General features: G+C 39.2%; 1 protein-coding gene across 1 annotated transcript; it reads right to left on the minus strand.

The window, feature by feature from the left end:
* Positions 1-26736: 26736 nt before the first annotated feature.
* Positions 26737-103639, minus strand: LOC149206203 (glycine-rich protein). Its single transcript, XM_089395346.1, has 3 exons — positions 103254-103639; positions 27105-27279; positions 26737-27013 (listed from the first exon to the last, which is right to left on the minus strand). The coding sequence occupies exons 1-3, from the start codon at positions 103390-103392 to the stop codon at positions 26920-26922; spliced, it is 408 nt and encodes a 135-aa protein (XP_089251472.1). The 5' UTR covers positions 103393-103639; the 3' UTR covers positions 26737-26919.
* Between the last annotated feature and the right edge of the window lie 40540 nt (positions 103640-144179).

Raw genomic sequence — 144179 nt, forward strand, 5'->3', positions numbered from 1 at the left:
GACATATGACCATAGGGTTACTCACCATCCCCTGGTGGTGTATGAGTACAGGGTAAAAGAATCAAAACTTTCCCTGTGACACCCCGTGGCGACTGTGTAGCAGGATGATTAATTCTCTTGTGAGGTCTGGATGATGTGTTCTCCATGACGACTATGTAGCAGGATGATTAATTCTCTTGTGAGGGGATGGTGGTGTATGAGTACAGGGTAAAAGAATCAAAACTTTCCCTGTGACACCCCGTGGTGACTATGTAGCAGGATGATTAGTTCTCCTGTGAGGTATAGATGATGTGTTCTCCATGACGACTATGCAGCAGGATGATTAATTCTCTTGTGAGGTTTGGATGATGTGTTCTCCATGACGATTGTGTAGCAGGATGATTAGTTCTCCTGTGAGGCCTAGATGATGTGTTCTCCATGGCGATTGTGGAACAGGATGATTCGCTCTCCTGTGGGCCAAGATGATTAGTTCTTCGTGGCATCCACTGGACAAGATGATTCGCTCTCCTGTGGACAAGATGATTAGTTCTCCTGTCGAGGCATCCTACCCATGCAGTCTGGGACTCATGGGAAGTACCTCTCATCTGATCAATGAGCAAGGAAATGAGGATAGGGACCATAGTAGTACCGATGGACGCATCGCTATATCTACTATACTCCCTATGCTAGGATGACCTTCATTGATCTAGGGTCAATGATACTGGTCTGGGACCAGTGGTAAAAGTTGTACCCACTATGACACTCACTTCAGGTCGGTTGACAACTAGTCTAGGACCAGTGGTACACACTCTGAGACTGGCTGTGAGTCAGTGGAGGATGGTATGATACATCCTTGATCATTTCTTCCTCTTCATAATTCGGACAAAGCAAAGCAGAGAAAAGCAAAAAAGAGTAGAGCAGATCAGATCAGAACAAGGTAGAACAGAACAGAGCAGAGCAGAGCAGGGGTCAAGCTGTACAGGGCAGTGCATTTGATGGATGAATAGTAGCGACCGACAGACGAATTGCAGATGGAGTTCTCCCTAGTTGAGAGGGAGTGTTAAAATTGGCAACTAGGGCCAAACTCCATGTGGGTCATCTTATTCATGGCTGATAATATTTTTATTAGATTCCTCTCGTTGAGAGGTGTAGGATTGATCTAAAGATCATTTGATTCCGATAAGTATTTATGGAGATATGAATTTATTTTGATTATGGAATAATTATCAAGCCGACCAGCAACTCATGTAGGCTCAGAAGCCCAACAGATGCATCTATTCATCATCAACATTTGTATATAAATACAGGAGGTCTTTTCCTCATTTGGACACTTACTCTCATCACATCTCTCTCTCTCCTACGCAGAAAAGAGGCTCTTCTCCTACTGCGCAGAAAGGGACTCTTCTCTCACACGTGTGGAAGGAAGGACGCAGAATTTAGGGCTGCAACTGCAGATTAGAAGTTTGACCAGCGTTGACCATCTTTCTCTCTCTTAGAACTGCGTTATAGGTGGAACTAGCTCTCCTCAGAAGGCCGCATTTTTTGGTGAAGGAATCAAATCGATCCGACGGTGGGTTTGCAAGATATTGTCTGCCCTAGTTGAGCGCTGATCTAGGGTTTGTTGCTACTGATGTAATTCAGATTTATGTACTATTTCTCTCTATTGAATTATTGAAGATAAAAGAAGATTTGATCAAAGGGTTTCCCCATATTGGGGTTTGTCCCTGGCTAGCCGCCACATATTGTGTCTCTTGTCTTGGCTTTTTTTTCTGTCGATCATTTAATGTTCTATCTGCACTTTACTTAATGTACATGTGATTGCTAATATGTGGATAATAATAAGAAAAAGAAGTAAACTGCTCTAAGCATAGAACATACCATAATTTAACACCTGCTCAATTGTTATCAACAAGTTGTTATGAGTGCACAAGTAATAGGTCTACGAGCACCAGGGATTGTTGGGATTCTCATGCATTCCTCTTTTCAACACCTAGATTATGTGCTCTACGGTGAGAAAGTGTTCACGAGTTGAGCCAAAAGTTACCCACTAAAATTAGGTAACCAATAGAAGAAAAATGTTCTCCTCATTTGAAAACCAACCAACAAGCAACCCTATGAGGTTTAACATATAGCATTATGCCATAGTTCACCCATTACTCCAGTCAAATATCTCTCTCTCACATTTGGAATTCTACTTAAAGGAAGGTGGGTCATCTCTTGAATGGTACTCTAACCATTCTAGCAATCATGTGCTTTCATTTAATGTTATGGACATATTGATATGGGTCACAAGGAAAACTAGGTGATTGATCGATCTTGATTGTATCCTTGTTCCCACATCTCACTTGGGAGGTTAGTCTTTGACTTCAGTTCAGTGGAACCCTTCTTAGAGCTTAGGGTTTATGAAGGGAATTATTGGAGAGGAACTAATTGATATAGCATGTCCAAGGTAATCCATATCACTCTTCATCTCTCCCAGTTATCCATCTCCATTTTTCAAGTTGGTAATCATTGGTCATTGTGATTGGCACCCTATATCCACATCCTTGAGTCAAGGCCCAAAAACTTGGCCTTGGAGGTTGATGCAGCTAAAATAAAGTTAAAAGCATATAAATCCAAAATGAAAGAAAATGTAAAATGCAAAAGACAGTTAGGACAATATTTAACGCGTGAGAAAAAAACCTAGCATAAGCTTTGCCCCCCTCATTAGCCATCACCCGATTCCTTTGATATTTAATGCCCCAGCCCCGATGAGCAAAAAAAAATGTTACATCTTAAAAGGGCATTGAAAATTCTTGTGGTTGTGGCCCATCAGTTAGGTGGGAGGTTTGGTCCCCATAGGTTTCGTGGTCCAATCCCAAGTAGGACTATGTATGCCTAAGCGCTGCTCCAAGTGCAATTTGTTCAGTTGAAAAAAAAGGGCATTGGAAAAGCATAAAGCAAGCTTGGGAAAAAGCGGACCGAGGAAAGGGGTAACTCATGCCACGAGAATTTCTCTCTCCTTGCATCATTACACTCAGATATTGGACCCCCATTGGTTGATCCCATGATTGTGCCACCTTCCTTAAAATGTCTCCCACTCCATGACCACCATATCACACATACCTATGGATTGATAGGCTACCCTGGGACATGTCACTCCCCTTAGGGGCTGGAAACACCTAATAGTGTTCTTGACCTCATCATCCCTAATGCAAGCATGATCATTTGTTGATAGATCCTAATCTAGTTAGACATTTCAAAACAAGATTTGTGTGAAGTATTTATGTGACCCTAACATTAAATCTTGTCCACTATGATGCTTTAATGGTTTTATGTCCCTAATGAAGTTGATCTCACTTGATCTTGAGAGTTTTTGTTCAGGTGGTATCACATATGTAGTAGATATCACTTGAGGAATGGTTTGATTCTTCTTCAACACCTTCCAAGGGGTACTTTTCCCTGTTATGAAAGCATACCATACTTTATGGCCCCAACATTGCCTTGTCAGAGACAAGTGTTGGGCCTTGATCAAATTCCACATGATATTACACTTCTTGATGAGCCTTCAAATGCTAAAACGTTAAGCTTGAAAGCTTAGGCCTTGGACTATTTTATGATGTGCCCAAATGGATCCAAGATGTCTCCAAGGTAGCTTTGACGTTGTGTGATGGAAAATACCTTGTTTTAGAGCCCAGATGAGGATGGTTAACACTGAGATGATATAGGAGGGCTTGCACATCCCTATTTGATGCCAATGCTTTCCCTTAAAGGTGCCACATCACTCCCACATGCATGAAAAGTGTGATGTGGGGCCCTTCTTGGATGACATCATGGTGGAGGAGACACTTTTTGGAGATGTACACGTGCGCTTTGGAACTTTCTTAGAGTAAGGGGCACTCATGGACCCTTGCCTCAATTCCTTGATGCCTTGTTGCCTAATTTGGAGGAAGATATCATGGTGGAGACCACTTTTCTCCCACATGTGTGGGTTATTTTGACAGTTTGTTATGTTTTAAATCTATTTCAAGGACGACTTATAACTTTTGACCTAGTTAAATGATCAAGTAAATTTTTTTTAGGCTTTTGCTTAAAAATTAGTGAAATGAGAATTGGTTACCCTCAAATAAATAAAGGGAAAACTTAGTCACTAATTCATCATCAATCATCATCATACTTCTCTCTCTTTGGAAGTGTGCACTAGCACTTGTCCTCGTTTCTACTTGGCCACGGTGTGATTCTATGATGTGAATTTCTCTTAGAGAAAGATTTTTGCTTGAATATGGTTTCTTGAAATCGATTGAAGAGATTCTTGTCGAAATTTTGTAAGTTTGTTGCATATCTTATATATTTTGCATGCTATCTTAAGTGAATTACGGTTTCTTAATATGCCATGTATGAAATTACTATATTTATCTTGAAATCTTCATTCTTATGCTATGTATGATTGTTTTCCTTGAATCCTTCAAGATAACTCAGAATTATGCATCTTTTGAATTTAAAACCACCCTCTTAAGGAAGTCACTAAGATTTTGTAAGAAGAGGCTTTAACTCTCTCATGCTCTTCATCATGGTTCTTTCCATTGGATTTTCCCTAGGTAACTGCATTGCTCATTTAAATCAAGGCACTAGTCTAGGTGTTGGTGATTGATGGGCTCCAGTATTGCAGCAAGAATGTTGCAACTCCTAGGGCTACCAACTTTACTTCATCAACCTGAGGTTCATACAAACTTGGAGGTGACAGTGTTGTATACATAGTAGATGCAATGGTCTAATCTTGTCACTTTTCAACTGGGGCGATAGACCACTAAGGTTTTTCAAACCAGTCTTCTATTGACTAGAAGGAGTCTGACTACCAACTAGCAAAGAGAAAATTACTCTAAATGCAGAAATGAAACGTTGCCTACTCTAGGAAATGAAAGTGTTGCATTGGAAGTGTTATAAAGTGACATGAAAGCATCTACACACATTGCTTGCAAAAGAGACCTAACTTAACCATGCATATATGTTAAGTTTAGGTATGTTCTATGCTTAGAGCAATTTATTTCAATTTTCACAATTAGCTCAAAATCTTTTCCAGATTAGCAATCACATTAGCTTTAAACTAAACTGCAGATAGAACATAAACATAAATCGCAGAAAACAAGACAAGACAAGAGGACACAAGATGTGGCGCTACCCAGGGATAAACCCCAATGTGGGGAAACCCTTGATCAATTCTTCTTATATGTTATTCAATAGTTCAGCAAAGAGAAAGAGATAGTACATTTACAACAGAAGTCAACACTTTGACTTATCTAGATAAGAGCATAGATCATCTCTAAGAAGATGATACATGAGATCAGTTGAAGACATGTTGCTTCAACTGATTCTCCAAGGTGACTCCTTCACCTATCTTTGTGTTGCATTTCGTCATCATGCTGCACCTCACCGCTCTACACCATGCTGCACCCATCATCACTACGCTGCATCTCATCACGCTTCATTAATCATGATTGTACCCATCATTGTACTGCATTATGTGCCATTTCTGCACCATGTTGCCATACTGACCTATGTGTTGGTTGCACCTTGCTTGCTTGTTGTCCCTTGCTTTCTTGTTGTCCCTAGCATGCTTGTTATCCTTAGCATGCTTGATGTTGCATGCTAGTTGTCCCTTGCATGCTAGTTGTAACATTGCATGCTTGGTGTATTTGATGCTAAGTACCATCCAACTATCCCAATGTTAGTTAGTTGTCCCTTACATGCTGCTCTCTTTCGGAGACAGATGCTCTGGCTGTTCCAGTAGTTCCCGACAGTTCTAGCAATTCTAGCTGTTCACAGCAGTTCCCGCAGTTCCCGGTAGTTCCAACTGTTCAAGCAATTCCAGCAGTTCCAACTGTTCCCGGCTGTTCCGGAAGTTCCGACAGTTCCAACTGTTCCGGCAGTTCCCGCTGTTCCCGGCAGTTCTGGCTGTTCCCGCTGTTCCGGCTGTTCCCAACAGTTCTGCCAGTTCTGCCAATTCCGCCAGTTCCGGCTGTTCCGACAGTTCCCGGTAGTTCCAGCAGTTCCCAGCAATTCCGGCTTCTACCCTCTACATCAGCTTTCCTAGTTGTTCCGGTAGTTCCCGACAATTCCGGCAATTCCCGGTAGTTCCAGCAGTTCTGGCAGTTCTGACTTCTGCCCTCTGCGTCAGCTTTCCCGACTGTTCCGGCAGTTCCTAGTAGTTCCAGCTTCTGCCCTCTGGATTAGGGCAGCGTTATCCCTTAGGATCTCTCCTCCTACTAAAACCCAAAGACAAGTAGAGAGGAAGAGATCCCAAGTGTTGAAATGACTTGAAGGCCACCTCTATTTATACTAAAATGTTGAGCACAAGTGGGGTTTATTTGGTTGTTGGCTGACCTTGATGAATTGTCCCATAACACAAATAAATTCATATCTCCATGAATACTTATCGGAATCGGATGATCTTTAGATCAATCCTACACCTCTCGATGAGAGGGATCCAAGAAAAATATCAACTTCAATTAATAAGATGACCCACATGGAGTTTGGCCCTAGTTTCCAATTTTAACAATATAGCATCTAGTTATCTGAACTGAATGAGCATGGAAATTTATCTGAAAAGTTACTGTGATTGCTGCATGCATGTGCTAACTAGAAATTGCAGAAGAATCCTTTTTGTTTTTCAGTTCTATGAATGCAAATGCTAATTTAACCAATTTGTTCTTTGGCAGGGGAGACAGGTATGGGGAAATAGGTCTGGAATGGTGTCGAGGGTATGAAAGCCAAGTGAAGGCTTAACTTAAGCTTGAATGGTCGTTTATGCTCAATTCGGGCTTAAAACAAGCTACTACAGGGTTTCTTGTTGTTAGTGTCAGTATTTGCAAAACTACCATCGGTGATCAAAACTCCTCTTTTCATATTCATATTAGGGTCTCACTCAGAAATTTTTTTCATTCCACCTAGGTCCTCATTCAAAAATTTACTCATTGATGGTAGCCCTAGTCAAAAACCTCACTCTCCCTCAAAAATCTATACTTGTTGGCCCACCTTCATGTCTTACTGAGCATACATCAATTATGAAAGTTCATTTCATCATGTCTCTATGTCAGTCAAGTCACCATGAAGTCTGCTCACTCAAGGTTTTCATTAGGTCTCTAAGTTTCATTTTTTCAAGGTCCAATAAAACACCATTTCACTGCATAAGGCCAGCAAAAGTATGAGAGTGAACAAAATAATATCTCTTTTTCATTTAAAGAGGATTTGCAAACATGTAAAGATGATTTCCAAAGTTGTAATTTTGATTTCAAGTATGAATTTCATTCCAGAGATGTAATTTTATTTTTCACTATAATTTTATGTCAATCAAATGTAATAAGCACATGATTTCCAATCTGCTAATTCAAAGTTTCAAAATGCCAAAGGACCAAAAAGTCAAAGGTCAAAGTGTTCTCAATGTATATCAAGTGATCAATTTGTCAAAGAAAAATTCAAGTGTAAAGGTATAGCTTCCAAGAGTAAGGTAAATGACAAAAGGAAGAAAGTGGGTCCCAAGATCAATTTTGAAAATTTAAACAAGGTATAAAGACCATCAAAGACCAAGGGAAGGCTCATTAGCACTCTTATCCATCAATATCTCACTCACCTACACTCCATCTACCTCCCTTGACCTTTTCTTATGCCCATTCCTCTCATTTCCCTCTCCTAGGGTTTTGAGGGCATTTCTCTTGGTTTCATGACCTCCATGGTTAAATCATCAACAAAACTTGTATCATGATGCTCTTACGCCTTCCCCTATCCTTAATATACCTTCCTAAACACTTCCCATCACTCATGTCCCTCAAAATCATCATTTTTCTACAAACCCTAGCCTATTGCTACGCTTTTGACACTTTTCTAGACTAGGCCTGTGTTTTTCCCTTTTAGACCCCTTTCCCTCACTCAATCCTGGAAATTCTAGTTTCCCCTACTTCCTAACATCCCTCCCTACCTCCCAAAATTTTCCTAAGAATTTAGAAGCCCCCTATCCCCTTTATTTCCCTTCATTCCTATAAATTTCCCAAATCCCCTGTTTTGCCTACACTAAACCCTAATTTCCTCTCCCATTGAGCTAGGGTTTGCTATGGAATCAGAGACATATGAGCAGAGGAGGCATAAGGGAGGTCATATCAGCAAGTATGAGGCCATTCCAACTCATAAACATCATGTCTCCATCATTTTTCAAGAAGTCATTCCAAGGGACAAATCATTGGCCACACACAGGGCTAGTTTTTCTTCAAACTATGTTTCTGACCAAACAGAGATGAATTTGACAAAAGTGAGAGAGGTTTTTGTCCATCATAGGCCAAGAATGAAAAACCTCCTTCTCTTTTACACAGGTGTCATGGTTTTGGAGAAATTTCAAAAATACAATTGCTACAAGAGAGTTTCTACACTTTTGGAGTGACCTTGGGAAAATCAATTTTTCTCCTGGATGGAGTGTCCAAATGACTTTCTTGATGAGTCAAATGATAACTAGACATAAATATCTTTCCAATAAGCTATCATGAGGTCCATTTGTAGTTGAATAAGACCTCCAAACGTTTCCTCCAAGAGAGCACTTCATTTTTGCACCCTCATTCTACACTTTTTTACTAGTCTTGGGAGAATTGATTTTTGAGGAGCTATACTTGATCATTTTCAGTGCTTGATAGGTCCATTGTGTAGCCAAGAGAGAGATCTTTCCAACGAGCTATCCTGGCTCAATTTGGACACTCAGAAGGCAAGAAAAAGTGGATCTTAAGATGGCGTTGCGCGTTTGACACTAGCAATGCATGTTTGACACTGATGCTGCGTGTTTGACCAATCTTGGGAGAATGGAGTTTTGGGGGGTCAAATCAAGCCCATTTTGAAAACCAAAGACAGATTTGGAAACTAGATAGGATAAGATTTCCAATGAGATATCCTGGGCTCAATTTGGACACCAGGACGGCAGGCAAAAGTGGGTCTGAAGATGGCGCTATGCGTTTGACATTGGTGCTGAGCGTTTGACAGCTGGCCTAGTTTTTCACTATTCTTCTCCAAATTTGATTTTTACCTATGGAAAATCAAAATTTTACTGAGGTTATTGATATGATTGATGTCATTATCATGTTTTTACTGTTAACTAGGGTAAGTACATTAGGTAAATGGCCTCCATGAGATGTAATGAATCAGTTCACTTAAGTTAAGGATGAGTCACTTTGACCACCCTACACGCTAGCTATCAGTTCAGTTTTTGTTGTAAATGCTCCTCCTCTCATGGTTTCGACCCCTAAGGCTAGGATGAGTTGGTTTGAGGCCTATATCATGTAATTTTTCAGTGATTCTACAAGTTGGACTCCATTGGATGTTGTACTAGTGTTTCAGACTTTGGCATGGAATATATTGGATAAGTTGCAGCTATTTTGGTGGGATCCCTATGGCATGGTATTTTGATATTGTTTCTTCTTCAGTTACATGTGTGTGAATGTTTTGTATCTTCCATGATCCATTTCACTTCTAAATATGTTTAATTTTCAAGGTGTGATGAGCAGAATACATCTTCTATGCTCTGTTTTGGGAAAATCATCATAATTTGTTTAATTTCTTCAGTTTAAAAATAATTCATGATTTTCATGCTCTTTTTAGCATCTCATCAGTCTAAACCATTTCATCACTATACTACAAAGTGTTAAAGTAACTTGCCTACGTTGCCCCCTCAGATGTCTACAATTCTAATTCTCTTCTGCCCTGACCTAGTTCACTCATCTAGTGACTACCCCAATCAAAATCAAATCAAAACCCTGAGCTACTATATCTAGCCTAAAACCCTAATCCATCCAACCCTCTTGGTTGTGATCCTTTGGAGAGAGCCCTCTTCGGCTTGGTAGGGATAGCTACCAAGTCAAAAGGTTGGTCTGTGGTTACCTCCGCTGGACTCTTCCTCAGCCTTGGAGATCTAAAGGAGTGATACACTTGTAGTACTACGGGATGTCCTAGTTCTACTACAGGATGCCCTGTTTTACTACAGGAAACAGGTCGAAAGCTTATAGGGAGGTAGGAAAGGTAGAATGAAGTGTGGGAAAGGTGTCTGAGGGGGAAATAAGGCACAAAGGAGGTGCACACTACCCAAAGCTCAGTCCAAGGCTTCAAGATGGTTGGACTTGCTCAAGGAAAATGTCCACTTTGCTACAAAACAGGAATTCAGATTAGGGTTTGGTGGACTTTGGCAGTGTAGGTGGAGAAGACTTGGATGAGGTTGGCGAGATGAGGTCTCCCTACAAATCAGAAGCTCCTGCAACAACATACACTCGTTTCTTCATTTATGCACAACTTCATTTATATATGGAAAAGATGAGTTGAATGTAGAAAAACAAAGTTATTAATAGCTAATGGCTAAGTTTATGAATGGAAGTGCTTCTAAACCATAGCAAACTCAAGAGATCAAAATGACAATTGCAGGTACTTCTAAGAAATTTAGAAACAGTGATCTATTCAACAAGAAACCCTAGGTTATGCAGTGATCAAACAATAAATCTATTTTTGGGTTGTGTGAATGGAACCCTCAAACCATGATCCCATAAGGGAGATGAGGCAAAGGCCACTACCACAAGCTTTTCTGAAGTGTTTACTGTCACTATTGTACCACTGATCTATTTATCCACAAATGGAAGCAAACTAAGTAATCATCCAAATACTTGCAGATTAAACAAAACCAAAATCACTTCAATAGCTAACTATGAATGTAATCTAAGCATACATGTACAGAAAGAGGAACCTCTGCTGCTAGGGTTGGGCCCTAACCCAAGAGCTTCAGCCCTCTGATTCAACTCGGTGCTAGATCAAGGGAATGCTTTTAATTTTTATGAAAATGTCAAAAATTCACAAGAGTTATCAGTCACAATGTCTTAGCTCGAAAATTCCTCTTAGCTACAACAACAAAAAATTTGAATCCTAATGAGGCCCTAGGCATTCTTATTTATACAACTAAAGCTATCAACAACCTCCTTAAATTTAGGGAGGCTTGGCTCCCCACTCGAGATCAACTTGTCTTCAACTATCACTGGCTTGGTTGCCAATGACCTCGGTGGATTTGGCTGCTTGTAACTTTGAGCTGATGAGATCTGGTGGAAGAATCTTCGAGTGATTGAGTTAAGTAGGGAGATCTAATCTCCTAAAATCCCTCTTGCTTGTCTACTTCGAGTTCCTACACTTAAATTAGCCAAAATTGCTACAAAACTTGCAATTAATGCACATTGGACCACATGACATAACATCTCATCTTTACCCTTCTCACTAAGCAAAATATAATAAAATATGTAAAGAAATGTGAGAAAATTTGATTTTAATAAGCTAGAGAGTGGCACTAAGGTCCATATAATTTAACTATTGATGAGCCTCATCAATGTTCAGTCTCTCTACTTTACTATTTCCTCCCTCTCGTCTCTCAAATTCTAGATATCTATGGTTAGGGTTAGGGTTTTTTAAAATATGGCTAAAAAGTAATTTTACTTGATGTGTTGTTTCCCTTTAGTAGAGAGTGTATCAAATAATTGTTAGAAAATAGAATCTAACATTTATTGCATTGTAAAACCCTAATTATAGGGTTGACGTCATCATTATATTGTTGTTTTATGAATGCTTCATCCATAAAAACTCAAATTCAAACCCTAAATGTTGGGTCCCTATAATACTAGTGATTACCCCACTACTATTGTAGTTATACCCCTTATTTATATTGTTGTGCCCCTATTACTCACATATTGTTATTTCTGTGCCCCATAGAATCCCTCTATTGTTATTTTTGTGGCTTTATATTATTATTGTTAGGTCGGTTGGATTATATTGTGACTCCTTAGACTCCTATATATAGAAAGGAGGTTTTGTCATTTGTATCATCCAAGAATTGTTCATTTATGTAATGTAAAGGAGGTTTCCCCCTCGAAGAGGCTGAATTCTAAGGCGTTGATCTATCTTTTCTATCTTTTCTTGAGCTGGTTTCATAACATTTGGTATCAGAGCTTTGGATTCTAGGGTTTCGCTGCTCCAAACAGGTCATCGTGGCATTTTCGATATAACTTTTTTTCTGTGACGTTTCAGAAGTCGCAAAAAAAACCCATTTGAGAAGAAATCGCGTTGAACCTTGGGTCCGAATTTCAGAGCTTTTCGCATGATATTTGTGAAGATATGATCTGAGGAAGTTGGTCTTTTTGCAGACTCTTGAATTACATTCAAAACAGGTGACCTGGGGAAAATCGTCATAACTTTCTCTCTGGGAATCAGATTGAAATTTCATAAGAAGGTACAGAAAGAGGACGGACTGTAGTTTCTTGTATATCTTTTTCAGAACCAAAGATCGAAAATTGTACACGTGGCACTTCATACAAGTTCACTCTTCTGAAAGGTCTATAATCAGGTCATCTTGGGAGATTGTGCATAACTCTTTCTTGGAGAATCCAATTTGGATCAGACTGGTGGCATTGGAAAGAGGACACAGAGAGCTACTACAGGTCACAAATTCAAAACTAGATGATTGGAAAGTACAGAGATACATCAGAGGCAATATCAAGCTCCTACAAAGTGAAAAAAGGTGTGTAGATTTTTTTAAATTTTTGCTTAAGCTTGGTTTGAAAATTTACTTTGAAGGAATTCAAAGGGCATAGTAGAGCATTATTATCGGTAACTGATGCCCCGAGGAAAGAAAATGCAAACACCTAGTAAGGAACCTGAAAGCTCTAGCATGACTCATGAAGAAGAGGAAGAAATGCTACATGATATATCAAAATTACAAGAACAAGTGCAACAAATGTCACGTTCACAAAAGTTAACAGAAGCTAAGATAAATGGTGTGGAAGCTAAGATGAATGGCATGGAAACTAAGATGGACAATTTGAAGATAGATTTGAACACAAATTTGAAGACAGGCATGGCAGATTTGAAGACAGATTTGACAAATTTTCTACAAGAAATACTTACTAATGGTGAAAAGGTAGTAAAGGAAACTCATGATGAGAACAAAAGAAATGTTAATCATGATTCCATAGACGCTAATGTTGGATCGAAGAATCACCATATTCCAAAAATCGATATGAGGAAGTTTGATGGCAAGGATCCCGCCACATGGATATTACAGATGGAGCAATTCTTCGATCTCAATAATGTGCAAAACACACAAAAGGTACGTATGGCAACTTTATATTTGGAACCAAATCAGTTTGTATGGTATCAATGGCTTTGTTCTCGTAAACAATTTATCACTTGGGCAATTTTTACGAAAGAATTGATAGCACATTATGAGGATACAAAAAGCAACACTTTTTTTAGCCAATTGATAAGTCTCAAACAAAAGGGTTCAATAATGGAGCACATTGAGGAGTTCCAAAAATTGAACATAAGGGTAAAAGATATTCCAGAGGAGCATAGGATTGATGTGTTCATAGGGTCTTTAAAGGATAATATCCAACATGATGTGCGCCTTTGGGAACCTGATTCATTAGAGAAGGCATTCAGGTTAGCAAGAAAAATGGAAAGCAAAATTATGGCAACTAGGAAGCATACCATTCACAACTATAAAGACGGAAGTGTTGTTGCCCATAGTCTTCCACAACCTACAAGGTTGACACCACAACAATTGGAAGAAAAAAGAGCAAAAGGGCTTTGTTACAATTGTGATAGCAAATACACAAAAGGTCATAAGTGTGCTGAGAAGAAATTATTCTACATAGATTGTGAAGAGGAAGAAGAAAAGGAGCAAGAAAGGTCAAAAGAAGAGGATATACTCCAGGAACAAAGCCTAGATGAAGAACAAATAAATCCGACCATATCTTGTAATGCATTGGCGGGAATTACCACTCCTCAAACCATCAAGATAGAAGGACAAATCAAGAAGAAAAAGGTAATAGTGTTGATTGATTCAGGAAGCACCCACAATTTTATTCATTGTAGGGTAGCAAAAGAATTGAATTGCTTCCTATATCCAGCACCAGAGTGTCAAGTGATGATTGCAAATGGAGGAACAATAAATTGCTCTGGAAAGTGCCATAATATCAAGCTATCCATGGGAGAATATGTATTGACTAGCCCAATGCTTTCCATTCCAATGGGAGGTGCTGATGTTGTACTAGGAGTCCAATGGCTACAATCCTTGGGTACAATAGCTTTTAATTTTCAAGAACTTTTCATGAAATTTTCTGTGGAAGGAAAGGAAGTTGAATTAAGGGGTATTGCAGGGAAACCAGGAAAGATAATCAGCTCTAATGGCATGACAAAGCTTCTAAAAAAGGAGCAAAGAGGTGTAATTGCACAATTATGTTCGCTAGATGTTTCCACATTGGAATCATCTATTTCTCCAGATCTCCAAAAAGTCCTGGACAATCATTCCAAGGTATTTGAGACTCCCAAAGGTCCCACCTATGCGTGATCATGATCATGCTATTCATCTGATTCCAGGAAGTGTTCCTCCAAACATCAGGCCATACAGATATCCCTATGTCCAAAAAAGTGAAATTGAACGTATGGTTGCAGAAATGCTAGAGGCTGGTATAATTCAACCGAGTCAAAGTTCTTTCTCAGCTCCAGTAGTATTGGTGCACAAGAAGGATGGATCATGGCGCATGTGTCCAGATTATAGGGAGCTCAACAAGCTCACTATTAAAGATAAGTTCCCCATTCCTGTCATTGATGAATTACTGGATGAATTGCATGGATCAATTTACTTCACCAAGTTGGATCTTCGTTCGGGATATCATCAAATCAGAATGAAGATTGAAGACATTCCGAAAACAGCATTTAGAACTCATGAGGGTCATTATGAATTTTTGGTCATGCCTTTTGGCCTTACCAATGCACCTTCAACATTTCAAGGTTTGATGAATTCAATTTTCAAACCATTCCTTAGAAAATTTGTGTTAGTATTTTTTGATGATATACTAATCTACAGCAAGTCTTGGAAGGATCATGTTGAACATGTTGACAGGGTGCTACAACTATTGGAGGAGAAACAATTATATGCAAAAAGATCCAAATGTTTCTTTGGAGTCCAGGAGGTGGAATATTTGGGTCATATTGTATCTCATGAAGGAGTTAAGGTAGACCCTAGCAAAATTAAAGCCATTAAGGAATGGAAAATCCCCACATCCATAAAGCATCTGCGAGGATTTCTTGGGTTGACAGGGTATTATCGCAAGTTTGTTAAGAATTATGGGAGAATAGCAGCACCTCTAACAACATTATTGAAGAAAGATTCATTTTCATGGACTCCGGAAGCAACAAAGGCCTTTGAACATCTTAAAGAGGCAATGTGCCAAGCACCGGTCTTAGCTACACCGGACTTCACAAAAACCTTTATTGTGGAATGTGATGCTTCAGGAAATGGAATTGGTGCTGTTCTAATGCAAGATGAAAGACCCATTGCTTTTGAAAGTCGTCCAATCAAGGGAAAGTTTTTAAGCAAAGCTATTTATGAGAAGGAAATGTTGGCAATACTCCATGCACTTAAGAAATGGCGACCCTACCTAATGGGAAGACACTTCAAGGTAAAAACGGATCATGATAGCCTTAAATACTTTTTAGAACAAAGATTATCCTCTGAAGAGCAACAAAAGTGGGTCACAAAGATGTTGGGTTATGACTTTGAAATCATCTACAAAAAAGGGAAGCAAAATGTGGTGGCAGATGCACTCTCAAGAAAGGATGAGGATGTGGAAGCATTGTTGTGTGCCATTTCTATTATCCAACCAGATTGGATAAACGAAGCAAGGGAGGAATGGAAGAATGACGAAGAAGTGTGGGCACTTATTCGAAAGCTACAACAAGATTCCAGTACTTCTGATACATTTAGCTGGAAAAATGATTCGTTATGGTACAAAGATCGCTTATACCTCTGTAAGAATTCCCAGCTAAAACAAAAGATTCTTATGGAATTGCACACTTCTCCCTTAGGAGGGCACTCAGGATTTTTAAAAACTTACCACAGGGTTAAGAAGGAATTTTTTTGGGATGGCCTTAAATCAGATATTCAAAAGTTTGTGGCGGAATGTTTGGTTTGCCAACAAAATAAAGTTGAAACAATTAAGACACCAGGTCTATTACAACCTTTATCCATTCCAAGCCAACGTTGGGAGGAGGTTTCAATGGATTTTATCACAGGTTTACCCAAGTCTGAGGGAAAGAGTGTCATCATGGTGGTAGTTGACAGACTTACCAAGTATGCACACTTTTGTGCATTATCACATCCATTTAAAGCCAGTACAGTTTCTACTGCATTTATGGAAACAGTTCAAAAGCTACATGGAAACCCAAAGATTATTGTAAGTGACAGAGATCCCATTTTCACTGGAAATTTTTGGACAAAATTATTTTCTTGTCTTGGTACTCAGTTAGCTCATAGCTCATCTTATCATCCTCAATCTGATGGGCAAACTGAGATAGTAAACAAATGTTTGGAAGGATATCTTCGTTGCTTTGTATCTGATAAACAGACACAATGGGTCAAATGGTTGCCTCTGGCTGAATGGTGGTATAACACTTCCTTCCATACAGCAACAAAAATGACCCCATTTATGGCACTTTATGGGTATCAACCACCATCCATCACATCATATTTAAGAGAAAATTCTAAGGTTCAGGCAGTGGAACATCACATCGAACATCAACAACAAGTCCTCCAACTCTTAAAGGATAACCTCGTGTTGGCACAAAATAGAATGAAACAACAGGCAGATCAACATCGCAGTGAAAGAAGTTTTGATGTAGGTGATTGGGTATTCCTACGGCTACAACCATATAAGCAAATGTCCCTAAAGCAAGCTAAGAAGGATAATAAATTATCACCAAAGTATTATGGTCCGTACAAGGTGTTGCAAAAGATTGGTACTATGGCATACAAATTGGAGCTTCCTGCAGCTTCTCGATTGCACCCAGTTTTCCATGTTTCATGTTTAAAGAAGGTTATAGGCGACAAGCTCCCAGTTCAAACAATATTGCCAGAACTTGACGAGGAAGGAAAAATTATATTGGAACCGGAAGCAGTCACAGAAACAAGAACTCGACAGCTACGAAATCGATCAATTTCAGAGTATCTTATCAAGTGGAAGAACTTATCCGCTGAAGATTCCACATGGGAGGATGAGAATTTTATGCAGAAGTATCCAGAACTACTCAAGCGTTGAGGACAACACTTTTTTGAAGGGAGGGGCATGTTGGGTCCCTATAATACTAGTGATTACCCCATTACTATTGTAGTTATACCCTTTATTTATATTGTTGTGCCCCTATTACCCCCATATTGTTATTTTTGTGCCCCATAGAATCCCTCTATTGTTATTTTTGTGGCTTTATATTATTATTGTTAGGTCGGCTGGATTATATTGTGACTCCTTAGACTCCTATATATAGAAAGGAGGTTTTGTCATTTGTATCATCCAAGAATTGTTCATTTATGTAATGTAAAAGAGGTTGCCCCCTCGAAGAGGCTGAATTCTAAGGCGTTGATCTATATTTTCTATCTTTTCTTGAGCTGGTTTCATAACACTAAACCTTGCATATCTAATTGATAGTCTTGATCATTTGTTGATTTATAATTGTAATACTATTTCCTCTAGCTTTTATATGACATTGGATGTCATATCATTTAAAATTTATCAAACCCTAGCTTATAATAGTTCTCTAATTGGTCTAAGGATAGAGTGCTCATACTTTAGTAAAGAATATCTTAGCTCTCTCGGTTCTACCAGTGCCCTATTCCAAAACTAGCTTATAACATCTCTCTAATTGGTCTAAGGATAGAGTGCTCGTACTTTAGTAAACAATATCTTAGCTCTCTCGGCTCTACCAATACGCTGTCCCAATCAATAAACCTCATCCATCACCTTGTGTCCCTCATATTGAATATCCCTTACGTGATCTACATACATAAATAGGGAAGCCTCCCTAGTGGTTTATTTACCACTAAATAGTTGGAGACAGGTTGTTTTAGTAACAATGGTGGCCGATCTCATCGTCACGTGACTTGGATCTGCTCGTTGAGACTTTGCACTAGGCCTACTAGATTTTGTTGTTTTAATACTCAAACTACAAAGTCACAAGAGTGAGAGGCCCAAGACTCTTTATATAATTATACATGGATGTCAAATTATTGAAGTTGCAAGACTCTTTATATAATTATACATGGCTATCAAATTATTAAAGTTGCAAGAGTGAAAACCTTATCTTTCAAAGGCCTAAGACTCTGGATACAACTACAAGCTCTTAAACTATCCCTGCGCTAATACCTTATTACAAAATGAACTAGATCACTAAATCAGGAAAGTCTAGATAGGTTGACTCACATAACTAAGTTCAAAGGATAAGATTCATTAACACCATATGATGTTATCAATAAATAATTGGTGTATGTATTACAAAGGAGTTTACCTCTTTATATATCAATGTTCACTAGGCAAGTAATTCACACTTATCAGTGTGGGATAGATTGCTTTACATTTATTAAAAAAAAAAAAAACAACAAACTTGAACACAACTTGAAATTATAAAATTACCTTATTATAAATGTAAACTCTATATCCTAATTAGGGAGAGGGCTTCACAATTTTCCAAAATTTCAAAAATACTTCTACCACCTCGTGGTTTTTTATTCAAGCACGCATTGGTCATCAAACTTTTCTTTTGCCAAGGGGCACACAGTTTTCAAGTAACTTTAAAAAATCCAAAAAAGATTCCACTCCTTTTTGGTTTTCTACTCAGCATTTAAGACCGAGATTACGTACAATGAAAAGACAACCACGAAAAACGAGCCTGATATGCTTTGAACTCATAAAAGATTAAGTTGGCTACTTTATAATGGAAAAGATAAAACAACAAGAATCTGAAACAGAAGAAACATCCATAAACAAAGAAATTTCCATTCAGTATCTTGATTCTCGCTCTCATTACAATCTGAATATTTACAACCAAATAACTGAAAAAAATTATGTACTTTTCAAGTTAACTTATCTAGTTGTGAATGTTGCACAGTAATTTGTCACATTTGTTTGTTTGCATTGGACTTGAAGTGAAATGCACATTCTTTGTTGGCTATGTTAGATGATCCAAAAATACAATCTTATCATAGGTTATAAAATTAAAATAACATAATTATTAATTTAAGATATTAAATTAATCATTATTATTCTAAAATGTTTAATTATTTAGAATTAGTATATTGTTGTAACTAGATATGACTTTCCAAATGCGTTGTATCTTAGACTCTATTTTAGAAGATTTGTTAGCTAGTTGGTTTGAATAGCGTTTATTGTAAATGGACACTTGTTATTTAATAAGTGATCCATAATTAGAGGTAGTTAGGACATGGAACTTATAAATAGCTCATTGCAAGAGTATTTAGATGTTCAAGTGTAAACTCTTGCAAAATTAAATTATGTATTATTTTTTCTCATTAATAAAATTGTGTCTGAGGACACTTCTGCCATTATTGTGGTATCAGAGCTCCAGTAATGTTGCAGTGGATGTGAAGAGGAGATTCTAGCTCTACAAATTTTTTGAAAACTCCATTGAATTGATTAGCGAATGATTGGTATGAATTTGTCCAGTTTTATGTTCAAAATTAAAAAATATATATATATATATATATATATATATATATATATTTTAGTGATTTTAGATTTTTTTTAAAATCAATTGTAAGATTTACAACTGCCATTGTGCACTGTCAAATTGAATTCCTGACCACGTAGATTGCTTCCCTGATCAACGAAGCCATATTTGTTTCTTGCTGGGATTGAAAACTTGGCATGTTCTTTTGAAGTACCTCGATCTGCGCTTGTGTAAAGGAATCCTGTCCAACAAACCAGGTTTACGAAAGACATTTCCTTTTGAGTTTTTCTTTGCAGCAAAGAGGAGAACTCATTGCTGAATGCTCAACACGAAAAGGAAGACACAATTTTTCCAGAGCTCACCGTGGGCGATGGAAACAAGCCAATGAATTGCGTATAGTGAAACATTGTGTTGCTACCAAAAGAGTTAACATATACTCTTTTCCCAGTGAATATGCACTGCCCAACACAAGGGTTCCGACGCCAACATCCGGAACATATATTACTCGAGAAGTAGCATTGCGCCAGAAATGCATTTATAAAGCTATTCGTGCTATGGGTAGGAGTAAAATTAACTAGACATTTAACCAGATAAAATAGCGTCGTTGTATCTGCTTCTTGTTTCGTGTATCTGAGAGTGACTTGTTCGTCTGCACAAAAATGTCAGGTTCGATGCGTTTCATGATTTGTATACTTGAGATTGACTCGGTTGCAAGGGAATTTGTTGTTTAATGTTTTCAGGAAAGCCAATCCCTAGATTCGGACTCGGGGTTCGATCTTTCTTATCTGCTGGAGGCTTCAGATAGTGATCTTGGCATTCCTGTTCTTGGCTTAAAGAGTGAACTCTGTCCATTGTGCGAAGATGCCGGTAGTAGCAGAAATTTGTTTGAAATATCAGCAGTCCCGATTTTTTGTAATTTAATTCAATTTTGGCATTTTGTTTGGACGCAGACATGAAATCCAATTTCGATTAATTTGATCAAAGTGATATTGTGAATTGCCCACATACTTTTGTTTATTTTTGGATCTGCGTGTTTCTTCATAGTCACTTCTTATACGGGATTTTCGAACGCATTGTTGTTTGGTGTTTACAATAACTGTCATCTTGCATTAAGTTACGTCTGCAAGCTTGTACAGCATCAGGATTCGCAAACTTGTTCAGCTTCAGAATCCGCAGGCTTGTTCAATGCAATTGCCAGCCAGCGTTGCCAGCCTGCCAGCCAGCGAAGCCAGTGGAAGCCATTATTCGCAAATCTCGTAACCAACTCAAGCAACACAAGGTGTTTCAGCGAGGGGTGGAGCGGATTTGATCTCCTCACCTGGCGGGACCGAGATATGGCCAGTTTCAATTTTCACACGAACAGCCATACGCAAACGATTTTGTAAATGGTGCAAGAATTTCGTTGAATTATATTTCTCAGTCCATTGACACGATGTGCGCTCTATGAATGGTTTAAAGTGTGCCTTTCAAAAAGTAGATTGAAATTCACTTTGTTAAATAGGGATTTGATGAAAAAAATTTAAATGGGATTTAAAAAAAATTAAAGTTAATGGAGTGATAAGGTGGAGTTTTTTTAATGGAGTGATAAGGTGTAATTATACTTTGAAATTTTGTATTTTAGTGAAGAAATAAGGTGCAATTGAAATTTGTAATTTTTGGAGAAATAAGGTTTTTTATATTTTGTAAATTGTAATTTGGAGAGATAAGGAATATTGTATTTTGGAGTAATAGGGGGATTTCAATTGTAATTTTTTGAAGGGATAAGTGTAACTCAAAGTAATTTTACTTTGGGGGGGTAACCTTCTTTCTTCTTCTTTTTTCTTTTTCCTTTTTTTTTTGCAAAAGTTTTGCAAGAGCATCATTGTAAAAGTCAAATTTTGAAAGTTGCCTTGTAATTGTTTGAGAAATTGACTAGAGCCAAGTGCAAAGCTCAGTCATTTTTCTCCTGCTTCAATGACTATACCAGGGTCAAGGCCAAGCCCCGATAGATCGTGTTTTTTGCGTGGTGTGTTGTGTTGTCCATTTTGTCATTTCTGTTCTGATTCTTGGTGCAAAGCTTCAACGCTACAATGTCTAAGTTCTTTAATTTGTTTTCTGATTCCGACAAAATTGAAGGCACAAAATCTTATAAAATATGGCACCATCTTATCGAAAGCACTCTCATTTACAATGAATTATGGCAGGGTATATGTGATGGAGGAATTAAGCCGAATAAACCCACAGATGCAGTTGCACTAGCAAAATGGGAAGTTAAGAATGCCAAAGCCTTAGCTCTTATTAAATCTTCTGTGAATGATGAAATGTATGTCCATATAGAAAATGCTACAGATGCATGGTCTACTTTGAAAGCTTTTAAAGACCTCTTTGATACTCACCCTGAATCAAAGAAAGTTGATCTACAATTAAAATTGTTACAACAAAAATTGACTGAAGGAGGTGATGTTCTTGAATATATCTCAAGACTTAAGAATATTAGGCAGGAAATCATTAATGTTGGTTTTCCAGCAATAGATGATAGTTTTATGGTAACAATTGTAATTGCTGGACTTCCTTCTTCCTACTCGCATTTTTTGGAGACTTTACGATTAACTGGTAAATTAGAGAAATTAAAATTTGATGATCTTTGTGAAATGTTGACCCAACATGATAAAACCTTTGGGAAGAAGAAGAAAGTTGGTGAAGATGTTTTTCTCACAAAGGCCAGCACTAGTAAATCATCAGTAGACAGTTCTCGAGGCAGAGGCAGAGGGAATCAGAATCAAGCAGCACAAAGTCGAGGTCGAAGCCAAAGCAGAGGAAACAACTTTAATAGAGGCAACAGTTCAGGAAGAAGTAATTTTCAAGGTAGAGGAAACAACCAAGGAAGAGGCAATTTTCAAGGACAAGGAAATAATAATCAAGGTAGAGGACAATCTCAACATAGAAGTCAAAGCAAAGGAAGAGGACAATCTTTAGGAAGAGGAAGAGACTTAAGTCAAATTGTGTGTCGAAGATGTAACAAAATTGGCCATTATGCTGAAGATTGTCGAACATCTCTTAATAAAATTCCCAAGTTTCAGCGACATTTAGCGCAATTTGCAAATGATCAAGATGATGATAACTCATAATATGTTTTTACTTCCTCGCCAGCATCACAACTTTCATCCCATCTTAGAAGTGATTATGAAGATGCCTGGATCTTGGATTCAGGGGCAACTCAGCACATGACTTGTCAACGTGATTTTTTCTGGAATTTTCAAGATTGCCAACTTAATTCCATTTTTTTTACTGATGATACAAAACATACTCCTTATGGAAAAGGAGCAGTTAAAGCTTTTCTCCCTGGCATTGGAGAAAAAATGATTTCCAATGTATGGTATGTACCAACTTTTAAGAAAAATTTGCTCTCTTTAGTCATGATTCGACAAGTTGGACATCAGGTGATTATGGAAGATGGTTTTGTCAAGATTAATTCAATCAAACAGAGCTTGAAAACAGTCATGACAGGTTATGAAGATGGAAAACTGTTACAAATGAAAGGGACAGTTATTCCAAGGCATTCTAATTTTGCAGGGGCAGTGACTACAGGTATTTCCCCTGTAAGACTATGGCATGTAAGATATGGACATTTAAATTTTAAGAGTCTTTCTCAATTGTATAAACAAGGAATGGTTAAAGGACTTCCTACTTTCAAAAGGGAAAATGCAAAATGTGAAGCTTGCATTTATGGCAAACAAAGTTGAGAAAGTTTTCCAACAAGTTCTTGGCATGCAAACAGGCGGCTACAACTAGTTCACAGTGATGTTTGTGGACCACTACAAACTTCCTTTGGTGGTTGCAAATATTTCTTACTATTCATTGATGATTTCAGTAGAATGACTTGGGTTTACTTCTTGAAGAACAAGTCAAAAGCATTTGATAAGTTCAAAATTTTTCGCCACCTTGTTGAAAATGAAGTCAAAGAAAAGATAGGTACTCTCAGGATGGATAATGGGGGAGAATTCACTTCAAATGAATTCAAAACTTATTGCAATGAAAATGGCATAAAACGACATCTTACTAATGTTTACACTCCACAGCAAAATGGAGTAGTTGAAAGAATGAATCGCACCTTGTTAGGAATGGCGAGATCCATGTTAACTTTCAAGAGGTTAAGTCCAACATATTGGGCAGAAGCAATACATACAGTTGTCTACTTAAGAAACAGATCTCCAACTGCTTCTTTAGACGGAATCACACCTTATGAAGCTTGGTTTGGTTTCAAACCTCGAGTTAAACATCTTAGAGTTTTTGGGTCAGTATGTTATGCCTTAGTTCCGAAAGAAAAACGAACTAAGCTTGACTCAAGAAGTTTAAAATGCACAATGATTGGCTATTCTGATGAGAAGAAAGGGTATCGTCTTTTGACCAATGGAAAATTCATTGTGAGCAGGGATGTCATTTTTGATGAAACTGAAAGTAAGAGTGCTGAAGAAATTGAAAATCTTCTTCACAAGTTAGAAACTAAGGGAAGTAAAAGAAATGGTAAAATGCAAAGTCAACCAACTTCACCAAATTGGTATGAACTTGATTTTCCTTCCTCTGAGATGAGTCATCCAGTCCATCTACATCAACAACATCATCTAGGTCTTCTAGCAGTTCATCCACATCTCCAAGCAGTAGCAGTTCTTCTGACAGTGATTCTCCACACTCTTCACCTGAACGAAGAACATCAATTTATATTAATCCTCTTTACAATGATGGAGATTTTACAGAAGCACAAACAAGTGAGCACCAACTACCGAAATGGGCAGTTCAACTTTTGAAAGATGTAAATACTAATGAGCAGAAAAAAACAGGCACCAGAAGGGCACATAGAAGTGAAGGAAATTTTGCCTTGATAGCAAATGATTTTACTGAACCTTCCACATACAAAGAAGCAGTAAAACATAAAGAATGACAACACTTGGAAACTTGTTGATTGTCCATCAAATGTTAAACCCATAGGATGCAAATGGGTTTACAGAATTAAGTATAATCAAAAGGGAGAACTTGAAAAGTATAAAGCACGACTTGTCGCAAAAGGTTTTGCGCAGCAGGAAGGCATTGATTATGAGGAAACTTTTGCTCCTACAGCTAAATGGAACACCATCCAATTAACACTTGCATTGGCCGCTTAGAAAGGATGGAAAGTTCATCAAATGGATGTGAAAAGTGCTTTTCTCAACAGGGATTTACAAGAGGAAGTGTATATGACCCAACTACCAGGTTTTGAAATTGAAGGACAAGAACATAAAGTCTGCAAATTGATCAAAGTTTTATATGGATTAAAACAAGCTCCCCGAGCTTGGTATGCAAAGATGGATGAATATCTTAAGAAAGTTGGTTTTCAACGAAGTGAATCTGATGATACTTTGTATGTGCGACAACAGGGAAAATATCTGGTAATTCTTGTTATGTATGTAGATGATTTGATCATTACTAACAACCATGATGAATATTGCACAGGTGAAAAAGGAGTTACATGCAAGTTTTAAAATGACAGATTTGGGATTTATTCACTACTATCTTGGAGTTGAAGTCTTCCAACGTCCACATCATATTTTCATTTCTCAAGGTAAGTATGCAACGGAGGTTCTTCAGCGATTTGGCATGCAGGATTGCAAGCCCGTTCTCACCCCCATGGAGCAAAACTTGAAACTTTCAAAATTTGAAGGGGGGAAAGGTGGACAGTACTACTTACAGACAGTTGATTGGCAACTTGATTTATTTGACAAATACTCGTCCTGATCTATCTTATGCAGTCAGTGTTCTTTCACGCTTTATGCAGGAACCACGAGACAGCCACTGAAATGCAGCCAAAAGTGTTCTTCGATATATCCAAGGAACAAAAGATTTTGGTCTTCTTTACACAAAGACTAAAAATTTTGTACTTGGTGGATATTCCGATGCCGACTTTGCTGGAAGTATTGATGATCGAGCATCAACATCGGGTTATTTAATGAACATGGGGTCAGCAGCAGTATCTTGGAGTTGTAAGAAACAAGCTACAGTGGCCACTTCTTCCGCAGAAGCAGAGTATATTTCAGCGTGGGAAGCAGCATGTGAAATTGTTTGGTTGCGCCGAATTTTGCAGGACTTGGGCATTTCTCAGGCAGAAGCTACATCATTCTTCATTGACAGCCAGTCAGCCATCAAACTTGCCAAGAACCTAGTTTTTCATTCAAAGACAAAGCATGTGGACACCAAGTATCATCATATCAGATCTCTCATTGCCAAAAATGTCCTCAAGCCAGTTTATTGTCCTTCCGAAGATCAGATCTCAGACATTTTCACGAAACCGCTTGGCAAAATAAAATTTACTAATTTCAGGGATGAACTTGGTATCTGTTGTAATGTATCTTTGGATCATAGGGGGGAATGTTAAATGATCCAAAAATACAATCTTACCATAGGTTATAAAATTAGAATAACATAATTATTAATTTAAGATATTAAATTAATCATTATTATTTTAGAATGTTTAATTATTTAAAATTAGTATATTGTTGTAACTAGATATGACTCTCCAAATGTGTCGTATCTTAGGCTCTATTTTAGGAGATTTGTTAGCTAGTTGGTTTGAATAGCATTTATTGTAAATGGACACTTGTTATTTAATAAGTGATCCATAATTAGAGGTAGTTAAGACATGGAGCTTATAAATAGCTCATTGCAAGATGTTTGGATGTCCGGGTGTAAACTCTTGCAAAATTAAATTATGTAATTATTTTTCTGATTAATAAAATTACGTGTCTGAGGACACTTCTGCCATTAGGCTATACATTAAAAGTGGTCCTAAGTAAGGTCGTCTTCTCTTCTGAATCTGCCAATTTCATAAATGCTCTTCTTGCTGAAGAAAGAAGATCATCCATCAAAGCTTCAATCTGATTCCTACAGATGGTTTCTTACAAGCCAGAAGAAAACAAGTGTCACATTTTGGGGACTTGCAATTTTCAAAAACTTCAAATACAAAATTTCAAAAATACTTCTACTACCTGATTTGTTTTCTATTCAGCATTTAAGACCAAAAGTTTAAATTGCTTATAATGAAAAAGAAAAAAACCCGAAGAAACTAACCTGATTTGTTTTGTACTCATGTAAGACTAAGATGGCTACTCTATTATAGAAAAGAAAAAACCACAAGAATCTGAAACAGAGGAAACATTTAAAGACAAACAAAACCATGCAGTATCTTGATTCTCGATGTCATTATAATTAGCATATTTACGATCAAATAACTGAAAATATCATGTACTATTCAAGTTCGCGCATCTATTTATACAGGAATGTTGCACAGTAATTTCTGTCAGATTTGCTTATTTGCATTGGACTTCAGGTGAATTGTGCAATCCATGTTTGTCTTTATGTTAAGAATTGTCACAAGCAAGGTCAACTTCTCCTCTTCTGAATCTCTCTGTCAATCGCATTAATTGCTTTTTTTGTTGAAGAAATGAGATCATCCATCAAGGCTTCAATCTGATTCCTACAGTAGTTTCTGATTCATGTCAGACAAGCCAAAAAAATGAAAACAAAAACATGTCTGGGAATTTGAATAAGTGTCTGGAAGAACTTACTTATAAGAGCCATTTTGTCGCCCTTTACATAGCTTACCAACATTACCGTGTGTACCATTTTCATCGTAAGCCCACCCTCTCCCGACACCATAACCAAATCCTAGTCCCACCCCACATCCAGCACCCATTCCAAATCCAAATTGTACACCTGGAACTCCAATGCCTATACCAGCACCTGTTTTGGATGAAAGGGGCAAAATGTTGTCAATCAAAATGCAAACAAACATAAAATAGAATCCAAGCAATCTACATCGTATGTCATCAGGCACATTCAGAAGCATAATTTGTTTAACTATAATACAACCAAGTCCCTCAAGGAAACTCTCTAGTGCATTTAGCTATATCGGAACTAATAAAAAGCTCCCATTTAGTCGTATATTAATAGAAATGAAATGAAAAACACAAATTTAAGAACTACAAACTTTAATGACATGAGAGGCATTCATATCTCTGCCCATGTACCTGTTCACATGAAATGTTGATAACTAGGAAATTATTTACACATACATTTGTCCCTTGTTTACCCCTATTAGGGTCATTACATACATCATATAGTACCTCCCTTTGAAAAGCTTTCTCCTCGAAGCTTTGTAGTTAAGGATTTTACATATGATAAAAAACATGTAATAGCTTTTCCTCGTTGTTTTGCTCTCTTGCTGCCTCTCAATTATTCATTCATCCATAATTCTTACCAGTGACAACCTTTGATAATGATGTTACATAGTTTCTTTTTTTTTAAATTCCATGAATTGTGGTAAATTCATCAATTTGTTGCAGTTGATCTTTTGATAATATCCTTCCCCATAATGGTTCCTGGATGCCACATTTGACCCTTGCATACCCCCATTAAGTGTTAATATTCAGTACATGGTAAGTACATCTGCAGTGTTAAAATCAAAACCCTAAGCTAGGAATCAAAAACCGATTATTCACCTATCAAAAACTGCTGCTAAAATAATAGATGATTTACAAACACAAAATGTTGAAAACAAAACAGCAGGTTTAATCTGGATTCTGCAGGACTCAATCACATTACTCTCTATTAATTAAAAGCAAGATGTACAATGGAACTAGCTTAAAACTGGTCTAACAACTAGAGTGAAGTACCCCAAATCTCTTCTAAAAAATAAGAGAGAAAAGAAAAATACAATGCATCTGAAATTAATCAGAAACTGATTATTCACCTATTAAAAACTGCTGTCGAAATAATGGTAGATCTACAAACACACAATTTTGAAAACAAAACAGCAGGTTTGATCTGGATTCTGCAGGACTCAATCACATCACTCTCTATTAATTAAAAGAAAGAATACAATGCAACTAGCTCAGAACTTCTATCGTCTAACCACTAGAGTGAAGCACCTAAGTCTCCTTTAAAGAATATGAGTTAAAAGGAAACACAATGCATCTGAATTTTTGATATCCAATGATACACCCACTTTATAAAACCAAACGCTAACCCTAATGAGCTAAAAGTGCACCCTCATGCATGGGTAACACTGCATCAAATAGTGCACTCTACTAAAGAAGATTGAAAGCATGCAATGCACCTCCAAACTGAAGATGCTCTCATGCATGCCCTTCCTTGGAAAGAGTGCATCCTCATGCATGGATAGGGTTTCCCACTGTAGGATTAACTCACTGCATACATGCATGCATGTTTCTTGAAATTTCCAACATAATAAATCTCTAACTTTCTCATGCAATGAACGCAGCCCTTAGATCTACAACTTCTAAAGATGGTGCATGCATGACTCAAAACAGCAATCTGCACAAGAATTGAGGCAAACTTGATTTGTTGGAAGCTTTCCTGCTGAAGGAGAATAACTACAAAGCAACAGGTAAAAATCACACTTAACTCTTTGTGAAAAGAGTGATCTTTACCAAACCAAGTTTTTTTCCTCAAAATTTCAGGCTATCCCTTCGGTAGGGGCTTGGACAAAACATCGATTCAAGAACCATTGGTCCCTTGCAAAATCTGTCCCTGAGGAAGTGGTACTAAATCTCAACATGCTTGTAGCAATCATGAACTATTGGATTCTCAAAGAACCTGATGCAATCTTAATTGTCTACTATGAACACATCCAACATGTAGGTAATCAGGCAACTGTTGTAGCAGGACTTGTGCATCAAATGTCAATACGTAAATTGCATGCTCCCTATTCATGTAACATAATTTCATACCCTCGCTGCACAAAATCCATCCAAGGTCACCCCTAGATACATTTTCACAGTAGACAACAGTCGGCTCCAACATCTCATCAGTGAACTCTGCTTGCAAATCCAAATGGCCTCACAACAAGCAGCTAAAGCTGCCATGTGCTATGTCTCTACTAAACTGAGAGAAACGTTGGTCTCCTTCTTGCTGAACAAGGAAATCACAGATGTGTCCAAGCTAAAACAAAAACAAGAAGTATTCTTCCTAGCACTTACATCCCCCACCCAATTAGTATCGACAAAAGCATGCAGGAATTACTCACCATATCCCACATACCTCATGGCAAAATGAACCCTGTGCCCTTCAAGTATTGGAGCACATGCTTGGCAGCTATCCAATGAATCTGTCAAGGTTCAACCATGAACTGGCTCAAAGTCTCACTGGAAAACATATGTCAGGCCTGGTATTCACAAAATACAAGGGCCCAATCAACAACCTGTACACAGAAGGATCTACCAAATCACAATATAGATCAGCAGGTAATTTCAGATTTGGCCCCTGTTGAGGCTATCAACTACCCCCCAAGTCCTAAGACTTGGGGATCCCTTTGAATTATTTTTAAAGAACCTCATCACTAGCCTTTGCTTTCTTCAGACTTATTCTTTTAACATGTTTAATGATTCCAGAGGATTATGACGTTGTGACTGTCTTGATAATTGAGTGAATGCTTGAATATCAATGTTGTGGTTTTCTTATCCCCCTTATGCTCTTGAATAAATAATTGTTCAATGCTCTGCCTCAAGCTAAACCATGAGCAGTTTTTTTGCCATAATTTGATTTCATCTTTCTCATTTCTTGCATGAGAATGACATTTTGATAATCCTTTGTATTCACTTGTTTGCAGCTTAGTGATTTAGAAGTGATTGAAACCGTTCTAACATGTTTAATGTCGTGTAGTGTACAAGATGCCTAATCAATGTCGTCATAAGGTTGGCCGCGGAGAACCAAATTTATCACCTTCCAACAAATGAGCAGTCTATATAATATTAAAGGGCAAGATGTGAAGATAAGCAAATTGAGAAGTAAGTCAAGTTGCACATCAATGACGTAAGTGGGATGATGATTAAGAAATGCAAAGAGAAACACATGATGCATTCAAGTATTTGATGTTAACGTTGCAATATGTGAAGATAAGCAAATTGAGAAGTCAAGTTGCACATCAATGATGTAAGTGGGATGCTGATCATCGACAAGATATGCTACTAAAAATATGATAAGAAACGCAAAGAGAAACACGTGGTGCATTCAAGTATTTGATGTTAACGTTAAGGTATATTTAACACGTTGAATGCACATATGGATGTCACCAAAATTTCATCCAAATATTGATTGATTTCTTGCTCCAAAAGCTAATGACAAGCATGACAAGATTGAAGAATGGAAGGTAATGTGGGAGAAAGCTTGATACCAAATATCAAGAAAACCATATTAAGCTTCATTAGTGATTATTGATATCCTTTCATATCACTGAAAATCCCCCAAGCCAAATTTTCAAGCATGACAAGTCCCTTGGATGACATTTTCTCGAAAGTGTAATTGATGTCCAGGCCCCAGGGCAACCTTTACCATGATATAGCAGTTTCTTTTACAAGAATTTTGAATCAATTAATGAGGCAGGTCGAAAAGCATACATAATAGATGACAATCATGCATAGAGTTATCAACTTTGACAAAGCAATACTCCATGTGAAGACCGAACTTCAGCCATCAAGCCCTGTATTTACATATTTTAGCAGTCCAGCCAAATTAAATACAGCAATGCCAAAAGAGGTTACTTTGATAGTTTTGTGGTCTACGATCACAATGCAACTGATGGAATTTGACTCTAGTCCCCATAAGTACAAAATAAAATTAAAATTTTTCCTATTAAATAAGTTTTTTTCACTTTGCAAAGGTGTCAAGCAAAAAGCAAAATAGAGCATTTGGCCTGTCATTAGAAAGCTAATTATCTCATCTACACCCTGTTTCTCAAGGATCAATTCTCCCAAGTGAGGTGAGTGAGTTGTGTTGAAGAATCTAAGGCTAATGTAGTTAATGAGATTCTTCTACATAATAACTATTTGTGAGGCATTTTGTCTTTAGATTATTAGCACAATCTTTTGCTTATTATCATTAGTGTGTGTATTTCTTACTTCAACAAATAGCTATCAAAGCAAAGAGACAAGAGCACAAGATATGGCATTCTGCCAGGGCCAAAACCTCTCCCTCTTGGAGAGGAAAACCCGCACAAAATTCTTCTTATAGAGATTCCTATTGACGAACACCAAGACCACACTCCTTGACTTGCTAGGCCACTCCAAGACCAAGACACCAATCCTCTTCTTGTTGTTGAGATCATCATCATCATTGTTGCTTCATGGAGGTCATCATTGTTGCATCTTCACTGAGATATTAATTCTAACAACAAGATCATGAATGTTGCTCCATTGTTGTTGTGATCTTCATTGTTCTGTTACTGAGATCATCTCTTCACTTGAATCAACGCTATAACGATGAGATCTTGCACAGAGATCTTTTTCATAATCAATACTTGTTACTAAGTCTTCATAAAACATAGACTGAGATTATAACTTCATCTAGAATGTATGATGTGCCATAGCGTATTATTGTGAGTTCTATTCATCGTGAATATACCAAGACTGAGTATGCTTTTGTGAGATCATCGAGATTCTTTTCATCGTAGTTAAGCCGAGGCTTTATTATGCCAAGACAGAGATTATATCAGTGATCAAGGTTATGCGTTGTGTAATGTTCCAAGCTTAAACAAATAGTGATATACAAAAGCAAATGCGATTCATATACGGAAAAATTAAACAAACAACAAATGCTCAATACACAACAGAAATGAGAACCAACTGAGCCATTTTATTAATGGAGTGGAGCAATTACAATAGTGCGGAAAATGCACTTAGGCTTGCCTCAAGGGCAAGCTTGACAGAACCCAGGTGTCAAACAGTAATCTTAATGCTGGAAAGAACTGCCCCTCTAATGCTCTGCGTTGTCTCCCAATAACTATAATTGTTGGCTAGAAAGAAGTTGCAAGAAACCCTACCTCCGGTGCTCAGAAAGTGATGAAACTTCAGCCACAAAATCCTTGGCCTAAACCCACAAGAACCTAGAAATGGTTTGGCCCGATTTGGACTTCCCAAAATCGACCCCCAAAGGCAATGTACAATCCCAAGCGATTCTACATTGTCTGCTACAAAGATACGGTTGGAAACCCCACCTCCGGTGCTCAGAAAATTCTGAAACTTTATATTTGGGATCCTTGTCAAAGACCCAGAAAAACACATCAATGGTTTGGCCGTATTTTGTTAAAATTGGAAATTAGGGCCAAACTCCATGTGGGTCATCTTATTTATGGCAGCGAATATTTTTCTTGGATCCCTCTCATCGAGAAGTGTAGGATTGATCTAAAGATCATCCGATTCCGATAAGTATTCATGGAGTTTTGAATTTATTTGTGTTATAAGACAATTCGTCAAGGTCGCCAGCAACCAAATAAACCCCACATGTGCTCAATGTTTTAGTATAAAAGGAGATGACTTGAGAGTCATTTCTCACACACACTTCTATCTTGATTTCTCTCCACTTGTCTTGGGTTTTAGTGGAAGAGAAATCTAGGAGTGGAAGCCCTAGACGTTGGAGGATTAAGGCTGCCCTAGCCGCAGTCAAGAAGAAGAACATTGCCCTAATCTAGAGGACGCAGTCAAGTGAGAAGCCCTAACACTACAAGGAGGATAGCCCTAGTATCTACGCAGTCTAGAAGAAGAAGCCTAAGCACTAACGCTATCAAGATCAAGCCCTAGCCTATACACTAGCCTCTACGCAGTCAAGAAGGAGGTTGCCCTAGACAGCGTAAAGAGTTGTGTGGACAGCGGAGCTTAGCCGCAGTATGAAGGGTCAAAGGGGCAGCGTAGAGGCTGCCCTAGACAGCGTGAAGGGTTGTGGTGACAGCGTGGTGTGAAAGGGCAGTTTTGAGGGTAAGGTTTAGGGTTGTTTCTAGGTATGGTTTAGAGCTGGAAAGGCAAGCAGCCAGGCCGAGGAGAATGGGAACCATACGCTGCTGTTTTGGGCATCATTCCATGGAGGCAGCGGCTACAAGGGAAGAAGCTTGCCAAGGTGGGTCGTAGTCCTTAAGGGGTTGTTTGGCTGGGTGTGTAAGGGCTGCCAGATGCCCTAACCAGTCACCACATAAGCAGCAGTGAAGGCAGCATTGGAACAACAGTGTTGTGGACAGCTAGGCAATGGAGCTTGGTGGAACAAAGATGCATGGACAGCAAGGCTACATAGTGCTGCAAAGATGCATGGACAACAAGGCTACATAGTGCTGCAAAGTCACATGGGACAGCAAGGCTACATAGTGTTGCAAAGTCACATGGGACAGCAGCAAGGTATAGCATGACTGGTAGAGCCAACAGCAAACATGGACAGCACAATGATGGGGCAGCAATGATATAGTGCAGCAATGTTTAATGGGACAGCTGTAAGATGTTGGGACAACAATATGATGAGACAGAACAATGTTGGGACAGCAAGCATGGACAGTAGCAAGCATAGTGTTGCAAGCACATTGGGACAGTTGTATGGTACTTGGTGCAGCAAGTACATGAAGCAGCTATGGTGTAGTAAGCACATGGGTGACAGCATGGTGCAGTAGTGGCACAAGATACAACAGTGCTAAACACTGGGACAGCAGTGCAGCATAAGGTGCAGCAGTATGATGTGTACAGCATGGTCATAAGGTCCAACATTGTGATGATGGGTGTAGCATGGTGCAGCACGGTGAGGTGCAGCATGATGACGAGATGCAGCACAATGATAGGTGAAGGAGTCACCTTGGAGAATCAGTTGAAGCAACATGTCTTCAACTGATCTCATGTATCATCTTCTTAGAGATGATCTATGCTCTTATTTGGATAAGTCAAAGTGTTGACTTCTGTTGTAAATGTACTATCTCTCTCTCTCTCTTGAACTATTGAAGAACATATAAGAAGAATTGATCAAGGGTTTCCCCACATTGGGGTTTGTCCCTGGCTACTGCCACATCTTGTGTCCTCTTGTCTTGGCTTGTCTTCTGCGATTTATGTTTATCTTTTATCTGCAGTTTACTTTAATGCTGATGTGATTGCTAATCTAGAAAAGATATTGAGCTAACTGTGAAAATTGAAATAAATTGCTCTAAGCATAGAACATACCTAAAATTAACAAATTTTGACCTCCCAAATTCGACCTCTTCTATGGCCCACGCCCTCCAAACAGCTCCAGAAATACGGCCTGCAAGGAATGACCACAAAGTCCTCCTCCAAGCTCTGAAATGGAAGCAAACACCACTCCAAATATCTCCTCTAACCTCCACGGCAAAGCTCAGCCTCAAGGACTAATACTCTACCCACCAAATGAGCTCCCACACACTGCCTCTGCGCTAGCCTAGGTAGTGCGAAAGTCACACTGCCAAGCCAGAAGCTCAATCAGCTCCCAAACTCTCCCAGATGCTGACAATCCTCCCTAGCCTCCTCTCCGGAAAATCTCACATCAAATCTCCACTGCTAAGCACCACCAATGAACTTGGCCTCCTCTCCACTGTGTCCCCCAGTAATACGCACAACCTGGAAGGGAATGCTACTGCTAGGAATCACAATGTGATCCTCCTCCTGAAGAAATGAAGAAAACCTTCCTAGGGTGGCACTCGAAGTCCCTCGAAGAAAGGGTGAGCTCTTTGCCTAAAGAACTCGTGCCAAACAGCCAATGACTCGGCTAAGCAGCTCAAGCAACCAAAGAGAAATCGATATACTCCAATAAGATGAATCAATGAGATGAGGAGAGTTGCCTTCCTTATATAGATTTCGTGGAGCACTTTTCCCTCCAATTTGTCCTCCATCGTGGGCCCTCACTTAATCACCATCATGCAAAACTTAACCACCTCCATGCAAATCGAACTAGAGAGTGCATAACTTAACTACAACACAAATAACTTTTCCTAAGTCTGATCTCCTAATAAAATCAAATGAGGTCCACTAGCTCCAAAATTGGCCCCATAATATAAAAATTAATATTGTTCCAAAATGATTTAGGAAGGGACATAACACGTTGACTCAGAAGTAATGTTGAGATTGTATGTCGTGTCAGAGCGTGTGACTAGATAACATGTCGAGAGTGCACTGTGCGATTACTGAAATCAGATACTTCGTTTAGTATGCCAAGAGTGAGTGTGTTCTTCTGACTGCACCGAAATCTTCATTATCTTACCTTTCCGAAGAACAGAGACCTTATGAGATTGCGAGGTCTTAGAATTGTCCTCACTCACTTTGATTTCCATCGAAAGCTGCAAAGATGTCCGAGACTCTGTTCTGTACCCACGAAGAATTACAGAGAAAATTCGAGATATGTTCGAGATATGTTCTCTCACTTTTGCGAAGACTTCATTGGGTATATATATAGCAGTTTGTTCAGTGTGTAAGACGACTTGAACCGTTGCATCCTTTTATCGAGCCAACATGTCATCTATATAAACCTTGAAGCCGACTTCACTGTATTTCACATCTTTTGTTGGCAGTGTTCTTTGTTGGAGGATGGTGATTGTCTTGGAGGACTACATGACACTAGGTTGACTAGTATTCATGCTCACGAAGAGCTCTTTAACATGACTTTGATTCTTTGAATTTCCTAGACCTAAGGAATGAACAAGAAACTCATTCAAATAATTTACAAAAATAATATTTATTTTTCTTGTCAAGTACAAAGAACAAAGTTACACTTACAAATACCAAACCTAGTTACACTTTCTTCAAGAAGTTGCACGTTTATGAAGGTGAAAAACTAGGGGGGGTCTGTCGTCATTAATTTTAATTAATCTTAAGCCTGCATCAAGCAATATGTTTGTTTGTTTTTGGCATGCTTGGGAATATTTGATCAGTTTAGCATCCTGACCATGGAGCTTTGTTGCTAACCTCCCAATAACATCCCGATAAAATCGGCAAATCACAAGCTTTTCAACTTGCCAATTTTGTTGGCCAATTTTTCCAAGAGATTTTCAAATTCCAAAAAGTCATGATTTTATCACAAGTTGAATGAAAGAATCGTGGGGGGTTTTGTGAACCCAGGATTAAATTGTAAAAATCAGGATTAAACCGTAAAAATCAGGATTAAATCATAAAAATCAAGAGTTTTTCAAAATTGAAGAAAAATAGATATTTTTGTATTTTTTAATTTTGTGGAGTTTTTTCTGATTTTTTTTATTTTCTCCCAACTTTTACGACTTTTTCAATTTTTGTTCCCTTGCCAATTTGTTTCTATGTCCGACTTTTGCAGCATTGCCATGGAGGTTACTTGTCCAATCTTGGCACGAAGAAATAGGGAGAAATATGGAGGTTGGATCTCCCACCATGTAAGCCAATGATCCAATGGAGTCATGCAACAACCCAACAGCCTTCTCGACAAAATAATATACATGAGGAAGGTCTGATTTGCAGTTATTTGTTGACTAAAGATGTTTGAATGCCGAACCATAATTGCATTGGGGTTTCATTGAGAATTAATGAAGAGCCAAATTGTTGACCTTGGAGGCTTCCTAGCTTCGGGCCAGCAATTTGCCCGAGGGCTAAATCATTGAATTTGGAAGCCTGTTGGCCCTCCAAGCCAATGATTTTCTCGTTCAATATTACAATGGCAAAATTTACCATTATAGGCAAGGGAAAGGCATCAAAACCAATATTACATTTATCATTATTGGCAATTTATCAGCAGGGTCCAAAACTTAAATTTTAAATTATCGGCAATATGAGGGAAATATTGGAAATTATCGGCAAACTTCAAAAAATACAAAAATAATCATTTTTCAATTTTTTAACTTCTAAAGCAACATCAACATCAAACAAACACATTGCTACATAAATATGGAAATAAAATCAATATATAAGATGTATAAGTCAAGTGGTAAATCAGAAATCAAGACTGAAATATGATATTTGTCCTGAGTGATAAGATCTGATAAGATATGACAGAATGATACAAAATCTTATCAAAACAAAAATAAATGTATCTCATGAGATAAATCATGGCAATTAAAACAATGGATTTCCCCTCATTTGCTTGATGGAAAATGGTCACATCATCCTCAGCAATGTTATCAGAACTGGACAAAAAGATTTATTGACCAAAAAATACATAAAATATTCAAATTTTGAAAAGAACTTATAATTCATGTGCATCCATATGAATCCAAATTATAATACACAAATATACAAAGTTTCTCATGTATATAGAAAGAATGAATATAACAAATTTTGAAAAGAACTTATAATTCATGTGCATCCATATGAATCCAAATTATAATACACAAATATACAAAGTTTCTCATGTATATAGCAAGAATGAATATAACCAAAATATCACTAAGTGCAATCCATTTTTGAATCAAGATAGATCAACACAGAAACTCTAAATAGCCTCTAGAGTTCATAAAAAATCACACTGCAACAAATTGCGATATAACATCAAAATCATTGTCTATATTGGGATCCTCCTCATCATCATCACCCTTTAGGCATGTTGTCGCACAGAATGTCTAGGCACCACGACAACGGCTTAGATCAAGGGTTGTCACATTGATCCCCAATCACTCCGTTTGAGTTGTCTCCCAATAGCAGACTAAGGGGGGTACACCTTATGGAAATGGAAAAAAAAGAAAGATTAGTTGGGAACCAACCAACATGGGAGACACAGCTAAACAACCAATACTTGTTTTAGATTACGCAAGATTTTAAGGATTCAAAATGATTTGAAAAAAGTGATACCAGTGCCTTGTGGAGTGAACTATCTTGTGAAGACTCGACTGTCTCATATAAAGGATGGGAAACTGCCACTGAAAAGACTTGACTGTCTCATATGCAAATGCAAAATTTAAAACTATGTGAAATGCAGGGACTTGATTAATTTTAGTTAAATGACGGCCTAAAATTATTTTTGAAATGTCTTAAATGTTACTTAAGGCTCAAAAAGATGGTGATCTAAATGTGAAAGCAGGTATTTATACCAGCACTGCAAAATGTAAAATCTGCACAAATAATTATTGAAATGCACAATGGACTGAAATGTAAAATGCTAGAATAAAACACCTTTAAATTCAAAAATTCATTTGTATGAAATACTCAATCAAGATCATTAGATGCATAAGTAAAACTAGATTAGTCCTACTTGCATAAACATGTAAAAAACAAATGAACTTCAGAAATTAAACTAAATGTTTTAAACTCAAATCACATTAATGAAATATCAGTCTAGTAATCTACTCTTACATCAAATGTTAAAACCAACAATATATTCTAAAACAACAGTCCTGTAACCATGCAATATTCAGAAATTTCTATGTATAACAGCATAAAATTTTAAATGACAAACTGATAACTACAATTCAGAAAATTTCTGAGTTTAATTCTTTCTGATCTATTGATGTATTTGATCTAAAAAACTCATAAATAAACTACTGAACAGCAGTAAAACAATTTTCAGAAATTTGTTTGCAAAAGTTACTGAAGTTAACTTCTATTTCTGCAATTATACCGCAGTATGTACTACACTTGCTAATCACAGACCTAAAACTTTATGGAGAAACTTCCTTGCCCTCAATGGGACTATTCAAAAAGCTAATGAAAAATTTGAGCATGTTGAAGGCAATAAAGCATGTGGTAAACATGATAGCACAATGCAAAGAAACCAAATCCTTTGGATCCACAATATCATCAACACTAACTAGTTGGTTGTGTAGATCCTATACGTAGGTCGCATGGGTCATGTGAACTTTCTAAGTTCCCAATTTGAGGAAATATATAATCAGCCATGAAAGAATTGATTATGTTCTACACATCATAATCGCAGAACCTAAAACTAATGAAAAATTTGAACATACAACTGACAATGCAAGTAGAGAACACCAAACTTATTCTAGATTTCACAGAAATTTTGGAGCGTGATCCATATGTCATGTGAACTCTCTAAGTTCCTAAATTGAGGAATGATATAATCAGCCATGAAAGAATAGAGTATGTACTACACTTGCTAATCACAAACCTAAAACTTTATGGAGAAACCTCCTTGCCCTCAATGGGACTATTCAAAAAGCTAATGAAAAAATTGAGCATGTTGAAGGCAATAAAGCATGTGGTAAACGTGATAACACAATGCAAAAAAACCAAATCCTTTGGATCCACAATATCATCAACAGTAACTAGTTGGTTGTGTACATCCTATACATATGTCACCAAGTTTTAGGCATACAACCGAGTGTGCAAGTAGAGCACTCTTGACTTATTCTATATCTCACAAAAATTTTGCTGCATGTTCCATATGTCCCTAATTTGAGAAATAATATAAACAGCAATGAAAGAATTGCTTATGTACTACGCATCCTAATCGCAGGCCTCAAACTTCAAATCCATTTGCATTAGTTGAAGAAACTCCCTTGCCCTCAAGGGTACTATAAAAAAGCTAATCAAAAATTTGAGCATGTAAAGCATGCGGTAAACATGACAGCACAAGAGTGCACACTAAATTCATTTAGCGGGAGTGCAGGTCAATGAAGATCAAAGGTGCAAAGTGTGAATAAAAGAAAAGAACAATAGCACAAGGATGGTTAATCCTGAAAATGGATGTGGTGTGAGACTTGTAATCAAGCATGGATCTTTCACATGGAACCAACCGTTGGAGGAGTGACTTGGTCAAATTTAAATAGTGACCTAATCAAATTTGATCACCAGTTTGTTGGGCCTCAACTTTCAACACCAACCTCTAAGACATAAATCTAATTTTAAGGATACCACCTACAGGATGCTTAAAGATGATCCAATCCATACATCGATCTATAGAGTGTTGAGGTTAATGTACATATTGATGGGAAAAAGAACGATTAACCTATGTTAGTGCCCAATATTATATCAATGAGCCAAAGTGTCGGAAACGAAATTGTGTCAAACCCTGAGAGCTGTAAAGCATCAATTGTCTAGGCCATTAATCCTTACATGTTAAGATATCATGCCGTTAGAGACAAACTCATACTCTACTGTGATTTTGTTGTACATTTGTGGTTCTTCAATTAACTTTACTAGATTTTCTGCAAATTGCTAGGTACTGTGTTTCTTGTGTAATGAATGACTGCTCTATATGCATGAATGTTTTATCTAAGATATTCTATATTCTAATTAGAATTAGAATTGATACCATCTTAGATATTATCTTATCACAATGTTAAGTTGGCAATATATATAAATATTAATGTGTGTGTGATTTGGTAAAAAATGCAAAAGAGCATGGTAATTATTATGGCAAGCACAATGACCTTTATGAGATAATAACAATGTGCTTTGTGGTTTTGGGATCCTTAAGTCACATTGGTATCCAAAGTTATCAACACCCAAACTGGCTCAGTGTCAAACTCGGCCAGCAGTGACCAGAGAACTAGTTTGAAGGACTGATCTACTTAAAAATACATAAAATATGCAAAATTTAATATGAAAACTGTGTGTGTGTGTGTAAACTTAAAGAAACCTCCAGCCAAGAGGTTTAAGTCTGCTATACCAAGAACAAGTGTCTATGAATGATCTCCTTTGGATTTTGGGGGAGGAACAACACTTGATTTCTAGTTCACATGAAAATTTACAGCTGTATTTAACATTATAATCGAAGAATATAAGGGCAGATTTGCAGCTGTGATGAGTGTTATTCAAATCTGTTATATGCATGATAAGATTGCCCAACAGAGCTGAAACTTATTGGAACACAATAATATATTGTTAAGAGTTGAAATACTGTTCGTTGTTGCTGCTGTTTTATTTGTATTTCGTAGCAGCCCAAAGACTGAAAATTCACAAGGTTCAGATCCAGGAAACCTCTAGCTAAAAAGTGAAATTTTTGTTTTGCATTAAAAAACCATTTTTCCGGATATTTCCTATAACATCAAGTCTTGACCAGGGCTTATTCTCAGTGCTGCAGGTTTATTATGAAATATTGTACTGTTTTCAATCCGTTCTAACCACTTTCGACAGCCGTAGCATGAATAAAATGTTCATTCCTTCCATTGGAATGGTGTCAGGAAGACCCTTCAAAATTTGGAGACAATTTTGGTGCAATGTGGAAAACACTACTATGGTGCTAAACATAGTAATATTGCTTGGAATTGTTAAAAGAAGGCTGAGGACCCACTCAAAAAGGATAATGAAAGAAATCGTGAAACTCTGATAAGGGCTCATCCTTTTCATTCGACAACAACTGGGCACAATGGACAGATTGGGGAGACTTTTCAAGACATTGCTGCTCAAGTGCATATCACTAGCAGTTTCAACCACTCTCACCAACTGATTCTACAGCAACAGGAGGAAACGAACAAGAGGATCTCTCACCTTGATCAGGCAAGGGTTAATCCTGGAACACTAGAGGAGGAAGGAAGGCCAGGCCCCAAGGTTTGAGTTGGGTGTGCTCTCTGTATCCAGTCTGAACCTACTTCTGTAGCTATTATAATAGATAGCTTTTTGCTTTCTGATCTTCATTATTTGCCTATATATCCCAAATTTGACTCAGTAATTCGGCATGTTTGCAATCTAGCCATGCATGGCTTATAGGTGTTAGTAGTAAGCTCTTAGTTTATCACACTGTAGAGCCAGAGGTATTGCAGCTCTGACCTATCTCGAAGCTATCAATCACTATTATACATGTATCCTGCCTGTTTCTAGACTTCTTAATATACATATCCTTCATTTTCACCAACACACACATCAATGTAAATCCAAACCGTTAGATGATTAGACGACAAATATGAAAAGTTTGCTCATGCATATAACATGTAAGGGTGAATATAGTTGATGCGAAGATCCTCTAAGCTCTAAATAAATATATCCTCACAGCCATTGAGCATGTACACTTTATAATCATAATCATATTCTGATGCAATAATCAGCTGAACCTCCTAGATATAGTTCTCAGAATGATGATTGAAATTATTGGTATTATACCTACGAGCCCCCAACATCTGAACTAATTATACCTTTTCTAAAACACACAAGAAAAAAGAATAAACAATGTGGTGTATGACCTATAACAAGATAAGCAGGACCTAAAGAACACTTTAATAGGGCATTCGAGATTCAAGTTAAAATAACTGCCTGTGGGAAAATGGGAAGAGATTATAATATATCAAACTAAACATAAATAATTTCAGTTGGTAAAGGCATCACAGAGAATTCAGATGTACTTGATCTAAAAACTGGAATGCAGAGCAGATATTTAACAAAAAGATAAAAGAAAGGTAATTGAAACCTGTATAAATGTCAAATCCTGGTGGAGAAAATAGACCTCAAACCTTGGATTAAAGGGGATAAAATTTAAAACCCAATTCACCATTTTAGAGACTGAGGTTAACAGTACCTCAATACACCCCATAAATGCAATCAATGAGAAACCAAGATGCATGCCCAACTGATTAAAATCGCCCTGAATCTGAATAAGTGAGAAAAGAGGTGTGTCAGCATAAAGCTAAGGTTAGTACTAAGAGAGGAAGAGTGCAAAGGTTGAAAATATCAACAAAGAAATCTGAGCAGAACCAGCCAAGTTTGGTCGGCTCCATCTTGAACCAGTAGGTTTGGGATGAAACCTGTATTCTAGTTGCCGGTTGTCCAGGTGTGGACTGATCCAAAGTTCAAACCACCAATTTAATAACTTTCTTGGTCCAAGGGTGGATGTTCGTTAGTTGTGTTTATCAGGTCACGCAGCCTTTGGCAGCAGTGTTCTAGGTATGCTAGCACTATATCATGTGGAACTCAATGATATTAACTTCATTTTGCAAGTTCGTCCATTGAAACTAAGGTTCAAAATTTCAAACACATTAGCAATTGTTTGACTGGATTTTTATTTTGATGTATGTTGGATTTCAAACTCTAACTTGCACCAAAACCTTTTTCTTCTTCTTTTCTATCACATTAAACAAATGGAAATGATGGAATTTATAGTGAGCAAGATTAACTTGTCGCAAATGGAAATGATGGAATTTAGAGTGAGCAAGATTAACTTGTCACCTCACTAGAGAAAATGGTGAAGGAACTGTTACCCACCTCAAAAAGAGGAGAAATTTTTTTCTCCTCATTTGACAGCTAGCAGCCCCATGATGATCAGCACATAGCATTATCCCAGAGTTCTCCACCCATTGCTCCAATCAGATCTCTCCCCCATTTGGCATTCTTCTTAAAGGAAGGTGGGTCATCTCTTGACAAGTACTCTAACCATTCTTGCAATCATGTACTTTCCTTTAATGTTATGAGCATATTGATATGGATCACGGGGCAAACTAGATAATTGATTGATCTCAATTGTATCCTTGTTCCTCACTTCATTTGAGAGGTTAGTCTTTGACTCTAATCTAGTGGGACCTCCTCTAAGGCCTTAGGGTTTAGGAAGGGCACTATCGGGGAGGCTCTCATTGATATAGTGTGCCCAATGTAATCCATACTTACCACTTTCCATCTCTCCCGGTTATCCATCTCCCTTCTTTGGGTTGGTAATCATTGGTCATTGGGATTGGCAACCTATCCACATCCTTGAGTCAAGGCCTCAAAACTTGGCCCCGGAGGTTGATGCAACTGAAAGAAAGTTAAAAGCATATAAAGCCACAACGAAAGAAAACATAAAATGCAAAAGATGGTTGGGACAATATTTAGCACATAGACAAAAGCCTAGCATGAGCTCTACCCCCCTCATTAGCCATCACCCAGTGCCACAAGCATTCAATGCTTCATCTCAAATAAAGGAATTTTTTTGATGTTCCAACTCTGATGAGCAAGAAACTGCTACACCTTAATGGGGTATTGGAAAAACATAAAGCAAGCTCGGGCTCCTCAGCTATGCACCAAATAGAGGCAAATCATTAAATTAAAAGGCACACTAAAGGGTTGCAAAAGGCAAGTCGAGGAAAGCAGCAGTTCTAACAATCCAATATTGGTTGTTCCTAACCCACTTGCATTCATTGTGTAGGCTTCACAAGTCAATAGCAATGTTCAACCCACGCACCTAAGCAATCCCGTGAATCTCAAAGTTCGGGTAAGTAAGCAGCGTCTAAAGGTCCTTCCTATCCTAGCAATGTCGTCTTAATTAATAACTAGTATTTGGTCGAGTAAAGCTTGTCCCCCCAACAATAGCAGCAATAGCGCCATACCTATGATTGCTCCCTCCTTACATCATTACGCTCAAGATGTTGGACCCCCATTAGTTGATCTCATGGCTATGGCACCTTCCTTGAAGTATCTCACACTATGTGAATATCATTATCATACACAGCCATGGATTCATGGGCTGACTTGGGACATGTTACTCTACTTGGGGGCTCAAAACACCTAATACGATTGTTGACCTAATCATCCCTAACATAAGTGGGGTGACTTGTTTACAAATTCTAATCTAGTTAGACATTTAAAGATGAGTTTTGTGTGAAGTATTATTGTGCCCCTGACATTAGATATGGTTAACTATGATGCTTTAATGATTTTATATCCCAAATGAAGTTGATATCACTTGATCTTGAGAAGTTTTGTTCAGGGGGTATCACACATGGTAGCAGAGATGCCTTGAGAGATAGCTTCATTGTTCTCCAACACCTTCCAGTGGGCTCTTTCCCTCTTTCTGAGAGCAAACCTGACTTTGTGGCCCCAACATTGGCCCTTCAGAGTTGACCATTGAGCCTTGAGCAGATTCCACATGATGCTACACCCCTTGATTAGCCTCCATATGCTGACATGTTGAGCCTAAAAGCTTAGGCATTGGACTATTTGATGATGTGCCCAAATGGAACCAGGACGCTCCTAGGTTGGCCTTGACCTTCTTTGATGGACGATACCTTGTTTTGAAGCCCGGATGAGGATGGTTATCACTAAGATAGCTTGGGAGGGCCAGCACATCCCTCTTTGACGTTAAAACTTGCCCTTAAAGGTGCCATGTCACTCCCACATGCTTGAAAAGGGTGACATAGGTGTTGAAGGAAATGTAACTAGGTTCGGTCTTCATAAATGTACTTTTGATATTTGTATTTATTCAAGAAAGGAAATGTTATTTTTATATTATTTGTCAATGAGTTTCTTGCTCATTGAAGTAGGTCAAGCACATGGTTAAGTGCTTCTAGGAAGTCAAAAGGTCAATGTATTTATGTAAGACCCTTAGAGGGCATGTTACACTATGTATAAGGTCAAAGGAATACCTCCAAGACAAGTGCAAGTCCTCTCCATGCAGCAACGTCCTCCAAAAGAAGCTAAACGATGAAAATAATGAAGAAACAGTCAAGTCGGCCTAAAGACATCATGTCAGCCTAAAGGAGGGACAGTCCTCTATATATAGAGGTTGTCCACTCCCTCTCAATGTCCAATAAGCAAGCTCTGAAATCAGCGAAGGTAGAAGCCGAGGAAAGTGAAGGAAAAGACAAGTCTAAGGGTCTCCAAGCAAAGCGAGGAAGGAAGGAAGTCAAAACGAAGTAAAGGGACTGTTTCTAGGGCAGAAAGCAGTCACACATGCAAGGTAGAAGAGGGCAGATTGCGGATATAACAGCAGTAGCATTTCAGTGCAAGATTCATTAGTGTTTGGGCTAGATATTAGGCCTACAAGGCCTCCCAAGTCAAGCGAAGAAGTATCTCTCTCTAGCGAAGGTGAAAGGACCCTAATTCTCTAAGGGTACCCTCCACACGTGGGAAAACTAGGGCAGAAAAACAGCATTACAGTCATACCCCCATACCTCAAGAAGGATCTTGTTTGGTCAACAAAAGAAGAAGTCTACTTGAGCAAAGGATAGAATAGGAACATCTCATCTAGAAGGCCCACTCAAGAAAAGTCTATCTCTAGACAAGAAACAAAGGAGGACAAAGTGCTGGCGAGCAAAGTGCCGAAGGAGGAAGTCTATGTGCCGGGAACAAAGTGCAAAATAGAGGAAGGACTTCACTTGTGCTTGGAAGACATCCTAGTCAAGGATCTAGGGTTTGGCATTGATCAATAAGAAGCTTCAATAAGTGAAACTTGCCAAAGGGTTTTCCTCTCTAAGAGAGAGAGGTTTTGGCCCTGGCAAAGAGCCAACATCTGTGTTCTTGTCTTTATGTTTTTGATAGTAGTTTGATGAAACACACACACTAATAATAAGAAGAAGATCAAGCTAAGATAATTGTAAAAGTGCTTCACAAGTTGTTATCAAGTCAAGAAGAATCCTAATATACATCATTGCCCTTGATTCTTCAACAATAGAGCCTCTCTTCGATGACATCATGGTAAAGGTGTTACCTTTTGGAGATGTACAAATGCACGGTGGGACTTTCTTGAAGTGAGGAGCACTCTTGGACCTTGCTGATTTTTCAAAGATCTTCTAAACTAATAATTAATTCTTATGATTCCTTAAGTTAATCTTTTCTCGCATTCACATTCATCATAAAGATATTACACAGAAGATCTCAACATTAGAAACAAAATACTAGTACGATCATGAAGAGACAACCAAACAAGAAACATGAGAATTTTACCCTGGGAAAACCCACATGGGGGAAAAAACCAACAACCTTTTGCTTAGAGAAATTATTCAAGTCAAGAAAGTCAATATGCCCTCTAGACAAGTCAACCTGTTGCCCAAACAATTCAACTTGGTCACTTTGCCTTAGAATTCGATTTGTTGCCTACCACAAAGATTCGGTCCCATTGCCATCTCAAAAATTCGTCCTGCTACCATTTTAGAAATTCGTCCTAATCTAGATCAAAATCGTGCCTCAGATTATTTGAATTCTTCCTCATAAGTGATTAAATTGGACGCCCAAAAGTGGAGGACGAATTTCCTTTATTTAGTGAACAAATGTTCCCCCCAAGTGGTGTGACTATTGGAGCTAGGCTGACTTAAGTAGGCTGGAGCTGACCTTATATTGGGAGGGAAAAATTCATAATTAAAATTCAAGTTTTCTTCTTTTTGAAACCGACATGAAGAACTTGCCTTACATTAATCATTAAATGTATTTTAAGGGCAAAAATATATCTTATGAAGACCGAACATAGCTACAAAATTCAACACTCCCTCTTAGCTAGGGAAGTATTCATAATGACTATCTAGATGTTCTCTTGTTGACAAATTTCTCTAAGAAAAGGTTACAACAATTCATCAACAACATCAGCATCATCCAATTACCATAATCATGGTCAACAATTCTGATACATGTTAAATCAACAACATCAACTAGTTACCATAATTTTGAACTGTACCTCTGACCTATGGTGCACCATAATCCTGATTGGTACTCCTGACACATGGTATATCATTAGCATCAACTAGTCACCATGAATCTGGTCAGTACCTCTGACCATAATTCTGATTGGTACTTCTAACCCAAGCTAGTCTTGGTTCACCATCCGCCTGGTCAATATCTTTGACTCATAGTGAATCTCCAAAGGCCTCACTCTTCATGAGTAATTTCGGGCATGATGCTAAATATGCTCACTCACGCTATTTGGAAAGTCTGAGCTCAATGTTGAAGGGCACCTAGTCAACTAAGGCTTCTAGAGACTAGGACCATTCTTTCTAATTCCGATCAACATACTTGACACAGAAAGAATGTTTGTCCTTTGCCAGACCATTCTCCCAATTTCTAGTCAACATTCTTAACACAAGGAGAATGTCTATCCCTGATGTTAGCACATCAACCCTCTGGACCATTCCCCTGGTCAACCTGATCCAAAGAAAATGTTTGTCCTTGATGTTGCTATTTCATCACTCCCTCTTGCTGAGAGAGACATGCTCAATCATTCCAAGCTTGTCCTCGAAACAATTTGCTTAACTATAGAATAGTATTGGAGCCATACTACTCCCTTCTGTACCATGTCTCGATACTAGATCTCACTGTGCTTTGACCTGTCATCGTCACCTGCACTTGATCAAACAATCCTACAAGTAGTTTTTGAAGCCATACTACTTCACAACTCGCCAACCAAGTTGCAATATACTTGGCTTCTGTAGTATTGAGTGCAACAAATGTCTACTTCCTGCTCATCCAAGAAATCATAACGGAGCCCAAACTGAAGCAATATCCTAATGAACTCTTTCTATCTTTTGCACTCTCTACCCAATCTGAATCTATGAATTCCTACAGTTGTATTGCACTTGTTTGAGACATACCTCAAACCATAACTGAATGTGCCATGACCAACTATATCAAGTTGGTACCTCAACACATGTTGAGCCACATGCCTTGGCTCAACCATAAACTAACCTACTCCATCACTGGATCCATCACCATAGCTACTTTATGGTCCTGACTAGGCACTCCCTCTGAAATACATCCTGTTGTGGTAATCTTGGTTGCTCCTTCTACCATTGCTACTTTCTAGTCACTGAAGCATATCTGTTGTCTAGCATAGTCCACTCATGGAAGGCATACTGATCTTAGAAACATCTCGTCTCTTGCGATCCATCATTTGAAAGATCTCAATAGTATACTTCCCTTGACTAAGGAAGTAAGGCATCAAATCTAGATCCTTCATCTCGAACTCAGAGGTCAACTCCCTTTGAAGTTGAAACAAGGCTTAATTGCTCCCTCTATCACATGAGTTCTTTTGCTTAAGTCATATAACAAAATCGACCTTGATCCAATGATCCAAGAAAGTCAAATTTGCAGAGCTTGTACAAGGCCTTCTTTTGTTTGCAAGTAAGAGACTTTTTTATGTACCTCAAAAGCTTGAGGTAGCTCTTATGTACACTTCATTGAGGAAACGGTCTTTACATCCATCTGATGTAACTTTCAACAGAAATCATAAAGATAATAATTTTAAAAGAAGTGTACCTAACAAAAATGTCTCTTCACAATCTTTTCCCTCTTTCAGAGAGAACCCTCTAGTCTCTCTATGTTGCCATCTGTTGGACGCTCGATTTTGTAGATCCATTTGGAAGTCACCACTGGCCTCCCTTCAACACAGTCAAGATATACTTCAAACTTGTTCATCTGCTTTCTCCCTCTGAGCTAGGATCTCATCTAGTACAATATCTCTCAACACAAATCACCAATTCTAGGAGAGTCCTCTTGTCACAAGCTTTGCTTCGTTGTTCCACTACTTTCATTTATCATCAGGCTTTGGAAGCCTTCACTCTGTACCTGCAATCCTCACTAAGAGGCCATGGAAGAACAATTATAACCAAGCAAAGGATACAAAGACAAGAGACTAAATAGTAAAACAATAACAGTAATAATCAAGAGAGATATAAGTTACTTATCTTTTGAGGATTACAGGAAAAATGTTAGCTCCCTCTTGATCTTAGCCTTCTTGCATCCATCTTGCAAATTCATCAACCTTGTCTTCATCATCAGCATGATGTCATTTCTTCCTTGCATGAGTTAGGGTTTCTTCTTTCAGCAGAAACATTAATCTAGGTCCAGATCTAGGGTTTTGAAGCGAACAAAGTTCCTTCTTCAGATTAATTACTCTAGAAGACTTGGAATATAAAGATATCCATAAGGATACAAATATTATATAATAAATGTGTGAATAATATTCATACAAATGAGAGCAAGAGGTCTACTTATATACTATGCAGGTGCCTCTTCATGGAGAGTCATGTCTCATTAGACATGACTCTTCAACCTAATTACTAATTAATTAATCATTATTAATTATTATCATTTACATTATTTCCTATATATTTATTCATAACATTGCCTTCCCCCTCAAAGCTTGTCGATGAAAAAGGCTCGATCTCTTTTTCGGTTTCGAATGTCTTCTCATCTCTAAACAATGATATTTGTCTATACAAGTTGATATGATTTTCTAAGCGACAAACAAAATTGTCGCACTGAGAAGGGATCAGACCATCCTAGATTAATCTTCTGTGGAATATTCTGATCATTGGTATTTTTTAACAACTTGTCATTATAGGACCGGATTGAGGTTACATCACTATTCCCTAGAACATCAGTTTGTTGTTTTTGTTCTGAATAGTCCCAATACGTAGCTCGTTTGAGTTGTCTTCTTGTATGATTCGAATGTCGATAGGGAACATTTTTGGTTTGACTTTCCCTTATTAAGTGTGTGGAAATTTTTTTATTTACTTCAGGTGACGATGTTGTTGAGTTGGTTACAGAACCTTCACTTGAGATGTTTATCATCTGAACTGCAACACCTAAGTGTGTCGTTTCTTCAACTAACTTGTCTTCTTGAGTTGTCATATTCACTGAATCGGTATACGCTCCCTTATCTTCAACTTGGACTGTTACGACTAGAGATTTCGATACTTATTCTTGAGTAAATTGTCCTAGCTTGTCTTTTAATGCTTTCTTATCATCCTTAAGTTTCTTAATTTGAGTGAGTAGACTTTGATTATGGTTTCTCAGACGTAAAAGTTCTTTGGTTTCTGATTCATCAACCTTATTTTCAATGTTTTGACTTTTAAATTTTTCATCTTTTAGATCTCTGATTTGTTCTAATAAATTTTTATTAAGGTTCTTTAAACGTAAAGTTTCCTCTTCTTGTTCTGATAAGTGCTTCTTGAGTTCTTTCTTTGTGACCTTAGTCTTTTTCACTTGTGCAAGTAATTTTTTGACGTGGTCCTTGAGGCGAGAGATTTCTTCATCCTTTTCCATTACTTCCTTGTAATGCATATCCACAAGATTTTTATGTTCCTATTGTAACGCTTTCTTGTTTTGCCGAAGTTTGGCTATTTTGCCTTTCTCTTGATCTTCTAACTGCAATTTCTTGGTACACTGGATTACATCGTTTTGTAGGAGTGATGATGGGCTTTCAACTTGCAATGTGGATTCTGTTTTCTTCATTTCCTTATTAAAATCAGCTTGTCGCTGCTTATATATTGCCATTAATTGTCCTATATCTCTTGCAATTGCTTGTTTTTGTGCATCACTTAGAGATTCCATATTTTTTTCCTTTTTCTTCACTTCTTTTAACTTTGTATGGAACCTTCTTAAGTTTATTTATTTGTTTTTGTTAAATACCCTTTATTTTTATTTTTTTCTTGAATTTTATTTATTTAAATAATCCCTTAGATCTCCTTTAAGTTGTTGTTTTTCTTTTTTTTAATTAATTTAATTATATAATTATTACTATGTACTGTATAGTTTTCTTTTTATATATGATCTGATCGAATATATATCTAACGACTATGATCAAATATATAATGACTATTGGTTCGTATGTTACCAAGAGTCACACCTTTCGACTAATGCCAGACACTGTTTGACCGAGCTACAATGTTTTACAACTCGGACTCGGACTCGGACTCGGCCGAGGATCGACTCCGACTCCGACTCCGACTCGGTAATGACTCGGCCGGCTCGATTTCAATGACTCGGTCGTTGTAAAAAATACATTAAATATTTATTTTTTTTATAAAAAAACATAATTTTAAATATTTTAAACATAATTTTAAAGATTTTCATTCAAGTTTCCAAATACACAACATTATAATATACATGGAAGACAACATATGATCAAAGTAGGCTCATGAACCAATCCATTATATCAAAATGGTACGGTGGTACCCAATGGCAATAGTAAATACATAGTCAACTGTAGTCTGTCATACATGATCAAAGACTCAAGAGTCAAAACAAAATACAAATAACCAAGGAGGCTAGTAGCTACTGCCAGAGGAGCCAAGATCATCTCGACCAATCTCTGGATCATCATCATCAGAGTCAGACAAGGGGCCCCATCAATGACCAGTACTGGCTACTGCTAGAGTTGCCAACATCATCTAGCTCAGTGTTACTTGGGAGCAGGAGCGGAAGTGGGGAGCGAGAGCGAAAACGGGAGCAGAAGCGACATTTTCAGAAGCTCCAGGTTTGAGAGCGAATCCCAGAGGAGTTCAACAACCAATGTCACTAACATCAAGGTACACAGAGGGATTGGTGCTCTTGATTAAATACGAGTTCCATACCCTAATACATAACAAAATTCAATGGAAACATTGCAATCCTCCAATCCTAAAACCCTGAAAAAATGATAAGTCTGCTGGATTTTGAATGAAATCTAAAATTCTACTTTCTCCATATGAAATCCAATGAGGCTGGAACCACTCTTAAACATCCTGAGTCATTTCATGGTAATGTTAAAAATTTAAGTAAAAGGATGAAAATGAAGATTAAGGAGAATGTCACTTTTACTTTAAGAATTTAACATTACCATGAAATTTGAACATCATATCAATACTAGGAGAGGGGAATGGACCCCAAATAGCACTTAACCAATTTAGAAAACACCTTGGAGTCCCCAACAATCAGCCAAATGTTAAAAAGTTAAAAAAAAAATAGAAAAATCGTTGTTTCTTTGGGTGACTGGCTGAATTTAATGACTCGGCCGAGTCAGTCATGACTCGGCCTCCCGGACTGGTTTTTCTACCGGGTCACTCCTCAAGGCTTCAACTCGATTCGACTCGGCCGTTTCGGTTTCGAAACGGCCGGTTTGTAAAACAATGCCGAGCTATTTGGAAACGGTGGGTCTACAGCGTTGACGGGATGTCGGATAAACAGGCCGACAGGCAGCGGATGGATGGACGAGAGTTTGATAGTGGGTGTCGAAGTGGTAGCCGGGGTGGATAGGATGACTGGTCGATGGCTATAGTATGTCGGGTGTATGACAATGCAGGTCGAAACGATGGACGCGGGTCTGTGGTCAATGGCGTGGGAACAGGGTGGTTAACGGACGCGGGAACAGGGCAAGGGAGGAACGAGCATGCGGGGTACGAAGGTTAGTGTGTGAGTGCGGACAGCAGGAGGGTCGGAATTGCTTAAGGAATGTGTGGAGCGAAACCCTGTGTGCAATAACGTGGAATGGGTTACCGCTGGCCCGAGGGCGAAGGTCAACTCCAAGGATGGAAGGTGGCTCGAGGGTTTTATATATATATATATAGATATAAATTTTTTGTATGGTGGCTGAGGGAAACGAGAGTGGACGAGGTCCTGTATCTGCAAACTCTGTTGTGCGTCCGGTAGTGTTCTGTCAACCAGATATATTTATTTATTTTTTTCAATAAATTTTTTTTATATATAAACTTCTGTTTTTTTATAACTTCTTTTTCTTTTTCTTTTCTCTTTTTTTTTTAATAATACTTTTTTTTATGAATTCAATATTTTTTTTAATTATTTTTTTTCTTTTTTCTAAATATATACTTTGTTCTTTTCTTTCTTTTATAAACTTTTTTTTTACGTTAACCCTGGAGAACCCCCAAGAGCTTCTTAAACGCTTGAATGACGAACTAACGGAACGGAGAAACTCCAGTAGCGAAACACTAGAATCACGACGACAACACAGTGGACGACAGGTTGATGGCCAAAAGCCGAATCAAACGAAGCTCTGATACCAAATGAAGCGAACAAAGTTCCTTCTTCAAATTAATTACTCCAGAAGACTAGGAATATAAAGATATCCATGAGGATACAAATATTATATAATAAATGTGTGAATAGGATTCATACAAATGAGAGCGAGAGGTCTGCTTATATACTATGTAGGTGCCTCTTCATGGAGAGTCATGTCTCATTAGACATCACTCTTCAACCTAATTACTAATTAACTAATCATTATTAATTATTATCATTTACATTATTTCCTATATATTTATTCATAGCAGGTTTTACCCACAAACCCCTAGGGTTTTCACGTCCAAGACTCCATGTCTTTTACAAACCTTAGTTTTACAATACTCATCCTTTTGCAAGTCCAACAGCCTTTGTCATCAACAAATTTTCCTTTTATTTCCAAACATTCAAAATCATAGTGTTTTTCCATGCCACCTCATATGTGATGTCATCAATCAAGAAAAATCTTCAATAAGGGTATGACATTCCAATATCTTCTATAGCACTTACTCCTCCTACCAACTCTTAATCAACAAATTCTGAGTAGTGCAAGTTTCATCAAAACTGAACTCAGTCCTTGAGCATGATTCAAATCATTAAAATGTCTTATCAATTCATGACACTTGAAACAAGTGTATCCAAGATGCATTCTGCATTAACAAGAGACTTCAAGGGATTTGCTTCAAATTTGATAACCAAGCTTCAAGGGTTGACTAACCTCTTCAGAGAATGACAACAATTTGACCTCTAGGCTTAAGCAGCGCTATGTTCATTCCAATGTTCTTCCTTAACTCCCTCTGGCTATGAGTAACTTTACAAAATCTGAACTTCAATCAATACATCATGCTTCAAGATATCAAACGTTCTGGTCACAAGTGTGTGGATCACATATCTCTCTTAGCAGCTTAATTCTTACTTCAAATACTAATGTCATTACTTTAAGATAGCTTACATGCTTTATTCAAGACATAGGTCTTCTAGGGTTTACCAACCCTAAGATCATCAACGTTTTTCTTTGGCAACTTTTGTTGTAATATATTGTGTCCATTGTCAATCAGGTGATGTTATTAGTCAATCAAATAACTTTGTGGAAATATGTTTCTGATTTTTCTCTCAGCCCTGTATAAAGAACTTTGTCCACAGAAAGGCTACTAGGTCTTTGCCTTCTATACGTTACAAGGATCTCTCTCCTTCTCCTGCTATTCTTGTGTGAACAATACATTAGTAATCAAGTCAATAAATTTCAAGACTCAACGAACACTATCATTGAAGATTTTGCATAGTCTATTGTCCAATATGTAAAGCAAGGCTGAGTTGCAACTTAGCTCTATCTTATAACAACTTTTCCCTAAAAGAAGTATGCTTCAACTGTGGTTTCTTTACGAATCCAAAGTGAACTCTTCTTCAGACCAAGAACTCTACTCTAAATGGTGGGATCTCTCTTCTTGTCTGTTCAAAAGTGCTAAGAGGCAGAAAGACTGATTAGCCCTTCAATACCATTGGAGGCATTCCTCTCAATCCCTTAAATTATTTAGATTTGGTCTCTAACACTGTAATGAGATAGTAAGCTTTCCATGTGCCTCTGAGCCAGATACAGGAATATCATGAATGCTAACATCAGGTATCCCATGCACAGTTGATGGTTGTAAGTTTTCCAGGTAAGCTAGTTGCAAGATCAAATGAAGAAACTCTATCTACCTTGGTACTCTAACACTTCATTGTTTTTAAGTAGCCTAAATAATGTTGATCCAACCGATTTAAACCCTCTTCAACAATACAGGGTGAACCACTATACTTAAAATCCAAAGATTCATGATTGGGAGGGACAACAAAACTGATTTCCCACATGGAAGTTGATTTACACTCCATGGCTAGAGCCTTTTGCTCACTGATTTCGTAAACAATGATTTTTCAATCTGAGAATTAGGAAGTCAAGCCAATCTTCTTTTAATCCTTGAGGGAGGTCTGCCTCAATTAGACACAAATTCAAGTTATGACAATGAATATTTTGTTGTGCTTCTTGATCAAGTAGCTTCCTGAGGTCAGAGGTTCTCTTTGCAATTTTCAATAAGAGATGAATGGATCTTTCGGCCTTCCTTACCAGATTTTTCTTTGCCGCCTATGGTCATATCCAGCCTCCTGCAACCAAATTAGGCCTCTAAGCTATTTCGGAATTCTGAGGCACTTTGGACTGAGGCCTAGCTTCAGATAATTTCAAACCCTATATAACCAACTCTCTTGGCCTACCAAAGATTAAACTAAGGCATTTTCGGCCTAATTTTCCAGACTTCTTCTGCCCTTATATCAAATCTTTGTAACTTTGTCATGAACTAGGTTTCTTATCTAGCAAGAGGACTAGGGCTAAGGCTACTCTAGCAAGAGGACTTAGCCTGCTCTTACTTTTTCAAGGCTGCTCTTCAACCATACGCTCTGATACCATGTTGATTTTTCAAAGATATTCTAAACTGATAATTACTTCTTATGATTTCTTAGGTTAATCTTTTCTTGCATTCACATTCATCATAAAGCAATTACACAAAAGATCTCAACATTAGAAACAAAATGCCAATAGGATCATGAAGAGACAGCCAAACAAAAAACACAAGAATTTTACCTTGGGAAAATCCCAGCAACCTTTTCCTTAGAGAAATTATTCAAGTCAACAGAAATACATCTAATTCTTCAAGTCAAACTGACTAGTGACATAACCCTGGTCAAACAGCCCTCTAGACAAGTCAATATGCTACCCAAACAATTCGGCCTGGTCAGTCTGCCTTAGAATTCTATCTGCTGCCTTCCACAGAGATTCAGTCCTACTGCCATCTCAGAAATTCTTCCTGCTGTCATTTCAAAAATTCATCCTTACCTGAATCAAAATTGTCAGGCCAGGTTAACTCCAAAAATTAATGAGCGCAAGAAAGAATTGATGATTTTATTCATTAGCCAACTATTATTTATACATACATAAAACGGATCAGTTCATCTTCTAGATGACTGTCCAGTTCACCCATCCGTTTCGGATTAGGTGTCAACATTCCCCCCCTTAATCTGAAGGGATGTTGGTGAGTCCAAGCATCGTTCTGAATCTTTCAAGCTTTTCTCTTCCAAGCGCTTTGGTGAAGATGTCTGCAATTTGCTCGTTTGTGGAACAATGACGGAGATGGATTGTTTTGGCCTCAACATGATGTCGGATCAGATGATATTTAGTATTGATGTGCTTAGTACGATCATGGAACTTTGGGTTCTTGGCCAACTTTATTGCAGAGGTGTTATCAATCATGAGTGGAGTTGATTGTATTTGTTTTACCTGCAAATCTTCAAGAATTTTCCTGAGCCACACAATTTCTTTCGTTGCTTCAGCTGCTGCCACATATTTTGCTTCTGTTGTGGAATCTGCTGGTACTGATTGTTTGTGTGATCTCCAGGAGACAGCTCCTGATCCAAGACTCATAGCATATCCTGAAGTAGATACCCCAGTTTCTTTGTCTCCATCGAAGTCTGAATCAGAGTATCCAATCAAGTTGAAGTCGTCCACCTGTGTATACTTGATTCCAAGGTCTTGAGTTCCCTTCAAGTACCTTAGAACTCTTTTTGCAGCAGACCAATGTCCCTCACAAGGCTTTTGCATAAACCTGGAGAGGATTCCAACAGCAAATGAAATGTCTGGTCTGGTAGTAGTGAGGTAGATGAGACTTCCTACAAGCTGTCTATACTTTGTTGCATCCTCAAATTCCTTTCCTTCAATAGATGTGAGCTTCAAGTTTTGTTCCATTGGAGTAGAAAGGGGATTGCACTCTGTCATGCCAAATCTGTTTAACAAATCTCCAATGTATTTCTTTTGAGAAAGAAATATGGACTTTGGATGTTGGGTTACTTCAATGCCAAGATAGTAATGAACATAGCCCAAATCAGTCATTTCAAAAAAATTTCCTAATTCTTTCTTTATGGATGCAATATAGCTTTCATTGTTCCCTGTCATTAAAAGATCATCTACATATACCACAAGATATACAACTGTTTTGCCAACTTTCTTGACAAATAAAGTTGCATCATCAAGATCAAAATGTTTGAAGTTGAGTTTCAGAAGATGCTCAGTTAGTTTTTCATACCAGGCTCGTGGTGCTTGTTTGAGGCCATACAAGGACTTCACAAGTTTGCATACTTTGTGTTCATGTCCTTTCACAGCAAATCCTTCAGGCTGGGACATAAAAACATTCTCTTTTAGATCTCCATTCAAGAATGCAGTTTTTACATCCATTTGATGGACTTTCCAACCGTTCTGAGCAGCTAGTGCAAAGAGTGTCCGAATGGTGGCCCATTTTGCTGTGGGAGCAAAAGTTTCCTCATAATCGACCCCTTCCTTCTGTGCAAAACCTTTTGCCACAAGCCTAGCTTTGTGCTTGTCAAGTGAGCCATCAGCTTTGTACTTGTTCTTGTAGACCCACTTGCAGCCAATTGGTTTGGTTCCAAATGGAGGATCAACCAGCTTCCAAGTGCCATTCTTTATGAGGGCATCATACTCCTTCTGCATCGCTTCTTTCCATTCATCATGAGAAGCAGCTTCTTTGAAGGAAGTTGGTTCAAAATCTGTAGACAAGTTCAATTCACAATCATAAGTAACATCCATATCAACAGGTGAATTTGAGTTATCTACATCACCTCCATCTTGTCGGTTTGTATTTTTGGTTCCTGTTTTTCCAATTTCATCAGGATGAACACTTTCAAGTGTCTTTGTCAGCCACTTTGGGGGACCTTTCTGAGATGGTCCAGGCTGTTTTGTTGATTGAGTTGGGACTGAATCAAGATTAAGTCTCCCAATTCTATCAATTACATCACTCAAAGCATCATCCGTTGTTGGAGTGTCATGCAGGGGAGATTGTTCTTCAGAAGGAGATTCCACATGTTGATCTAGTATAGGAATCCCCCCTTCAAGATGTGGAATCTGATTATCAAACTCTTGGAATGATTTCGGTTTTGTGAATCTATCCAAGCGATCAAGTTGCCGCTCAACAACACTGTCAGATTTGGATGATTCAAGAAAAATGACATCTCTAGATAAAACAAACTTTTTAGTTTTTATTTACTTCATCATAAAGGCAGTATGCTTTAGATGTGTTTGAATACCCCAGGAAGATACACTTACGACTTCTAGCACCAAGTTTGTTTCTATGTACCTTTGGTATTAAAGCATAACAGGTGGAGCCAAAAATCCTGAGATGTTTTACCGAAGGAACATGTCCATACCACAATTCATAAGGAGTCTTGTTTCTTATAGCACTAGATGGACATCTATTCTTTATATATGCAGCACATAGAACCGCATCAGCCCAAAACATTGTCTTTACATTTTTGAAGAAAAGCATGGATCGTACCATATTCAAAATTGTTCTGTTCATTCTTTCAGCTACACCATTCTGTTGAGGATTATAAGGCACAGTTGTTTGATGTTTAATTCCATGTTGGCGAAGATAGTGTTCAAATTCATTTGATGTATATTCTTTTCCATTATCAGTGCGAATAGACCCAATATGAGATTGTGCATCATTTTCAATCCACTTATGAAAATTCTTGAATGTTTGAAAAGCATCAGATTTGTTCTTCAATAAATAAACCCAACACATTCTGGTGTAATCATCAATAAATGTCATGATATACTTATTTCCATTTGCAGAAGGAACAGGCATTGGACCACATAAATCTGAATGAATAGGTTCAAGCTTCCTATGTGCTCTTGAATGTGAATCATGAAAAGACTGTTTGCTATGCTTTCCTAGAATGCAAGCATCACATTGTTTATGTTTTCTAGGAATTGTAGGCAAACCAGCAACACCATTTTTCTTCAACAAGCGGAGGCTATCATAGTTTAAATGTCCAAATCTAGCATGCCATAATAAACTTGATGGAAGTGTACCTTCATCATGATGAGAAATATATGAAAAATGTTGTGCATGAGCAGAGGTTCCTTGCAGTTTAAGAAGTCTTTCTTCTTCTATACCCCTCATGACAAGTGAGTGGTCAGATGCCTTTCTTACCTCAAGCTTGCCATCAAACATGTGAATGGAGTGACCTTGCTGGCGGATGTGGACCAGGGACAGCAAGTTTCTTTTGAGCTATGGGAGATATAGAACATGATCCAGAAGAAAGTCTGGAAGACCAGGCAGTTTAAGCCTGACTGTGCCAAGCCCTGATGGCTTGATTTTTGACTGATCTGCAAAGTATACTGCTCCATCAACATTATCAGTGAAATCTTCAAAAAAATCTTTCCTATGAGTCATATGACAGGTTGCTCCTGAATCAAGCAACCAGTCATTTTTCGAAGAAGCAAGTGAAGCATTAAACAAATCTTCATTTACTCCAATGTTACATTGTGCCTCAATATAGTGAGCGGATTCAAGTGCTTTACCTTTGTCTGTGTCATCAGTTTTACCTTTCTGCTGATTTCTTCTCTGCTCAACTTTGTCCCATGGTAGCTTGCATGTAGAAGCATCATGTGATCCATTTCGTTTGCAGCGAATGCAATGCAGATCTGCCTTTTCTGCTTGAGGATGTCTGCCCCCCCTGCCTCTGAAGTATCTTCCTCTTCCTCTTCGTCCACCTCTTCCTCTTGTAGAATCTTGAGCAGGATGCTTTTCTTTATGAGCAAGGCAAACAGTCTCTTCAGAAGATTCAGGGACTGTTTTCTTTCCAAAGGCTTTCTCTCTTTCAGCAAACTTTTTCACAAGAGTGTCAAAGGTTATATCTTTAAGATTTCCATTTGCTTATAAAGACTCAAGATAGTTAGAGTAGGTAGGATAGAGTGCTTTGAGAAAGGCAATAAGAGAGATATCCAGCTCAACCTTAGTGGATTTAATATCATGCATTATAGACTTTATTTCAGATGCAAGAGCAAGAGGATCATTATTTTTCAGTTCAAGAGTGAAGAGTTTAATCATGAGCTGAACAACTTCAAGTGCAGAATGTGTATCATAGAGTTCTTTCAGCTTTTGTAAAGCTTCAAAGGCATTGGAATAGGATGAAATATGACGACTTACTTCCTCATTTACAGATGTTGCGATCAATGCATAGGCTTTGCTGTTCTTGTTTTCCCAAATGGCGAGTTCTTTGTCTGATGTGGGCTGCACAGGGTCTTTGTCTTCTTCTCCGACACACACTCCTTTCCACAGCTCATTGTAGATAAGGGTGTGTTTTACCATCCGGGACCATTCAGAATAGTTCTCCTTGCCAGTGAGAACTATTCCGACCATAGAGATGATTGAATGCATTCTGTAAAAAAAATATCTCTGCCAAAAACTTCTGTTGGAAAAAAAAAATCCTTGTGCCACAGCCTTATGCACCCTTTTTTTTTTTTATAAAACACTTTGACTAATATAAACACTCTGACTGATTCAAACTATTTAACAATATAGTCAACCAAGAAGCTGCACATGTGCATGCTTACAGAGTCAATAAGTGAACATTCTTAGAGAAAATTGAACCTCGAAAGATAGCTCAATAACTAAATCAATCGACTCAAGTGTGGCCCCTTCGCTTTTAATACAAAGACAAAATAAAAGTCCGATTCCACACTGTGGGCTGAATCCCAAAGCATACAATGAATGGAAAGAAACAAAACATATATCTCGTGGCGGTGAAAAGGGTAGTTACATGGCCACAAAGGTCAAAACAAGATTGCCCAGCTATTTCAGCTACGGGAAAGTATGTAAGAAATTCTTCTCTTCTTCATGAAGTTACTAGAAGACATGAATAACATAATACAAAGGTTTTGCAAAAAATCTCCTCTCATTTCCAGAGCTCCTCCATTGGAATACCACGGTACGCTGCGACTTCACTGAACTGCCTTATTTGCGAAACAGCATCAATAACTGCCCTAGCATTATCGAGCAGATTATCACTCCCTAGTTGTTTTCCTAAAATGACACCAGTACCAGCAGTAGCCGGTCTACGCATCACCTTAGCAGCACCATAATGTCCATCAGACTTCTGCACAGCAGTAATGAGTTACAAAAGCGCAGTCACCATTACAAAAACGCAGTCGCATTTTCATCAAAAACGCAGTCGCATTTTCACCATACCAAAAACGCAGTCACCATACCAGAAAACGCAGTCACCACAAGAAAACGCAGTCACCAATAGAACTCAGTCTTCAATACAATGCAGCCATGCTTCAATACAACGCAGGCTTCAATAGAACTCAGCCACCATAATAAAACGCAGTCACCATAATATCAAACGCACTGTAGGTGTGAAACTATAATAAATGCAGTCACCATATCATCAAACTAATAAAACATAAGCAGCAGTTCAAATGCAGTTCAAATGCACCAGGTTCAAACACAAGCAGCGTTTCCAGCGAAAATGAGTTTCAACGCATTGATAATTCAAACATTCATGCGCAGAGAGGGACAGTAGAAACGTAGTAGGTATTCCTGCGTGGAGGCACCAGAAACACAATCAATTACTTATGATCTGAGGGCGCAGTCTCCAGAGGCGCTCAGGACAGAGGGCGCAGTCTACAGCAGTGGCAGCGCTATATGCTCAGAGAATCGCTCAGGGAATCGCTCAGAATGATGCAGCGCTCAGCAGGAGTTACACTATTTTGGGACCTGTGCTCTGATACCATGTCAGGCCAGGTTAACTCCAGAAATTAATGAGCGCAAGAAAGAATTGATGATTTTATTCATTAGCCAACTATTATTTATACATACATAAAACGGATCAGTTCATCTTCTAGATGACTGTCCAGTTCACCCATCCGTTTCGGATTAGGTGTCAACAAAAATAGTGCCTCAGATGATCTGAATTCTTCCTCATAAGTGATTGAATTGGATGCCCAAAAGTGGAGGACGAATTTCCTTTATATAGTGAACAAAGGTGCCCCCCAAGTGGTGTGACTGTTGGGGCTGGGCCAACTTAAGTAGGTTGGAGCCGACCTTATATTTGGAGGGAAAAATTCATAATTCAAATTCAAATTTTCTTCTTTTTGAAATTGACATGAAGAACATGTCTTACATTAATCATTACATGTATTTTAAGGGTGAAAATATAACTTATGAAGACCAACCATAGCTACAAAATTCAACAAACCCTTGTCTCAGTTCCTTGATACCCTGTTGCCTATATTGAAGGATGACGTCAAGGTAGAGACTACTTTCCTCCCACACCTGTGGGTTATTTTTGGCATTTTGTTATGTTTTAGAGCTATTTCAAGGTTGGCTTGTGACCTTTGACCTAGTTGAACGCTCAAGTAAAGTTTCTTAGGGGTTTGCTTGTAAAACTAGTAGAATAACGCTTGTTTACCCTCATATACATAAAGGGGAGCTTTATTCACTTTACATCACCATTCATCATCATACTTCTCTCTCTTTGGAAGTGTACACTAGCTTTTGCCTCTTTTCCACTTGGACGCAATGTTCTTCTATGGTGCAAATTTGTCGTGAAGTAAAATTTTTGCTTGAGGAAGGTTCCTTGGGATTGATTGAAGAGATTCTTATGGAAATTTTGTAAGTTTATTAATTATCTTCTATATTAACCACTGAAACATCATTCTTCTAATCTCAACCACAGAAATCTACAAACAGCAGTAATAACACTGCATGGAAGGGATATCTAGAATGAGTATCGTTTACTCAAGAAAATCAAGATTAAAATTGAGATAAGAGCTGCAAATTTGTGACCCTTAAAAATGACAACTGTGGATTTAATTTTGGAACATCATTCTTCTCATCTTCTATAGTTTACATGCTATCATATGAAAATTAGGGTTTCCTTTTGTGCCATGTTTAAAATTGCTATTTATCTTGAAACATTGATTCATTAGGCCAACGTGAAATTGTTTTCCTTGAATCCTTCATGAGAACTTCGAGTTGTGCTTCTCTTGAATTTAAAAACTCCCTCTTAAAGGACATTGTTAGGGTTTGTAAGAAGAGGCGTTTGCCCTCTCACTCTCTTCATCAAGGTTGTCTCCATTAAATTTGCTCTAGGTGACTCCAATGCCCTTTAGATTAAAGCACTAGTCTAGGTGGTGGTGATCAATCTCTCTTCTATAAATATTATTTTCTCTCTTCTTTCTAAAATTCTAGATATTTAGGGTTAGGGTTTCTTTGGGATGTTGCTAAAAAATATTTTTACTTGATGTGTTACAGCCCTCTTAGTAGGAGTTGCATTAAATATTCATAAAAAGCAAAATCTAGCAATTATTGCATTATAAAACCCTATTTCTAGGGTTGTCATCATTAAATTGTTGTTTTATGCACGTTTCAACCATAAAACTCCATTGCAAAACCCTAAACCTTGCATATCTAATTGATAGTCTTGATCCTTTATTGATTTATCATTGTAAGAGTATTTCTTCTAGTTGTTATATGACATTACATGCCATAATATTGAGAATCTATCAAGCCCTAACTTATAATAGCTCTCTATTGGACTAACAGTAGAGTGCTTGAACTTTGAGGAAGAACATTTTAGCCCTCTGAGCTCTGCCAGTACCCTATCCCAATAATTAGACCTATCCATCACCTTGCACCTTCTTATTGACTACCCTTTAGGTGATCTATATATAGGGAAGCCTCCCTTGTGGTTCATTTACCACTAAATAGCTAGAGAAAGGTTGTTGAGGTGATAGTGGTAGCCAATCTCTTGTTGCCACAGGGTCTAGACATACCTGGCGAGGCTTTGCACTAGGCCTATTAGATTTTGTGATAATAGGAACCATCATGTTTGTTTTGTGTTTTGATTTGGATCTTTCCGAGAATGCAAAAGAATCCCTTCCCTCTCTTTAGTTCCATGCCTAGATTAAATAGGATTAGCTAGTTATATGCAAGAGAAATGTATAAATGAACATTTCTTTGTGCTTTATGCAATAGCTTAAACATATACAAAAACATGAAAAACAAACACTTGAAAAGCACAATTCAAACTATAAATCCAACAATACTTATATCCCTTCTCTTTGTTAACCCATTCTCCTGGAGAGCTCAAACTAGCTCTCAAATCCTCTGCACCTTTTGTACAAATAGTTTGGTTGATCCTTAATCTATTTGTTAAAACATCTTTGACAAAGTGAATCAAAATTTATTCAAGCAAAGCACCTCTATGGAAAGAGAGAAACAAAGAAAATAAATTAATGTCCACGGATGACCAAAGTAGGTCAATGGACTCAAAATTACATCTAGAAAAATAGAGATGAACTAGGATAATAAAAACCCTAGGAATTAGAAATTAAGCCAAACTTTAAAATACTAAAACAATGTGTATAAAATGAAAATTGTAACATAGGGAGATGGGGTAAGCCTAAACTATAAGACCTAGGCATATCTACAAGGTGCCTTGAAGGAAATATGAAGATCATAGTTGAAAACCAAGACAATAGATTGGCGATATCACATGTCTACATAAATGCTTGGAATGGAAGTAGAGGGATCAACAACATCATCCAACAATCTAAAAGGACAAATACAAGATCTAATAATGTCCATGGAAGAAAGTTTAAGGTTGAGAAGGCCAAGTCAGGCAATCCTCAAAGGAAGAAGGCAAGGTGCCTTCCCTAAATCATCCAAGCCCAACGAACCTTTGACAGTAAAAAGGAAGTTGGTAATGCACCCTTATCCCCTTTGTCCCACAAAGTATGTGAAGGGAACAAGAAGATCCTCAATGCCAAATAGTAGTAGATCCATGAGTCACATCATAATGGAAAGAAAATTATCTAACTTGCCTATCCTGATCTATAAGTGGAAATGATAGCATCTAATGGACATTTAATGTCCCAACATCCGAGATAGGTTAAAAGAAGGAAGTAACAAATCTACTAGCCCTAAGATTGGCCCCAAGGGTCTCCAATAAAGCCCGGCGCCTAAAGGTGATAAACCTTAGGTGCAAAAGGGCCAAGCATCCATGACCTAGATAATACAAGAAGGTAGAGAGGGAGACAATAGAGTCTCTACACAAACAATGACATCTCTCTTGGATCTCATAATCAATGAGACACTAGAAAAATAAGAGTTCCTCATTCTCTGCCCCTTAGATTGAGCAAAGACAACAAACACTCTCATTGACGAAGTTTGTAGCTTAGGCAGGTACTTTTACACAAACCTTGTGTCTAGGCATGCAGAAGTCGCCCACATCTCCTTAGAACACTTGCTCTAGGTTGAGCAAGTTTCTAGTGTAACTTAAGCCTAAGTTTAACTTTGGAAAAAGCGCATATTAATATGTTGACTTATCGAACTAATAAAACTTAGGAAAAGTAAACTAATTTCCTTTAGTAAGTTTTCATCTTAGCCATTAATTTAAAGTGAATCGAGATCTAATATCAATCATCAATAACTTAGAAATTAGGGTTAGGGTTAGGGTTTTGGCTCCATGTAAAGTTATAAAAGCAAGGCTAGGAAGAGGGAGAAGACACACAACAACTGCACATGATTGAGAGAGGCATCTCAGTGAGCGTGTGCTAGGTCCGAAGGAGTGCAAAGAGGTTGGATATCTAGATCTACAAGAGAGAGCAAATCTACTAGATAAGATCCAAAATATTGTATTGTGTATTTTCTTAGCTAAGCCATTATCCCGGGACGGGAGCCCGAGTAGGCTCTGAGTTTTTATTAATGATGAACTAATTTGTTGCGCAAAAATTTGTTTGTATTATTGTGATTCAAATCATTATTTGCTTTCGTTGAATATTTTTGTTAGGAACCTAACTGTGTTTATTCAGTAATTTATTGCTTGGAATTAAATATCAAGTCCTAGGTTTAAGAAAAACTAACATGGTATGAAAGCAAAAAGTTTGAATCGATCTTAGAATCGCAGGTCCCAGGTTCATATCGGATTGCTATAGCCAGGTTAAGATGCAATTGTATGAATGGAATTTTTAAGGGCCAAAGTAAATAGGTAATGGCCAAGAGAAATTTTCCTTAAAAAACCGATTTTTTTTTATAAGCTTGGTAGACTACATCTTCATCATGTCCAACCCCTCACCCCGATCGAGGGATAGCACAAGATTTGAACCCAAGACTTCTGGTTCGGTGAAACTTCATTTCCACGGCCATTGCCAATTAAGCTACCCCAAACAAACAAAAAACTGAAATTTTTAAAGAGGCATGATTTTAAAATAAAAATTACAAAAGAAATGGGGGCACGAGGGGTGGCCAACAATCCTAACAACCCACCCAGCCACTAGGACCAGTCGGTCGATTGCACATGATGCAGCCAGCCAAACAGAGAGGGTAGCCGCAAGGCCGCGACAACCATGCAAAGGGGGTTAACAGAGAAGAGACATGGTCAAGCCGAGAAGTAGCAAAGTTGACGAGCAATTGATGGACCACAGAGGAGGTAACTACCAATCGAGGAAAACAGGCAACTGGGGGCACGGAAGAGGCACAACAGCCTACAACACATGCATTGAGGAACAAGTTGCAGGTTAGGGCCGCAGCAACCAACAACCATTAAACCAGATAGTCGCAGATGTGTCAGGTAGCCGAGGCTACGAAACTATTAGCGACAGAGGAAGTGAGACAGATCCGGATGACGAGATAAGGTGACGTGGCAGGGGGCACAATACACAGCTGCAGAAGGTCGAACCTACCGCCATAGGCAGCTGCCAAGGTAGATCTGTGTGAGGAGTCGCTGAGTAAAGCTACACAAAGAAAGATCAAACGCACATCAAGGCCACAGTTTAAGCCGACAACAAAGGGCGAACTCGAGTCAAACCAAGGATAAAGAGAACAGTTGCGAGTGGTAGCATAGTCATCGAGCAATTGCCACAACCATCTAGGAGCTCAAGAGTGTCACATTGTGCAGACAATCAGGCAAAGAAGCCAGGGAAACGTTAAGCAGAGTCGACCAGCAACCCACCAACGCACGAGGAATAGCAACAGCAAAGCAAACCAATGCTGAAGGACGTGTTGCACTAGCTGCAGGTTTGCAGAGAAACTAGCATGAACGTGAATAGTGGGGGACTACAAAAATAAGATAACAGAAGGTTGTGGGGTTTGGGCAGCTGTAGATAGCACAAGAAGGAGCACACTTCATCAAATTGTTTTTTAGCAAGGTTTGATCTGTAGGATACGATGGCGATCGGTCTCAAGATTGAAGATCGCCTGGATGGTTTATCCAACTACAGCATTTGGAAGGAGAGGTTTGCATTGGTGTTAAAAGAGAATGAAATCTGGGAGTTTGTATCACAAACTCAAAATTGTCCTACCAATGCAACACTTTTGGCAGCCAATAATAAGAAGGAAGTGAAAGTCGGGAGGATTATCCCTGGACAGAGTGAAGTACCATATTATTCCTTAGAAAACCACCAAAGAAATATGGGAGTCATCAACCAAGTTATACCAAAGCAACAACCAAAACCGCAAGATGGTGTTGAAAGAGAAACTCAAGGGCAGCAAGAGGTCGAAGCATGAGTCAGTTTATTTTTATCTCACCAAAATTTCTCAGGTACAAGATGAGCTTATCGCAATAGGGAAGCTTGTGTCAGATCCATAAATGGTAAGGACAGCTTTGAATGGGTTCACAAAGGAGTGGGGTACCTTTGTTAAAGGAGTCATGACACATGAGAATCTCCCATCCTAGGATAGGTTGTGGGATGACTTCACCCAAGAGGACACTCATGAAGAGGCTCTTCATGGCAACTAGGTAAAAGATGAAATGGATAAGGAGAACGTTGATCTTTCAAGTCATGTGAGAAAGGGAAAAGGGGTTGTCAAACTGAACAAAGGAAAAGGAGGATCCTCTCAGGATGGGAAGAAAAAGGACATGAGCAAAGTCAAGTGCTTTGCATGTCACAAGCCAACACATTATGCAAGCCAGTGTCCAAACAAAAAGAAGGGCAAGGGAAAGGCAACCACTACACAGATGGACGAGTCAGTTGAGAAGTATGAGAGGAACTTTGCCTTGGTGTCATGCCTTTCTAAGACAGTCAAGAAAAATGCATGGTTCATAGATATTGGAGCATCTCACCATATGACGGGGATGAGGGAAGTGTTCCTAAGTGTTTCAAACAAACATGCAAGTGAGAGTATGTAATGTCCCTTTCTTGGGAGTGCCTAATCAACCAATAGAATAATTCCTAAATGTGCCAAATTAAACTTGTGCAATAATCAAAATGCTCATTGAAGCCTTTCATCAAACACTTAACATACATCCAACCACTACATTGTCCATTAACTCATTGAAACATTTCGTCAAACAGTTTATGAACAACCATTTTGACAAACAAATTATTCAAACAGTTTGCCTGTAGATAAAAGGGCAGCATTATTTTGACAAATATTTTGCATGCAAATTAAATAGAAACCCTCAGCATCATTTGCACAGTAAATAAAGTAACTGCAACTCAACACTTATTTTATTAAAACTGAAGGAAAGATTCTCATGTCAAATCTGGTTACAAAATATCATGGAAACCTGAGAATGTTTGCCTGTAGAAAATAGGGATTGTTGGGTTTGATTGTTGTCTCTGCACAAGAAGATTTGGCCCTCAAAGCTGAGGTATTTTGCCTCCAATTCCCAAAATTTCCTTTATTACCCTACTACCAATGATAAACCATTCCACTGCCCAACAAACAAAGCAACTTGGCCTGGTGGATTATGTGAATTATGGGCTGCTTAAACATATATTTGTCTTGGCCTGGCTATGGCACAAGGTGGCTGTAGTTTTAAGACAAAGAATGTTGCTATTTAGTAAGTCTACTCTCAAAGAGAAATCAGCTATCTAAGAGTGATTATGGAATGTTGTTATTTAGTAAGTCTACTCTCAGAGAGAAATCTGTTATCTAAGAGTGATTTTGCTTCCATTACAAAAGTTGCCCTTTTAATAAATTGATCTCCAAGATAATCAGTGTTGTCTCCTTCAAAATATGGCACATTAGCCTCTATCATATGACAAATTTAATCCATGTAAATTAATAGGCTTGGCCTTCCTTGCACTAATGATGTTGTACTCACAATTTATGAATCTCTCATTATTATAATTGATCTCTGAGATAAAATCATTTGTTCTGATGAACTCGGCTCCTGGATCAATGAAAACCATGGCCCTCACTATAAAATTCTTTATTTCAAATCAGTTCATCCTTGCAAACAAAATGGAGATCTCCTCACGAATAAAATATGCCCTGCAAAACAAATGAGATCGCCTGAAAAAAATTAAAACCCCAAAATTCTTGCAAACCTATCTTGCCAATAAATAAGCTCCAATACGAAATCCATAGTGATTCTAATTTAGATTGACTAGGATGTCTAATTTCAACACTAAAACCAATTTTCCTTGAGGATAGGGTTTTACCCCTTCCTTAAGCCACAAGGGCTCAAAATCAAATAAGGGAAATCATTCATCCACCCTCTAAAGAATGATCTTGAGCTCCCTTTTATACTCTTTGGCCATCCCAATACCATGGGTAAGTATTCCATGGATACCAATACCATGGGTACCAATGTCATCGGTAAGTATTCCATGGGTGCCAATACCACGGGTACCAATACCATAGGCAAGTATTCCACAGGCAAGTAAATACATAATAATGTGACTTTATAAAATTCACCTTGTTCTCATAGCCACATTTTAATTTAATTAAATCAATCGTTCCGTCTATAGTGATCACTCAAAAAGAGACATGACAGAGTACCATACTTGTAGTGAAAGGGATTGGAACAGTCTTATTCCAACTAGAATCAGGGGGATCTCTGGGGGTGGCGGAGGTGTTATATGTCCCAGAGTTGAAGACGAACTTGCTCTTAGTCTCAGCTTGGGAAGATACAGAGTATAATGTTGAGTTCCAAAAAGGAGAAGTATTCATACGTTCAGAGGGAACTACCCAGGACACGGCAATCAAGCTTGGTGTCAGAAAGGATAAGTTGTACAGCCATATTAATATTAATGACAGACATTGAGCTGGAGGCTCTGAAAGCTGAGTCGATATGGGGGTCTCAATGTTCTAATCTAGAAGATGGTCAGGAGACCTATTCCAGATCTGTCAAGACCAGTTGGTATCAACTTACATTGATGGATGCTCGGGAGCAGCCTCCTAGGAGCATGGTTGGAAGAAACAAGTCTTCAGATCATATTCCAAAGCAGGTAGTAGGGAAGTCTTCCAGTTCAAAAAGAGAAGCTACAGTAATGGATGACATGCTGGTATTGGAGACAGATCCAAGTGGAGGAGGTTCTTCCAGGAGTACCTCCCTCGCTAAGAGCAAGCGTTGAAGTTTGTAGCTTAGGCAAGTACTTATGCATAGGCCTTGTGCCTAGGCGTGCAGAAGTCGCCCACATTTCCTTAAAAAACTTGCTCTAGGTTGAGCAAGTTGCTAATGTAACTTAGCCTAAGTTTAACTTAGGAAAAAGCACATATTAATATGTTGGCTTATTGAGCTAATAAAACTTAGGAAAAGTGAAGTAATTTACTTTAGTGAGTAAGTTTTAATCTTAGTCATTGATCTCAAGTGAGACAAAATCTAATCTCGATTGTCAATCACCTTGAGATTAGGGTTAGGATTAGGATTTTGGCTCAATGTAAAGTTATAAAAGGAACACTACGGAGAGGGAGAAGACACACAACAGTAGCACAAGATTGAGAGAGGCATCTCAATGAGTGTGTGTTGGGTCCAAGGGAGTGTAGAGAGGCTAGAAATCTAGATCTGCAAGAGAGAGAGCAGATTTGTTGGATTAGATCATAATATTGTATTATGTATTTTCTCAATTGGGCCTTATCCCAAGATGGGAGCCCAAGTAAGCTCTGAGTTTTTATTAATGATGAATTGATTTGTTGGGAAGATATATGTTTGTATTATTGTGATTCGGATCGTTATTTGCTTCTGCTGAATATTTTTGTTAGGAACCTAGTTGTGTGTTCAAATCTTCAATTGGCCAAGGAGGATCCCTAAGCTATGTGACCAATGATACTAGAGATATTCAAGTCCAATGATGGTGACATCAACAATCCATAGGAATTACTTAGGACAAGTGTCCAAGGAATACTTAGATAGCGAAAGTCGAACTAGAGATGTTGATTGACTAGAAAGGCACAATGGCACCTAGTGAGACCTTAAAAAATGATTCTCACTAAAGAACATAGTAGCAAATATTGGTATCAATCATAACCTAAGAGTAAGCCACACAAGTACATAAGTCCATGCAAATAGAATGTGAACCTGAAAATACTCTCAAGACAAAGAGGTTAGGCAACAAACTCAACCAGAAAAATAACTAATGAAACATAATAGTGTGCACCCTTTCAATATATGGCCAATCCATAAATCCTAAACTAGGACACCAAACCTACAATCCATAAATAATTTTGGGTTTATAGATAGTGTTGCAGAGGTGCTCCTCTAAAGCGATATCTTGGAAATGTATATGAACACATTGGCACTACATGGAGGAAAGTGAAGCATGTCCCTTGCAAAGGCCCCACTAGGAGGTGGGTTTTAGGTTGAGGAGGAAAGTTTCAAGTTGAGTAATGAGTCAATACACTAGACCCCTAAGTACATATAGACAGTTATGATCTCCATAGGCTCTCCCTTATAAAAGAACGAAAAAACTAGATAGAGCCTCCATAGCAGTATTCAAGATCATAACCTTAGTCTTATGAAGGTTAACTACCAACTAGTGAAGCTCATCGAAACAAGATATTGTATCCAAATGTTTCGATAAACAGTTAAGAGAAAGGGGGTGTAAGACCACTCATTAGAAAAAACTAGTATAGCTATCAAGACAAGGTGTAACATACAACCATCGCCAACATGGGTATGTTTTCAAAGAAGGTCCTCAAGCTCATCTATGTAAATACCAAAGAGAGTCGATGAGAGAGGTGTTGAAAATGTAGCAAGCAAGGTCTTCTGGCTTGTGCCTTAGCCAGTGAAGACCTTTGGTTGTCCTCATGAGTTAGACTTCAGTTAGGATGAGTTATTTCCAGTTTACTGGAATAGTCATCAAGATTACATGCATAGAATTGGAGCTTCAATTAAGTGAAGTCTTCATCAATTTGGCTATAGAACCAGGTGGCATTTAGCAGTTCAATTAGAGCGAGTTAGTCTTTAGTCTTGATTGAAGGAAGAGCGAGTTAGATCTCTAGTGTTGATTGGAGAGAGCATGAGTTAACAACTCCAGTGATGATTGGAAGGAGAGCGAGTAACACTCTTAGTTAACTTGCTATCACAACTCGAGTTCTAAATTTGAACTAGCCCAATTTAGCGTGGATTGAATCTATAAAAGAAGGACAAAGGCACAAGGATTAAATAATTGTTTTGTGCACGAAAGTTTGTGACAAGACAGAGCTCACAAGATTGTGAGAGAGCCTTGATTGTGGAGCACAGGAATTGTGTCCTAGAAAATAGGAGCCACAAGTACGCTGGAATTTAGGAGAATTGGTTGTGTGCAAGTTGTAAGGAGTTGGGGTCCTAAGAAATAGGGCTTCTAATGCACAAAAGTAAGCAAGTTTTGCAAAGCAAGTCAAGGAGGCAACAAAGAAAGAATTGTGTGCAAGAACCGAGATCAAGTAGTGATCAAGGAAGGCGAAGATCAATTGTATCAAGCTAAGATTTGTGTGAGAAGCAAAACACTTTCTCAAGAGAGACAGGTTGCTTTGTAATAGATCCTAGTGCTCAAGAACAATCAATAAAATAGCCACATCAAGAAAGCAGGTTTTCCCTGTTGGGTTTCCTAAGAAAATAAGTGTGTCAATTTGTGCATGTGTTTTTATCTCTGTGTTTTTATTCTGCTGCTTATGAATTGTTAAGAGACTTTGTATCTTGGTGAAAGTAAACTAGATTTCAGTTTTCAGATATTCATCTAAGTAGTTGCAAAGTTTCATGGAAATTTAACATGGTATCATAGTAGAGATCAACATAAAGACCAACACCAAGTTGATCCATTAGTGGATAGCGCAAATCAAGCAGAAGGCTTGTGCTAGAGTTTGAAGAGCAGAGCAGTTCTTTGGATAGCAGTATGGCGTTCCAAGGACTAAGGTCAAATCACAATTTAGAGGGAGCCTCAAATTTCTACGCATGGAAGGAGCAGATATTAGTGGTGTTGGAAGATAGTGGGGTGCTAGAGTTTGTGAAGCAGCAAATAGTGCCACCTACAAATGCCCAACAGTTGGCCCAGCATAACAAGAATGACACCAAGGCGAGGAGGATCATTCTTGAGGGGATCAAAGACCATATTATCCCTCATCTCCATGAGAAGAAGACAACATATGAGATGTTTAAAGCCATTTTAGATTTGTATCAGGGTTCTAGTGATGCTAGGAAGCTTGCTCTCACGGAGATGCTAAGAAATATTAGGATGAGCAAAGGAGAGCCCATCATCACATATCTTTCAAGGTTCACTTAGGTTCAGGATGAGCTAGGTGGTGTGGGCGAGACAGTAGCAAAAACATACCTTGTGATTCTTGCGCTTTTGGGACTCCATAAGTCTTGGTATAGTTTCTAAGATGCATTAAGTGACAGCGAGAATCAAACCCAGTCAACTCAGCCTCCAAAGACAATCTGAATCAACCCAAAATAGTCCTAGAAAATTTGGTCAATGCACGATCAACTTTGCAATCAAAGGGCCTGCAGTCAACACAGGTCAAACAGCAGCAAATTCCTCGATTTCTGTGCCAGGAGATGCGACCTAAGGAAATCGGATTTCCTACCTGAAAAACGCAGTCAAAGGAGTGAGTTTGACCCTCGATCAACGCTGGTCAACGTCCCTGTAATTTGCCCAAAACAAATTCTAAAATTTTCGGCCTACAATTTCAGTCAACCCAAGTCAACACCTAGAGAAGAAGATGCTCCTATTTGTTGTACGAACCAACAAGAAGAAGAGAGAGAAAGATGTGCGTTGAGGTGCGCCCAAATGAGGAAAATGCCTCTTCTATTTATACACAACATTGAGGGTGAAGAGACACATCTGTTGGGCTTCATGAGCCTACATTAGACTTCTGGCCGACCTTGACAATTTGTCCATAGAAGAAATAAATTCATAATTCCATTTCTACTTGTCAGAATGAGATGATCTTTAGATCAATCTTGCACCTCTCGGAAAGAGGAATCCAATAAAAATATCATCTCCATCATATGAGTTGTCCAAGGTGGAGTTTGGCCCTAGTTGCCAAATTTAACACTCCCTCTCAACTAGGGAGAAATCCACCTGCCAAATCATCTGTCAATTTGTACCATCTCTGTCATTCCTACTCTGCTCTGTTGAACCATGAAGAAATAATGAAGATGAAATGATCGAGAGTGTATCATACCACTCCCCACTGACCCGAAGACAATTTCCATTGGTCCCAGATCAATATCAAACATCCTAGCATGGGGAGTACAGTAGTACACGATGCGTCCATCGGTAGTACTATGGTCCCTATCCTCATTTCCCAACTCATTGGTCAGATGAAAGGTACTTCCCATGAGTCTCGGACTGCATGGGTAGGATGTATCGGCAGGAGAAGGTGAACCACTCATCCTGCTCATATGCCATAAGAGAAGGTGAACCACTCATCCTATGCATATATCAACCATCATGGGGTATCACAGGGGAAAGTGAACCACTCACCCTGTACACAACGCACCACTAGGGGAAGGTGAACCACTCACCCTATGGTTGCTCATAGTACCCCATGCCCCACGGAGCTCCCAGAGCTCAATATCCAACTCAAACGGGACCTCATAAGAGGGTCTCTCCACGACTCCAAGTCATTCACGGAAGGTTAAAAATTTGACCTTCCCCAAGGGCTTCATAAGAATATATGCAACATGTTCATTAGTCCCAATGTGATGGAGCCTTGTTGCTCCCCGTTGTACCATATCCCAGATAAAGTGGTACCTGATATCAATATGCTTGGAGTGGTCATGAAACACGGGATTCTCAAATAGACGAATCCCACTTTGGTTGTCGCAGTAGATCACGGTGGTATCCAGCACATGCCCAAACAGCTCACTAAAAACTTCCTCAACCAAACAGCTTCATAAAAGGCTATACTAGCAACGATATATTCGGCCTCGGCGGTGCTCCAAGCAACCGATTTCTGCTTCCTACTCATCCAGGATATCGAAGCAAAACCTAGTGAGAAACAACATCCCGATGTGCTCTTACGATCCACCACACAGCCAGCCCAGTCAGCATTGAAATAACCATGGAGTCTCAAATTCCCGACAGTGTATCTCAGTCAATAGGAGATTGTGCCCCGGAGATATCTCAAGAGATTCTTAGCAGCAATCCAATGTATGTGATGAGGCTCGACCATAAATTGACTCAATGTATTTACTGCAAAGCATATGTCTAGATGGGAGTTCACCAAGAACATCAGGGCCCCCACGAGTTGACGATACTTAGAAGGATTTCCCAAATCAGGCCCAGCAGCACTTCCGCATAATTTCTTGAAGTTAAGTTCCATCGGAGTAGTCACAGACTTACAATCCACCATCCCAAATCTTTCAAGTAGCTTCACAATGTATTTTCCTTGGGAAAGGAAAATCTCACCTAGCTTTTGCTAGACCTCCAAGCCTAGGAAATAATGCATCAAGAGGGTTTGCACCTGTCAAAAAGAGATCGTCCACATAAAGTACCAAGATGAGAGGTCTATCATTTTCAACCTTGAAATAAAGATTCAGATCAGCTTCTCTTCTTGTAAAACCCAACTTCATCAGATAGTTATCGATCCTCTCATACCAAGGTCGGGGAGCTTGCTTCAAACCATAGAGGGCTTCCTTCAACCTGCACACGTGTCTTTCAATCTAGAACCTCGAACCCCTCGAGTTGTTCTACATAGACTTCCTCCTTAAGTGAACCATGCAAGAAGGCGGTCTTGACATCCATTTGATGTAAATTCCACCCTTAAGAGGCAACAAGGGCAATGATCAAACTGATGGTGGTATATCAGGCAACTGGTGCAAATATCTCATTACAGTCCACACCTTCCTTTTGAGAGAAGCCTCGAGCAACAAACCTGGCCTTGAACTTTTCAGCACTTCCATCAACTCCATGCTTGATCTTGTAGAGCCATTTCGAGGTGACAACAGATTTGTCCTTGGGTCTAGGGACCACATCCTAGACATCGTTCTTCATAATCGACCCATACTCTTCGTTCATAGCATCCTTCCAAACTTGGTGCTTCACACCTTCTTCGAATGTGCAAGGCTAAGTTTAAACAATGGTGCTCATGGCAGCGAAGTACCCTTAGTACCTATTCAACTTCTTACTTTCACGAAATGTCCCCCTTGGTGCAATATGTCTCTCGGCATCTTCGAGAGTGTCCCTAAGCCATGAGGGTCTCTTTTTTTAGGAGGGCTCATGGGGAGGTGGATCAATGGGATCCATTGGTCCTTCAGCATCAGGCATCGGCTCATCCTGCAGTTCTCCCTACTTTCCCGTATCTTCTTCTTTGTCCTTCCTTGGAATAGGAAGATTCCTAATCTTTCCAAGGGCAGCATCTTCATTGAAGGTGACATCATGACTTATTTCCACTTCTCTTTGACCAGGCACATAGATTCTATATGCCTTTGAAGTTTCACTATAGCCCACAAATGTTCCTTTCTTCCCAGATGCATCCAATTTGCTTCTCTTTTCTTTCGACACATGAAAATACACAGGGCTACCAAAAATTCTAAAGTGAGAAACATCAGGTTTCTTACCAGTGAAAACTTCTTTGGGAGTTTTGGAGTCCAATGCTTGATGAGGGCATCTATTTTGAACATACACGACAGTGTTGGCAGCTTCTCCCCATAGGAACTTCGGAAGGCTTTGATCATGAAGCATGGCATGGGTGGCTTCTATAATGGAACGATTCTTTCTTTCAACAACTCCATTTTGCTCAGGAGTATATGCAGTAGTAGTCTCCCTCTTAATGCCAACTTCTCTACAATAGTCATTGAACTCATTTGATTCATATTCGGTTCCATTATCGGTCCTCAATATTTTGATCTTCTTCCCTGTTTGATTTTCGACCAAGGCTTTGAAAGAGCGGAACCATGTGAACACTTCATCCTTCTTGCGAGAGAAGTCATCCACAAAGATAGCATAATATAAATATCCTCCCAAAGATGTCACGGGCAACATACCAGATAGATCAGAATGAACCAATTGCAAAATATCGGTAGTCTTGCTATCACTTGAGGGGAATGGTCCCCTTGTATGTTTTCCTTCGGCACATCCCTGACAAACACCTTCATGTTCTACTTTAAATTCAAGCATACCTGTCACCATCTTCCTTGCATCAGGTAGGGCTTTATAATGAAGATGAGCAAACCTTCGGTGCCATAATTCGGATTGAAGAGATGTGTCGCAAGACATAGCTCCCAGTGGACTTCCTCCAACTTGATATAAGTTGTCAACCCTGAATCCAAGAGTAAATGCTTCTTTGAAATTTCTTTTCCAAACAAGTACCTTTCCATCAATGAATGCCACCTTGAATCCTTTGTCCTCCATCGCCGAGATAGATACCAAGTTCTTCATTAGATCGAATACATATAGTACTTCTTGTAGATGAATGACGTTACCTTGATTCAATTGAAGAGTAACATTCCCAACTCCTTTCACAGGATAGGTGGCATTGTCTCCAAGAATAATTTCCAAATTTGTATCATTTTCTATCAGATTTGAAAGAGCTTCCTTATACCCAATGAAGTGCCTTGAGGCACCATTATCAATCAACCAATCTACAACATTAGATTCATCATACCTGGAGTTTCTTCATCTTTTGGGAGGTCGACCATTTCCATGTTGAGTAGCGGGAGCATTCTTTTTTCCTTTGTTGTTGAACCTACCATTCCTTTGATTGTTGTTGCCCCTAAAATTATTGCGGTTGTTGTTGTCATCATCCCGAGGTGTATCCCTTTTATTAGGACACTCCCTAGCATAGTGGCCAAACCTGTTACAAATGAAGCATCTACCCTTTCTTCCATCTTTGAATCCTAGTCTTCCTTGACATTGCTTCTTTGAACCTGCATTATTCTTCTTTTTAGCATGAGCGGAGAATGCAGTAGGATCATTCCTATTTGAAGGCATGTCTCTCTCTATCATCCTTGTTTCTTCTTGAGTACATCTAGTCAACAATTCATCAAAACCTGGAATCCGGTCATTGTTGAGGATAGTAGTGTTGAACACATCCCATTCACGAGGGAGACCTCCAAGGGAAATGAGAGTGAACTCCCTGTCAGCAATAACTTCTCCAATTGATAGAAGATCATTTTTTATTTCGGTGATTCTCATGAAATAGGATTGGATATCTTCTCCTCTTCCCTTCTTTATGTCCTTCAACTTGTTCAGGAAGAAAACTTGGTTTGCATTGCTAGCTTTAAACATGTTAACCAACTTGTCATACATCTCCTTAGATGTGCCCAAATCAGAGATGTAAGCAACTAAATGCTTATGAATAGAATCGCTAATGATCTTCTTAGATTTGACTTCACCTTTCTTGTATTTTGCCTTAGCGGCAACTGGTGCATTTGAAGGAGGTTCAGCAATCTTTTCCCTGCACATAGTCCATAGCATCATGCTCTTCCAAAGTCAAGTCAAGAGACATCTTCCATGCATGATAATCAGACTTATCATTGAGCTTGTTATCAGATTTGAAGTAAGATGAGGAGGGCATTAAATCTTGTCCTTGTCCAACAAATCTTAGTGATTACTTTTCTCAATCTTGCTTGGGCTTTGTCTTCACCTCACCTCTGATACCATGTTAAGTTTAGATAACAATGGTATGTTCTATGCTTTAGAGCCATTTACTTCAATTTTTCTTATTATCCCAATATCAATTTCCAAATTATCAATCACATTAACATTGAGAGTAAATGCAGATAGAACATAAACAATAAGCAGACAACAAGCCAAGACAAGTGGACACAATATTTGGCGGATGCCTGGGAAAAACTGCAATGTGGGGAAAACCCTTTGATTAAATCTTCTTATTATTCTTCAAAAATTTAGCAGAGAGAGAGTACATCATACAAAATTTACTTGCCCAATCACTATAAAACATTCCAGTCAAACTGCAGTGAACAGCGTTCCCTAACCAGAAAGTCAACGCTTGTCAAACCAGCAAAAAGTCTCCTTCAAATTAGCTCGGTCAAACCCAGTCAACTCGGGCTCCAAAGATAGTTTGAATCAGCCCAAAACAGTCCTAAAAAATTTGGTCAACCCATAGTCAACTCTTCGGTCAACACAAGTCAAACAACAGCAAATTCCTCGATTTCTGTGCCAGGAGATGCAGCGTAAGGAAATCAGATTTCCTCCCTGAAAAACACAGTCAAAGGAGTGAGTTTGACCCTCGATCAACGCTAGTCAACATCCCTGTAATTTGCCCAAAACATATTCTGAAATTTTTGGCTTGCAATTTCAGTCAACCCAAGTCAACGCCTAGAGAAGAAGATGCTCCTGTTTGCTGTACGAACCAATGAGAAGAAGAGAGAGAAAGATGTGTGTTGAGGTGTGTCCAAATGAGGAAAATGCCTCTTCTATTTATACACAACATTGAGGGTGAAGAGACATGTCTGTTGGGCTTCATGAGCCTACATTAGACTTCTGGCCAACCTTGACAATTTGTCCATAGAAGAAATAAATTCATAATTCCATTTCTACTTGTCAAAATGAGATGATCTTTCGATCAATCTTGTACCTCTCGGAAAGAGGAATCCAATAAAAATATCATCTCCATCATATGAACTGTCCAAGGTGGAGTTTGGCCCTAGTTGCCAAATTTGAAATTCCAGGAGTACCTTCCTCACTAAGGAGGAGTGTTGAAAATGTAGCGAGCAAGGTCTTATGGCTTGTGCTTTAGCCAGTGAATACCTCGAGGTGTCCTCATGAGTTAGACTTCAGTTAGGATGAGTTATTTCCACTTTACTGGAATAATCATCAAGATTACATGCATAGAGTTGGAGCTTCAATTAAGTGCAATCTTCATCAGTTTGACTACAGAACAAGATGGCAATTAGTAGTTTAGTTAGAGCGAGTTAGTCTTCAGTCTTGATTGAAGGAAGAGCGAGTTAGATCTCCAGTGTTGATTGGAGAGAGCATAAGTTAACAACTCCAGTGATGATTGGAAGGAGAGCGAGTAACACTCTCAATTAACTTGCTATCACAACTTGAGTTCTAAATTTGAACTAACCCAATTTAGCATGGATTGAATCTATAAAAGAAGGATGAAGGCACAAGGATTAAACAATTGTGTTGTGCACAAAGGTTTGTGACAAGACAGAGCTCACAAGTTTGTGATAGAGCCTTGATTGTGGAGCGCAAGAATTGTGTCCTAAAATATAGGGGCCACAAGTGCGCTAGAATTTAGGAGAATTGGTTGTGCACAAGTTGTGAGGAGTTGGGGTCCTAGGAAATAGGGATTCTAATGTGCAAAAGTGAGCAAGTTTTGCAGAGCAAGTCAAGGAGGTAGCAGAGGAAGAATTGTGTGCAGGAACCGAGATCAAGTAGTGTTAAGTTATGGTATGTTCTATGCTTATAACAGTTTACTTCTTTTTCTTATTATATTCCACCGATTAGCAATCACATGTACATAAAGTAAAGTGCGGATAGAACATTAAACAATCGACAGAAAACAAGCCAAGACAAGAGACACAAGATGTGGCGGCTAGCCAGGGACAAACCCCACAATGTGTGGGGAAACCCTTTGATCAAATCTTCTTTTATCTTCAATAATTCAGCAGAGAGAAATAGTACAATAAATCTGATTCATATCAGCAGTAGCAAACCCTAGATCAGCAGCATCAGCATTCGCGGCTTCATTATCAAACTAGGGCAGACGATATCTCACAAACCGACCGTCGGATTGACTTCATTCCACCACCAAAAGTTTCGGCTTCTAGAGGAGGTTCAGATGAACCTACAGCGCAGTTCAGATGAGGAGATCTTCTAGGCCACGCAAGTCAATCTTTACTTCTGCAGTTGCAGCTTCAATTTCAGCAGTTTCTGGCTTCAAACTAGGGCAGTCGATATCTTGCAAACCATTCATCGGATTGACTTCATTCCACCACCAAAAGTTGCGGCTTTCAAAGGAGATTCAGATGAACGTACAGCGCAATTCCAAAGAGGAGATCTTCTAGGCCACGCAAGTCGATCTTTACTTCTGCAGTTGCAGCTTCAAATTCAACAGCCTCCGGCTTCACATGTGTGAGAGAGAGAGAGACCCATTTCAGCGCAGTAGAGAAGAGACTCATATCTGCGCAGTAGAGAGAGAGAGATGTGATGAGATGAGTGAGTCCAAATGAGGAAAAGTCCTCTTATATTTATACACAACGTTGGTGGGAGAATAGATGCGACTGTTGGGCTTCTGAGCCTACATGAGTTGTAGGTTGGCTTGATAATAATTCCATAATCAAAATAAATTCATATCTCCACGAATACTTATCGGAATTGGATGATCTTTATATCAATCCTACACCTCTCGACGAGAGGAATCTAATAAAAATATTATTAGCCATGAATAAGATGACCCACATGAAGTTTTGCCCTGGTTGCCAATTTTAACACTCCCTCTCAACCATGGAGAACTTCATCTGCAATCTGTCTATCGGTCATTACTATTCATCCATCAAATGCACTGCCTTGTACAGCCTGACCCTTGCCCTGCTCTGCTCTATTTTGCCTGTTCTGCCCTGCACTGATCTGTACTGTTTTGTTCTGTTCTGCTCTGCTCTTGCATTGTTCTGTTCTACTCTGCTTTTGTCCGAATTATGAAGAAGAAGAAATGATCAAGGATGTATCATACTGACTCAAAGTCAGTCTTAGAGTATGTACCACTGATCCCAGACCAGTCTCAACCAACCCAAACTCAGCGTCATAGTGAGTACAACTCCAATGGTCCCAGACCAATATCATCCTCCACTGACTCAAAGTCAGTCTCAGAGTATGTACCACTGATCCCAGACCAGTTTCAACCGACCCGAAGTCAGCGTCATAGTATGGTACAACTCCTACCACTGGTCCCAGACCAGTATCATTGATCCCAGATCAATGGAGGTCATCCTAGCGTAGGGAGTACGGTAGTTACAACGATGCGTCCATCGGTACTACTATGGTCCCTAACTTCATTTCCCTGCTCATTGATCAGATGAGAGGTACTTCCCATGAGTCCCAGACTGCATGGGTAGGATGCCTCGACAGGAGAACTAATCAATCCTGTCCTCACAAGAGAACACATCAATCCTGCTACAATTGCCATGGAGAACACATCAATCCAGGCCTCACAGGAGAACACATCAATCCTGCTACAATTGCCATGGAGAACACATCAATCCAGGCCTCACAGGAGAACACATCAATCCTGCTACAATTGCCATGGAGAACACATCAATCCAGGCCTCACAGGAGAACTAATCATCCTGCTACACAGGAGAGCGAATCATCCTGTTCCACAAGAGAGCGAATCATCTTGTCCCACAAGAGAGCGAATCATCTTGTTCCAGTGTGCACCATTAGGGGAGGGTGAGTCACCCTGTGGTCATATGTTGCTCCAGTAGGAACCGCAAGCCCTCAGAGCTCCCAGAGCTCAATGTATGCAACATGCAGGACCCTTGTACAAGGGTTTCTTGCCGACTCCAAGTCGTTTGCGAAAATAACAGATTAGATCTTTCCTCGGGGCTTTGACAAGGTGTATCAACCTGTACATCATCTTAATGTGATGGAGCTTTCTTGCTCATCGACTTACCATATCCCAGATGATGTCTATCTGCTGGAGCAATTGACGAATACGGGATTCCTCAATAATCGAATCCCACCTCTGGTTGTTACAAAGAATCACAGTGGTATCCAATGTAAATCCAAACAGCTCACTGAAGAGCTTTCGCAACCAGACTGCCTCACATGAGGTTATGCTAGCAACAATATATCCTGCTTCGGCGGTGTTCAAAGCCACCGACTTCTGCTTCCTGCTCATCCAGGATATCGAAGCAGATCCCAAGGTGAAACAGTACCCGGAAGTGCTCTTACGGTCCACCACACTGCCTACCCAATCAACATCAGTATATCCAAGTAGTCTCACATCTCCGGCAGTGTATCTTAATCCATGAGAGATTGTGTCCTGAAGACATCTCAGAAGATTCCTGGCATCAATCCAGTGAGGCTCAACCAAATATGAGCTCACAATGCTAACTGCAAAACATATGTTCGGACGGAGATTCACCAAGAACATCAATGCGAATGAGTTTTTGAAACTCAGAGGCATTTCCCAAGTCTGGTCCGACATCACTACCATATAACTTCTAAAAGTTAAGATCCTCGAGGTAGTCACAGGCTTGCAGTCCATCATACCAAATCTTTCCAATATCTTTACCACATATTTTCCTTGAGATAGGAAAATTTCCCTTGGCTTCTGCCATACTTCAAGTCCTTGGTCCATTTCAAATTCAGAAGCCATTTCCCTCTTACATTTGTGAATGAGAGGGTTTGCGCCTGTTAGAAAGAGGTCATCCACGTACAACACCGATATGAGAGGCTTGTCATCTTCAACCTTAAAGTAAAGGTTAGGATCAACTTCACTCCTAGTGAATCCCAGCTTCATCAAGTAGCTATCGATCCTCTCATACCATGCTCGGGGTACTTGCTTCAGCCCATAGAGAGCCTTCTTCAACCTGCATACATGAGTTTTTCAATCATAAATCTCAAATCCTTCAGGTTGCTCCACATAGACCTCTTCTTTGATAGTACCATGTAAGAACGCGATCTTGACATCCATCTGATGTAGGTTCCATCCTTGTGAAGCCACAAGGGCTATGATCAAGCGGATGGTCGTATATCTGGCAACAGGTGCAAATATCATAGTTTGTACCTCCCTTCTGGGATAAACCACGAGCAACAAAATGAACCTTATACTTTTCCATACTTCCATTTGCTGCATGCTTTATCTTGTAAATCCATTTTGAAGTAACAATTGTCTTGTCCAGGGTCTGGGAACTACTTCCCAGACATCATTCTCCATAATAGACCCATATTCTATGGTCATAGCATCCTTCCATAGTTAATGCTTGATGACATCTGAGAATGATGAAGGTTCATTTTGTATGATCGTGCTCATGATGGTCAGGTATCCCTGATACCTGTTAAGTTTCTTACTTTGATGGAAGGTTCCTCAGGGTGCAGCATGTCCTTCAGCATCATCAAGTATCCCCCTAAGCCATGAAGGCCTCTTCCTAGAAGAGGAAGGCTCATGTGGATGAGGATCAATCGGATCCATGGGTTCTTCTACATCAGGCATTGATTTATCATCCTTTTCTTTCGGTTCCCTGGTGTCGGCTTCTTGAGAGCTACTCAAAGTCAGTAGATTGTCCACCTTGCTGAGGGCCATATCTTTGTCAAAGGTGACATCATGACTAATCACGACTTCCCTTTGACCGATGGTGAACATTTCTTCGGGAGTTTAGGAACCCAATGTTTGATGAGGGCATCGATTTTGTACATATACAACGGTGATTGTAGTTTCAACCCATAGAAACTTCGGAAGTCTTTGATCATGTAGCATGGCCCGGACAGCTTCCATCATCGTGCGGTTCTTCCTTCTCACCACACCATTCTGCTCAAGAGTATGTGGTGTAGTAGTCTCCCTCTTAATGCCAACCTCATGTATGCCCGAGTGAACCAATTGTAATATATCGGAGGTCTTGCTTTGGCTTGAGGGGAATGGTCCCCTTTTGAGCTTTCCTTCGGCACATCCTGGACATACACCTTCTTTCTCTACTCAGAATTCGGGCATCCCTGTCACCATCTGTCTTACATCGGGTAGAGCTTTGTAATGAAGGTGGGCAAACCTCCGATGCCAAAGTTTGGACTAAATAGTTGTGTCACAAGACATGACACCTAGCGGACTTCCATCGACCTGATATAATGAATCAACACTAAACCCAAGAGTAAAGGCATCTTTAACATTATTTTTCCATATACATACCTTGCCATCGCTGAAGGTTACCTTGTAGCCTTTGTCTTCCATTGCCGAGATGGACACTAGGTTCTTTTTGAGGTCAGGTGCATTTAATACATCTTGGAATTTCTAGCCTTCTTGAATGCTTGTCCTCTTCCTTGATTCCCAACTCTCCTCTTACCTTTGATGTTGAATTTGTCATTCCTTTGATTGCCATCAGAGGGATTTCGAGTTGCACCACTGCATACTATACCATGCTTCTCTAATCATGATTATCATCATGCTGCCCATGTCCATGATTTTATCCATCATAATGCTGCTCAAACTAGTGTGCAACATCATCATGCTATCCTATATGTCCATGATCTCATGTTGCCCTTTATGTCCATGATCTCATTCATCATGATGCTCATGATCTCATACATAGTGACTTGCTTTATCACAAATGTAACATCGTCATTTTCTTCTAGCCTTAGGTCCAGCCTTTCCTTTTGATTTAGTCCCGGAATTATTTCTTTTCTTTGCATGAGAAGAAAAGGTAGCAGGAGGACCTTTAAGCATGGGCATTTCTTGCACTTCTTCCCTTGTTTCTTCTTGAATGCATCTAGCCATTAATTCCTCGAAACCAAGAATTACATTATAGTTCAAAAGAGTAGTCCTGAACACTTACCATTCAAATGGCAATCCTCCAAGAGTTGTGAGTGCCATTTCTCTGTCAGTAATAGTTTCCCCAATAGATAGGAGATCGTTCTTGATCTCGGTGATTCTTAAGAAGTATGCTTGCATACTTTCATCTTTACCCTTCTTGATTTCCCTCAGCTTATTTCTAAGAAACAAAACTTGATTTGCATCATTAACTTTAAATAAACTCACCAGTCTATCGTAGATTTCCTTGGAGGTGTCCAGTTCAGAGATGTAGGCCACCAAGTGCTTGTCGATAGAGTCCCGTATGATCTTCTATTGTTTTGACTTCTCCATTTTTTTCATTTGTTCCAGGCAGCAGTGGATGCATTTGATGGAGGCTCAACAATATTGCCTCTCACATGATCCAACACTCCTTGATTCTCAAGGGTTAGATCGATAGACATCTTCCATCCGTGATAGTCAGCTTTCTCACGGAGCTTGTCTTCAGCAGGAAAGAGTGTTGAGGACCCCATAGTTCTTTTAAGATAGCCTTGCCAATATTCTCTTCGATGATTGCTCTTGCTCTTGCTCGGGCTTTGTCTTCACCTCAGCTCTGATACCATGTTAAGTTATGGTATGTTCTATGCTTATAACAGTTTACTTCTTTTTCTTATTATATTCCACCGATTAGCAATCACATGTACATAAAGTAAAGTGCAAATAGAACATTAAACGATCGACAGAAAACAAGCCAAGACAAGAGACACAAGATGTGGCGGCTAGCCAGGGACAAACCCCACAATGTGTGGGGAAACCCTTTGATTAAATCTTCTTTTATCTTCAATAATTCAGCAAAGAGAAATAGTACAATAAATCTGATTCATATCAGCAGTAGCAAATCCTAGATCAGCAGCATCAGCATTAGCGGCTTCATTATCAAACTAGGGCAGACGATATCTCACAAACCGACCGTCGGATTGACTTCATTCCACCACCAAAAGTTTCGGCTTCCAGAGGAAGTTCAGATGAACCTACGGCGCAGTTCAGATGAGGAGATCTTCTAGGCCACGCAAGTCAATCTTTACTTCTGCAGTTGCAGCTTCAGTTTCAGCGGTTTCCGGCTTCAAACTAGGGCAGTCGATATCTTGCAAACCGTTCGTCAGATTGACTTCATTCCACCACCAAAAGTTGCGGCTTTCAAAGGAGATTCAGATGAACCTACAGCGCAGTTCCAAAGAGGAGATCTTCTAGGCCACGCAAGTCAATCTTTACTTCTGCAGTTGCAGCTTCAAATTCAACAGCTTCCGGCTTCACATGTGTGAGAGAGAGACCCATTTCAGCGCAGTAGAGAAGAGACTCATATCTGCGCAGTAGAGAGAGAGAGATGTGATGAGATGAGTGAGTCCAAATGAGAAAAAATCCTCTTATATTTATACACAATGTTGGTGGGTGAATAGATGCGACTGTTGGGCTTCTGAGCCTACATGAGTTGTAGGTCGGCTTGATAATAATTCCATAATCAAAATAGATTCATATCTCCATGAATACTTATCGGAATTGGATGATCTTTATATCAATCCTACACCTCTCGACGAGAGGAATCTAATGAAAATATTATTAGCCATGAATAAGATGACCCACATGAAGTTTTGCCCTGGTTGCCAATTTTAACAAGTAGTGATCAAGGAAGGCCAAGATCAATTGTATCAAGTTGAGATTTGTGTGAGAAGAAGAATGCTTTCTCAAGAGAGACAGATTGCTTTGTAAGTGATCCTAGTGCTCAAGAACAATCAACAAAATAGCCACATCAAGCAAGCAAGTTTTCCTTGTTGGGTTTCCTGAGAAAATAAGTGTGTCAATTTGTGCATGTGTTTTTATCTCTTTGTTTTTATTCTGCTGCCTATGAATTGTTAAGAGATTTTGTATTTTGGTGAAAGTAAACTAGATTTCAGTTTTCATATATTCATCTAAGTAGTTGCAGAGTTACAGAAATTTAACAAGAGGTCATCTCTTCTTCACTCCAATAGTACCATAGAGTCCAAACAGAGTCAGAGAATCCATAAGTAGTCCAAAACCAACCCACAACTATCTCATGGATCCTCATAATGGCAGTGATGAAAGTATCAAATACACTGATGTCACACTTCTAATGAAGATGTTGCAAAATAGAATCAAAAGCCCTCCTAAAGTCTACCATGCAATAAAAGACTTTAGAAGAGTGCTAGCAAGCCCTCTCAATAATAGCTCAAAATGTGAAAAAGTGGTCAATAGTATGGAAAACCCTCCCAAAACTAACTTGTCCCTAGCTTTGCGATTAGCATGCTCTATATAGATAACATCATGTTCAACACTGTGGCATACTATTTGGCAAATGTATGTCGGACTATGATAGTCCTATATTTACATAAGAGATATCCTCCAATCTATGAATGGGATGGGTGATGTACTACGACCAAGAGTGGGGTGAACCCAAGCAAACAATCTCATTAAACAAATATGCAACATGAGAGACATGTGAATCTACACCATGTTTGAGAAACTCAAATTGAATTCCTTTTGAGAGAAGATAGTGTTGACGCTGTTGGATACCGCCAACATACAAGGCATCGAAGTCCCAATTAAACCTCACACAGTTTGGAGTAGGAGACCCATCCGGAGTATCGACCTGGCCACCATAACTATAAGGTTTACCTTGGTTTCAAAGAATAACATTAGAGATTATATACATAACCCTTGAACAAGCAAGTAAATTGACATTGTGAAACACCAATTGTAATGTATTAAAGGAGACTTTCATAAGGGGAGAGACAAAAGTGAGCCTTTATAAGTAATAGTATTAACCTAAGAGAGACACACAAACAAAGAAAGATTCATTAGTTATCTAGCGAAATAGTTCACATAAACACAACGATCATTAAACCACATACAACACACTTTCAACAAGATAAGTACCAAGGCCACTGAAATAGTTCAATTTCCTTAGTACATATGAACAAAACATATATAGAAAACATCTAAAGAATAGTCCTAAGACATTCACAATACATGCATGAAAATGTGTTGGCTCATCGAGCTTCAATTATAAGGTGAAAGATCCAAGTACATAGTTACAATGGTGAGGCACTAGTTCCAGTAGTGGAACATTAAGTCACTTCTTACTTCTCCAAAGAATAGTTTTCTCTCCTATGCCAAGTAGAGAAGCCAAGACTAGCTCTCCAAAGCTTAAGCCTCCAAAAGCACCTTGCTTGAGTTATGAGGTTGTTTTTATAACAAGGGGAATGATCTTTCATATCCCCATGACTCTTGAGTTACCCTCATGACTCTTGGACTTCTATTATGACCTTTGGACTTCTCTATGTGACTTTTGGACTTCTATACAACTCTTTTGTCCATATATGACTAAGTGACTTTTCATATTCCACATATGACTCTTGGACTTCCACACATTACATTTTGTCCTTTTCCTTGAATATACATCATTACATTCCACATCATGATGTGGCATGACACGTGGGCAAATATTGACCATTATGATGACACTTGTACAAGTTACAACTTCAATGATGACATGGACTTCGTGATGAGGTGACAATGCCAAGTTGTCTTCCTTGCTACTTCATCTTGCATTCTTGATGGTAGATATGATCTATGCTTCATCTTCATGAAAGGTCCACTTTGTTGCTTATCTTCACCCTCGAAAGGGTCTTTTATCAAAATCGGAAACCTTTGAGTCATCATGCAATGTCTTCTTTCTGTCTCGGTCCATAATCTGCTCATGTCCCCATTATAGCTCTCTTTAGTGCTTCTTCTCCGCAGGTGTGTTTTTATGCTTTCTCCTTGTTATTTGCTTTGAGCATTACCTTGTCATGTTGAGATAGTGTTGCTACTAATGAAGATCATTCATGGCAAGGTAAAAGCAGTCTTAAAACATCTATTCTATCCCTACCTAGCTCATGGAATGATCGGCTTATGATGGGCTTGTGAGAGGGTTAAATGAAAAAAGGCTTGATTAGGAGAGCGCAATCAAACTCATCAATGGCTTAGAAAGGCTCCATTATTCATTTTTATGCGCTAAAGTCAATGAAAGGTCAAGGCTCGCAAGAGGCCTTCATGGTGCGCTCAAGCAAGAGAGAAAGAGAGAGAACTCAAAGTCGTAGGGTGCAAGTCTGAAGCACGAAGGAGAATCATTCGTTCGTTCAAGGTGCGCTTGTGCACTCAAGGGACAAAGGAGAGCACAAGGGTGCACACCGAAGGGACGAAGGGATCAGGCTTCGAGCCTTCGCATTGTGCTCATGCGCTCAAAAGGAACAAGGACGGCGCAGTTCTTTGAGTCAAAGGAGTGCACTCAAATGAAGGCTTCATGCTTCGTGAGTACGACATGCGCTCAAAGGGAAGGATGAAGGCTTCGTGCTTCGTGAGTACGACATGCGCTCAAAGGGAAGGATGAAGGCTTCATGCTTTGTGAGTGCACCCTAAGGCTTCATGCTTCGTGAGTACACCATGTGCTCAAAGGGAAGGATGAAGGCTTCGTGCTTCATGGGTGTGCCATGCGCTCAAAGGGAAGATGAAGGCTTTGTGCTTCGTGAGTGTGCCTCATTGTCCCGAAGTGCGCTTCATTGTTCTGAAGTGCGCTTTTAAAAGGAGAGAAGGTCCTTGTTCTTCCGAAGTGCGCCTTTGTTGTTTCGAAGTGCACTCAAGCTTGGGAGAGTGTATTTTTCTCCAACAGTGGCTGCTTGTTCATCTGGAATGCACTTTTCACTGAGGGATGTAGTAAAAGGCTAGGTCACTCATCCTAGGAAGTACTAATGCACTATGAGAGGGAGGAAACCTTATAAAAGACTTAGTGCACAAGTATGAGGCTCATGAATAGGCGGCGCTCATCACCTAGTGAAGGATTGAAGCTTTCATAACTTGCACAAAGCGATAAGAAAACATGAAGACGACACTTTCAAAATGCAAACGATCTTGAAAGCGACACATGCCAGAGTGAAGATAACATGAAAAGACACTTATTAAAGTGGAAGTAATCAAAAGCGACAGTTGTAAACATGAAAGCGACACTCGTGAAGTCAAAAGTGCGCAAAAGCGACAGTTGGGAAAACTTGCCGAACTAAAAGAAAAATTGCAATCAAAGTGAGGGATATTGTCAATAAAAGTGCACATTGACTATCAACATGAGCCGATCATCGCACAGGCACTGTCTTGATGGATGGTGCTATGCCTGTTCAAGCTTGCATAAAAGAAGCGGGCTCATGAACCCAATGGAGAGTGAGCATGTGTGTGCAAGTAACTTGACAGTTTAAAACTAGGAAAAAGACTTAATGCTTTACAAAACATCAAACGACCATAGAGTAACCATAAGATGACAAACCGTAAGATCCTCAATAGGCTCCAAAATTCAAGTGTGGGCAAAATTTTGGAGGGTGTTGATCGCAGCGACAACACTTGGTGACACACTAGTAGAACTCCAGCTTCTTTGTTTAGGTTTAATTCTCTAAGTGCAAGGTCTCAGTCTTTCAGGAAGTATTGATTCATCTTGCGGATTACCTTGGCTTCCCTACTTAACCCAGTTAGAGATATAGTCCCCTCCATTCCCTTACTCGGTTAAACACATCGGGGCTTGCCAAATCACAATTGTTTCGATATAGGAAAGGGTAATATATACATGTGAGTTTAAGATAATCAGGGTATGAGTTTTCATCTTTGGTATTGCTCCATTGCCAACAGGCCTAGACAGTACCCCGACAGAGTCACTATAGGAACACAAGCATCGCTTCGCTCCCAGCGAGCTTGAACAGTACCCCAGCAAAGTTACTTGTTTCACCTCTATGTGCTAGAAGTCTTTCTCTTCTTTCACCCTTTATTTATTTTATTTACAAAATTGTGCTTAGGTACTTATTTATTTACCGAGGCAAAAGAGGGATCCCGACTTATTGAGAGCATGAGAAGTTGTTCCTTCAGAGAAGATAATATAGACTTTTGATATTGGTTTGCTCGCTAATTGATTTTCCCCTTACCTTCTCTACTTGATTGGATCAGCAAGAAAAAACACTATTTACTTACAATGACGAGTTGAGGAATGAGGATCCTAGAATAGATACAGGCTTTATAGTTTGACCAAAGGCTTTCCATTCAAGTGGATTGTATTTTCCATTTAGACATCATTAACTTTAAAGATATGTAAACCCAGATAGAGAAGAGGTAACAGATTAGCCAAGCATTGTTCGTCATCACAATTGCCCTTTTCAAATTTTGCCACATTGTGTTTTGAGCCAAACAGGAACATCTTTCATGCAAAGTCTTACTAAACAAAACAAAAGGAAAATACATGACAAGACAACAAAACAAAACCGAAGAACAAAGCAAATGGAGGCGAAACATAAAACAACATGCAAAATATACAATAAGAAAACAAACAAATGCAGAGACTCGATGGAGAGCAGGATAGAGGGTGGATGCAATGCAAGGGAAACTAATTAAGCCTACTCCTAACCTAATCAACTAGAAGGTCAAGGCTAAGTGTAATGATATTTCCAATGTAGCCATTGTCATTCCCGACCTGCAACCACAAAGATACAAGCAATTAAAAGTAATATAAAACAATGTGCAATAAAAAAGATAAGAACTTTGAAAACTTGCACAACTAACTGAAGGTCTTGCTTATTAACAAAAGAATTTGCCATACTAAACGGTTTGATCCAATTTCAAACTTTACCTTGTTGTTTGAAATATCAATCATACAAACCTTGCAGGTTGCTTGTGAATACACATTCATCTATGTTTTCAGTTCTTGCAAACATCAGAAAAGATTGAAACTTGTTATTTGCAATGGAGCTTGCCAGGTAAGATTGCTCTAACCATTCAACAATTGGATCATGATATTCATAACAACCACTTTGAAGACCCTGAGACTGATGAGAAGGTAAATTCTCAGTTAAAACATTCAAATCACAAAGAGAATCTCCGGTATAATGATCAAATTGGTCGATTAACATATAAGATTCTCGAGCCTCTATCGGTTCCCTTTGTATCCAATTACATGCAAAGTCAACAATAAGAAAGCTTAAGGCATTCAAAACAATTGTTGACATTGTGAATCCAGGAAACCAATCAGGATACTAAGTTGACAAGAGATTAAAAAGATGTGTCCAATCAAACCCAATACTTATACCAACACAAGGGTTTTGGTCAGTTGAATGATTGAAGCAATTGTAATTACTCCAGAAAAGGAAACGTGCCATGGAGATGATTAGCTTCACGATATGCATTAAAAAGATAATAAGATGATTGGATTCGAAAGAGTTTAACAGAGAAAAATCATTCAACCCAAAATAACTTGTATCTTGATCATCAAAATGACAGGCCTTGAAACCGTAAGGATCTGTGAAAGATGTGCTCTCCAACCCTTAATCTAGCTCAAGGGATTGACATGAAAAGGAACTAATCAAACAAGAACCTTTCATCTGACATCCGAGCAAAAAAATCTATCTTGAAGATCCACTTGAAAACATTAGAAGTCCTTTACGAATGAACTCATAACTAGTGGATGAATGTTAAGGAAAGAATTATGCGTGAAAACCTGGATCTGGCTTAGTTCAGATATCTCGACAAGATTGCAAGAACTTGACATAACCATGAGCAGGAGCTTAAATGCCTCAACTCCCTGACAGGTTTCAGAACTTTATGATGGTGGGTCATCAAATTTGGGTGGCTTAGAAACATCAACAGGTAGACATGCACCACTATCATCTGATGTATTAATGAAAACACTGTCAATGCCACTGGTTTGATCAGATTTAGGATTAAGCATATTAGACTCTTGATGGATAGAAAATTGAGATACATCAATTTGAAAAATCCCTTGATCATTTAGAGTTGGAACATCTTCCTCCTGACTTACGAAAGATTTACAGTTGAATAAATCATGAATAATAGATTCAAACTTTTCATCCTTTGATTATAGTATCGCACCATCCTGTACCTGATTGCAATGATGATCAGCCGAATAAAGATCGAAAGGATTTAAGGGGGTTGTTGGTGTGACAAACTTATCAAATAGATCTGGGTACAATGAAGAGTGTGTTAGAGGTGAAGAAGGAATGAAAGACTCAAGAGGAGCAGCAGTCGTACTTAAATCAAATTGAACTTAAAAGAACAACAAATCAACATCATTGTCATCAATATAATGGTCAAAGATAGGCATACCAATATGACACCCATATTGGCCAAGATCTTCCAAAGATTCAAAAACCTAACAACTTACCTATTCAGATTTGGCACCTAAGGATGTATGAATTAGAGGGTATTCAGGATCATTTTGAATCGAAAGAGCATACCAATTCACAAGTGGAGATTGAAATGGATTCTAAATCAATACTCTACAAATCCAAGTCCTCCGAAGAAGAAAAGATACCACATGTTGTGCTTGGATATTCACTGTGATGCAGGAAAGTGTTCCCTCTGCGGACAGAGGTAACCCCTCTAGCCCTAGAGTGGGTCTAGTCACTAACGAGGACAAATCAACAACAATTCTCCTTAAATAGTTCAATTTGGAGGCCTACCTCAACCGGTGGTCGATGGAGTTCCGTTGCGCTGCTCCAGCTTCCGCTTCCTTCTCCTAATGAGTGATCAACCTGAAACAAAGCAAAGGAAGTACAACAAAGCACGTAACCGGATACAACAATGATCTATTTACCCATAAAGTCAAGAAATCATGAGCTATCTAATACATTGCATACAAGACATAGGAAAACATCATTGATTGCATTAAATATGAAATAGAGTAAGCTTACAACCCAGGTCTTGACGTCACAAGCCTTCTCAGGAGGGTCCAGCCAGCATGTTCCTCAAGCATTCACTCTTGAAGATGGATCTCCCAATACACAAGTCTCTCTCACTCACAAGTTTTACACAAGATCAAAGGCACTTCACAACCTTCCTCAAGCTCTCAACAAATCCACACTTGTCACACTCACACCAGCTATCTAGCAAACTCATAATACTAATAGCAACACTCCAAAGACTAAGAATTCCAAACTACAAAAACTAGCAGCACATAGCAATGGTGAGAGCTTAAATAGGAGAAGGAGTCTCCATGAATGGTGGGAGGATGAGCTTATCTCCAAGGAGGGTAGCACAAATGACGGAATAGCCACGCCAGAGAAAGGAGGGCGACATAAACAAGGCCAACAACCAGGTCTGGAGTCATCTGGAAGGCCGACTGTTGGAACAAACTCGCCCAAACTGGATCATCGCGGGCACATAACTGGTCTGTCGCGCTGACATCGCTATTGCATAACGGAGCTAGTCATGTCATCGCGGGAAAATACAAGCAACAGTTGCGTTGTCACTTGAAATTCGACCATCGCGGGAATCACGTGTACTTCCGCGATGGCAGCGCTTCTGGACTATTTTGGAGCGCCCATCAGCGCGTTTATTTGGAAAACAGACGCGATGAGGCAGAAACTTTGGCAAAGTGGGTCATTTGGCAACATCAGAGAGCATGAGCATGAATGATTTTGGACTCATGACACAGTAGGAAGACTGGGAGGAAGGCAGTGACAAATTACTGTGTAACATTCACCACCATAGGTGATGTGTTAATGGAAACAGAGATGTCGTGGTGATGGTTATCCAAAGTCTCAACTTGAATGTAGGGTTCAGTGCCATTTGATAGATTATCATGGTTAGAAGATCAAAGATCAGCCGGAAAGGCAAGATTATCATCTTGAAAGAGGGAGGAAAGATAAGACATATCTTCAACACTTTGCTCCTTTGCATGTGAAATACTACCACCTCGTTCTTGATTACCGCTTGAAACAACAGGTGGAACATCATTATGAGTTGAAGTAAGTGAAACAAGTGGATCATGAAGCAAGGAATCATGAAACATAGGTGGTAGAGGTTTTAAAATATCCCTAGAGACAATCAAGTTTTCATTTGGATCAAATTCAAGATTGGACTTATGTGCATTAATATGATCTTGAAAACCCGAGGGATCAACTTTCACTTTGGGCTCCATGCAATTACTGAACCATTCCACGTTATCCCCCATAGGATCTGAAGCATAAGAATTGGATGGAGGTTGAATGGACAGATCAACAATTTGATTTTCAGATCTCCCAACTTTAACATCATCACCAAGGGGCACCCAAATTGGTACTGGAAAAGGAGGACAAGGAACAAAAGGAATAATAGGTTCCTCCTCGAAAGATTGAGGTGTCTCATGGTTAGCCAAAGTTGGGGAGAGAGAATCATCTGGGGGTTCGGATTCAAAAGATCTGAAAGAGAGTAGAATCAAATTCTAAAATTTTTCCATAATGAAATCTGAATCAACCATTCCTTCGGGAAATTCATAGCAAAGGTGAAGAAACTGATTAAGAAAACCCTCTGCAGATTCACTAGGTTCCATTCTAAGCAAATCAATTCTATCACATACATCTTGATAATCATACCTGTCAAAGGCTTCACGAAGCTCCTTAACAAGTTGCTCGAGTGAATGGATAGAAGCAACAAGTAACGTATGACACCATTTCTTAACTCGACCTTCAAATGTGAGGGTGAACAACCTAGCCATGACATCTTTACAATGTATTCCATTAGAGAGACAAAAATGCATAAATTGAAAGAAGTGTTCGAGGACAGTTAGTTCACTCTCACCATCAAACTTAAATTGAGACAAGTCATGAATGATTTCTGCAAGGATGGTAAAATCAAGCTCCTTAGAAAAACATCCCGGGATTATGATTTGGGAAAGAGCCATTTAAGATAAGAGATTCAAAACAGACTCAATGGGCACATCTTGTCATTTAGCCCTCCTTCTAGCGCCAAAATGTTGACGGTGTTGGATACCACCAACATAGGGGGTCTCCCCGATGTGAAGTCCCAATTAAACCTCACACCGTTTGGAGTAGGAGACCCATCCGAAGTATTGGCCCAGCCACCATAACTATAAGGTTTGCCTTGGTTTCAATGAATAACATAAGAGATTATATACATAACCCTTGAACAAGCAAGTAAGTTGACATTGTGAAACACCAATTGTAATGTATAAAAGGAGACTTTCACGAGGGGAGAGACAAAAGTGAGCCTCTAGAAGGAAGTAATAGTACTAACCTAAGAGAGACACACGAGCAAAGAAAGATTTGTTAGTTATCTAGCGAAATAGTTCACATAGACACAACGATCATTAAACCACATATAACACACCTTCAACAAGATAAGTACCAAGGCCACCAAAATAGTTCAATTTCCTTAGTACATATGAACAAAACATATATAGCAAACATCTAAAGAATAGTCCTAAGACATTCACAGTGCATGCATGAAAATGTGTTGGCTCATCCAGCGTGAAAGATCCAAGTACATAGTTACAATGGTGAGGCACTAGTTCCAGTGGTGGAACATAAGTCACTTCTTGCTTCTCCAAAGAATAGTTTTCTCTCCTACGCCAAGTAGAGAAGCCAAGACTAGCTTTCCAAAGCTTAAGCCTCCAAAAGCCCCTTGCTTGAGTTATGAGGTTTCTTTTATAGCACGGAGAATGACCTTTCATATCCACAAGACTCTTGAGTTACCCTCATGACTCTTAGACTTCTAAGTGTGACTTTTGGACTCTATACAACTCTTTTGTCCATATATGACTAAGTGACTTTTCATATTCCACATATGACTCTTGGACTTCCACACATTACATTTTGTCCTTTTCCTTGAATATACATCATTACATTCCACATGATGATGTGGCATGACACATGGACACATATTGACCATTATGATGACACTTGTACAAGTTACAACTTGACAATGATGACATGGACTTCATGATGAGGTGGCAATGCCAAGTTGTCTTCCTTGCTGCTTCATCTTGCATTCTTGATGGTAGATATGATCTATGCTTCATCTTCATGAAAGATCCACTTTGTTGTTTATCTTCACCCTCCAAAGGGTCTTTGATCAATATCGGAATCCTCTAAGTCATCATGCAATGTCTTCTTTCTGTCTTGGTCCATGATCTGCTTCATGTCCCCATGATAGCTCTCTTTAGTGCTTCTTCTCCATAGGTGTTTCTTTATGATTTCTCCTTGTTATTTGCTTTGAGCATTACCTTGTCATGTTGAGATAGTACTCCTGCTAATGAAGATCATTCATGGCAAGGTAAAATCAGTCTTAAAACATCTATTCTATCCCTACCTATCTCATGGAATGATCAACTTATGATAGGCCTGTGAGAGGGTTAAACGAAAAAGGCTTGATTAGGAGAGCGCAGTCAAACTTATCAGTGGCTTAGGAAGGCTCCATTGTTCATTTTTATTGCACTGAAGGCAGTGAAAGGTCAAGGCTCACAAGAGGCCTTCAAGGTGCGCTTGTGCGCTCAAGCAAAAGAAAGAGAACTCAACGGCACAGAGCGCAGGTCCGAAGCATGAAGGAAAATCATTCGTTGGTTCAGGGTGCACTTGTGCGCTCAAGGGACAAAGGAGGGTGCAAGGGCGCACACCGAAGGGATGAAGGGATCAGGCTTCGAGCCTTCTCAATGCGCTCATGTGCTCAAAAGGAACAAGGACGGTGCATTTCTTCGAATCGAAGGAGTACGCTCAAATGAAGGCTTCGAGCTTCGTCAGTGCACCATGTGCTCAAAGGAAGGATGAAGGTTGGAAAATGTAACTAGGTTTGGTCTTCATTAATGTATTTGAATCACCATGTAATGTACTTGTCAAAAGAATAAAGAAAAGAATTTTTATTATTATTATAATGACTTATTAAAGTATGGGTTTCAAGCTTGGGTCATCATGTTTTAGGTCAAAATCCCCATTGAAGACTTCTAGGATTTATTCTGAGTTAATAGAGTCATTGTACTTTTAAAGAGACCCTTCTTGGGCTTTTGAATCATGTAAAAAGGTTTAGTATTGAGTCAAAAATGAAATATGTTGCCTCCACACCAAGTCAGCCTTAAGATGATCAAGTCGGCCTCAAGGAGGGTTATTCAACCTCACCTAAAGGCTATAAAAGAAGCAGTTCGAATTCATTTGGAGGAGAACATCTCAAGCAAGTTCGATATCTCTCTGGAAGCCAGAAAAAGTGCGAAGTGAAGGAAGAGGGCTAAAGAAGTGCGAGTTTGGTCAAGGTGAAAGAAGAAAGGAAAATCGAAATTTTGGTGCATCTCTCTCTCTCTCCTTTGTGCCCTAGATTGGAAGATCGAAGTTCTCTTGTTGATGTCGCTGCCAGTTGTTGCATGTTGTTGCTGCTAGAACAAGTATAGGTCGAAGTTGTTGTTGTTGGGTGTTGCTGCCTCAAGAAGTTGTATTGGGCCAAGATCAAAGTTCCTAAGTCAAGATCGAAGTCTTTCAGCCAAGATTGAAGTCTCCAAAGCAAGGTCGAAGTTACTGGGTCCAAGAAAGTGTTGCATAGTGTTGCTACTGCTACTGCTGCTGCCAGGTCAAATAGGATCATCTGCAAAGGAAGAAGAAGGTTGACTTGGTGTGGAGGAAAGTTTGTGTCAAGGTCTAGAGTCTTGGATTATCTCAGGAAAACTATTGAAGGAAGAATTATTGACTGGGTTTTCCCCTAGAGAGGGGTTTTGCCCTGGTTGTGTGCCTATATCTGGTGTCCATTGATTTATGTGTTATTGCTTTGGTAATTGCTTGATGAACTAAAAGTAAAGAAGATATAAAGGAAATCTAATAAGAAATCAAGAACATCACAAGTAATTATCAAGTATAAGAAAATATTTCTGCCTTTCTGATTTTCTAACAGGCTTCATGCTTCGTGAGTGCGCCATGCCCTCAAAGGGAAGATGAAGGCTTCGTGCTTTGTGAGTGCGCCATGCACTCAAAGGGAAGGATGAAGGCTTTGTGCTTCGTGGGTGCGCCATTCACTCAAAGGGAAGATGAAGGTTTCGCGCTTCGTGAGTGCACCATGTGCCCTAAGGCTTCGTGCTTCGTGAGTGCGCCATGCACTCAAAGGGAAGGATGAAGGCTTCATGCTTCGTGAGTGTGCCATGCACCCTAACGCTTCATTCTTCGTGAGTGCGCCATGCGCTTAAAGGGAAGGATGAAGGTTTCATGCTTCATGAGTGCGCCTCATTGTCCTGAAGTGCGCTTCGTTGTTCCGAAGTGCGCTTTTGAAAGGAGAGAAGGTCCTTGTTCTTCCGAAGTGCGCCCTTATTGTTCCGAAGTGTGCAAGATTGGGAGGGTGCAATTTTCTCCAACATTGGCTGCTTGTTCATCCAGAATGTGCTTTTCACTGAGGGATGCAGTAAAAGGCTAGGTCACTCATCCTAGGAAGTAATGCACTGTGAGAGGGAGGAAACCTTAGAAAAGACTTAGAGCACAAGTATGAGGCTCATGAATAGGTGGCACTCATCACCTGGCGAAAGATTGAAACTTTCATAACTTGCACTGGGCAATAGGAAAACATGAAGATGACACTTGCAAAATGTGAACAACCTTGAAAGCAACACATGCCAAAGCGAAGATAACATGAAAAGACACTTATTAAAGTGGAAGCAAGCAAAAGTAATAGTTGTAAACATGAAAGTGACGCTTGTGAAGGTAAAAGTTCGCAAAAGCGACAATTGGGAAAACTCACCGAACTAAATGTACAAGTGCAATCAAAGTGAGGGAGACTGTCAATAAGAGTGCGCACTAACTGTCGACATCAGCTAATCATCGCATAGGCATTATGCTTGTTCAAGCTTGCATAAAAGAAGTGTCCTCATCAACCCATCGGAGACTGAGCATGTGTGTGCAAGTGACTTGACAGTTTAAAACTAGAAAAAAGACTTGACGCTTTACAAAAAATCAAACGACCATATAGTAACCATAAGACGACAGACTGTAAGATCCTCAATAGGCTCCAAAATTCAAATGTGGGAAAATTTTGGAGGGTTTTGATTGCAGCGTCAACAGAAAAGATAATTCATGGACTTAATTCTCATTTGAGGGGTAGTGGATGCAACAAATATCAAGCTCCGACAATGACATCCAATCACCATGGTTGATAGGCTGACATGTTGAATTGTTGTTGTGACAAAGAACCTTTCAGTTAAAAGGGGATTGTAATTACTAATTAGTAATTAATTAATGGTAATGATGACTTAGGGAACTACAAAGTAAAATAAATAAAAATGGAAATGCACACAACTAAGGATATAAAACAGATGGAAAGAAAATTGGTCTATTGAACATGATTGAAAAAGTCTCCATAGAAAACAAGTTCCAAAAATATAGAAATTAACTTCAAGTCAAGAATAATGATTAAACCCTTTGAGACGACATCAAGGGGAGGTTTGTTGAATTAAATGTCAAATTGACAATAAAAGGTGGTCTTGGAAGTTAATGTCAATTTTGGTTTTAATTTATGGTTTTGCTTGGTAGTATTGACTCCACAATTCTATCATTATGGTTTCATAAGTTGATTCATGATTTTGTTATGTAAGTGGCCTTGCCCATATCGTTATATAGGGTTCTTGGATTTTAAAGAATCACCAACTGAACCGAGGGTTAGCTCAATCGTTTGTACCATCCACCCAATGCATGTTGCCAACAAGAGGTTGTGGATCTGTCAAGTCCCTTGAGGTTACCAATGGATATTGTGACTCATAGTTAAGCCACCCTCCATCTGAATATTCCATGGAAGAGGGGAGGTTCGCACAAGTTTTCCTTGCAAAAAAAAAGGGATCACCAACTGAATATTGAAAGACAATGTGTTTTTGCAATATATTTCTTTGTGTTGGATACAATTAGTATTTGAAGATTAACGACAAGGAACTCAAAAGGCCTATAAAAGCAAAACAATAAGTCTAGGTATAATCATGAGAACAGTTAATCTCCGGAAATCTCTTGTGAAAGAGTAATAAACCTTGGCCTAAAACCTCAATTATACTTATTTAGCATAACGCACACATAAAAAACAACAAACCTTAGAAGATTAAAATCATGAGGACAATAAACTTAAATGACCTGCAGAGAAAAACTAGAAGACATGCAATGCACGAGAAAAAGAGTAAAAACATTTTTAAATACCAGTAAGGCAAAATTACTATTCCATTATAAAAAAGTAATAATCTTCACCTGAATCACAATCATACTTTCACAACAACCAGGAATAAGACAATGCTCATTAGAATATTGAGAACAATAAAGTGGAACAACCTAGAAGAAAAAACTAGAAGATAAACAAAGATTCTATCTAGTCCACATCAGTGGCAAGGAGGATTAGTGACATATAGCAGGACTCAAAATGCCAGCATTCAATGATATTACGGGGAAAGGGGGAGATAGATCCCAAAATAGACTCAAAAGTCTTACAAGATATGTAGATAGAAGATCAAAAAGAAAATTGGAAATGTCATGAAGCAAATTTTCAGCTTCATAAAATCATTATGATGTTAGAACACGGTCGCTCTATTACTACTTATAAATCAGTTCAACCAACCTTCTCGGTACGATACAAATTACATCATTCTCTGTACTTCGATAATTGACTCATTCTACCATTTTTTATGAGTTTCAATCAGCATCCAGGAAAATGAAAGGCATTGAATCCCCTGGCGAGAACATGCTACTGAAACCCCCAAGCATCAGCGGATAAGCTACGGTGTTTCGATTACGAAACCCCCAACTCTGAGAGTTCCACGCAAAGAAGACTATAGGCAGGGAATTTTAAACTACAGCACAGGTCCATCTGGCTGCAGTCTGGTGGTTGAAATAGGTTTTCGCCACAATAATGATGACTCAAATTCAAACCTCCGCCAGCATAGATTCCTGATTATGTGTATGAATTGGCCAACATTGACGATCCTCAATTAAAGTGGATTTACCACACACAATAATACAGAGTTGAGTTCATAACTACCCCACATATATCTATGAAATATGACATGAATCAAAAATTTAAGCACTCCATAAAAGAGCAAATAACTCCTTATAAAATAAATTATATAGGAATCCTTTCATTTCCAAGACAGGCATTTCAAAGGCCGTAAAACGTGACCAGAATTTAGATATGTCAAATGAGGACATTAATGTTAAAATGATGAAATTTTGTGCCCAGCCCAGAGACTAAAAAAACAATCATCCGGAATTCAGAAGGAGGAATTGATGAATATGAAAAAGGGCAATAGAAACAAAACCTCCTATGAGACCAGCTCCGACGCCAAAACCACAGCCTATGCCGTATCCCAACGCAGGTCCAATCTTTCCCAATTCTTTGGATTGTACCAGCGGCAGCTTCCACGCTAGTCCTCTCTTGCTATCATTGTTGTCCCCCATCTTCACGAGGCACAGACAAGCTCTAGCTCTCACTCTGCCAATTTAATTTCTCCGACTCTTTCTTGCTATTTTAATTTTCCTATTCGGAAGTTTGGTATCATTTCGCTGGAATCACTTTGTCGGTAAGTATTCCATGCGAAACTAACAGGGGGTTGAAAAATGTTGGAGTCCATATGCGTCTGCGGGAATGGTTTTTCATCCCCGCCGTGATTTCGTAGCTACAAAATTCTAAATTTTTCCGGTCTGGTATATTTTCGTTAACAGTTTTGGAATAATTTTCGAAAAACCTGATATGGAATATATTTTTAAAATAAAATTTTAAAAATAATAATAATATTACTATGGGAAAAATGGTTTTGATATTAAAATTTTCAAATTTATTTATCGATAAATATTATTTCTAATTTATAAAGTGCGAAGAAACTCTTATTTTAATGTACAATATTCTCAAATTTGGTTAAATATGTATTACTTTATAATATCAATATTTAAATAAAAATATTTCAAATATATTTATTGGATTAAAAAAAAATCTATAAAAAAGTTATAAAATTTAATTTGGTTAAATATGTATTACTTTATAATATCAATATTTAAATAAAAATATTTCAAATATATTTATTGGATTAAAAAAAAAATTTATAAAAAAGTTATGAAATTTATTTAATACGATTAGGATTTTATTTTAACATAAAATATTTTCACTTGGATGGGATGAGTTATATACCATACATTGTGTTCGTCATTGGGAAATATTTTCACTTGGATGGGATGAGTTATATACCATACATTGTGTTCATCATTGGGGTTCTCACTCATGTAGTGTTTTTGCGAGTAAGGATTTCATTTATGGCTTTCAACTCACATTTGTTTTTTGAGCTCGGTTTTGAGGAATTTGAAAAGCATGGAAACACAATAATAAATTTTACAGGGACTCCGAATGTTTATGCAGTTTGCTATCTACAACCATGTTTTATCGTGTGTTAAATGGCAAAAAAGCTATATTCTAAATCGAGTAATCGGTAATTCAAGGGAGTCGCTCCACTTTCTAGTCTATGGCATTGCAATCAACATGGCAATCCTAGTATTTTATACATAATTGTTCTTATTTAGTACTTGTTGTCCTCTTGCAGGTTAGTCAACTCTTCACTAGTTCAAGTGCTTAGGCCTTCCTTTTTCAATTCCTCCCCTCTCATTCCTAGTCACATCCTTCAAGCATAGCCTCCTTGGTTTTCGTCTGGACTATTCTCGTTTCCTAGCCCCCCCTCTCTCCTATTCTCAGGCCCCTTTGTGCCTTTCTTCCGCTTCCCCTCTTGCAATCCTTTGTTTGCTCCATCTTGTCGCTTGCTCTTTCTCTTGTGGTCTTTTGATGCAAGTTCTTGCCCTAGGTTTCTCATCAATATCTTCTACTTATGTTTTCCTTTACTTTTTCTCCTCTCTTCTTGTTGTCACAGCCAACATCTCTTATTGGCTACCCCTTTTGTGGTGGTGACTCTCCTCTTGGTGCTCAAGTTATGTGGCATTCTTTTTGGTCTTTTGAATCCCTGCCTCATTTTTGTTTGTGGCTCGAGCCTTTCCTATCCTCTAGCCCTTCTTTTATGCCTCGCCAGCGGGCTTGGTATCGTATGGGCATTGCCTAGTACCAAGATCAAGCCCACATGGGTAATACATGTATGCATCATCCTTTGGAGGAAGCCACCTCTCGGTTCATGACCTCACACTAAGGCCCATTTGGGAAGAGCTAACCCATGTTCAGGGAGAAACTTTCGCTCATATGCTTCACCTTTTAGATACAGAGGTTCTTACTGAGTTAGTAGACTGGATTCTAAACACAGGGCATACTAGAGGTTGTATGCATATAGTTGATCGATATTGGCACATGAAGTTTCAACCGGGGCGCACTCTTTTGGACCAACATGGGCATTGTGCAAATATTCTTCATTCACGTGAACGTCTGCATCAACATATGGAGGACTTAGACAGACGGATGGAGCATATTAAGCAATATCTTGGCATCCCCCCTCAGCAAGAGGAACCTTCAGAGACAACAAAGAGCCCATCCAGGTCGCTGCCACAAGTTTGAACCCTTTGCCTAGTTTTTATTGTGTCAATGCTCTATTGATCTTGTTTTCCTGTTGATTTTCTACAATGCCACTTAGGCCAAACTCTTAGTTTTTGTATGTTAAATTTTGTTTCTCCCAGCACTCAATTACCTCTCACCTCTCTACGAAGAGTCAATTTTTGGATTTCGCATGATTCCCTGAGTGAGAGACTAACTTAGACATTTTAGTTTTATCTTGTAATCTCCAGTGTTAAAGGCAATATAATATTACCCTTCAAAAAATATATAGAATATTTTCAAATTTGATTAAATATATTTAATTTATAATATTAATATAAACTTAAGTTGTTTATAAAATGTTTCATTTAAACTAAAATTGTTTATTCTAAATCATTATTTTATACAAGTTATTAAGATCTAATTAAGTTTCTCATCCCCTCAACATTAACGCTTTCACATTTGTAATGTCGTCCCATACCTAACAACATGTAGCACTTAATGTCTTGGTCTTAAATTCTTAATTAGCATTCTGTAATGGTTTTTGACTCTGTGTTTTGGTTATTTGTTGCACTTACCATTGTTATCTACCTCCATGAGCAACACCTTCATGAACGACCTATTGTGTCTCCCTTTGTGATAGGGGTTGGCCCCAATAATTACGACAGGGCCAGTCCTTTCTCATCCACCTACCTTGATACCTTTGTAGCTCTCACATGTATAGTGGCCAAGCCACGAGCTTGGCCCTCCCTCGACCTCATGTCCTCTCCATTCTCAGACTCAGTGATGTGACTTCGGAACATTGGAAACAACTCATCATAGTCTTAGCTACCTTCATCCAAAAATGCTCAAGCAGCCAACTTCCTTAGCAAAAGTAGCATTCAGTCGGCCACAACTCCACAAATCTTAGTTGGGTAAACAAGGCCCAACATCATGTATTGATCTTCTGTGGCTTTGTCAAAGGCAGTCACCTCAATTTCACAACTTCACTCAGCTTAGTTTTTTCTTTGGGTACAGGCATCCATGGTTGTAATTGATGACTATTTCTAATTAATAGAATCTTGAAGCTTACCAACAAAAAAAAAAATAGAGCATTGATATATGTAGGACATTTCAATTTAGGATTGTACGAATTTTGTGATATGTGTGTGTGAGAGTGTTTAATTTAACAAAGTTGTCATATTTATTGAATTTGTTTAAAATAAACATCACCCCTGATTTTATTAAGTGTTTCTTATATTATTAAATAAAGGTTATGTTCAACCATATCCTAATCTTTGCATGACTAAACTCGTAGTTAACCAAACTATCCCTTCCATATGATGGGAAGGCAATGGTTTGAGACTAACTAGATTTGCATTGAACACGTGGAAACAAATGAATCTCAAAATTTATTGGTTGTTGTCATATGAAAGAGGGCATGAGACATGTCACTGAATAAATGTAAGTTCTCAAGGTAGGTTGTTTTCACATTTCATGCATATATATGAATAATAAGAAAGATGTTGTTAGTGCATAAGAATGAAAATGTGCACAATTTTATGTGCATGATTGATACATCTTTTGAATGCATGGTTGAATGCATAATGTAAATGCATGTTTATGATTTTGCATCTAAAAATGATTTGTAAGCAATTGAAGTGATTAGAGTGGGCACTAACTCATGAAATTGAAGTTGTCTTGGAGCTACTCGACATTACACTAAGGAAGGGTGCATGTTGATATGGTTGCATGTGAATGGACTGTTAGAAAGCTCACACTAAAGATACAAAGTTACAAAATATGAACATAACAATTAATTGTCTTGTGTGGAATAGTGGGTTTAACTTAAGAGGAGATGACTAGCTTGGTCGAAAGTAACTGCTCAAGGGAAATAGAGTAGAGTGTTGTGAAATTCGAGTTATGCAAAGAAAAATAAAAAAGGAAAACCCTTGACTTTTTTTAAAAGATATTTTCTTGAAAGTAAAAAGAATTTGAATGTAGAAAATTATAAAGGCCTAAAAATGTTTCCACAAGTTATATCAAAATGATAATGGCCTTAGTATACCCAAAATTGGAACAGCTTGTATGCACAAGAGTGCAAGGGGGAGAGATTCTTGAGTTGTTATAAGAAGAATTTTGGTTGTTATGCCTTTCTTTTGAAAGAGGCCAAAGGGTGAAGTACCTTGAGCTTGAACATGTTGATTTATTGTTGACATGTGTTAATTATTATTGAATGATGATACATGCTAATAGAATAAATTGGTCAATGATTAGAAGTGTTGAAGCACTTGTTTGGAATTAACTTGACTAACATCTTATGTGTGAATGGTATTGTGCATCAAGAATAGGTGCAGATTCTTAGGAATTTGATATTAAAATATCCCTTATTGGAAATGGGACTTAAGGAAAGGAAGTTCCTCCAACCATCAAAAGAGTCTTGAATTGTTTCCAATTAAACATGCATATTAGTGGTAGCCATGAAAGTATGGAAATCAACCATACTACGATAATAGGTAATTTGAAGAAATGGGTAACCATTCTTTCATGGTTAAGTTGTACCTTTAATTATATGAATGAATTCACATGAGCTGGGAATGACCATGAAGGGTATGGTTAAGGCAAAGAGATGCCAATGCACATAAGATTTGATAAAAGAAATTTAGAAATCTATATGAGTTGTCTCGGTGGATAATAGTTAGATAAGTCAGTAGTACATTCATCGTTCAAAGAAAGCAATGATGGATTATGCAATGAAAAATGTGGGCTTGTGAAAATTGTGAAGCTTGTGAGGCTGTTAGTGTGACTCTGAAAAGGGGATGGATGAGAACCCATTGAGTCATAATAGCTTGAGTGGGATTGTGATTTAACCTTGTTTTACTAAGGAGGTTGATGAAAAAGCCTTCAACTTGGTTAGGTGCCTGAAAGAAGTTTTGAAATGTTGGTTTGACTAAAGCACACAAATTACTGGAAGAAGAAGAGGCATTGAGGGACTACAAGGTTAATTAAGGGCTCCCTTTTGTGTTGTATCAACCCTAAGTGACCATGTTTTATTGTGTTAACAGGCCTTGACTCAACATTTGAAGTGTGGAATATTGAATATTATGTGTAAAGGACAGAGTGATAATAAAACTCTTGACCTTGATTTAATATGAATTGTTGACAAGAAAAGTATGAGTGTAATGGGTTTTCTAAAAGGGTGGAAACACGATATTGAATAAATTATGCAGTGCAATGATTTTCCCTTTTTATTTTCTTGGCGAGCAATGGAACATGAATTAATGAATGACTATGTGATAGTTTCGAAACCAATTCAATAACTACTATAAATGATACATTGAAAGGATGATATGTCAGAGAAACTAACATTGCATTTGAGTGTGAAAATGTAGATTATAGGTAGAATGCCTTAGGTATGGCATGAAATGTAAGCCCTTGACGAAGGATGGGAATATTTTAACCTACAAAGAGCCAAACATCAGGAAAAGAGTGTCCTAGTTGTGAGACTTTCCTTTTATGTGAAGCAAGTTTGGAAAATAGAAAAGAATTTTGATTGAAAATTTTATGATAAATCTCATGGGAACTGTATGCACATGATAAAGGTGAGTTGATGTATCTATCTAGGGATGAAAGATGATGGTTGTAAAATAGGGTGGAACAACGAAAGGTTTGGAATTATTCCATGTAATGCCCCCTTAGAGGGATATAATGAATGCCCTGGTTGGAAAAACTTAAGGTTGAGAAGTAGAGAGCCTAGGAACAAGGCCACTGAAGTGATGGTGGACCCCAATATAAGAGGATCTTGGTCAGGTAGATCGCCCGATAAAGGGAATTTCTTGGACGCCAAAATGGGAGCAAACCGATCGAATGCCTTAGATATAAGACTATAACAGTCTCTTCAATATTCCTACGTAGGAAAACCTTGGTCAAGTAAACCATCTATGGAAGGGGATTTCCTAGAAACCAAAATGGTGAGTAACTACCAGGAAAGAGGACACTTGTCACACATTCATAGAGTTAGGGGTGTAATTGGGTATGCTTGATTGCAAGCAGTGAGCTAAACTTGTTACTTGTGGAAGCTTGATGAAGAAAAGGATAATCATACAAGCAAATATTTTTATCCAGATCTATGAAAATTCAAGCAAATGATTATTCTTTAAAAAAAGTTTTGACACACTTGTTTTCTAATAAGTGTTGTAGGAATTTCAAAGGTCTGAAAGTGACCAAACTATGAAGAAAATACCATTGTTAAAGCAATGGAAAGGACAAAGAGAATTAAGAATGAAGTTGATGCGAAGGAGTAAGGATGTTGGTGTAATTGAAAGATAAGGGTCCATGAACTACAATGAACAAAAAGCACTTGAAATAGTCAAGGTTGTTGAAACTGGCATTTGAAAGTGTGTGAACACCAAGGATGGTATTCCTTTGAGGGGGAGGAGATTGTAACATCCCCAACACTTAACCCATTTATATTATAATTGTACCTGATTATGTTATTAATCCCTATATGGGCATGTATTTGTAAATGGATAAAAGACTTAGAATAATTGCAATCTTAATTTAAATACTAGGTTATCAAGTGGTGAAGCCTTGATATGATACAAACCATGTGAAGCCATGAGGAGAGGGAAGCCAACAAAGGGGAATTGGAGGTTAATAGTTGCCAATGGATTATCAGCTAAGTCAAATTTTCACAAGGACCAAGATTGTCAACCCTTCCCAAGAAAACATATAATGGGAAAGTGCAACAATAATTTCCAGAAATTACGAGGTGTTAGTACTAGGACTGCTCAAGGTTATGGATTGAGTACCACTGACAAGCATGGGTAGACCTGACATGTAATCTCACCAAGGGAAGAAACCTGGGGAAGTTGACCATGAAAGATAAGAAAATACAAAGAAAACAAAGAAGAGAGAGGAAATTGCAGGGAGAAGTACTCGTGCGGGAGGACAGAGAGGAGCATACCACGAGAAAAAGAAGAAGAGAGCAGAGCAAAGTGTAGCATAGGGGGTGTAGAGAAATAAGATAAAAGAGTAGGGCTCTTATGGGAATGAGAAAAAATACCTCGTGCATGAATCTTGCCCATAAGATGTCTGTGAGTAAGATCAATAAGTGTATCCTTAGCCTGAGCCAAAGGGTTGAATGGACTGTTGAGGAATTTTTAGTGTTATGCATCAGGGCACCAAAGAGAGATACCAAGGAACTCTTGGTTGAGTGAAGGGATATGCTCGTCATGTATAGACCCCATAGTAGGCACCACCCTATGAATGAGAACATTCCCTATCTCTATAAGATTGAAGACTTCATTATGACTTATGAATGGATGAAGGAGAGTGGACTTCATCCTTACATCACCAGTAACCAAGGAAATGTTGACCTTGGGGTGGTTGTTGTGTAGAGCAACTAAGAAATCACCCATAACAAGTAGGCAATGACTTTGGGCATTGTGTGATCTTAAAGGAAACCGATGAGTTAACTTGTTGAAGGAGAATGGCTTTCATGAATTCAACCTATAATGCTGAGTAGAACTCCCCTCATGGCTTCTTGGTCTAGCTCAGGCTGGCCAACTACAAGAAAGAAAGCAATGCAACTGAGCCTAAGATGGGGTGGAACGTGGCTTACCCTTCATCAATTGCAGGCAGCATAAGATGTCAATCAAGTAAGTATCCTTTTTGTCTTCATCTTTATAATGTAAACTATGTTAACAAGAAAGAAATTATTGATGTTAAAATGCATTGTGTTTATGTGCTTGTCTACTTAATGAGTAATATGGTTTGTATAATGTTTATCTGTGATGTGAAACGATAGATTTGGTTAAAATGGTTGTATATTGCTTAAATGCCCCATGTTCAATTGTTAATATACTTATTTTCATGCCTTTCATGTTATGGACATGAAGTAATTGGCTCCTTGGGCATGGGATGTAATGTCCCGGACCACTTAGGAAGCATATGACAAATTCAGATAGCCTAATATGGTTCATGTAGGCTAAATCAGGGAAAGTTTAATAAGGGGACTTGATTCGCCTAGCGAAACATTATAAAAGTCTAAGGGGTGAAAAGGGGGACACTTTCTAGGCAAGTGAAAGGTCACTTTAATTTTATAAAATGAAAAGTTTATAAGTGACTTTATAAAAGTTAAAAAAATGTAACATGGCAACACAAGTGGCCACAAGTTTATAAAAGAGAAAAAAATGAGGAGACTCTCCTCGTTCGTTCACTTGCATTTTGAGAAAAGGAGCTCTTGGAGAGTTTCGAGAAGAAGCTTAGGGTTTGAGAAACCCTAGCTGTGATAGCTAGATTTGGTTTTGAAACCCTACCCGCCATAGCTAGCTAGTTGATTCAAGATAGTGAGATCACTTAGATTTCATCATTGTGCTTCAATGGAGTAAAGAATTTGCAAAAGATATTGAGGTAAAAAAGTATTATCAATTGATTTTATTCACTGATATTGTGTTTTCTATATATCTTCTTATAGGTGGAAATATCAAGCTAAAACTAAAGCCAAAGTCATTATTAAAGAGAGGACGAGTTCTCTCTCATTTTATTGGTCGAATCTACTAAAATATAGGCTGAGTTTGATGGAGAAAATAGGGACGAGTTCTAGGATTCTTGTAGCACTAGTTTTCCTTTTCCTGTAAGGTCAAGTCACCTCCTTCATTTACGGAGTCGAAGTTTGCATCTAAGGGGTCAATTTCACCTATTTAGAGGGACAAGCACCTTTCTCTGGGCGGCTGGCTAAATATATATTGTTGTGTGGTCGAGTTGGACTAAAGGGATAGAGATCTATAGTTATTGAGGACCAAGTAACCACTGCTTCTCTAGCTAAGTATATGTGTGGGAAGAAAGAGTGCCAAATTGTTGTTAATAGGAGGGACAAGTTCACTTCTTGTTGGTTATACGTGCTACTACATCCTACAGTCATCCAAGGTCGAGTTTCTAGCTAGAATAACACTTATGTGTGCTCCTTTTTGGGCTGGAGGTTGAAGGGAATTATCATCGTTATCATCATCGATGCCACCATACATCAAACAACCTAAATAACTCGGGTCCTACCTCTGTTTTATGTACATACCTCATTTCAGTGATTAAATCCGAGATATATCATTTATTTGCAAATAATAGTGGACTCTATAATTTCCTAGGTGTTATGTGAATGATGTGTAACTGACTCAAAATACTTTAAGAGCTTGGTTGGGCACTGTGTATGTATTTTTGAGTAAACTATGAAAAAAACTGCATCTACAACAGTGTTTGAACAAAGTGTTTGACAAAAACTCTCACTGAAAATTACACTAAAAACTTAGTCATTTATTGGAAAATTTGGGGTATTACCAGAGTGGTATTTTACATGGGATTGAAGGAATTCTAGTTCCATTTATGGCTAGTGACCATGGTCGATTCTTAGATAGAGTGGAGAAGCTCCATACCAACTTGAGTAATCAGAGGGTCTTGTGAATGATATGGAAGACATAGACATGCGTAGAAGCCTTGATTTCAAAAGGGAAGGCTTAAGAGAATATTCTTCCCATAATGTTTGATAGAAGTATGAAAGAGCTCACTAAATAAGTCTAGAGCTATTTAGGGCTATCTAGAGGTTTAAAATAGCCACAATATATACCAGTTTAGGCTGCAAATTAGTTATGAGGTCCCTGGTTTGGGAGAGAGAAAAGTTGTGGTTTCGATTGTTGTGTTTGGCCTAAAGGAGGTTTTGGGATGGATATCCTTAACTCATCATGTCATTGGAAATTTGGGGTTTGGATGCCTTGGATATATCCCCTGGTTACATGGTCGACTCAAGGTCTATGACCCGGAGCTAGTCAAAAGGGAGCTTATCATGATATAAGGCCTAGAAAGAATCAGAGGGGAGGTTGTTAGGAGTTACTCGATATGGAATGACTTTGGTAGATAGGCCCACACTCAATGAAAAAATATTTGTTTACTGGGCACATTAACTAACAACATTTATTGGAATATCAAAACAATTTGAAAGATGATGTCAACATGGTGTCAGGACCGATGATGTGGTGGTGTCAGGTGGAGAACACATGTCACTTGGATCCAACATTTTTGGCATGCCATCTAGGCAGAGGGAAGTGAGGTGTGGCACGTGTTAGTAATGTCATGTGGTAGAGGACGCATCATCATCTGCCACATGTCTAACTATGATTGGATGTTATAGAAATGAGGTGGCATTTGGTCCATCGACATATCGAGAATTGTGGAGTTTTGTTGTTATAGGAGATTCACTAAAGTCCCAATATATCGATATTCCATGTGGGGGATATTGGTTATATTAGCTTGTCATCTATACCAGAGTAACAAAATATATGCCATATCGAAATATCATAAGGTATAGCCATATTGTCTATGCTAGCATATCACATACAAAACCCCAATAAAATTGGATAAGGATCATTTAACAAAAATTGTTGATATGGTGGGGTCTAATATAACATGTAGCCTAGGGATGTGTACTAGTGCGAGGGAGACATGTGGCCATGGGATGCCATGTGTGAGCCACGAGGGCAAGTATGAATGTTGATGTGGCCCTTAAGGGGGTAAGTGTTCAAATGGGCATATATTTGTGTTTGAAGCTCAAAATGAGATGACATTTATATCGTTGAAGGTTCTTGATAAGTAGAAGAAGGTGGCAGTGTCAAAGTTGTGGTATGAAGAGATGGAGAACAAAGGATTTTTTATAACCTCATCTTCATAATAAACCTTGAAGGTTGGGTCTAGTTACACCCCATAGCCCTAGTAAGGCATTAGGGAGTTTGGTGTGTTACAACTTGCAAGACCCCTGAAATTAGAAATTTGCATCCTCAACTTAAATTATTATCTTTTTTTGTGTATCTTTTATTTATCCATTCGGCTGGTTTAGTTAGTATTTCAAACCTAGTTTTGTGTAATAATGATTTTCCTATTTAGCTCGTCTCTTAATTAGACATTGAATCAATTTCATATGATATGAGTTGTTCAAGTATGAGGTGTTTCTCTACTATGTGTTATTCATGGTGCTACCATGGAAAACACTTTATTTGAAGATTGTGATGGTGTAACTATATTCCAAACTTTTAACCTAACTCAAGTTAAAGAGAGTTATCCACACCTTATTCCATGTCCATTTTGAATCATTTGCAGTCCCAGTCTTTTGGAGTTTATTTTTCTAAGCATTGATTACATTTATTCATGTTATTTTCACCTATGGTTGATTCATGGACGAGTAGTTAGTTTGGACTTAAACTTGTGTGCATGTGATTTGGTTTCCTGAGAGATTCATGCAATAAAATATTTTGAATATGACATTTTCTACACGACAAATATTATCTTTAAGAAAAACATTGATGGTTAGATGATGGCTCAATATTAAACTCATGAAATCATTATACTCCTGAAGGAGATCCTATCCCATGAAAATGCCCCTTAATGGAACTATATAGTAGCTGGTAATGAATAAGAAATCACTAGTTTCACTTGGTTCGTGAAGAACTAATCAATTGTTCGTTACATTGCTCAAGTCTCAGGTGGTTCATGTTAAATTAATTGTTTTATGGGTAAGAGTAATTAACTTATTCAAATTGTCTCATTTTGTACCATAAAATCATTTGCATGGACAAGGACTGTTTTTGCTTCCCATATATATTGTAACACTACCTAACAAATTTCAACATTTAACAATGTACTGGTTGCAAAAATACCATATATCTAAAAGCCTCTGCCAAAATAGATGTTAAGGTAATGATCAAGTCCAGTTCGATGAGAGAGTTCTCTCAACAATGCAAGTATTTCGTTACCCTGAGACCCAAATTACAAGTATCACTTAAAAGAAAATTGATTTTAACCACACTAACGCGTGTATTTCACGTGTTTTGTAGGCAATTTCTCTTTCCTTTTTTTATTTTGATTGTTAGTCAAGCCATATTTTATTACATGAAATTCATCACATACTATTGTGCATAATTGAGCATGTTGTGGGGAATAAATTATCGTGATCTATCTCTCTCTCTCTCTCTCTCTCTATATATATATATATATATATATGTATATAGATATATATATATATATAGAGAGAGAGAGAGAGAGAGGATGGAATGATCATTGAGGGTGAAGTATATTTATGAATAACCTATACTTTAACAATGACATCAAAAGGGGTGGTAGGAGGGGGGGGATTCTTATAAATCATGAAGGAGAAATGGAAATAAAGTTCACATAGGGAATGGATCTAAGAACGAACAATCTAGCCAAGATGCATGGTCTCTTCCTCGGCCTGTAGTTAGCTAAAGAGCAAGACATCTCTTCCATTATCATTCTGGGGGATTCTCTAAACATAATTTAGCTCCTCCAATAGCGCTCCCTCTAATAGCGCTCCCTCCCTAAGAACAATTTTCTCTCTCTCCTCCTTTGAAGAATCTGTGGTATCTGTTAGCGCTTGAAATTTCACCTCAGGTTGAGAAAGGTAAACCTCAAGGCAACATCAAACCACTTAGCCTCGTAGCTAGCCCTACGGGGCAGGAGAGGGCTCTCTCCGGTCTATCTCGATAAAGATCTTCAATGGGCGAGATAACCAATATGGTAACACTGATTTTAGGCTAGTAAACTGATCAAAAGGGTTGATTTGGGATTTTTAGGGTTTTTGGTGGAAAATTGGGGAAATGGCAATTTTAGGTGCGGGGATTGGACACAGTTTTTGCAAGGGGTTCTTTGGGGCGAGGTAGGAAACAGTATTGATGCCTTTAATAGAGATGGATGGATGAGAATGATCGGTGAGGAGTTAAAAAGAGCAAGCAATAACCTTGAATTCCCTTTAAACAGTCGAAAACATTGATATTAAGCAAACTTAAAAGCAGAGCATGACAGTCATGAGTTCTACTTTAACACTTCATTTGCCTAATGTGCAGAAGGAAAAGTAAGGAAATGATTCACATAACACACTTACAAGTACAAAGAGAAACACACCATCAATACATGTGACCACAAGAATCCCAAAAAGACTGCAAAACCCTGGTCTTCCTTTGCCAAAAATCGCAGAGATACAGTGAGTAATACAATAAGAGCTTCTCCCTCAAGAGTCCAACCTTCCAACCTCTGAAAATGACTAAGAAAATACATAATATAGGCAAGCTAACACCTTTCCTTGCCTCTAGGGGTCGAGCTCATCCTTCTAGGAGCTGTTTCAACCAATTCTAAACTGAGCACTAAAATCTAGGCAGTCAAAACAACTTGCCTCTATAAGCTAGGAAACCAATTCATTCATTAAATTTTCACCTATCTCATGAATGAATCTTCTAGAAGAGATACATAAGTGTAAAAGTGTCATAAAATTACATCATTTACAACAAGGAGGATAAAAATCAACTCCAAAAAGTCAAACACAGTCAAAACTGCGTTTTGCTGAGCTATAGGCTGAAATCCTGAGCAATTTGCCTGACGGGTCGCGCGCCAAATCCTGACGGGTCGCGCGCCTTTGAGAGCACTTTTGGGGCACTTTCAGGTGTCCAAATGAGGCAAGAGTAGGCTTGTTGGAAAGGTTTGTGAGTCTACTTTCCAACCCAACTGGAATTTCTGAATTTGGTTGTCATTTGCCCCTTCAAAATTGCAATCTCCCAAGACTGCTTTCTGTGTGTCAAAAATGTGGCAGAAAGTCATTTTTTGCTTGTTTTTTTGACTTTCAGGAGGCCCAAAACTTCATAAAATCTCTTGGCAATGGGTGAGCATGTGTAAATTTTCATGCCAAATCCAGAAATGCTGATTTTTTTGAAAATAGAGTTGCCAAGTAAAAGGGTCGCGCGGGGGGTGAGACCCGTCAAGCAGAAAAACCTGTTTTTTGCCTTAAAAACCAAAAATCACCCAAAATGCTCAAAATTTCTTGGAATTTGTGCTGGGAGTCCCCAATAAAGTACCATGCTCAGTCAAAGAGGCTTTGGCCAAAATTTGGAGTGGATCGGGCCTTTTCCGTCATTTTAGTGCCTTGGCCAACCTCCTTGGATCCGGTGATTGTAATTTTGACATTTCTCTAAAACCATGACACCTGTGCAAAAAGTGAAGGAGGTTTTTATTCTTTGGCATGTTAGGGACAAAAACCTCTCTCAGTTTTCCAAAATTCATCTTTTATTGCTCTGGAACATCATTTGAGTGTGACTTGTCCCGATGTGTGAAACAAGGAATTTTGTCGAAATGGAGCGAAATGAAGGGGATAGGGGGCTTCTAAATTCTTGAGGAAATTTAGGGGAGTAGGGAGGGATGTTAGGAAGCAGTGGAAAGTGGAATCTCAGAGATTGAGTGAGGGGAAGGGGTCCAAAAGGGAAAAACACAGGCCCAACCTAGAAAATTGCCAGGTTGTAGCTAGAAACTAGGGTTTGTGCAAAAATGAGGATTTTGGGGGATCTCAGTGATGGGAAGCATTTGGTAAGGTATTTTAAGGATAGGGGAAGGTGTATGAACATCAGGATACAAGTTTTGCTAATGATTTGACCATTCAAGAGAAACTAGCTTTCAAAACCCTAGGAGAGGGAAATGACCCTGCCTAGGCGCAACTGAAGCATGAACAAGGTGTACAATGACTCATTAGACACTGAGATGATAATGAAAACCCTATGAATGATGATAGACTCAGCTGAATAGTGACATAGATTGACATTTGGGCAACTTTGAAAAGAGTGAGAGCAAACCCTAGACCTAATGCCTAGTGACCAAATTTTGCTTGAAGATTCACTGAAATGACAAAATTTGACCTTGACACTCTGAGACCACTTTGTAAGAGCATATTTGATCACTGGAGGAAGGCTGGAAAGACTGACACTAACATTGGCTCCAATGGGGATGGTAGCTCCTTGGAGGTGCCAAGAACCGCAGACCTCTGGGAGAGCAGACCAGTGCCTTTCAATCATTGGGCAATGGAGTCATTATTTGACAAACAATACAAGACCTTGACTCATTTATTGACTGAAACTTGATTCAAACCGACTCAATTATGAAACCTACATGACTGAGAACTGACTCACAAATGACTCATGACTGACTTAACTAAAACAAGAACTTACAAAGCTTATTGAAGGGCAACAGTCCATCAAGATTTGAAATCATGATGACAACCACCTGTGTTTCTTACAAGACAATATACCATCAAACTATATCAAAATGCCAATGCAACCAATCAAGAAGATGGCTTCTTGATTGATTCTCCTGATTAGATCTTCCGGTCAACAATACAAACCTATCACTCGGCATCCAAAAACATAGCTGACCATGATCTCCTTCATCACTGAACACCGAAATAAACACTATCACTGCTGGCTGCAACAAACTTGCTAGAGGGTCGTAAAAAACATGAAGATTTGCCATTACTACCTCCTGCTGAAAGAACAAGGTGTCTTTTGTTTCAAATTCTGATCTGCCTTCATCATGTGATTCGGTAAAAGTATGCTCATGGGCTTCAAAAAATTCTGAATAAATGGATGGGCAGATCTCTTCTTGGAAAAGCATTTCAGCACATGAAACATATGAAGAGGAATCTGAATGGAAATCCTGAATGTTTTGTTCTTCTATGGTGTGAATGTGCTGTAGGTCATCTTCATATGATATCACAACCAAATTATCAAGTTCCTTATTACATTCTTCAATATTATCAAGCACAACATTATCATTTACATCGTCTGCCACAAATTCACTCAAAGAAACTTTTTCACTTGCTTGAGCAAAGATCTCACCTTGCTGTTCATGAGCTAACTGAATGACCTCCTCATGAAGACACGGTTCTAATGACAGACTGGCAGCACGACTGAGAACATTTGAATCCATACCGCTATCTATGATCTCAACAACAAAATTCTCCTTTTCAGGATTCATCACAAGGTATTCTTGGTCATCACAATCTGAATGTAGTTCTGAAGTAGCTGACTTGACTGCATCACATTCTGAAATTGAATCTTGACTACCTTGCACGTTGTCTTCTTCTATGGACATATCTAAAACAACATTTTCTCTTTCCTCATTTTCAACCATATGGAAATCTTCAGCCTGCTGATCTTGACAAGTATCCTCTAAGATTTCTGTGTGCTGCTGAAATGGATTCTCATACAGAGCCTCCATAATCTCAACGTCCATAAAATTATCATCTTCATAATATTTCTCAAGGCTTTCAATAAAACTATATGCATGCTGGCAACAGTCTTGAACTAAATTTAATGATGGATAAGAGTCCTTATATCGTTCAATGAACATAGCATGAAAATCCTTTAAACAGTAAATACAAGCAGGCGGCAAACTTTCATACCATGATTGGGCTTTACCTTCCAAAGTGGCCAAGAATATCTTCATCAAGCAATCTTCAGGAAAATCCACCTTCAACTTGCGAATATGCATATGAAATCTAACTAGATGAAGAGCAGCATCCTTCTTACCATCATCATTAAATGTAGGCAAATTCCTTGACCAATCTACCTTCGGAATTTTATTCGGAAAACCTGGAATGTGATCTCGGCTCAAGGGAGCATATCTTCTTGCAATCCGATCCATCTTGAAAATCTCAAAGCTACTGATCTCTCTGCAGTGAAGTCACCATGAAGCATTGATCTCTGGAGTTTTCAGTGAAGGAGTCGCCAGTGAATGATTTCAGCCTTGTCAGTGTCTGATCGTTGTCCACTATCAACAATCAGATCTGAACTTGATACATGTACTGGGGTAAAATGCAAATGAAGTGTTGTATTCACAAGCTCACGGAGATTGACTGAAGCAGCGTTTATCTACTTCCGCTTATGCAAAGCAAAAGCGTTTTGAAGGCTACCTGGCATAACTTCAGGTTCCGTCTAAGACTTATGAAACAAACACATCAACCCACAAACAAGTTTGTTCTCCCCAGTATGGCCGCCAGTATGTTAGCACTTGAAATTTCACCTCAGGCTGAGAAAGGTAAACCTCAAGGCAACATCAAACCACTTAGCCTCGTAGCTAGCCCTACGGGGCAGGAGAGGGCTCTCTCCGGTCTATCTCGATAAAGATCTTCAATGGGCGAGATAACCAATAGGGTAACACTGATTTTAGGCTAGTAAACTGATCAAAAGGGTTGATTTGGGATTTTTAGGGTTTTTGGTGGAAAATTGGGGAAATGGCAATTTTAGGTGCGGGGATTGGACACAGTTTTTGCAGGGGGTTCTTTGGGGCGAGGTAGGAAACAGTATTGATGCCCAGTATCCTCAAATCATTTTCACATAAATCTTATTACCATATCCTCCGCAATCAAAACAAAGAATTTGATACACAAGCCAACATCACATGTTAGCTCAAAGAAGGGCAATATGAGGTCAATGGCTCCCTCAAATAGATGGTTATTCCATGAAAAATTTAAATCAGGTTCCTAGCCCCCCCTCTGTTCATAGAAAAATGGATTGGAAAAAGGCAGGGTTCAACATATATGGCAAAGCTCTTCTCATACCTCTTGGAAGAATCCAAGGTTCAAACTATATGGATAGAGGCGAATGCACCTCTTCTCATACCTCTGAAGCAAGCTCAATGGGATAATCATTTTACCCTCTCTAGGTGGCGTCCTTCGTAAGTCCTATCACATGAGGTGGTAGGCTCCTTGAACAAAGACATGAGGTGCATTTTCTTAAGCCTTGTGTCACAGATTATATTCAGACCACAATTTTATCCCTTCTCAAGTTTTGTACTAGTATGGATGGACAATATATGGAATAAACACATGGATTTGGTGTCGGTAGAATATTTGGAAACATGGGAACCTCTAGAATCACAGTCAACATTCATGAATGTTGATATCAGGCTAAAGTTGCAAAATTGGAAATGAAATTATTATATAGATACCCTTGTGCCGAGTGCTATATTGGGAGGACTTTTTAGTCTAGTTTTGCAATCCTTCTAATTGTCAGGTAGTTTCCTCCTGGGTTCCCCTCCTTCAGACCAAGATCAAATATGTTTCACTCTTAGTAGGCTCAGGACCCTCCTCCAATTGCATAAATCACAAGCTCAAGTGGATTGAGAATGCAGAGGAACACTCAAACCCTCTAAGGCCAAAAAATCAAACAACATCAATGGAAACTGTTGCAATTTCCAAATTTGACTACACACACTCTCACAATGTTCTTGCATGCTCAATGGAATTGCTTGAAAGAAAAGGAAAGGCTTGGGGTAAAGCGCCCAACCATTTTATTAATTCTCACAATTAGGTCTGCTTCCTTGTGGTGCTCTAGTTTTCTCTCTAGCTTTTCAGTCGAGATCTATGATTCTAAGAGTCTAGGTGCTAAGAGAGCCTCGACTTGGAGCCTCACATCTCTGCATTTGGATACTCTAGAATGCAATTGATGCTACAACTACAAGTCTACAATGGAACAACAATGTCACCTATGATTGCACCCTCCATTGGACTAGTAAAAGGAAGTCAATGACCTCCATCAACAAATTCTATCCTTGATAGAGGAAGTGCAGAGTAAGAAAGCCAAAACTAGACAATTGGAGGATGAGATGGACTAGGTGCGTCACCAATTTGCATATATTCAAACTCAGAGAAACAATGAGGACAATAGAAGTATGACCAATAGTTCGCCTAGCAGCCCAACGGACAAATGTCCATAGAACCTCCTTAGTAAGATATGCTAGCTCCTTGTAAATGAATTTTGTTAAGTGGTCAATATTGTCAAGTCTATAGTGGCAGTGTCTTAGTTTTGGTTCTAAGAAGGAATGTAGTAAAAATATGATAGAAAATTTTGAGATACTTCTTCCTAACCTTCTAGAAGCTTTTGTATCTCTGAACAAAAAGTAAAGTCCCCAAGTACCTTGTTGCGACTGGGCACAAAATTAATAGAAAATCCTTCTTATTTGTGTCAAAGAAAAAACAATGGCATAAAAAATCTTCCATTTTATATTTTACAAGGCATGTCGAGGAGAAAAAATTCAAATATTTTTGAAAATATTCCATTGATATCAACAAAATTTGCATAAAAATATGTGCATATTTTAATGAGATTGGGCCTGTGGTTCATAAGGGAACATTGAGATGGATTCAACAAGTGAAAATTTGGAGCAGATATCCTGTGGGTTTTTTTAACGAGGCTGCAAATCAAAACATATGCGACAATGGGGCATACATTGTCACAAAACTAGGTCATTTTTATCATTTTCGTTAGAACAACGATTTAGGTACAAACACTCAAGCTGAGATCATTTCCCTTTGGGGAGTTTTATATTATGACAAATGGTTATATATTGAGGCATTAGATGTATATGGAGATTCATAAGTTGTTATTGAATGGGAAAATGAAACGTCTTTTTTTGATCCTCCCATGATCTTTAACTAGATGAATAAAACTAGGATGTTGATTGGTCGTTTCAGTGTGATGACCCTTTCTCATATATATAGGGAAAATAATGGTATTGTTGTTGCTCTCTCAAATATGGGACATAGTCATCAACTAGGTGAGATCGAATCCTCTACATACAATAATGGAAAATTTTCAAAGAATTGGGAAAACATTGGTCACTTAAATTCCACTTAACTGATGTTGATCTATAGGATTCCACATTTAGTTAAAGTCGTACACTTTCTAATATGTAGTTTTTTTTTTTAGAAGACAAGAGATCCTTTTCATTAAAATAGAAAGAGGAGTACAACGACATAATGGCTATCCCAATGAGCACCGGTAAGCCAAAGAAAACAAAGTTGAGCTTGAATATAGTTTTTGTGCTTAACAATAGAGCCCAACACATTACATATGACAAAAAGTTGCAAAAGAGTATCACCAAGAGTTACAAAAAGCATGGAAAACAACAAAAACTATTACAAAAGGATTGGATTTCCTGTCGTGAAACACCAACAATATATCTTGGTAATGTCATATGTATATTTTTGTAAGACTTCTACAGGGACACATTCTAAAAAAATCTAGAATATATGATTTATTTTGTGTTACAGCTCGAACACTTGAAAAGGTGAATTTCTGAATATTATGTCATATGTGAACAATCTATTATTAATATAAAAACAAGTTGATTTTTTCTTTTATGAAAAAAAAACAATGACATCGAAAATATATATAAGTGTTTATGCTTTGGCAGACATATCACCATATTCATTTTTCAAAGGCTGTCGGATCCTTTGAAGGTCGAGTTCCCAAGGACTCAAAGCATGGACTACACGATGGATTTAACAATGTGTTGTTATATTGTATGTTAACATTGTTGGTTTTTCTGGTTGAAATATATATATATATATATATATATATATATATATATATATATATATATATATATATATATATATATAGTTAAAGTCTGACGGGGCCCATCGAGGGTTGGGCTCTCAGATTTGAGAATTTACGACTCAACCTCTTCTCCTCCATTAGTTGGATTCGAAGCCACATTGGGTATATGAATAACTAGCACAACCACATTAATAAATCTGGTTGATATACGCCATCAACTTATTTGAATGTATAATAGCAATCCAATTTAAATTCAAATTTTATTTAACAGTTTAACTTTACAAAATATTAACACAAAAGAGTCATACACGCTGACTCAATATATTTAATATATTCATTTTATTTAACCTAATTTTTTATAAACCTAAAATAATAAAATATAATATTTTTTAAATCTCGAAGTAATCATAACCTAAAACTACCTAACCAAAAAAAACCTAATTAATAAAAGACAGACGCAATATGCATGTCAAGGTTCATAAAACAATAAATGCAATGAATATATAGAGAGTAGCATGAGTAAATCAACTTCAATTTTGATTAATGGCACCGCACAATTAACCCATCCCATATCGGTATATTTATATAGTTATACTTTGAAAAAAAATTCATAATAATAACATCAATTTCGCACTCTCTCCAGATTGTTTATGAATCATGTTCATGGTAAAGGAGTTTGGTTAGTAGAAACGTCTGTGGGTCGATAAAAACAAGAAAATAGGTTTAATTACTTATTTATTTAATGAATTTTATTTAAGTAAACATGTGGCGTGGGTTTAACCAGTGATGAAATAAATGAATTTTAAATTTAAATATGTTATCCTTTGATTTGACACCGAAAACTTGTTCATTTATTTTTCATATCATCTGTTAATGATGCATTAGACGAGGAATATTTTTTAGAAATCAAATATTGTCCACCCATTTATGTAAAAGTAAAAATTTCTCAAACCCATTTCCAATATATATCACGCTTATGACCTAAATATATATAGGAATTGTTTTGGCATATAGAATGTCAGGGGATGATGTAACTCACCTACACAACAACTGTGTTGCCCATATACTTTGCAACCCTCGGTTATGAAATAATATGACCAAAGTCATATTGAATGGTCGAGGGACAATGTAACTCACATACACAACAACTGCGTTGGCCTATATACTTCGCAAACGTCGGTTATGAAACAGTATGACCAAACACTTCTCCACACTGCAAGTATACGGAAAAACTAGTTCTAATAGGTTATGGGTGAGGGCGTGTTTATATATGCAACATCTGACAAATTTAATCCATTCCACACTACGAATAATTGAAACGTGTATGTAATATATGGTTGCACTTACTACACAGTAAAGACAATAAAAGTTGTCGATTACTTATTACTTGGACTGCATGCAAGAATTGTGATAAGTGTTAATCCCATTGAGTGGGATCTTCATTGAGTAGTAAGGTTTATGCAAAATGGCCCCTAGCACTGATATGGTTGATTTTATTTTCTAGATGGCGACTACATTGGTATCTACCTGGAGAATTTATAGAGTTATAGTACATGAGGAAGGGTAAGACACTCTAAAGAATAGTGATGCTACCAGTCGAATGTGAAAAACGAAACTGGAGCTAGAGTAACTATACATTATAAGGGCATTAATAAATTTCAAAACTCCTTATGCACTTCGTCCTTTAACGATTTCTTTAATTGTTAACAAGTCTCACGACTCCTACATATAAGGACGCCCTCCAACCTCTATCTGCCCATAAATTCAAAAATTATAAGCAATAAACTTTGAACTCTTGCCAGTCCTTGATATTAGCCCTTAGAACAAGTCACTAGCCAACGATACAAGACAAGAATACTTTACTTCACCCACAATCTCTACCCTTGAACAAGGGAGAATATGGAAACATGGCACAAGAGTAACATGTGGCAAAGCATCTACATTCTCAAAGTTGTGTCCCTTCACAAACCTCATACTTCATTAAAAAAAATGAAGGAGAACCAAGGAGAAAAACGGGATTCAAGAGAAGCGTCTCACCATGGGGAATTAAACTATGGGGTCATATGTCTCAAGCAATTTCCGCCACCACAAGAAAAGAGAGTTGAAATACATGCAAAACACTTCTTTGACCCATTTTCGTTCTTTTTTTCCCAAATTATGTAACCAGAAGGCATGATCTAGGTACAATAGAACCACCATAACACTTACAGTTGATTTACCATAAACATATACACGTATATCTAGCAACACATTCATTATCATGCACAGTTAAATGTTCAAAAATGTCTCATTAATCGTTCATCGTGTAGATAAATTGGGAAATAAAAGTTCAAGAATAATTCATGCATAAGTAACTACATAAGGAATATAACTCAACATTTATGATTAGCATGCATAGACCATATTACTTATCTATGGTTTAATGGACAATTGAAAGAGGGACTTCCATTCTCCTCCCAACTGTAGGTCAAATTTATTGTGAACTTTCTCACACTTGGCCAAACTGAGGGGGATCCGAGGTCTGAGGAACTTATTGCACATAATTAACACACTAGTGGGTTGGTCAAGTTCTCAAGTCCATGAGCCAAGTCCAAATGTAATTCAATAGAAATATGGCATAATAGAGTTCTGAGAGGAATAAGAAAAAATGAAAATAAGCTAATTAATCTAGTTTGAGTGACGAGCATGGAATGGCGTAGTCGTGCCAGAACTCTTAGAGGCTCTGTCCACCACACCCAATGAATGAGAGGTGATGACTTAGTGGCATGATCAATGTAAAAGGGGAAATGGTGCGATAGATTCACTATTAATGGAGAATGATATGGGCATTCTTAGCAAGGGAATGATGTGATGGAAGATGCAACAGGGCAATGTAGGGGATTTGTATCCAATGTCCTCACACAAGAATTGGATGTTGTATTAGCTCTTTGGCGAGGGTGAAGGAAGGTACCAAACACCCAATCCATGCCCCCTTTTTCTACATATATTCCTCAACGTCACCGCCCTTGTTGCCTATTGGCTTAGTCAAGGAGACATTGCTTGCCCACCGTGACTCCATAAGCGCGTTAACTCTTCAAGTCGTTAAAGGTTGAGCAATTGACTTGGCCCTTCGTGTCACAACCATTCGGTGGGTTTCTTGACTCTACATTCAGCCCATCCATATCCCATTAAATACTCAGTCACAGGTATGTATTTCCCCAACAACGAAAAAGGGGGTTCTGGAATTTAACTTAATGGGGTGCAGTATCGCTGTTCAGAAAACAAACAAAACTTGGCAACTTTCTACCTCATGCCATGAATTCATTAGGTAGTCCAACCTTTAATTGTGTTAATTAAATTAATATCAATTATTAATTAGGATTTTTGGCCATTCGTGGCTCTCTCTCTTTCCACACTAGAGTGGCCATCATAACTACATTATACTGACAGAGTAGGGTAGGGGATGTTAAAAACCCCAAGCCCTTAAAGGAACATCATTCTCGGTGTTCGATAACAATGAATAGATAATTGAACCAGATATTTAGGGTTCCTTACATCAAAAACATCTGCCATGCTCTGAATTTGTCAATCCATCCCTGTCGTTCATTGTCTTCATAGGGACCAAATTGACTAATTGCTTCCCAAAACATACCCAATGTATGCCTGATACCACTTAGTATGTACATGACTTTTTGAAAACCCATTTTACTTTAATTCCCTCTTCCTTGCAGTCACACACCTTCCAAGTTTAGGGATCCCCTTCTCTACTTTATCAGTCCCTTGGGCGATCCATTTCTTAACAAGGGTTCCTTGCACAAGAAGAGTCTTCACAACTAAGGCATCCCTTTGGATTGCTTAAATAACACAACACATTTGTGATGGCATCTCATGGCAATCAATTCACATTATCGGTTTCCAGTGTCACTATAATGACCTAGTTCTTAGGGTCTTCAACTCTATCATGCTTCTGTTGCGTACTATGATATTATCACGTTGATATTTTTTTTCTTTGTAATCAACCTCATACATTTGTGTTGGATAGTTCAGTTGTTCACCTTTATCATAAGCAAACAATTCTTATGATATTAATCATAAAAAAATTAACTCATTCTTGGCCATGCTCTATCTAAGAGTGCCAACAATAGAAAACAAAATGAAGAGAAAAATAAAATTTGACACACAAATGTTGACATGACAGCAAAACCCCTGACAGTGCTACCTTGACAGTGGCAGAAACATAGAAAACATCATCATCGACAATGCTGTCACTGACATTATTGTGCATCGACATTGTCATCTCCAATAGTGTTGTACACTGACATTTCCATCACCAATAGTGGCAAAAACATTGATAGTGTCATTACTGACACCGAAAACAATGACAATGCAAACACTAAGCCATTGTTGTAACACAAACACTGTGCAATATTTTTAAAGTAACAACCACACAACTGCTCTGTTACAGTGCACTCCTTCCTCCTTTCTCGTCCCATTAGAATATCTAAAGTGGTGTTCAAAGTTTCTTGCACCTCACATTACAAAAAATTTCAACAACATCATACAACAGGGGCTCCCCAAAGATTGGACAACTAGTCTGACAATAAATCTTTTCAAGAGCGGTGACGTCAATAATCTTTCCAATTATAGGACCATAATGATAAACCCTTTGTTTGCAAAGCTATTTGGAAGCATGCTAGAAAATAAAGTTAGCAAGTGGCCAGAAGAAAGAGATAAGCATGCTAAAGGGCAAGCGGGTTTTAGACCTAAACATCCCACAGTTGATCATTGTATAACTTTAAGGCACATCATTGAAAAAGTTTGGGAGAAAAAGGAAGAAGTATTTTGTTGATTTCATAAAAGCGTTTGACACGGTTCCTAGGGATAAGCTTTGGCACAGAATGGAGGAACTTATGCTTCCTAAACATTTGAGAGCAGCTATGCATAAGCTGTATGAAGAGGTGAAAGTCAAATTAGAACTTGAATAGGCATTTCTGAAAGTTTTAGAAGCGATATCGAGGTCAAACAAAGTTGCCCATTGTCTCCTACCCTTTTTGGTTTATATATCGACAAGCTTGAGGAGTGGTTAAATTCACAAGGGGGTGATGGTATTTATCTGGGCAAGTTTGTTATAAGGCTTATTTTATATGCATATGACCTTATTCTGATTGCTAAATCGGCTCTTGGTATACAAGAGCACTTACTATCCCTTGAGAATTTTTGTAGAAGTGTGGGGATGCAAGTTAATATCAGCAAAATGAAAGCAGTGGTTTTCTCTAAAAAAACAAAACATAACCAGCATAAGTTCTACTTTGAAGGCAACATTATGGAAGAAGTTGAGGATTACAAATACCCTAGAATCGACTTTAACAAAAATCTAAGCTGGGATGGTTGTAGAAAGAAAAGAACTTTGGGGGGTTGGAAAGCATTTTATTCTTTTCAAAATAGGTGTAGAGAGGCAGAGTTATGGGACTCGAAAACTACTCAAACTATTTTTGGGATTCTAGTGATTCCGGTGATTGTCTATGGTTGTGAAATATGGGCTAGCAATACATCTGACATGCAATGGAAACAAATTAAGAAAATCCATAAGTGTTTGATTACAAACAAATTCAGGATTAAAAGTGCAGTTCCTTATGTTATCTTGTTAAGTGAAACAGGGGCTGCTCCTATTGAAGCAATTGCTATGGTGCGAGTCATAAGGTATTTACAAAAAATTGAGCAAATGGAAGATGGTAGATGGCCTAAGGTCTTCTTTAATGACATATTGTGCAACAGGAAAAAGACTTGGATGTAGCAAAATAACAAATCGTTTAGTAAATGGGGTATTTTCTTGAACACGTGTCCCATAAACAACAAAGAGGTAAAACCTTTTGTTATGGATAAGTTCCACAAGCGTACTTGGGATAAGGAGTTAGGAAGAAAGAAATGTACTATATTGAAGCGTTTAATCGCACTCATAGTCATCAACCAAAAGCATACATAGAGGCCAATATTTATTGGACAGCCAAAATTCTTATTGCTCAGTTAAGGACTAATTCTCATAAACTCCGTTGTGAAACAGGGCGTTGGAAAAGGCCAAAAGAAGTGTGGGAGGAAAGAGTATGCATTTTTTGTTATTGTGAAAAGTGGAAATAGAAAAGAATTTCATTTTAGAATGTGAGGCCTTCAAAGACAATAGGGAAAGTTATGCAGATATGCTGGCAACTAGCTCTCGAGATAATCTATTTAGCGAGGGGTTTGTCGAGAATCTAGGAGCATTTATTGTGAGGCTTCACAGAAAAGGGTTGAATACATCAAGAAGATGAAGAAGCAATCTGCCCCATAGGCTATCTTTAGCCTCGTGGACGTTAAAATATTTTTATTTCTTTCTTTCTTTCCATGGTCAACATGTATTTTTCGTGGAACCTTCAATGATTACCTAGTGTTGTCATCAACCAAAGCTTTCCATAGTGCCAGAAGCATGGGACCATGAGGAGCATATTAGGGACTCGTTCTAATAGTAGCAACAACCGCTTGCCTCTTCCCACTCTGCAACAATTCCAACACTTGTACCTTGGTCGAAGCCAACTTAGAGATTCCATGAAACCTAGAGAGTCCCAACTTCATACTACCACAAATATCTGCCAAATCTCTGTGTATTAAGGTCAAGCACTGGGCGTTCTCTATGGGACATTCGAACATTGAATTTTCCATTCTATTGGATGACTCCATTTGTTATGAACTACCTTTAGATGAAGGATACACATTTGCCTCAGGGATTGAAAATCAATACCACTTACCTGGATTATAGATGGATTAAGAAGTTCTCATCCATACTAGCTTCAAATTAAGCGGCCTTCTTTCCCCCACAGTGATGAGCCTCGGTATTGTAACGAGAATGTTGCAACTCCCAAGGTTACCAACTTTAATTATCAACCCGGGGTTCGTACAAACTTAAGAGGTATCGACACTATATGTGCAACATACAATGTGTCATTCCTTTGCTGTCATGATGTAATGGAGTGCATGTAATGAAATCAAATCTTAAACTAATTGCAGAAAATGAAATGCTCGAAATGGAAACCTTAACCTATTGCAAGAAAGAAAATACAAGGAAAGAAACCTATTCTAATTTCATAAATTAAATATCATGAACTAAATGTCAACCATTACATTTCAAAGAGTTTAGATCCATTAACAAAGTTCATTGGATGTGGAAATCAAGAAAATCATTATTGTATTACCCAATTCATAAATTTGTCCATGAACCCAAATCACTGAGATGTTGTGCATGGGTAAAATGGAAAGTCCTAAGTGGTGTTTATCCCTCCTCAACCATTGATTTAGAGCCTAGGGGTCATGATTCAACCCTAAGGGACCAAAACCAATCTTTTTGAGCAAATATGGGCAAGTATATACATGCTCGAAGAGTACTACATGAAACTACATGATGTTACAAATTTACTACAGGAAGTTATAATTCATCGAATGACCAAGAAAATCAAATCCAAATTGGATGGGACAAATTTTGTTATTGACTAGGATTTAGGTCTCAATTCCAAGTGGAATTACTAAAAAAGACCTCTGTTAACCCATGCTAAAAAATAACAGAAAAAATACTAGTCTAAAATCTAGAAATTCGAGAACTAGTGAGCTAGTAAATCTATCAAATGTGTAACCTGATCAAGTGCAAATGCAATGGGGTGAATTTTGTTATTAACTAGATTGTTTTTATGATCTAATGCAAGTGGAATCAACTCGATTAAAGCTCATTAGCATGCTCTAAGAACTAACAGAAATTTATTGTTATTTGCCACAAGGGACTTCCAAATCTAGATTTGGGAATAAGAAAATTAATCCAAGTAGCTCAATGAAACTTCCAAATCTATTCCAATGATGAAATGATGCTTGTGATCTTGCAAAATAACTTACTTTAACCATTTAACCCAATCCTGCGACAAGAAATCATTAATACTAAATGCAGAAATAGAAAAAAGACAAGAACAAGAGATGCATGTTAATAAGAAGTGAAAACAAGAAAAGTAAATGATACAAAAGGGCTCTGAGGCTCATGGGATGGCCAAGCCCAAGGAAACTCAGAGTCCTATGAAGGAGACCAAGATTTAGAAGCTGAACATGGCACCAATATTCATTATTTCCATCAACATATTTACATCCCTGCACGAAATGAAAGTGGAGCTGCAAAAATATGAGTTCGCTCCACAAGAAGACTAAGAAAAATCAACCCCTAAAGGAAAATTCGACTTGGTACTTATACAAAATGATTAGGAAGCATTCCCCATAAAAGGTGGAAGCTTTCCTCACCAAAATACCTCAAATAGTGGATTTGGTTCCCAATATTAACCTGCATTAAATGAGACGGAACACATTCCTAGATTTTCTCAATTTTTGGAGCTCCAAAATTTGTGCAATAATTTCATAATATCTGTTGTGGAGGTAAATCCTCTCTGCGGACAGAGACGATCCCTACTAGCCCAGACCGGGTCTAGCAACAATCACACAATGCTATCACGCAAGTTCCTAATTGCAAATAAAAAGTAGATGGTGAGAACCTACTTGGATTCCAACGCTAATGTTCGTAGAAGAGACGTCGCTCTCGTTCCTTTGCCTCGGCCGGTCACGATCCCCACGATCTCCGTGATTGGACACCTGCACATGCAAAGAACAACACGAATACAAGCATAAAATCTAGTAGATGCAATTATATATCAGTCAGAAAAGATATAACTCAACATCAATCATAGGATAATGAGAGTGGAACCATAATGATAGTCATCTATTATTAATAAATAACAAAGAAGAATACAACCATTGTTCTGACGTCAAATCCTCCTTTGGCTGGGTAGTCAGCTACACAAGTCTTGCAAAGCTTGTTGGGATGGGAAACAAGCCTCTCTCTCTTTGGGTGACAAGAATCTCCTCACTTAGATTTGGCCTTATGGGTGCAAAGAAGGCTCTTGCAGCTTCAAACTCTTGAACTCCTGGTATTCTCTATCACTATACTAGAACTGGAACTACTAGCTTGCTCAAGGCATAGAGGCAAGCTTTTATAGATAGAGAGGAAAGAGATAGGATCAACCACATTATTCATGGGATTGGCTTTATCACTTGGAAACTTCCATGAAAGGTGGCAAACCACTTCCCTTCTATGGAGATTCGAAGCCAAACCATCCTAGCTCAACATAGATTCAGTTGGTGAATGGGTTAAGGAGAACCTTCAGAAGCTTGTTCGTTGAAAATTTCACTCAATTCGGTTGGCGCGAGTGCGACTCTGAGACAGAGCGCTAATAGCGCGCCCTCTTTAGAGGATTTCCCTCATTGGCGCGGGCAATGAACTATGGACCCGCGCTAATGCAAAAAGAGCTGTTTTCATGGGTATTCTGCAGGAGATGTCTTCAGGGCATATGAAGCTCATACTTAGAGGAATATGATGCAAGTGGTTTCAGGTCATGTCACTTCTCACAGGTCCCGGAATGAGTCCTCCAGTGTGCGGGAGAGGGGTAACAGGGACGGTGACAAACGGTGACAAATTGTTGTGTAACAGATGCTCCCTAAGGCATGAGGCCCGAGGGAGAGAGAGGGGTGAAATGCTTTACAAGAACATGCGTAACTGAGAACACTGCCGTCGGAGAAACTGCGTAACGAAGTACAACTGATATCTAAAGTACATGATATATGTGGTATGGGCGCAGCCATCCATAACAAAGCACATAATAATCTAGATCCAAGGTATGGGCGCAGCCATCCAGTGAGGATCGATAAATAGACTCAGGCATGGTCGCAACCATCCAGTGAATGAGTCATGTAATGATCATAATAAGCCACAAATCGCAACCTGGATTCCAATAGACAAAATCCAGGGTCTTGCGCTCCATCTCGACCCGAACGGAATACAAGTCCAAGCATGTGAATACATGGGTTGAAGTCGAACATGCATGAACATCGTCTGATTACCAGTCAATAGTGAAAACTGTTAACAGATGCGAGAGGTACCACCAATAATGACAATGGCCCTCAAGGTACTACAGGTACAATCTACGGCGTGTGAATCAATGAGCTGGCGTCGAACACCCGCAGAATCATTCGATCGAAGGCCAATGATGAAAACCTCGCGTCGAACGCGAAGAACCTGCCATTAAGGCATGCAGGCTCCAAGGCACCGGAAGGGAGTCTCTAGATCAGCATCCTGGATAATGAGCTGAAGTCGACAGGAAGTGACCTTGATCAAATGTGGGCCATAGTGTTTCCCACATTATTGACACGAGACAGAGGAAGAATGTTGTGATGAATCAGAATTATGTGAGGTATCAGAGGGAGGTTGTAATTCTGCAGAGGTCAACTTCTCTTGAACACATCGGCGGCACGACAGTGGACTTGGCAGTATTTGACATCAAATGAGAAGAGGTCATGGTGACAAGGCAATGAGCAGATGAGAGGTCAAACAGGATAACCCAAACCCACGGAGGCTAGTGTAAAACAAGATGAGATGTCCCCACCCAGACACGAATGCAGACAAGTGCCATGTTCAAGAGCGACATACTGCCAACACGACAATAATTATGGTTCCATTTTCCCCACCATTTCTGGCGAGTACCCCAGTTATTTTTAACAAGCTTGACGGGGATAGCATATGCTTGTGAGGTGTCATTATGACAAAATCCGATGTCATTAAGTTTTAACGAGTCTGACAAAGGAAGAACTCGGCGTCTTTTCCTGTTTAGAGAGTCTGAAAAGACAACAGAAAAGAAAACTCCAGGGGGGTCCTTTTTCGTAAAGTTGTGTCTCCCGAGCCCGAAAAAGTATAAAACAATGCTCGAAAGAACCGCCCGACCATTACGATCGAGGAGTACTTTTCATATATAGTGACATCGACCTGAAAAAGTAAAAAAGCGATCAACATCACGTCGTTTCGTAACCGGTAACGAACCTGAAACGACAAGGGTCCGACGATCTTTTCATTTTTACACGGTCGGAAAAGAGTTTAAAGACGACTGCCTCTTATTTACGTTTAACGAGTCAAGAGGGATAACTCGGCGATCTTTTCATGTTTAGCGAGTCAGAAAAGAGCTGAAAGATGACTCCACAGTGACTTTTTCGTGTATTTACCGAGTCCGAAAAAGTATAAAATACAACTCGTTTCACCATCGAAGTTGCGTAAAAGACCTGTCACTGCACCAAAAGCAAGCGTAAAATCCATTTTCGACCAAAAATATATTAAAATATTCAAAAAAACAACCTTTTAAACCTAAGTACAAGTCAAAAAGTCTATAAATATGGTGAAAATGTAAAAAATAGAATTACTTTTACTTTTTACCTCTTGCATAGTAGCAGTGGTCCATTTGGGGAGCGAACTTCGAACAGTGATTACAGCCAATCCGTGCAACCATTTGAGATTTCGCCAGTTCCAGGTAAGAGGCGCTTCCCTTAGCTCCATTTTCATACTCTTTTTATGCATTTTGTTTCCTGATTGAGCCTCTGCAAGGAGGATTTTAAAATTTAGGGCTGCGCCCCATTAGCGTGAGTATCCGGCACGGGTCCGCGCCAATGGGGTGATTTGCCCAAAGGTGCCGCGCCATTGGCGCGACCTAATTTTTACCTTGAATTTTCTCATTATTTTTGAAATTCGTCTGGTTTGTAAGCTTACCAGTGTTCTAATAATGATTTATTCATCCTTGTGGGTGCAGGAAACAAGCAAAAATGGTGGTGGAATGGAAAGAACGGGAGCATGATGCCGTAGATGCCTTGGCCATAGAGGATGAGGGATGTATGAATGCTTTGAGAGACTGTGGTCTCAAGAAGTTCTTCCTCACATCTTATCTGCGAGCTCAGCCTGAGTTATTACAGTTCATAGTGGATGCTTGGGATGTTGATGACCAAGTATTTCGCTTACGGGACCAAACCTTAGAGCTGGATGTATCTGATGTGTACTTCATTACTGGGCTGTCACGGAGAGGGGCGAGCCCTATTTTGACCGGAAGCAGACCTTCCGGAGAGAAGATAGGTGAAGTGAAGGCCCGAGTGTGTCCAGAGGCACAATTTGGGAGAAACAGTGCCAAGGTGGATATCGCCACCATCCAGGACTTGGTTCTTAAGGTGATACTGTTCACCATCACGCGTGCAGCTGGGGTACAGGCGCCCCATGAGGCGAGCAAGAATCATCTGTTACTAGCGACAGAATGCCTCAGCCCCACCATTTTTGACTGGGCTACAACGGTGACTACAAATATCAAAAGGCAGCTTACAAAGTGTAAGCGCGGAGGAGTGAAACAGTTCGGGTATGGCTCGATTGTGGTGTCATTCTTCTTGGAACGATTACCCCTCTTTCAGATCCAGGGAGCTGTAGTGGCGGATCCATTGCCACGAGAGCCTAGGATGGCTCGCTGGGCAGCATTGATGCCCAGAGGAGGAGGGGGCCAACAGATGTCTTGGCAGCCCGAATTCTTCATATGGCTTCGCCGTCAGCTGATCGTGGTAGAGGATTGGCCATACGCGGGAACCAATTTCATGGGGGATCCAGACCTCCCACTGCCAGAGGGAGAGGAATGGGACGAGGAGTTAGGTACGATCTCTTCGTTTTTTGATGTTTTATGTATTTTCATTTTTTTGTCAATACATGCATGTTCTGATGACAGTTGTATGTATATGCAGATGTAGGCCCAGAGTGACCAGCCGGCTTGTCTCCTATAGCACGGAGGGGCCAACCCGCAGCTGACCCTCAGGCAAGGGGTGCCGTGGGGGAAGAGCTGGTGCAGAATCTCGAGGGACTCACCCAAGGGATTCCGGGTTACGCTAGATTGGCGGACGTGCCTTTTGCATACCAGAGGCACACAGTGGGGGTGCCGACTCGCATCCATCGTCTGTTGAGACGCTTGGTGCGCGTGGTGATGTGCTATCATGAGCACCACCGCGAATAGACTTCTAGGCTTCTTTCATGCATATTTTTTGAGGGACATGTCGTCCCAGGATGTATCAGGATGAACATGTATTATTTTTTGAACTATGTAATGCACGCGGTGCAAACATTGCGACACACATATATATATACATATGCCTATGGTTTATTATTGTGCTTTTATGTGCTTGCTTGTATGATGTTTTGATTATAAATTACGCAAATGTCTATCTAATACATGATTAGCCAATGCATCAGATAATGTGTTTAATCGTCTTGGAATATGCTGATATGTGATAAAGTCAAAATTCCTTTCTAACAATTTAACACGTAAGTACAACCTTAAAATGTGACGGTCTCTGACGGAATATTGCCCATTGAGCTGATGGACGACAAGTTGAGAGTCTAGGTTAACAACCAATGTACGAATACCGAGATTAATTGCCTCGGCTAATAATTCAATAACAGCGCTATATTCAGCAACATTGTTTGTAGTACAGCCTAAACACATGCCTTGAAGATCTATCAACTCACCGTGAGGATCGTAGATCACCCACGCCGCAGAGGACAAATTGCGAGTGCTGCGGCAGGCACCATCAGCGAAACCAATATAAGGTGCACCCGACATCTACACAAGAAGCAAAAAAAACACAATAAGGGGCAATCACGCTTTCACACCAAGCCAAAAACATGAAAACACACACACACACACGCATGTACAAATCGAAGTGCATGAACCATGCATAGTACTTTTTCAAGTACAGCCCATTGCGGGGCTTATCAAGAGGATTACCTTCGTAGTCAACTAGCTCATACGCCCCTTTTTGCAAAACTCTCTTTACAATGTAAGGGCCTAGCCACATGGGCTCGAGTTTGCCTGCCCCCAGCTTGTCATTTGCTTGGTCGTATAGCAGGACTAGATCTCCCTCAACAAAGGAACGAGGATGGATGATATGGTCAAAGTGAGTCTTGATTCTCTTCTTTTGAGCTTCGATGGCTAGAGAGGCTAGGCGACGGGTCTCGTCCAACCGTTCTAGATAAAGAAGCCGTTCCTCTACCAGATTAGTGTTGGGAAGCAACTCGACGGCTATTTTCAACGAAGGAATTTCACATTCTATAGGAAGGGTAGCCTCCAGTCCGTAAACTAGTTGAAATGGGGTGAAACCAGTGGCATCCTTCACAGAGGTTCGGTAGGCCCACAAGGCGGGAAACAACATCAAATGCCAATTAGACTTATGCATGTCAACAGTACGTTGAAGCATCGTAATCAAAATCTTGTTAACGGCTTCAACCTGGCCATTAGACTGAGGATAGTACGGGGTCGAACTATCATGCCGTAAGCCTAGTTGGGTTGTCAGTTCGGTCATCATGTGATTACAGAAATGCTTTCCGTGATCCATGACGATGGCCTGCGGAACTCCGAACCGCGTAATAACATGATTGAACAAAAACTGCGCCACTGTGTGACCGTCTTCAGTTAATGTGGGCATCGCCTCGGCCCATTTTGTAAAGTAATCGACGGCAACGATGATAAACCCATGCCCCCCGGCCGAGCGAGGCTTACAGGTCGTATAATCAATGCCCCATTTTGCAAAAGGGCCAACGGTGACTACAGGGTGCAGCGGAGCTGGTGGCGCACGCATCTTCCGCTGGTATATCTGGCATGCATGGCATGAGCGGACGGCAAGAATGCAATCCTTAAAAATGGAGGGCCAGAAATAACCAGCGCGAAGGATTTTCTGAGCTGTGGCATATCCGGACATGTGACCACCACAGGCGCCAGAGTGGTAGTCATTCAGGACTCTCTCAGCTTCCTCGAGGGTTAGACATTGGCGGAGGACGGAGTCAACGCCGAGACGGTACAGGGTGTCCCCTATGATACGATAGGGTTGAGACTGATGGCGGATCCGCCGCCGAGCATCTTTAGATACAGCGGGGCGGAAAGAGGACGTCTGCAGATACACAATAATATCCCCGTACCAGGGATCGAGGGTGCTGATCAGGAAAAGAGTTTCGTCCGGGATATGATCCTCTAAAAGAGAGGGTACAGAAGGAGATGGCAAAGAACAAAGTAACTCAGCAAAGACCAGGGACTTCTTAGACTTGGTAGCAGTAAATTCCAAGTCAAACTCTTGGAGGATGATGATCCACTTTGAGTATTTGCCCCCCAGCAACTGATGTGACAAAATGTACGTCATCGGGTTGTAGTCAGAAATCACGGTCGTGGTGCGCAACAAGATATAGTGCCGGAAGCGTTGGACGGCACAAACGGCGGCCAATGCCAACTTCTTGACGTAAGCGTATCAAGTTTCCGTATCCAAGAGGTTGTGGCTGAGGTAATATATGACGTGTTCATTGCCATCATCATTGTCTTGCACGAGAACCATGCCGATAGTGGTATCGGCGGCGACCAGATATAGAGTATAATCACGGTGGTAGTTCGGAGGTCGCAATAATGGAGTAGAGACAAGGAGACCCTTGAGACGCTCGAAAGACTCCTGAGCGATAGCGTCCCAATGAAAGGGTGTATCTCGCTTCAATAACCGTGTAAAACCCTTAGCCACCTCGGCATAGTTCGGGACGAATCGTCTTAAGAAATTTGCTTTGCCCTGCAAGCTTTGCAACTGCTGCAAAGAAGCAGGGGGAGGAAGATTCAAAATAGCCTCGACTTTGAGGGGGTCCAGACGGATGCCCTCTCGGGAGACGATAAACCTGAGTAGTCGGCCTGATTCAACGCAGAAGACACATTTATGAGGATTAAGCCTGATACGGTAGTGTCGACAGCGGAGAAAGATTTCACGAAGGTGGGAAGGATGGTCCTGACGTTTGACTGAATGAGCTGGAAGGTCATCCAGATACGGCTGTACAATGTGACGAATGTCATGAAAAGCATAGGACATTGCACGTTGGAAGGTAGCACCGGCATTCTTTAAACCGAAAGGGAGCTTCTTATAAGCAAAAGTGCCCCAAGGACAGATAAAAGCAGTCTTGTGTTGATCAGCGGGCGCAATATTGATCTGGTTATATCCAGAAAAACCGTCCATAAACGAGTAGATTTCGCTTCCTGCACACTCATCAATGAGCTGATCGATGAAAGGTGTGGGGAAGTTATCCTTAGGACAGGCGCGATTGATGTCACGATAATCAACACAGACTCGAATAGTACCTTGCTTTTTGTTCACAGGGACTATATTAGAAACCCAATCCGTGAGTGGAATGGGGTAAATGAAACCAGCCTTGAGAAGCTTTTCGACTTCTGCTTTAATGGTTGCGGCCTTTCGGGGGTGCACGGGGCGTAGGCGTTGACGAACAGGCTTAGCACCTGGATACGTAGGTATCTCATGCACCACTATGCTAGGGTCGATGCCGGGCATCTCTTCGTAGGACCAAGCGAAGACATCACGAAATTCGCGAAATAGATCGGTGTAGAGTTGAACTTCCTCTGGAGTACAAGTGACTCCAACATGAATATGCTCGACAATCCCTGGTACCACAGAGATGTCGATGGGTTGGGTCTGCGTAATGTTTCCCATATTGCCTTCAGAAGACACTTGATAAATTTGAATAGGTGTTTGAAGGGGTGGAGATGGGATACACGAAGCAAACCGTTCGAGACAGGCGATCATTTCCTGATGGGCAGGGAGGAACGAGGAACGGTGGTGATGATCGGACCAAGGGGGTTCCTCAAGAGACATGGTCTCTATAATGGCTTCATCGGAAGGAAATATTTCCTTTAATGGATCCGAAGTAGCATCATCTCCAAGCCAAGGGGAATGAACGTACGAGTCGGGAATGCTGCTCGGAGGAGCAGGTTCGGGAGGGGGAGCCGATGCAGCAACGATTTCGACGTAGTTGAGCTCGGCGGGACTCAACGGCATCATATCGCCCCAAGATTCTATCTGATTAGCGGGAGGAAGGACCCACGGATCAGAACGCACGGAGATCATGTTAATAGGAGCGAGATTAGGAGGTGGGAGGGGAAAGACACCCATCAGGGCGGGATCTTTAAAGAGTCCAGCTCCCACACTCTCACATGATTTAGAGGTATGCTCCACGAAAGGCACATTGCCTTCGGAAGAGGAGGCGAAGAAGGAGAGCTGGTCCACTATGACAATCTTCCCCTGATGAGGGAAACGAATGACACGGAAAAGAGAGGAGGCCACGGCTTGCATGGCGTATGTCCAGCTACGTCCGAGGAGGAGGTTGTAGGTAAGATTAGCATCGACAACTTCGACCTCCACTTCCACCCTCTTCCCTTCCAAGGAGATGGGCAACCGTTGGAGGATAACATAAGGATGGGAATCTCTTCCATCAAAGGCTTCTAATGTCGTAGGAGACTAGCTCAGCGTCGGAGAACCAATAGATTTCCAACAGGCAACAGACATGATGCAAGTTGAGCCACCTTCATCACTGACTATACGATGAATCGTTTTAGTATTGATAATGACCTGTATGAGGAAAGCGATTTGGTGAGGCAGTCTCGGGGTATGGCCCTCGAGGTCAAAATAAATCAGATCCGAGTTAGCCGGGTCTATGCCACCGATGGCCGATAGCAAGGACTTCCTCTGGGAGGGGCAACTCTGGAGCACTTCTAGAGCGGACATAGCAGACGGGGCCTGGGCTAAGTCCTCAACGATGCTGTAGTGCTGGGCAGCACGAGCATTAGGGTTGTAAGAAGACTTCCGGAGTACACCTTTTGGAGGGGGTCGGATAGTCGTCTCAGTGCTAGGTCTTTCGATGTGGAGTGGACCAGAACTGGACGGAGGAGTGCTGGAGGGGACCTCAGGCTCTTTCCCGGCATGAGATGGATATTCTTTTGCTCGAGTAGTGACATGGATGGGAATCGTCCCAGCCATAAATACTTGAGAGCCGAATGAAGAAGAGGGTTGCGATGGATCTGCCACCATTTGAGTTTGCTGTGAAGGGAAAGGTTCTTTAAGCACAACAGGAGTCCCAGGAGCACCTTTCAACAATCGACTAACTTCGGACCGCCTAGGGCAGTCCTTAGTGTAGTGATCCTCATCACAGATAAGACAAGGATACTTAGGTTTACGTTTGGCTCCTTCCTCGGGTGGAGGTTTAGGGGAGTCCTGTTTGGGCTGTTCGGATTTATTTTTGGCTTTCCCTTTCTTTTTCCCTTTCGAGGATTTATCCGCTGTGGTGGACTGAATGACGTTAACCTCGGAAGTGCTTCCAGAATTAGATTGACCCTGAGAAGTGTTTCCATTAGAAGCATTCGGTTTTTGCTTCCCAGGGTTCGCGGATGATTTCTTTGAAGATGCGTTTACAGAGCCAATAACACTGTCAATAGATGGTTTTGGCGGAGCTTTGGATGTTCCGGGTCTCGGGGCGTCTGGCAAATAATCATATAAAGTACCTGACTGAGAATATACTAAGTCGAGGTACTGAGCACGCGCGATAGCTTGCTCTTCAGTTACACAAGCTCCCATGGCAATGTCTCGCGCGATTGCAGGGACAAAGGAGGTCGTGAACCAATCGGTAAGGAGCTGATCAGGAATCCAAAACTTGATCAAGCGACGACGCCGTCTCCATTCATGTATATGATCGGATATATGCATGGCCGTGTCCTGTTTGAGAGACGTAAGGAGATGTGTCCCTGTCTCATACCGAATGGGTAACTGAAAATGAGTTAGGAATGCCATAGCCAGCGAGTTGAAATCTTGAAATGTTCCGCGATTCAACTCAATATACCACTTAGCGGCCGAGCCGGTGAGAGTCCTTTGGAAGAGGTGGAGCCGGATGGAATCATCAAGCCACGAGTTGGATGAACACCAAAGGTGATAGGTCATGACATGGGCTTGAGGGTCCTCACCAGCTTTGCCATCGAATTTCGGGCAATCACCGAGTATCTTAGTTGGAACTGGTGGCCAATATGGATTATGGAGAATGGGATCATTCGTCAACTTGGACACATCTGGGAGTTCCAACATCGCTAAGAAAGGTAACTGAGGGTTAAAGGACATTTGTGGCTGTGGAAGAGACGTAGTACCAGGGTTCCAACCAGGTGGTGGTTGACCCCATGGACTTTGTCTGGACGGGCCTGGCCCATAAGGGTTCTGCCCATAGGGATTTTTCCCATAGGGGTTCTGTCCATAAGGATTCTGTCCATATGGATTCTGTCCATAAGGATTCTGTCCATACGGATTCTGTCCATAAGCAGACAGTTGACCCTGGGTCTGCCCCTAGCACCCCATGGATTAGCAACTTGACCTGCAGGTGCAACATACTGTTGCTGATAGTTTTGATAGGGGGTGACTTGCATTTGTTGATAATTTTGATAAGGGGTAAACTGAGTTTGCCCCTGGGGTTGCTGGTAACCATACGGTTGCTGAGCTCCATACTGAGCCTGATAAGAAGGCTGTGCTTGGTAAGAAGGTTGGGGTTGTGACCCACCTTGCATCTGATAACCAATTTGAGTCTGGGGCCCAGAAGGATGTCCTTGAACAGGTTGAGCTTGGACCATCTGGCCGGAAGGTTGTCCTGGTTGGGTTTGGGACGAACCCGTTTGCCCAGAAGGATGAGCTTGCTGGGTACCAGGTTGTCCTTGAGCAACCGAGGGTTGTCCTTGCGGAACAGATGGTTGAGCGGGCTGGACGGCTGGTTGACCTTGAGGTTGGCTAGCCTGTCCAGAAGGATGACTAGGCTGGGCAGTAGGTTGGCCCTGCTGTACGTAAGGCTGCCCCCCTTGCCCAGAAGGGTACCCCTGTTGGACTGCCGGTTGAGCTTGTTGAATATAAGTTTGTCCTGCTTGTCCAGAGGGATAACCTTGCTGGATACCAGGTTGACCTTGTTGGATGTAAGGTTGTCCTGGTTGTCCAGACAGGTAACCTTGCTGGGTACCAGGTTGCCTTGGATAACCAGAAGGTTGAGTCAGATAAGTAAAAGATGGACCACCAGCGGCCGAAGGTTGTCCCTGATAGGGTTGTCCTTGTAGGCCCCCAGGTTGTCCTGGGTAAGACTGGCCATAATATTGCTGCCCTTGGGGGGTTTGCATATAAGATGGTTGGCCTTGGTTAGGTGGTCCCTGCAGCTGTGCAGGCCTTACTTGGCCCCCATGGAAAGTGGTGGCGTTCCAAGCAATGGATAATGGTACCGAAACCTCAAAAAAAGGTTGAGTAGGCAAGGGTCGAGAAGGCTGAAGGTATTGACCAGTAGAATCGTAATAATAGAATGGACCCTATGCATTCGGATCCTGAACAGCTTGTCCATAAGCATCATACGGCCCCCCCCTGGGACGGGACCAGAAGAGGGTGGTGCACTTTGTGCAGGATGGACAACTTTGGGTGTGTGTGCCGGCTGGCCGCTACTCACTTGACCGTGAGGGGGACCAGCACCAGTATTCAGAGCTGAAGACGCTGTAACGGCACTAACAACCGGAGTTGAATGTGCTACACAAACAGTTGGATTCGTTGGAACTGAAGTGACAGGTGTAGTGTGGACTCGTGAAACAAAAGATCCCGAAGTGGGAGTGATATGGGGGTCCCACATACTCGAAGCAGGGATCCTGGCACTTATATTATCCCTCAACGACTTATAGCGTGAGGGTACCAGAGAAGTAGCTGGGATAGGAGTGTCGATATTCGACAAAACGGGTGTCTCACTCACTCTAGGAGATGTCTCATCCATGTGAGAGGTAGAC

The sequence above is a fragment of the Pinus tabuliformis genome, chromosome 1_2 (genome assembly GCF_031772625.1).
Source record: "Pinus tabuliformis cultivar Carrire ecotype Pingquan chromosome 1_2, CPIR1, whole genome shotgun sequence".
NCBI classification, from domain to species: domain Eukaryota; kingdom Viridiplantae; phylum Streptophyta; class Pinopsida; order Pinales; family Pinaceae; genus Pinus; species Pinus tabuliformis.

Coding starts and splice junctions, on each gene's coding strand:
- LOC149206203 (XM_089395346.1), bottom strand. CDS start 103,392: ATGGGGGACAACAATGATAGCAAGAGAGGACTAGCGTGGAAGCTGCCG. Junction 27,280..103,253: donor CGGAGCTGGTCTCATAGGAG/GTTTTGTTTCTA, acceptor CATCCAAAACAG/GTGCTGGTATAGGCATTGGA. Junction 27,014..27,104: donor CGACAAAATGGCTCTTATAA/GTAAGTTCTTCC, acceptor AAACTACTGTAG/GAATCAGATTGAAGCCTTGA.